Below are 121,896 nucleotides of genomic sequence, written 5' to 3' on the forward strand. Positions count from 1 at the left end.
ATCTCATGTTAAGTCTGTTGCATGAAGTCCAGGTTTTCCATGAGATAGTGCAATGCAAAGGTGAATAGTGTTTTGATGGACTTGATTCATAAGAACAGCAGAGAGGTAACAGAAAAGCTATGATTGGGGGGTGGTGTGAGTCCCTTTTTGGATTCCCCAATAATGCGTCTGTTGAGTGCTCATGTCTTTAGTGTGCATAGAACCTGAGTGGAGGGAGTGGCAAGAGCCCAATACAGCCTATATGGAGCTATCATAGCCCCTGTCAAATCTTACTTTAGGTTGGTAGGAAACAGCCATCATTAAACCTCAACCCACAGCAAATTCTTTCTCTACAAACCATACATATGTCCAGTTTGTGTGCCTCCCTCCCTGTGTCTCCAATCTTATATCGAAGGATACAAATTGAGGTTTATGATCACTAAATGTCTTCACCGCCTGCTCTTCCACTCATTCACCTTAGGTTATTTCGCCACCCAATTCTAACGCTGACTCCCATCTTCAAAACTCAAATCATTATAGTGTGGAATCTTAGACCCAGAATTCCCAAACTGGATGGGACGCGTAGAATTTTGCTGATCCAGTTGAATAAATCCTTGGAAATCATAATCTCGGCTACTAATTTCCCATTAAATGCATATTGGGATTCTCAGTTATCTTCATTTTTGCACTAATTCCGTGTCCAACTTCTATTTGTGGCCAAAATTTGTGATGCCTGCCTTCTAGAAAAATGAGATTTCCCAGTGGAAGAGCGAGTGATACAAACCATAAAATACAATCCAGTCATTATTTCCCAAATGTCTTAATTAATATTGTGTGAACAATATTTACTAATCATTATCATCCTACACCATTTGTAGCCCTTGCCTTCTGTATGTATTCGACTCGAACTCTCCTCAGTTTCCAGGAAGAGAGTGACAAATGAGTTCTTGCTTGTACGTGAAATGTGTGTGGGCTTTCTATCTCTTTTCATCATGGGTCCCCACTCTTTTGTTTGCACAGGGTGCAGATCCTTATTTGCCAGTTAAAGCTGTGAATCTAGGAAATTGGCTTGTTACAGAGGGATGGATGAAACCTGAACTCTTTGCTGGGATACCCAATCAAGACCTTTTGGTACAGTTTCTTCATTTTCCTAAGACCAGCCATGCATCATTAAACACCTATGGCCACTAATTTTGTTTGATCTCCCCTTTTTGTGTTGATAAATGCGGCACTAACCAAGGAAAAGGGGCTTCTTACTGCTTAATTTTGCATTTCATCAATAACGTATGACTCTTTATTGTGATCCTTGGTAGGATGGAACTCAAGTGCAGTTCATGTCTACGAAGCTGCAGAAGTATCTCGCTGCTGAAAATGGGGGTGGGACAGATGTTGTTGCCAACCGCACCTCGCCCTCTGGCTGGGAGACTTTCAGGGTTGGGTTCTTTTAACCATATATGACCATCTTTCAATTCTTCCTCATTGTTAACAATCCTTGCTTTTCAACTATATGATGCAGTTGTGGAGGATCAATAAGTCAACTTTCTATCTCAGAGTGTTTAACAAACAGTTCTTTGGACTAGAAAATCAAGGCAAAGGAAACAAAGTGGTAGCGGTTTTAAATTCCCCTGGGAACTCAGAAACATTTCAGATAGTAAGGAAGAACGACGATCAAAATCGAGTTCGCATAAAAGCATCAAATGGCCTCTTCCTCCAGGTGTCCCATCCATCCTAAAACTGTATATTTCAGGGCACAAGGCATTTCCTCACTCTTTTGGGCTTTTAAACACCCCATAAAAAACGGTAGTATTGTGTAGAACACTAAAGAACAAGTCCATACATGTGAAAACCTGATAAGCTGAGGGTTAGACTAATAATATAAAGATCTATGATCTGGTCCCAGCATCTGCCTTTTTTACTGTATCCTCGGCTCCATTCAGGGATGAAAAAGGGACTAATCTAGCTGATTGTAGCAATACAAACATGGGAGCACAGTTTTTAACCAACCATTTCTGGGACCTACTTAATATAAATATCATCCTTAGTCCATTTAGGATAAGAAAAATGGAGGGTTATTGCATTTACCATCTTCCCCTTGCCTGAACAAGAATTTGGATTGTCTTCCTCAGCTACATGCCTCTGGCGCATGCATGTTCCATGTACAATCGTATAGTGACTGGTGATATCAATAATGGAGGTACATGTTCTTACAGGTGTCTCTGAGTGAAAAAAAATTTAATTCATGATCAATTCACACTAAAAGTCAAAGTTTAATCGAAATTAGTTGCTAGCCAATCAACCTTAGGCTTGGTTTCAATCTCCCAGTTCACATTAGGTCTCAGTTCTAAACTAGGATCCACCTCCTCTCCTATCTCCAGGGCTATAGTAATAGCTAGCTAATTTGCAGGTATTCAACAATAGCAAGTTAGTTTCAGTTGTCAATTGAATTATTTACCAGTTCTAGGAATAAATGCTTGTGGATCTCATGATTATTGGGCTTTTATTCAATAATCAGGCAAAACCGGGGCTGGTGACTGCAGACTATGGAGGCTCAGGTTGGGATGACAATAATCCATCCGTCTTCCAAATGAAGATAGTCCAGACCTTACAAGGAGAATACCAAATCACTAATGGCTATGGTCCAGACAGAGCCCCTCAAGTCATGCAGGTAAGGGTTCAAATATGATTTCTCCAACAAGCCTAGCAAGAACATTTAACTGATGAATACTTTTTATCACAATCATCAGTAAAGCATTTGATCATAATAAAAGCATAAACCTCTTAATATCAGGATCACTGGAATGCATACATCACTAATGAGGATTTCAGATTCTTGTCATCAAATGGTCTGAATGCGGTTAGGATTCCAGTTGGGTGGTGGATAGCGAGCGACCCAACACCACCAAAGCCTTTTGTGGGGGGCTCCTTAAAGGCCTTGGACAATGCTTTCACATGGGCACAGTAAGTGAAAGAAAAACAGCCATACAACTCCATCTCCAACCATCCTCTTAGCCACCATTCAATATGTTCATAATATTTCTGGGTAATCACTAATTTTGCAGGAACAACGGCATGAAGATTATAGTTGATCTGCATGCAGTTCAAGGTTCACAAAATGGCAACGATCATAGTGGGACCAGAGATGGGTTTCAGGAATGGGGAGACTCCAACATTCAAGATACTGTTGCAGTCATAGACTTCCTAGCAGCAAGGTTTCAGAAGCTAAAATAAAGTTTTATCTTAACATTTTTTTTTATTTTTTATTTTTTTGGCCATTGCCTTAAATGCTTCAGACTTGATTTTTGGGCAGATACGCCAACAACCCGAGTCTAGCAGCCATTGAGTTGATGAATGAGCCTCTGGCTCCAGGAGTTACACTCAATGATCTTAAGAAGTATTACAAAGCTGGTTACGATGCCGTGAGGAAGTACACATCAAATGCTTATGTGATCCTATCGAACCGACTGGGGCCTGCTGACTCCAAGGAGCTCCTGGACTTCGCCAGGGGCCTTAATAGTGTAGTGATCGATGTGCATTACTACAGCCTCTTCTCAGATATGTTTAACAACATGAACGTACAACAGAATATTGATTTCATCTATAACCAGAGAGCTTCAGACCTCAGTGCTGTTACCACTTCCAATGGCCCTCTCAGTTTTGTAGGTAAGTATGAATCACATATTTATTGCTTATAACACAATCATGGATTTAGAATTATTTGCCATACAGATCTATATGATGGTGGTGAATTTTGTAGGGGAATGGACCGCAGAATGGGCAAAAAGTGGATCATCAAAGGAAGACTACCAGAGATTTGCAAAAGCTCAAATAGATGTGTACAGGCGTGCCACTTTTGGATGGGCGTATTGGGCTTACAGATGTGCTCAGAACCACTGGAGCCTCAAGTGGATGATTGAGAACGGCCATATAAACCTCGGAAGTTCCTAATATGAATATTAGCTAGCTACTATCCTTGCATCTCCTTCCACTCTAAGTAATGGTTTCTCAGGGGAAATGTATTTCTTCAGCTGGTTATAATAAGTGAAGAAGATGCAAATCTTTAAAGATATAAGTTCATTTTATACTTACGTTCTTTTACCATTTTAGAATTTGGGGTGGACTATGTTGAAGCTTGTAATGGTTTGATTGCCAACCGATGCTCAACCCTTTAAACTGGCGGTTGAACCACCAAGCCGGATGAACCATCCAATTCCTAAAAAACCTGTCAAGCCTTGCACCTAAGTGACTTGAACCACAGGCTACATGTTACACGAGGTAGGGGATGGCTCACTAAGCCACTCGATCACTTTGATATTTCTTGTAGTACAATTAATTAAATAATAACATAAACTTTGATATTTTTTTTTTCCATTTCCACCATATAAAACCATTAAATAAATATAATAATATAAATTGTTCATGTTATATTTATTATATAATGATAAGTATAAAAATAACATAAATTATTTAATATAATAATTTTTAAAATTTTAAAATAAAGAGATATATGATAAAATTAAATATTATAATTTTTCTATCATTTAAAATATATCTTGATACTTAATTTGTATATATGTTTTATCTAATAAAATTTTAAACATTAATAAATTTATATTTATCTTCATCCTTTAATTTGAGATATCAAAATTTTTTAAATAAGCAATATTATTAAAAAAAAAATTGTACAAGACTTCTAATAAGTTTTGTACGATTTCTAAACAACTTGAAGTTGACATTAAGATGATTATTGATATTTTATTTATTTATTTATTTATTACCAAACTATGTGTGGACCCCGCATTTCGGCTCATGCGTTTCCCACTCGATGGCGAGTTCGATTTTTTATTTTGAAAAATTATGATTTTTATTGATTAAGAAAAATTGACTTGGAGTCGCCACTTATTTTTGTTTTATTTTTAAAGGGTAAACAAAATAAGAAAGAAAAACCCTAAGTGTGACTCCTTATTTTGGAAAAGGCGGTCTGCGAGAAACCGGATTGGGTTCGAGGGTCAGGTTACTTATCGGGAAGGTACGGTACAGACCGTAGCACCCCTTTAAGTCCCTAAAGTCGGGTCTCTACTAATAAAATGAAGCAAACATGGCAATTGATGAGGGAATCAATGAATACTCAAAGTGATCATGCACATGTGAGAATCGGGACACTCAATAAGGAATCGACCGAAGTGAGAACGGGGCATACCTTGGCATCAATCGATCAATGCGCTATCAAGAAAGAGGGTTAATACACAATTAAAAGAATAATCTCATGCATGTCATAGAGCAGAATCAATTAATCATGTGTGATAATCAAATCAATCAATCAATCAATCATAAAATCACTTATGTAGGGTCCCCACCAAAGCCCATATCGATCTTGCATGAATTAATCTCACAAATTCCATTATTTTGGAATTATGAAAATTGTCTCCGTGCTTATTAAAAATTAAGAGAAACATAAAGTTATTTGAAAACCAGAGTGGAATTAAAAACGTTCGAAAGAAAAACTAGATTTTTGAAATTTATTTGAAAATTGGAGTCTCGAGAATTATTTGAAAATTGGAATTTAGGAATTAACTTTAGGAATTGGAATTTAGAAATTAAATTTAAAAGAAATTGGAATGTTGAAAATTATTTGAGAGTTTGGAACTTTGAAAATTAAACTTAAGAATTAAAATCTTTTTTTAAAAAAAACTTAAATTTGGGAATTGAAACCTTAGAAAATTATTTGGGAATGGAAGTTATAAAGATTAAATTTAGGAAATAAAACTTTAGAAAATTAACAATATGAAAGTTAATTGATATCAAAACATGAAGAATAACAATGATAATAAAATAAATAAATAAATAAAAACGTGGTGGTTGAATGGTTTTACCAAGACAATGTACCCTTTGACCAAAAAATGATGGATTAATAGCATGGCTTTTTAGGTTGCATGGGAATAAAGGTGGGCACGTGTCTTAAGCCAACTTTTGTGTCTTTTCAGCATTCATCCATTTAAAAGGGCCACAACAGTACATGACTTCTGCTCCAGTTCAGGTTATATAGGCTTTGCAGCTAGCGTACAAGCACTTTGGTGACTTGTGTTCCGAGCTCCCTAGTAGACACCACAATCAGTGCTTGCAGATTATTTTATTTTTATTATTATTTTTTTTTTTAGTGTTCACTGAAAATATCAATAGTAGGTACATAAAAGCCTTTTCAAAGCCTGTCTGAGCATGAAGTATGCAATCACGAATAGAAAGAAGAACTGAGCAGTGGGAAGATAAGCCATTAGACTCACAGAAATGAAGAAGGAACCGAGCCATTTACAAGAGTAAAAATCAAGGACAGTAGAGAGAACAAAAACAGAACATGTATATAAGAGAGAGAAAAAAATAAAAATAAAAGAAACATCATCTCCAAAAATCAAAGCAGTTATGGATCTTTGCCCAAAATATTCCATAATAGAGAAATGTATAAATAAACTTCAAAAGTCAAGAGGAAACCCATGAACAGAGGGAAACAAGGGAGAACCGCTCATAACGGAAAGCGTAAAGCGGATTCAAAAAAAATACCTGGACTCAGAAAATGGTGGTAAATGGACCCTTCACCACCTACCTCGGCCTGCTCTCTATTTCTCTTCTTCCTCCAGATTTTTTTTCTCTAAAAAAAAAACCCTACTTCTCCCTCCCGCTCACTTCAGCTCTCTTTTCCTTCCTTTGGTCCCCCCCTCTACTCGTAATCTGCTGCCTCTAAAATCTGCTCTCCCCGAAAAAGCCGCACCTGCCATGCTGTTCCTCCTCTCAGCAGGTATGGCGTCCCTGACCACCAGCATCAGCAGCATGGCGTCTCTTGCAGCTGGTCCCACGCATGGCAGGTGCAAAGCTAAATACTCCTTGGCTCTTCAAAGGGGGTCTACACTATGACATTAAAACTTTCCCAACAAAAATTAACATAAATAAAATTAAAATCAATTAGAATGGTTCATTATAAGTAAACTAAATGAAATATATATATATACTATTTTGCCTTTATAAACATAATTTTATTGTTATAAATAGAGAGTAAAAAATCATATTTAAATGGAATTAAAGATAAACAATAATTATTTTTGTAACATTTTTTTTAAATCATTAATTTAAATTATGAAATTAATTTTAAAATTAAAAATATTTGTTGTAATTATAGTTTTGAAGATTTCATGATTTTTATCTTATTACTTTTAAAAATTGATTTAATAAGAAAATATTTATTTTAATAATTTTAAATATTTATTTTAATAATTTTAAATATTTAAATCTTTATTTAAAAATATTTAGGATTAATGTGGGGAGCAATTAAGTAATTTTGGGTTAGAGAAATTTTGAATATCTTGAAAACTTTAATTTTGTCAATTACCCCATTTACACTTTCAAAATTATTGGAAGGTTGGTAAATTAGTCTATTTTCTTGATTAATATTATATATATATAGCATGTGAGTATTTACATTATTTTCGAAATAATACAATAAATAATAAACACTCTGTATCTAATTTGCAAGTTAGAAAAAAATAATATTTTATAAGGTATTTAAAAATTATGTAATATATATAAGAAATAATGTAAAACATATTTATTATTTTGTAGGTAAGAAACAAAAAAAAAATAGTTGTTGAGGTATTTAAAAAGTATTTATTATATATTCTATAGATTTGAAAAAAAAAAAAATATTTGATGATGTCTAATTTGTAACTTGTAAGTTAGAACAAACAAAAAATACTAATATTTTATGAGATGTTTAAAATTTGTTTAATATGTACGAAAAATAATATAAGTTTGAAATAAATAATAATATTTATTATATATTATGTAAGTTTCAAAGGTATTTAAAAAATATTTATTATATATTATGTAAGTTTGAAAAAAAAATTAATATTTGATGAGATATTTAAAAGTTATGTATTTCAAAAATACATTTAGTAATAATAATTTTTAACCATTTATCTTTTATATTCAATTTGATGGAGTGGAGAAAAATGATTAAGAAATTATTTAAGTTAGTACCACTAATAAATAGGCAAAGAAGGATGAAAAAAAAAAGGAGGGGTAATTATATCTTTAAAGATATAATTAGTTCATTTTATACTTGTGTTCTTTTGCCATTTTAGAATTTGGGGTGGACTATGTTGAAGCTTGTAATGGTTTGACCGCCAACCATGCTCAACCCTTTAAATTGGCGGTTGAACCGCCAAGCGGGATGAACCATCTGATTCCTAAAAAACCTGTCAAGGCTTACACTTAAGTGACTTGAACCACAGGCTACATGTTACACAAGGGAGGGAATGGCTCACCAACTAAACATTCCTATTTATTGGTTACGGAATTGACCATACATCAATTACCCTTTTATTGGATAGTATAGAATACACCCATAATTATGAGCTTCATGTTACTCTTCTTAAGAGACATGTCAGAGTCGAGGCATCCCAATTGGATTGAATGGGATGACAGTTTCTCATTCTGAATCTATAAATCAGAATTTCAATCAAATCATACATTTGCGATATAACTAGGATTTATAACATTGATTTGATCAAATCACACATCGCAATATACTAGACCTTCTAATTCTTTAAGAGGTTTATGTAAAAGATTTGCAATATAACTAGGATTTATAATATTGATAAGCTTTCGAATTAGAAGAATTGTGTTTTCAACCCAATTGGGTTTGATAATTAAGATAAAATCATTCAATCACCCATAATTGATTACGAGGATATGAGATAGTAATAGACAAAAATACCCTTTTGACTCATTTTTGTCTTTATTTTATCACTCTTCACATGCCATTACCATCAAATTCTCTCTTATTTAACCATTTTTGGATTTTTTTTTTTTAACTCTTTTATAAATAATTGAAAAATCAACATTATTTTCTATTTTTAAATTATAAATAAGCAAAAAATTATATTAATGATTTAAAGACTATTTTGGAAAATACTTTCTCTAAAGTTGTTAATTTAAATAAATAAAGATTATCTTTTACATTTTATAAGTAAATAATTTAATGATTAAAATACTATTTAAAATAAATATATTCACTATTTTCTTTTCTTTTATACTAAAAAGTATTTTAAAGTTTTTTTTATTATTATAAAATAAAAATTTTAATTTTTTCTTTTAATTTTCTTACTTCCTTATTTTAATTATTTTTTGAACATGACTTTTAGTAATAAATTATATGAAATATTGCAAATTTGTTTACTAAGAATTTTTTTTTAATCATTTGAATTGATTGAAAATTTATTAAAATAAGGAAAAAAAAAAGGATGGATTGAGAGTTTTTATTTTAAATACCCAATAAAAATGTATTTGTATGACGTAATTTTAAAAGTAGATTATATCAATACATGATAGAGATTGAATTTTTCTTATATAAAATAGTTGAAAAGTATATTTACTCATTTTAGATGAAAATAAGTAGTTAAAAATTATATAGATTATGTTTGAGTTTGGTTTGAAAATATTTTTCTATTTTTACTTTTTTACTTTTTATTTTTATTTTTAAAAATAATTTTTATTTTCTATATTGTCTCTTTTTTAAAGTATGTTTAATTAAAAAATGAAAATTATTTTTAAAAATAAAAATTGAAAACCTTGTATAATACAATTTTTTTATATGAAAATAATAAAAAGAATTAAATTTCATTTATTCATTTATTGTGTCAGTGTATAATGGTATTAAACTGATTGTAGAAGGGAAATGTACTAAGTGTATAAGAGTGTACAAAACTACATTTTGTGAAAGATTTCGATTTATTTTGAACCATTCCTTTATTTTTCTTATCACCCACGAATTGTACACCCATGTCATGCATTTTATTTAATTTTCACATGAAAATTCAAATATTTTCCCCATAATAATATTTGAGGAAAATAATTTGACCATATATCATCCATCATTTTCTCAACTAAACCATTGTAAATATAGTTAAATACACCTATGTAGATACATAACTTATGAGGGATATGAAATTTGTGTCACTGTACAAGGGTATTACACTAAGTGTACAAAGGAAATGTATTAAATGTACAAGGGTGTACAAAACTACATTTTGTGAAAGATTTCAATTTATTATGAATCATTCATTTATTTTTCTTATCACCCAAGAATTGTACACCTATGTCATGCATTTTATTTAATTTTCACATGAAAATTCTAATACTTTCCTTAATAATGATATTTGAGGAAAAAAATTTGACTCTAAATCATCCACCATTTTATCAACAAAATTATTAAAAACATAGTTAATACACTTACTGATTACTACTCAAAAACCACATATTTTAGATACTAACTTTCATGTGTTTTACACCTTTTTGAGTAGTAATTATGCCTAATTTGCCCAAGTAATACATTACTACCCCTACAAGTGATACTAATGGTTTTTGTTGAGTTTTGGAGATATTTTAAGGTGATTTTTGAAGCATGGAGTGACAAATGGAAAATGAATGGAGGAGGGTACATAATGTGGTCATGAGGAAGAGGAAATGCACTTGAACCAAGCTTTGAAGCTTAATTGAAGGTGGTGGAGATGGATTAAACATGAAGAAATGAGAGAAGTTGTAAAGAGGAGCCGGAATAGCATAATTGTCGGTTTCGCATGACCATGCGAAATTTTCGCACAGTCATGCGAAATGAGACAGAAGGGAGGTGGCTGCAGCATAAGAGGAAATTTTGAGGAAGTAATTTCGCATGACCATGCGAAATTTTCGCACAGTCATGCGAAACGCTCCAGAAGAACGAAAAGGAAGCTGTTGCATTCTCCACTTCGCACCATCATGCGAGATTGCTAGGGCTCGTGCGAAAATTCATTTTCTCCAGCTTCCTTGATGAAGAAGCATCCGGAAGACCTCTAGAATGTTGCCAAGTGTCATTTTTACCTTGGCCTATAAATAGAAACGGGATTAACTCATTTAAGAACTTTTTGATACATTTTCTAATTGTATAACTTTTCATACTTCTTCTCTCTATATAATTCTCCATTTTCCTTCAGTTTCTCTTATTTTCTCGGTAGCCAAACATGTCTTGTGAGATCAAATCTCCAAGCATGAGTGGCTAAATCACGTTTTTCTCGGAGGAAGGAGGATCTAAAGGCGAGATCTATGGTGAATTAGAGAATTGAGCCCGAATTGTAAAGGTAATTAGATCCAATTGATTGATTAATTGAAATTTGAGGATTTTTCTCTTCAAATTGTCTTGAATGATTACTACAATGCAAGCTAGGTAGATTCATCAAATTCTTAATGCTAGATTTGATGAAATTGAATAGTTGCATTGTGTGAATCATTGGAAGATAGTTTAAGATGAATTGAATTTATGATTCAAATTGATCTCTTGGATTAGATTACCTAATTTTAAGAGAAATTAGATCTAGATCTAAAGCTAAATCAAAAATCGGTTTAGATGAAAATTTAGGTTTTCAATCTAACTTGATGAAAATTAGATCTCAACACCTATTCACCATGGAAATTGCTCTCTAGAAAATCCTAACTCCGAGAATCTCACATCTTATAAATTTTCTTCTCTTTTACACTTCATTTTCAATTCAATTTGAATTACATTGCTATCTTGAGAATTTATCATGCAATTTCAAGTAAATTTCACTTGATCACCATCATTTCTTATCATCTCGTTCAAGCCTTAATTACCGAGAATAATCCATCCTTGTGGACGATACCTAAATACCACTATACTACGGTAGTTTGTACTAAAACCACTTTTTGATCGGGTACAAATTGCTATAGAATAGTGAATTAGGTTATAAATTTTGTTTTGATCCAATAAACGACAAAATATGAGCGATCACTTACATGAACACAAAACTTGAGAGGGATATGAAATTTGCGCTATTATACAAGGGTATTACACTAATTGTACAAGGAAAATGTGTCAAGTGTATAAAGGTATACAAAGCTCCTAATAGTTTTTGTACAATTTTTAAACAACTTGAACTTGATATTAAGATGATTATTGATATATTTTTTTTTTTTTACCAAACTATGTCATTAATATTTTTCCTACAAAAATTAACATATATATATATATATATTTACTATTTTGCCTTTTGAATGACATATATATTGATTCAGATGATGGCATGGAAGATCCGGACAGATCACTTGTCCCTGAGAATCTGGGGATTGGTTCTCTTGAATGTCCCTCATGGGTACAACAAGACTCTCATCAATCAAGTCCACCTCAGACAAGTGGTAATTCTTATTCAGCATCTGCCCAGTCACCTTCTAGTTCCAGTGGAGAGGCTCAGAGCCGCACCGATCGGATTGTTTTCAAACTATTTGGGAAAGAACCAAATGATTTTCCTCTTGTTTTGTGAGCACAAATCCTTGACTGGTTATCTCATAGTAAATGTTTTAAAATAAGTATGAATTTATTCCCGTAATTTCGAATAATGGAAATTCATGGGATTAATTCATACAAAAATAAAACGGGTTTTGGATGTTTCCTTTGAAAATCAATTTGATTGAATTGTGACATATGATGACTTTGTACGAGCAAGAGAAGTTGAGATATTGGAGCTCATCATGCTCCTTCACACTATCAATATCATCCATTAACCCATAAGTTGCTTCCTTAACAAGATATTTTCCTTCTAGTGCACAAAGTAACCTTGTGGTTGGCCGAGACAAGTTAAAGCCTGACCGTTGTAGATAATTGTTATTTGATGTTGCACTCTAATATACACTCATCGTTTAAGTCGGGGTCACACCTATATCGATCGACTATTTTCCTATCATTTCCTTATCTGTTTGAGTTTTTTGGGGTCGCACCTATATCGATCAACCATCTTCCTATCATTTTGTGTTTAATTTGAGTCGGGACCGCACCTATATTGATCGGTCATCATCTTGTCAGTTTGAGTTTGCGTTTCAAGGTCGCACCCATATCGATTGGTCATTGTCGTTTCAATGTCTCACTCTCATTCGCTCCTCAATTCCACTATCTGATTCCGCAACAACCATCCAACAAACGACATGTGGCCCCTCCAAGATTGCTCCACCTGGCAAAAAAAAAAAAACGAGCGGTAGAAAACAAGCCCCAAATGGGGGTCTACACCTTTATAAACATAATTTTATTGTTATAAATAGAGATTAAAAAATTATATTTAAATGGAATTAAAATAAACAAAAATTATTTTTGTATCATTTTTATTTTTTAAAATCATTAATTTAAATTATGAAATTAGTTTTAAAATTAAAAATATTTGTTATAATTATAGTTTTGAAGATTTCGTGATTTTTATCTTATTACTTTAAAAAAATTGCTTTGATAAGAAAATATTTATTTTAATAGTTTTAAATATTCAAATCTTTATTTAAAAATATTTAGGATTAGTGTGGGGAGCAATAAGGTAATTTTGGATAGGAGAAAATTTGAATATATTGACTACTTTAATTTTTTCAATTACTCTATTTACACTTTCAAAATTATTGGAAGCTTGGTAATTTAGTCTTAGAAATAGTGTTTTCTTGATTAATATTATATATATAGCACGTGAGTGTTTACATTATTTTTGAAATAATATAAGAAATAATAAACCCTTGTGTTTAATTTGCAAGTTAGAAAAAAAATATAATAATATTTTATAAGGTATTTAAAAATTATTTAATATATATAAGAAATAATGTAAAACATATTTATTATTTTGTAAGTAAGAAACAAAAAAAAAATATTTGTTGAGGTATTTAAAAAGTATTTATTATATATTCTATAAATTTAAAAAAAAAAATTTGAGGATGTCTAATTTGTAAGTTAGAACAAACAAAAAAATACTAATATTTTATGAGATGTTTAAAATTTGTTTAATATGTAGGAGAAATAATTTAAGTTTGAAATAAAGAATAATATTTATTATATATTATGTAAGTTTCAAAGGTATTTAAAAAATATTTATTATATATTATGTAAGTTTGAAAAAAATAGTAATATTTGATGAGGCATTTAAAAGTTATTTACTTAAAAAATATATTTAGTAATAATAATTTTTAATCATTTATTTTTTATATTCAAGGAGAAAAATCATTAGGAAATTATTCAACTTGGTACACTAATAAACAGGGGCAAGAAAAGGGTGAAAGAGCAAAAAGGAGAATGAGAAAGGTGGGGTGACCGATTAACCTTTTTCATTTAATAATATCTAAGGGTATTTTAGGAATTTTCTTAAGATAATATCCTTCCTTTTAGATTGGATTTTGAGTTTAATTAAGAGGAATAGGAGGGCCGGGTTAAAAACACAATTTTCCCTTTTCAAATTTCAGAAGGGCTGGTAGCTGTAGATCTTGTTTGGGGAATGTAGTGGAAACTGGAAAGGATGAAATGAAAAATGGGCAGTCTTTGAAATCTCCGCTGTGTTCAACACACAAACTATCCCTTTCGCGTCGTTCACTCCGACCGTCCTCTCTACTCTCTCCCTCTTTCCCTCTCGGAAAATGGCTACCATCTCCAACACTCTCTTCTCTCCTCTCACTTCTCCTTCCCCTCTATCTCCTCGTCGACCCTCTACATTCACCGTTTCTCTCTCTGCCCCTCGCTTTCTTTCTCTTCAATCCAATCCTCGATCCACCTTCATCGCTTGCGCTTCTCTCGACGCTGGTAAAGGAGACGTTCCCGTCGAAAAGAGTATGCTCTTCTTCCGGCATGTCTGCATTGATTCTTTTGTTTTTCTATCATGTTTTTCTATTCTGTTAGGTTTTGTGTTCAAATTTTTTCTGTTTTTTGTTATGGTTGTTCTGTAGCATATTCAGCATTCCCTACGGTGATGGATATTAATCAAATACGGGAAATTTTACCGCACAGGTGAGTTTCTGTATTCGTGGTTTCATGCATTTGAGTTTCCCTTTGGTTATTTTTTGCTGTTCTCTGTTTGGTTGATGTGAAAAGGGAGGAAAGCAGAAGGAAAGAAAAATAAAATCTTGAATTTTTGTTTGTTATATTGGTTTATGAAAATGCTAAACCCAGCTTAACTAAGCCGAATAGTTGATTCTAGGCTAAGATGGAAAATTTCAGTCTAATGTCCTATTTTATTTTTTCTTACATTTTCTCGACAATCAAATTCAGCTTAAACCTTACATTTTCTCGACAATCAAACTCAGCTTGAAGTTGCAGTCTTCCTTTTTTCTTTTCTTTTCTTTTCTTTTCTTTTTGTCTCATTACTTTGCATTGTATCTCAGGTTTCCGTTTCTTTTAGTGGATAGAGTGATTGAATACAACCCAGGGATCTCAGCAGTAGCAATTAAGAATGTGACTATAAACGATAACTTCTTTCCTGGGCACTTCCCTGAGAGGCCAATTATGCCTGGTGTGCTCATGGTTGAGGTAATTTGCTTATTGCCAAACTTCATGTTCTTCATTTGAATTCAATTTACTAGAAAATAACAGAAAATGTTTGAAAAATAAAGAACTCGACATATTTGTGCACATTGAATAAGCAATGGTTGGGCTCTAAGGACTTGGGTCCCCTTAATTATATATGTTAGTCACAGGATTCTTCCCATTGGGATTTGTCTCAATCTTTCTTTTCTCTTCTTTTTTTTCCCTTTTAAGTCTAATGTTCCCAATTGTTGAAGCTTTTACGTGAAAGCTTCTTCTTAGGTTGCCACATGAGAATAACAATCATTATTCTTGTCCAGTTCAACTTTGGCTTTGAATTCATTATATCCCAAGGTCTTTTAATAATTTCCTTGATTTTAGACTCTTGGCCACTTTGGAGTAACTGGTTGGTGTTTTGACTATAAGTTTCATTTTGCAGGTTTAGGAGAATTTCATATTTTTGTAAATTTTCATTATTAGTGAAGTTTGTTGACTGTCATTAAGCAGACATAGCCTTTTGTTGGGTGAATTTTACAATCAGTCAATTAGCTCATTGTCTGTTCTTTTTATTTTATAATTGGGTATATTTTATGGGAACATCAGAATGATGATTAACAATAGCTGCATGAGTTATATTTGTATGACATGTTCTAAGTGTTATGAAGATCTTTGGAGGGATTGGCTTCAGCACTAAAAGTGGGGTACACAGTTTTTGGAAAACATATGATGCAGTCACTTACCAACTTATCTCAAACTAGTGTTATGGTTATTGGTTTATGATTCATGATGGAGCTTTAATGTAGAATTTCTTATACCAGAGAACATGAATAGTATTTAGCATTCTTGAATTGACAAGAAACCCAGACAGTCAGGAATCAACCCATTAACTGAGTTACTATTCTCCATTAGGACGGGCTCCTTGTTGGATGATCCAGATGAAACTAGGAATTAGGTATACATTGTTCTTTGCTTCCTTCTGGAAAATCAAAGTCTTTCCTTCATCAGCTGAGATCCGTGGGAGTTATCTGACCATTAGATTGACATGAATAAGAGGTCGTGCACGGTTTGTATGCAGTTTTATTATTGTGTGTGCTAACTGTGGGCCATGAGGAGTAGTCTTCAAATTTGTTGAGATCTTAACATCTCCCATAGAAGTGTTGAGTCTGACTCAGAGGGGGCTATCTCCATCCACTGTCCTCCCACTTGGAGCTTCGAGCTCCCATGGCTGATTGCAAGCACAATTACCCAAAATAGCATTACTCATCCTCGGAGAACGAAAAGAATGTGCAGATTATCCAGCTAATCTTGAACTGAGCAGACTACTAGTCCATTATCTTAATTGAGCCTACAAGTGAATCAAGCACCTTTTGGCTACAGATGCTCTGGAAGTTTCATTCCCTCTTCATAATCAAGCTGAACCCTTTTCCCATATCTTGGAAAAAACAAATCCTGTTGTTCCAAAGTAACTGAGCCCAAATAATTGGAATTTAAGGTTATATTGTTGATTTTAGATACACTAGGTGGGCTTTTTTATAACAGTTGCAAAGAAATTGGCAAAGAATTTATCTCTTCCTTTTGAATGTGGATGATGATGTTATGATCTTTAACTGAGTCCCAAAGATCCCATTTGGCTGCAGATTCTCAGCGTGTTGCACACCTGAATCCTAATCAAGCTTGTCCTTTTCCCCTTTCTTCAAGGACAAAAAAAAACAAGAAATATTTGTACATTCACTATAATCTTTTTCATTTGCTTAACTTGTTAAGGCAAGACATTGATCTAGATAGAGCTAAAAGGTTGACAAAGATGGACATAGCCTAATAGCTGGGATTCAAAGCTTTTCTGTTCTTAAAATGTTAAGATAAACAAATGGGTGCAAAGGAAGGTTCAAAGAATTTATCTTCTCCTTCATTGACTTGTAAAATTTTGGCATTGAAGTTCATTGGTTGTTAATTGATACTTAATTGGGGGAGGAGTGGTGGGAGGGAGGACATCAGAGGTGGTATTTTTAAGCTTTTACTTGATTCTTGGCACGTCAACCATATATTAGATATAAACAAACTTTTTTATTTGTTATGAATAAGGAAGTAAGACATTCGATTTAGCATTAGTTATACAATGCTATTAAACATTGCACTTCTTTTCTTTTGCTTCTTATTACTTTTTGTTAGGCAACGGGAATGAAGCGCAACTAACAATAGCATTCTACATGTGGTGCTAAATGAAATGTCTTACTTCCTTGTCTATGACTCCATGCCAAATATAACAGTTCATTTATGTCCAATGCATGGTTGACATCACACTTATACTCTGATTGGCATATCATAATTCCTGGTACCCTTTTGTGGCACTACTTATTCAGCTTTTAATACATGGGACTTAGAGATGATTTCCTTCTTTTGTTTTAGGGATTTTATTTTCATGTTATTGCCATATGACTTGCATCTCATCAGGAGCTTCAGGCTTTTTTATTGCTGACTTCAAATCTTCATACTTCTTTCATCCTTGTCCTCTTACACTCAGATTATCATAGGTTTTCAGTGCTCTGTACCAGATTATTAGAGTCCAGCACTCTATATGTTATTCCCTATCAGATCACTCTTTTTTTTTGCCATATTCACCTAGTTATAATGCTGTGTTCACTTATTTTGTCACTCAACTTTCTGATATAGCCATGTCAATTTGCAATTTTTTTCCCTGTTCTCAACATTCTGCTTCATACAATATAATTCTCCAAATTATTTTGAAGCTGGGTGTTCCAAAGCAACTGCAAGTGATTCCAATTTGGTATCCATTGCTAATTTTGCCATTAAATGGGTATTTGCAATCAACACTCAATAACATAGCATACTTCATAATATATATAGCCACATATTTCATTCATAATCAGTGCAACAAGATAATTTCTTCCCCCAAGTTCATAATCACTCCAATATATTGCTTTGCAACTCCTTTATTTTGGGACATCCATATCATTATCTCACAATTGGTTTTACCACAAATTTCTGTGAGTTGATGAAGATAACCTGCCTCTTCTTTTTGTTGACCTATAGTTGTTGCTCTTCCCCTTTGCATCGGAATAAATATGTTTTTGGGCATTCTCTTCAAAGTGAAAAGTGTACATTCTGGCATGAATCCCAGCAATCACTTATTCTGATTCTACTTATTGATCATCTGTAATAGAAGTTAATGTTTTGGTAGAATTGTCACACATCATCCTTATCATGTCCCACAGGATTGTGGGCCAAATTGATTGACATCCCTTTAAAGACCAAACGAACAAATGCCTACATCGGGGTTGTAAATTGGCTCTAATACGATTTGTAACAACTTGTTCTTTCTTATGTAGATATTATCCGCTTTAGGCCCAATGGGATCTCACAGCTTTAAAACATATTTATATGATTAAGAAAAATTCATACATATGTGATGCTAAGAATTGCTTCCTCTATCCATGTGGGATATCACATGGATATTCTGTCAGTATGAAAAGTTCTTAATGTTAGTTGACTATCCGATCCTCTAGAAGATTGACCAAGAATAATACCTATAGATTCTCCCAATTCGGCCAAGTTGCTATAAGTATGATTCTCACCATAAAATAATCAACACATCTAAGATATGCTCCTGTTTTAGCTTTGACTAGTTCAATAGATGAGAATGAATAATAGTTTTAGCTTGTTCGATACAATACAAGTATGAATGCTTGGATGTGTAGTAGAGAGGTGCATGGTCCTAGTTTCAAATCCTACTGCCGGTTAAATACCTTGATTTACCCAGTGCTGGGTGTTGCGGGCGCGATCTGCAACCCTAGGTTTGGGTCTCCCTGGATCAACCTAAGGGCTTGATCATGGAAAGTTCCTCAATCATTAAAAAAAATAACTATGAATAGAGCTCTTTGGGCTGCTATTTTCAGTAGGGAATAGAGGAGAGACCCATTATCTATGACTGTGGAGCTTGCGCAGGCCTTACCTGACCTGGGGATGAAGGGTGCATCATCCAGGTGAATCAAGGCCTGCAGAGGCTCCACAGTTTACTGCTTTATTGTACTAGTTTGGGCTTCTGTGCACGGGAGTTGACTGTCAGACTTTGGTAAAGAGACTGAATTGCAACCTCCTGCACAGAAGTCTGAGGACACATTAATGGGAAAGAAAAGTGTAATCAATAGCAAAGTGCTAATTTTATAAAATCCCTAATAAAATGAGGATTTTCATTTTAGTGGGCAGAACCAGCTATCAAACTTTGGTCTCAACTTCTCCCTTATATTTCATAACTATTTGGTCGTGGGACCTTTTTGTTTTTATTTTGTTTGTTGGTATACAATGCCTCAGATCTCCCTAGGGATAACCAAATCACTGATTTTTATACCCCTTGCAGTGTTTGTTCTCCAAAATACATCACCGTTTAATATCTGCCTACTTCACAAATAGAAATCTAGAGGCAGTTTTTATAATGTAACATTGTTCCTACATGTCTTCAATTTGAATTAAAATTCTCCTGCCAATACGTGCAGTCATTTGTCCTCGTTCCAAATGGAAAAACCATCTTTAGACTAGTTTCTTTCATCGTGTCCCAATTAATACTTCTAGCTTCAAAGGAGTGCCTTTATTTCTGAATTTTTTCCCATTGCAGCATTGCTAAAATTGTTATTTGTTAAATTCTTTTTACAACCCTGTTTCTATCAAGTTCGCACTTGGATACATTACATGTGCCTCTAGTAATTGCTGATGAAAGTGGTTGGTGGGTCCAGGCAATGGCTCAGGTTGGGGGCTTGGTTATGCTTCAACCTGAAGTTGGAGGCTCTCGTGAGAATTTCTTCTTTGCAGGAATCGACAAAGTGAGGTTCCGGAAACCAGTCATTGCAGGAGACACTTTGGTTATGCGAATGACTCTGGTTAAGCATCAAAAACGTTTTGGAATTGCAAAAATGGAAGGGAAGGCATATGTAGGAGGTGAGGTGGTATGTGAGGGCGAGTTCTTGATGGCTACAGGGAGCGAATGAAGCCCCTGCTCAGTCGGGTACTTTTCTAACCATGTTCCCCTTTTTCCCCGGCTAAAATCATAAGAACCTCCATGTTGTTTCTTCCTTCATTTTGCTTTTCCTACTTTGATAATGCACTTCTGTAGCCTTCTAAATTTTGGGGTTACTAGGATATGGTTGTCATGTGTGGATTTCTTGCGGAGTAAATGATATGACTAAACTTTCACCACTTGAAGAGCTGCTTTGAAACTCAATCCTGGAGTTTGATTAGATGAGTCACATAGCACCATCTCATGTTAAGTCTGTTCCATGAAGTCCAGGTTTTCCATGAGATAGTGCAATGCAAAGGTGAATAGTGTTTTGATGGACTTGATTCAGAAGAACAGCAGAGAGGTAACAGAAAAGCTATGATTGGGGGGTGGTGTGAGTCCCTTTTTGGATTCCCCAATAATGCGTCTGTTGAGTGCTCATGTCTTTAGTGTGCATAGAACCTGAGTGGAGGGAGTGGCAAGAGCCCAATACAGCCTTTATGGAGCTATCATAGCCCCTGTCAAATCTTACTTTAGGTTGGTAGGAAACAGCCATCATTAAACCTCAACCCACAGCAAATTCTTTCTCTACAACCATACATATGTCCATTTTGTGTGCCTCCCTCCCTGTGTCTCCAATCTTATATCAAAGGATACAAATTGAGGTTTATGATCACTAAATGTCTTCACCGCCTGTTCTTCCACTCATTCACCTTTGGTTATTTCGCCACCCAATTCTAACGCTGACTCCCATCTTCAAAACTCAAATCATTTTAGTGTGGAATCTTAGACCCAGAATTCCCAAACTGGGTGGGACGCGTAGAATTTTGCTGATCCAGTTGAATAAATCCTTGGAAATCATAATCTCGGCTACTAATTTCCCATTAAATGCATATTGGGATTCTCAGTTATCTTCATTTTTGCACTAATTCCGTGTCCAACTTCTATTTGTGACCAAAATTTGTGATGCAAGCCTTCTAGAAAAATGAGATTTCCCAGTGGATGAGCGAGTGATACAAACCCTAAAGTACAATCCAGTCATTATTTCCAAATTGGGCATTCTCGTCATAACATGGGTGTTGACTTGAAATGGTACGAAATAATCAAATATGCTATGATTTTTTTTCTTAACACTCTGCTTTTGCTTCATAGTATTGATGATAATTTTGAAATGGAAGGCTGTAAATCTTGTAGATTTTCTCAGCTTTTGGCTACAGTTATCCTGGCACATAAAATAGTAGTTTCTCTGGGTCTTGCTATGACAAATTTAGCTTTTCTGCGACCTGCCTTTTTTTCTTTTTTCTCTTTTTCTGAAACAAGGAAAATGGTTTCTCTTCCAGAGCTGCTCTCATCTGCTCGATCCAAACGTGAGCTTTAACCCAACTCCCTACAAAGTATAAAAACCATTTGTTGAGTGAACATACCTTGGAATTATTCTAATACATACGATCACATAGTATATAATTTTGTATAAAATTAAACGAAAGGGTATTATGTGTTACAGAAACAAACAGAGCGTTGGATGTGAACTCTGTAACGCCATGTATTGGAGGGTGGTGGGCTCCCCCCCTGACGTTCCAACATACTTTGAGTGGTTGTTTATACATTGTCGTTTTTGGTATTTTTATGTTTTATTTTACTTTCTTTTATTTTTTTTAGGAGAAAAAAAAAAACATATGGGCCTGGACCCACAAGGACCCAATAATTGACACCCCTATATGTCTGCTTACATAATTGCTTTGATCGAGTCATCTGGCCACCGGCCTATCCTGTCTCCCGCACCCTCTAATCTCTCTCGTCCTATCTTTTTTTTTTTCCTCTTTTTTAAACATATCCCCGGAGAAATTATAATCATAATAGATGTTCACAAATTATTATTTTGTTTGTAGTTTCATGATCTGACAAATCCCAAATTCCCATTAAGACTAAGAACAGTAAAACTAAGCCCTACATCCAGCTGGTAATGACTATATGTCATACCTAATCTAACTCTACTGCTCCATATGCAAAATAGTTGGGTTCTGGTAATACACCAAACATTGAAAAATAATGTTTCGTAAGGTTTGAATGCTAAAGCTCAAATGATTGAGGAGTGATGTAAAATATCAGAACATCCTTTGAAAACCATTCACAAGTGAACTGAATGTGAAATAGAAGCAACAGGGACATGGGAGCAACACGTGGCCCTGACCCATTACGAAAACGCCAAGGAATCTCCCCCCATAAATATCTTGTCTGAGTGACCCTAAAGCCTAAAGGCTTCTAAAGGTATCCTCCCTTCATAAGCAAAAAAATTACTCAAATTGGGGGACCCCTCCTTCAATGGCTTCAAATTATTGCTTTCATTATTCCTACATATATTTATATACTAGGATTATTTAAAAAAAAAAAAAAAATTATTGTATCATTCTCTTTGCAAAAGTGAACCAAAGTCATCATATATATATATATATAATCTTTATGACAGCTGACAGGCACAACCGGTAACTTTCCCACAGTTGAACTTTTCTATGATTTTTCTTTTTTTTTTTCTTTTTTTTTAATAAATCTTTTCACTCACCCTGGAGTTTGGAGAAAAAACAAAGGACAAAATGTGGGGTGCTTACTGTCTCCCACTAGAGAGTGCATGCTAATGTCATCAATACAACGTTAGTAAGGTAACGGAAAAACTAACAGAAAGCTTTTTTATTTCATTTTATAAAAGGAAGGGTTTGAGCTTTTTCTTTTTCTTCTTTTTGTTCCCATATTTTTTATATTTAGGCTTAATTTGAGATAGCTCTTTTAAGTCATAAAGTGATTATTTAATAATCACTTGAGAAATTCTCTAAGACTTTCAAACTTGAAGTTTTCAAAGTTTATTTTATGTAAAGAAGCATTTATTGCTCCCTTGAAATCACTCTTAGAAAGGTTCAAACACTCATTTGAATTTAAGTTTCTTCGTGATATCTTTTATTTAATCTTAAATAGCTTAAAAATTAAAAGAAAATAAAAGAATGTTAATAAAAATTACTTTTGCAACCCATTAATTTATGAATATCAAGTATTTTTATTTTTCATAAAAATGAATATTATAATGGAAAAATTAAGTTTTGTTTGATAACTATTTTTGAAAATAGTTTTCAAAATTTATTTTATGATATTTTATAGAATTGAAAATCTAAAATATTTTTAATGGGTTTTAATAGTTATAAAAATATTTTTTATATCTAGTATTTTATTTTTAATTATTTTATATATTTATATAATTATTTTTTAAAATAACTTCTAAAAAGATAAATGAAAATAACTAAAAGATGTTTTTTTGAAAATATCCAATTCTTTTTAATAAAAAATAAAAAATAAAAAACAGTCTTTAGATGTGAAATATGTGTTTTTGATTTTTTATTTTAGATAATAGAAAATTATTTTTAAAAAGAGTTGTCAAGCATACCCTTAGTAACTTTTTATATTAAAAAATAAAAAATAAAACACTTAAATACAGAATGCATGCTAGATCATAACTCATAAGTTGAAAGTCTCTTTTCCTAGACTTTTCAACATGTCATTGAATGCTTGAAGTACTTTTTAGTTTTTACCTCAATATTTTCCGAAAGCATACAATTTCAACTGACTTTAAAGATGTTAATAATGAAGGGTCTGCTCCATCTTAATCATAGACACGCGAAATAATGCAAAAATAAAAAATAAAATAAAATCACAGAAAGTTGTGACCAAAATTAGGGAGGAACTAAAAATTGATTATTGAAAACTATTCATTTGCCAATGTTGTCATATAGCAAATGCCATCTGGAAATTGAGGGAAAAAAAGAGCAGAGAAACAGGGAAGGCTGAAACTAGACTCCTTATACCCAAATGGACGGCCCAGATTCGTTCTCCCTTCCCCACTCTTTCTGTTTATCTTCTCTTCCACCTTCCATTTATTCGCCAACACTTCCTGCTCTCTCTCTTTCATTCTCTAAGAGAACTGTAGAGTAGAGACAAAGAAGATGATGTTGGGAAAGAGAGCCCGGCCTCAGATTAAAAGAACCACCAGCATGACCGGGATCACCGTTGATCTCGGCCACGTTGAAGCTCCGGCGCCCGCCGATCCCCAGAACCCCATCAAAGATGTTGACGCCGCGACGAGAGTAGAGAACATGGCTGCGGGTTCCAATGGATACGATCCCCGGTTTTTAGCGGCCACGGTCTCCCCGAGAATCCATAGGAGAAGTTCCGGCGAGTTCATGGAGACTGCTCATTTCTTGAGGACCTGTGGCCTCTGTCAGCGCCGTTTGCAACCTGGTCGCGATATCTATATGTACAGGTATTACATGATTACCGCAATTCTCACTTGCTCAGTCTCCGTTGTGTAGTTTTGGAGAGGTTTAATTAATTTAATGGCGGCGGTGGTTGATTCGGGGTTTATGCAGGGGAGATACCGCTTTTTGTAGTCTAGAGTGCAGGGAACAGCAGATGAAGCAAGACGAACGAAAAGAAAAATACTCAGGTATGGCTTCAAAGAAAGAAGACCACCGGCACCATGCATCAGCACAGACCGCCGCTGCCTCGGAAGGCGAGACTTTGGCCGCTGCTTGAAGAGTATTACGAGAGGGAGAGAAAATCACATGGATGGTCTCCTTGGCCTCCTCCGTATCTAATACAACAACGCTACTGATCCATATGATATGATATGATATGATATGATGATGATGATGATGATGATATTTGTGTAAAAAACCATGACGATGTGGTGCACCTGCTGCACCCTCTATCTCTTTGCAATTTGCAAATGAAAATTAGGCAATGCTTTCTCACTCAGATCTCCATCTGCTTCCAATCTAGGCCCCCTTGTTTTCATTCCCTCTTTCTTGCTTCACTCCTTTCTCCTTCATCACCAATGGAATTGGGATATGTTTTTTTGCTTCCTTTTTTTTTTTTTTTTTTTGGTTTTCCCCAATCAACAATTTGACCTCCATGACAATCAAATCATCAATCATGTCTGATCAGGGTGTTTGTTTGTGATAATTACCATGAAGGCTGACTTCAGTACCTAAAAACAGGAATGGAAATTCAATGGAAAGGAAAAAAAAAATGGGATGAAAATATGGGAACATCCCAGTAGAGAAACTAATAAAATATCAAAATAGTAAACAAAATATTTTTTTGCCATTTTTCTTTCTCTTTCTATATTTGATTTCCATCACTTTCCTGTGATTATTGGGGTGTGCCATTTTATTCAACACATTTATGTGAATGTTCTAAAAGCCCGTAGATACGTGAATTTACGGGAACTTGCTCTTCAAGATGAGTATGACCGTATGATTAGGGACCATTTCTATGACTTTACATGCCTCTCAAGTACTGGCTACAGGAAAGAAATATCCATCCGAAGCGTCGTGTCGTGTATATGCCTCCGCAGCCAATCCTTTGACCTCTACGATTTTGTAAACTATTCAACAACCCACATGGAGTTTTGATCAGTATAAGTTCTCCTCTCTTACTTAGCAACTTGTTTGATTCCTCAGAAACCGTTGGAAAATCCCAATTATTCGAGGAAATTTGGAGCTTGTTTCTTGTTATCAAATCTGTTTTCAAGCTAATACTATTTCTGCTAACAGAATATGAATCTTCCTGGCAATGATTCTTCTCTTCCAAATTTTCAGCTTTGTGATTTTTAGGCTTTTAACTTTAACTTATTTATTTCCTTTTTAATCAAAACCATAGCAAAAATTAGGTCTCCTAAAGTTTATGACTTTAAATGTTTTTCTCTTTGGAGGGGAAATATAAAAGAAATGGAATGTCACATGAAGTGTTCGCCCTTACCTCGTTCACCCTTACCTCGATTAAGGGTGTTAAAGCTACACGATTCATCGTGAGCTTAAGTTAAGTATAAATGAATTTAGGTGAAATACATGTCGACCTACATAACTCGTTTAATAAATAAGTAATTTTTTTTGTCTATAATACGAGTTTTACCCACATTGACTAATTTAATAATTTTTACACCATTTAACTCGTATTTGATTCATTTTAAATTTGTTTTTACATAAATAGGTCGATTGATCCATAAACACGCTTAGTTGAAACATTAATTATATAAACATATACAAGACCTAACTCAACTTAATTATTAAATAAAAAAACTTAATTAATTAAGTAGTATTTGAGTTTATATTTTTCATATGATTATTATTCATATCGGGTTTAGATTGAGCTATGTAGTAAAATATCTAAACTTTGACATGAACACAATCTAGAACATGATAATTTCACTGTTGATACGTAAAAAAATATCTAAACTTCGATATTAACACAATCCAGAACATGATAACTTCACTGTTGATACGTCAAAAAAAAAAATTTGACGTTACATTTCCATAAAAATAACATATTAAAGTTGATCAGTCAAAATCTATGACTATTGTTTAATAAATAATTAAATCCAATTCATTATATCACCATCCTTTGTTTCCTCATCTTGAGGAGACATCCATTTAAAACCCTAAAATTGGAGTTAGATATTATCATTATTTATTATTTATTTCCAAAACGCAAGAAGAAATGGAGACGAGAGTGACGTCGAGCAAATTGGTGTATTTGGGTGGAAAGGAAACGGGCGTGGAGTCCGTGGATCCTCTGCTTTAGTAATAACTAATGACTAATAACTAATAAAAATAAAAATAAAGGAGGAATTTGCATTTCTTGGAAAATGACGTGGACTGATATTATTGGGGTGGGACCCTTTACACCTTGGAAAGTCCCCGTCCTTTTGTCATCAGGGCCCACCCACTTGCCTTTATATAAAGTCCTTCGCTTGCGAATTATGAATTCCCACGCTTTGCCTCTGTCTACCCTTTCCCCAAGCTTTAATCTCCTAATGCCTTGTCATTTATTGCATCCTCTACTTCTTTAACTTATTAATTTAATGAAGCACATCACCACCCATCATTTCACTCCTCCCTCTTTTAAAATATTGGGTCCAATTATAGTTCTAAATTTTGTTACAAAATAAAAATAAAATAATAATAATAACATATTATCAAAAGCCACTTTTTATTTCCCTTTAAGATTTTTGGGAAAATTATTTGTTTCGAGTATTGAAAAATATATTTTTTTAATAAAATCAATAAAAGCTTTTATATCCATTAATTTTATTTAACAAATTTATAATTTAAAAAATGGATTAATATGTTTAGGTTCAACTTCAGCTCTAATCAAAGCTAAAAATAGAAAATTATTCGAAACAAAATCTTAATTATATGCTAAAGTGTTTTATAGCATATTTTGATGAATTAAAATAAATAATATTTATTTAATGATGGGCCAAAATGTTTTTATAGCATATTTAAAATTGTCAAGCAATCAAATGATGGAATATGAGTAAAGAAATCAATATCTTGCACCATGAAGGAATCATCAAGCTTAAAGATAAATTATTAGGATCTTAAAATTGTAAGACTGAAACACATTAAGTTAGAATTGCATAAAAAAATGTTTTAAAGCACCAAATCTAGTAAATGTAAACCCTTAATTTTTAAAATATAAATGAAATATATATATTAAGTCTAAAACACATTAAAATTAATATATTTCATGATTTAAAGGTTTTTAAATTGCATAAGGAGTTTCTTGCAAATTATAAAACTTTTTAAAGGGATTTTCATATTATATTATATGAAAAATCATATTCAAATATGAAGTATCATTAAGAATGACAAATGAGTGGGGTCGGGTTTGAGATAGGTCACCCCTATCCCGATCATATCCTATCTATAGAAAGTAATTCTCGTTTTGATTTTTATAATCAATTTTATTAAAAGTAATTGTTATTATTTTATATTTATTGAAAATAAAAAATTAAATTAAATTATTTTTTAAAATTAATTATATACATAATCAGAAGACATGATAAGACAATAACTTAACATGTTCATGTTTTTTTTTTTAAATCATAAATCTATATCTAACCTATTTATTTTAATTTCAAATCTATCTAGAGAAGAAAGAATAAGACATATATCAAAAAATGTTCGTTCTATTATTATTTCTAAACATTACATATCTGAGCCTCAAAAGTACTTGAAAACTTTAATTGAAAAATGTTTTAGAATGGTAAAAAGAATCTCAAGCTTGGGTAAAAATAAGATGGGATGAATCATGAATGTAGCCAATTTCTAAACCAAATAAAATCATTATTTTGATCTTGTTTTCTTTATTTCTATTTACTTTGCTTGTCTTGCTTTGTGTTCTTTATTTTCTAGTCACATTGCACCAAAAATGGCTAAAATTGATAACAAAAGACCAATACTTAATTCAGCTCTCCACTTTGGAGCTTGCCTATAATTGGTTAGCTTCACTTCATCTTTGATAAAAATTAAATTAAATAATTGGGAGAAAAATAGATAATATAGTTTAATATAATATTATTCTATACAATAAAATTTAATAAAATATTTTATAAATATGAAATAATTTTATAAATTTAATATTATTTTATTAAAAATATTAATTAAAAAAAAGTGATTCAAATGGGCTTTCAATATTTTTATGAGGTGTAATTTTAAGAGTATATTTAAAAGGTATTAATGAAATATAATTTAAACTCTTTTGTTATTGATAGGAATTTTTTTTTTCTCCTTTTTCTTTACACAAATTTTTTGATGAATTATCAAGAATGGTTCAAATCCTTTATAATTTGGACAATAAATAAATAAAAAATAAATTAAATTAACAGTTTTGAAACAAATTCTTTTACAAAAAAAGTGAGTTAAATTTGGGCCCACCTGATTCAACTTGGGCCCACTTGATTCAACGTATTTGATTGTGTGTCTCAAAAAAAAGATAGGCCCACTTAACTGGATTCAATGATCCTCCTTTTTTTTGTTGTTTTTCTCTAGATACACGTGTCTCTATGGGATCATTCCCACTTTTTGTATGCAAACAAAAATCAAATCATATAAATTTTCAAAATTGGCCATTCTGTAAATAGCTGGCTACCCTTTTATTTATTTATTTATTTATTCCTAAAAAAAAAAAAGATATCGCCTATAAATAATTGTACCATGTCACATCATAGGACAAAGAAGTAGAGACAAATGTAGACTGAAATTCCGTCTATTATATACTTAAATATTAAGTCAATTTGGTGACATAAACATTTTGTTCAACTCAACTTCCAAATTATTTAAATGGTTAATTAAAACTTTTTTTAAAAATTGCAACCAGAGAGAAAAAAAGGGGAAGGCAGATTAGATGGTTAAGATCGATGAGGGGGTCAAGTCATGAGATCATCAAAAGTTTAAAGTACTGAGGGAAGGCTAATATAATAGGGAAAAATTGTGGTCTCATTTCAAAGCGTATAATAAGGGTGGTGGACTCCTTCCAATTTACATTTGTAAAAAGAAAGTGATAGAGATGAATCTGAAATCTGAAATCTGAAATCTCATATGGGATTGGGGAGATTATAAAATATAAGATGATTACTCTATCAGGTATTATAAAAATGCAACAGAATCTACAACATTTAGGGTACGGGGATTTGTTGAGAATATTGTAATGGAGTGAATGGGCCTCAAATAGGCCCACTTGGTGCCTAATAATGCACGTAATGGAGCAGCTATAGCTTGTGCATATGGGTGCCGTGCTTTGGCAAATGGGGGAAATGTTTGGTCTTCAGTTGCTTTCATCTCCATTGTTGGCGTCTGGGGTGGCACCCCATTTCCCGTGTTTCCTGCCTGAAGCCATGGGCATTGCTAATAAATTCCTTTTTTTTTTCTTTTTTTTTATTGCGAATAAATCAAGCATATCCCAATGCAATGATTCCATAGGCTCCAGAGAGTCATAGCAATTGTTTTAGATGATGGGAGAATAAACTACAACCAATTTTGTTTGGGTATCGTTTATAGTCCAATTGACTATGGTCCATGGACTTTGTGGACACACAACTAGAAGAAGCCCAAAGAGTTTCGTCTCTGCCCAGGAACCAATTGATTCAGCCCATGTTAAAGAGGACTTGTTGATAACTTGATTGTTGTTCATGAATTGAAAGTTTCTCAAAAATAATACCTAAAAGCCTTTATACCACCACGTCGATCTTTGACATTGCTAGGCACATTGGTGATTGACTAGCACGTATTTTGACGGTGTTTGTTTTTCCCATAATAAAATATGGCTAAGTGATCCTACTCACATTGACCCAAAGGTAGTGTGAGCTAAAACCCAAAAATATTGGATGGAGAACTTAAAAAAGTAATTTAAATTATCATTAAGTTATTAGAAATTGAGACCGAAGAAAATTTCCGATTGGAGTCATTTTGTTGAAAAAAATAAAACAAAATAAAATAAACAACACTACGTTCTCTTTCTAGAGAAGTACGTCAAAGGGCGGCCCTCTAAAATGTGGAATTTGTTTTATAAATGGAAAATGCATAGTCAGCGTAACGAGGAGTTATGGTCCGTTGAATAAAAGAGAAACAGGGGTGGAATGTGGAACCATTTCATCCCCAGGTGTAGCCTAGTTATTCCTTGCTTATCAGGGAGCCAAGCTTACTTCATAACTGCTCTGAACATGAGAAAATGACCTCTTTTTCCATGGACAAACACTTGTAATTTGTTGATTGGATTTGTAAGGAAAATTTGGTGAAGCGGACAGTCAAAATTAAAGGAGCATCTTTGAGAAATAGAAGGAAAAATTAAAATAGAAAGAGAAAGAAAAAGGAAGGAGAGTGGGACTCTACGCCACCAAATGGTTGGTATGGTCAGTCAACATCCAGGAAAAAGGACGGAGGTGGCTATGTGTGGCCTGATTGCATCACGCACAACTTCTTTCCTTTTTTTATAGCTAAAATCCAAATCCGCCATCAAAACCCACCTTTGATTTCTTTTACTTCATTCACCAATGTATAAGCACAACCCCATGTTCTCCTTTGCATTATAAAGACAAGAGGTGGCAGAGTGGAGAAATACAGGTGGAAAGACTCCGACATTGCGATAGCGTCGGCGACCTCTGGTTTGGTAATTGGCGGAATCCGTAAAAGGCAGCGATGTCAAATGTGAAAAAACTCATTCCTACTAATCCTACCTTTTTCTCAACGCTAGTCACCAGGGGCATTGCATTGTAATAAAGTTGTGTGTAGGGGTTTTTTATCCATGCTTCTTTTTTTGAATACAAATGAATTTGGTCACTTTAATTCAATGATCAGTGATAATGAAAATATGAATAGACAAAAAAAATTGATAATAATATTCATACATATGGTTTAAAATAATTTTTATTTTTATTTTAAAAAATATCACTTAAGAATTTTATTTGTAACTAAATAATAAGTTAAAAAATATATATATATTTATTTAAAAAAATAAAATTAATTAATCCTAAAAAAATCATTAAAACCTAATGAAAATGTAATAGTAAAATAACAATTTTAATATGTTACATATTACTTCATGTACCAAATAAATCATAATATTTTTTCTTGGAAATCAATCGAAGTCTCACTATGAGTAGGATTTTAAAATCAAAATTACAATTTATTGGGTATGCAAATATAAAATATATTTTAGACTTTCATAAAGTTTCATCACAAATAAAACACGTGTTTAGTTGTGATGATATTGTTATTTCATGAAGATATGTTAAGCAAGCAATTGTTATTAAGTCTTCAAAAAATTAAAAAACGCTTACAATTCATAAAGTAAGTTGTAAATGTATGATTCAATATATATGAGAATTATGCAAACTATTATCGATCAAAGATAATCCAATGATATTATATAAAAATAATGTTGAATGCATAATGCATTGCATAGATAAATTAAAGTTATATTAAATGAAACAAACATAGATACATTTGACCAAAGTTTTTTGCACACACAAACTTCAAAAGAGTGGTGATATCGATGTTCAACTATTGTATTCAAGTGGGAAAAACCAAAGTCTAGTAGAGGTAACGTGAATAAGTGTATTTAAAAATTATAACATAAATAATGAAATTTATTAATCCAATTTTAAACTTACAAGCTATCTAGGGTAATCAACATAACTAAAATACTCAATTGATCAAACAAGTATGCAAATGACACAAATTTTTTATATGGAAAACCTCCACATTAACTATGGAGATAAAAAAAATCAAAGAGTTTAAGATCTCAAATTTAAATCCATTATAAGATCAAGTCATATGAATTTATTTGATTGTGTCACCTTGAAGACTTCATGTAGTTTAAAACCTTAAATCTAAATAAACTATATGAGATAAAGTCAAATAGATTTACCTGATTACCTTAAAGATTTCGTAGGTTTAAAACCTCAAATTTAAATCCATTACATGAGATAAAGACATATAGATTTACTTGATTGTTTTATCTTCAAAACTCACCCTTCAACATGTACAACTTAATCCATATTCGCGATATAGTAATTTTTAATTGCTTTAATGAACACTTCTCAACTTTGTTGAAGAAATGTATGATTTTAAATAACACTAGATTCAATACTATAAATCTTTCTTTAAGAGATTGAAAATGATAAGACGAGTTAGGTGGATTTTTTCTCAATGTCTTCAAAAATAAACAATTAAAAACATTTAGATAGAGTATATATAAGAAAAAACTTAGTGGAATTGAAATCAATTTATAAATTATATTTTACTAAAAATAATTTAGAAAATTAAGAGTTTTAAAAAGATTTCATATTTTTAAAAAATTTGACAAAATTTTCTTTTAAAATTAATTTCCAAATTATTTTTATTATTTGGAAATATTTCAATTTAAAATTAAATTTCAAATTATTTTTATTATTTTTCTTTTTAAATTCTCAAATTTTTTTTCAAATCATTTTAATTTAATTAAAATTTCCAATTCAATCCTATCTTATCTCATAAGAAAATTAACTAAAAATAAATTACTATCTAAAAAGTTTTATAATCCAAGAAAAATTAACTAAAAATAAATTGCTATCTAAAAAGTTTCATAAGACACAAAATAATTGAAACAAAATTACTAACGTACTTACAAAAACTCCATACACACATATGGAAAATATACTTATTAAAGCACACATGCAGAAAATATTAGTACATGCTTTTCTTTTTCTTTGTCTAGATTCTGTCCCATCGGATTTTTTTGTGAGCGCTTTTAATGAGGTAGTGTTAGCAATCAATCCAAGACTGTAACATTTATAAGATTGCCATTTTTTTCTTGGCCGAGTTTTTCCTGTATAAATTTTTAATAAGAAGGTTTTAATAAGCTAAATTCTTTTAGCAAAGTAGATTATAAATACAAGGATAGATTCCAACCTGTAAATACAATTATCACATTAAAAATGATTTTAAAAAGTGTTTTTACTATTTTTAATATTTTTTTATATTTTAAATATAAAAAAAATTAAAAACATTTATCAGAATCACTAAAAAGTACATTATAAAAGTGCGTTTATTAATAATTTTAAGAATTGTTTATAATATTTATAATATTTAAAAAATAAAAATTTAAAATGTTAAAAAAATTAAAAATATTTTTTAAAATCACTTTAAAAACGTACTCTATAATCTTTTCTTATGGGAAACAAAATTATTAACTTTTAAGATAAAAAAATATCTTTATTTTTTTTTTTCTCATTTCTTCTTTATATAAGTGATTATTTTATTTTCTTATTTTTACTAGTTTTATAAAAATAGATCTTACTTTGAATTATAATTTTATTTATTTAAAATAAAAATTTAATTTATTAACTTATTTTTATCCTGATTTTTTTAAGAGAGGAAATATAGCATCAGATAAATGTCTATATATATATTTGAAAATATAAAATATTTCCATCTGTCAGAGGATAAATATGGAAAATATTTATAAAATAAATGAATTGCAATTTTGGCAGCAGCAAGAGGATTCTGTCCTTTTTGACGAGCAAGCGGCGCATCTTTCTACTCCTACTCCCAGTATGCCCCTTTGTGGGTGACTAACGGTGACACGCTTGACTGCAGATCAACCTTGGGCGTCAGCAACACGGAAAGGGTAAAATGGACTTCTCAAGTAGTCCGAGACTGTCCTCGCCGAAATGCGGAACTTTATTTTAATTTAAAATATCAGACACCAAGTCTTCCAACTTCCCTTCAACGCTGGGGTAATTCCCATTTTTACCCATTGATTTCTTTGGAATTAGCTTTGGGAGAACGACGCCGTTTTTTGTGAAGCACAGTGTTGGGCTTTCAAGTGATACAAGCTTTGGGCAAGTCCGAGAGAGGTCATTTGATTTTTTTCCTTTTTTCCTCCCTCGTTCTCTTTCGTTCTCCGAGGCCATTCATTGGCTTTTATCAGGAGTGCCTTGCTGAAAGCATCTGGCCACCATCTCTGAAAACCCTAAATCGAAAACCTCAGATGTTCTCCTCTGCTGCTTCGCAGAGATGGAGTTGGAGACCATAGCTCTCAGAGCTCAGCAGCAGCTCGCCATTTTCTATAGGTAACTCTTCACTCTCAATGCTTTCCTTCATTTTTCTGAGCCTTTCCTTCATGTCCGATGCTCTCCTTCACTCTGATGATCGATTATTTTTCTTTTTTTTACCTTTTCCTCTGTTTGGCTTTCGTGAAAATAGCGGAAGGAAAGGAAAAATAGAAGGCTGGAATCTTTTTGGCTGGTTGTGGTGGGGATTACTGTCAAGAAATTCCAATCCTTTTCGTTTCTTTTCTTGCTTACCGTTTCTGAGCTATCAAGAGGATCGTATTTGATTTCTAGATTATACTCGATTTTTTTTTTCTGCGACAATATATATATATATTTTAAATTTTCTTCCCGTTTGGGATGTTTGTTTGCTCCTGATTTCTTGTTCTTTTGGTCTTGTGTGCGTGTTTTTCTGCGTTTTATCTAGAAAAATAGCTTCTTTTTAATGAGGAACTCCAAGAAATTTCTCTGTGGTTGGTAACGAGAAACGTGTGGTTTGCCTGATTTCTCGGCGGCTTCAAAACGTCTGTGTTAGAAAATATATTTTCTGCTTGTGTCATTTCTCAAAGTAGAAAATTTTGTTTTGTTACTTAGTTGATTCGTTATAGCGTCGTTGCTTATATCCATCTGTTTCTATTAATAGTGTTGAGAAGAAGCATTCCCTTGTTTTTAGGAGAACAACATGGTGTCTACTGATTCACTGTTTTCTATATTTTTCTTGAGTGTAAAACTCAATTCTTTTAAGTTGGTGTAATAAATAAGGGTAACCTATATCAACTTCTTTTTTATGTATTCCTTATTTTTTTAAGCAATGTTTTATAGTTGGTTTCCGTTATTTTGGTCTTGTTGGTTGTAAACCCCAAAGCAATGAAAGAAGGGGGGAATTATGTCCTTATCTCCTGTTGTTTGGGCTCTTAGGGCCTTATTTGGATCACGAATGAGATTTGTGGAATGACTCATTGTTTGCATGGAAGAGGAAAGAAAAGAAATAAATTTGGAGAAGGAGGAAGAAAATTTTATTCATAGATTATTTATTTATTTATTTATTTTTTCATCCCCTCTGTTTTTCACTATTTTCTTTCCTGTTACTTTCCTCCAAACTTTAAAATCCAAACAAAGCCTAACAAAGTTGAAACATTTTTTTTCTTGGGATCTTTAATTTTGTTAATGTAAAACTTTTTTTTTTTTTTTAAATTTTAATTTTAATGAGAGAGTGTTTGGTAAATCAACTTAATGAATTAATATGACTTAATAACTTAATTTAAATCATTAAGGTCTTGTTTGAGATAACTTCCTGTGTGAAGTTGAAGTTAAAGCCAAAGTCGTAGTTTTTAAAGGATAATATTAATGTTATAAAAGTTTTATTAAACATCAAAGAATTTCTTGCATAAGCCAAAATAAAGCTTGTGCAAGAACCAACATTTCTATGGCTTTCATATTAATATTTTTTTTTGAAGCCATAAGCTTTTTGAATAAAATTAGTCAAATATGCATAGAAACTCTTATTGAACTTAAAAAAGAGCTTTTGACTTCTTAGAAGTTGATTTAAATAGGACCTAAGTGAATTAAACATGTTTGTAAAATAATAACTTAATGTTATAACTTAAAATTAAAAATAATCTTAAGTATTAAGTGAAAATAATTAGCTTATTTGTGAATCTCAAATCTCTTTTACCTCATTTGTCCACATCTAGTGAAAGTTTCTTTTATGACAATGACTCATTTTTTATGGTAAACATTTTATGGTAATTTTATGTATCTACTATACTTTTAACATGGATGTTTAACAAACAAATTTATTACTTAAGATTAATAAAGCTAAAGTAATTATTATTAAAATCTATGTTGCATGGGTTTGGGTATGAGTGTTAGATGTGGGTATGTGTCTAGGTGTTTGATCAACTCAAATTTTAGGATACAATGACTTGAGTAAAAGGTATCCAAAAAATGGGCATTGGGATAACATTATTAAAGTAAAATCAATTAAAAATAAATTGGAATTGTAGGTATCCTTTTTAAAAGCTCCCATCTTTTCCTTGTAATCCCTTTTTTTCCTCTTATCATAAAATATTTTTACAAAAATTCACTTTTCATCTAACTCTTTATTTTTTTTTTCCTCTAATGTAAATACTACTAAGAAAGTTGAAAGAATAAAAGGATATTGATGAAAAAAATTAAAGAGCACACCCAAAGTAAAATAAGAGTGTTTGACAAGGATCCCATACCCTGTCCTATATCATGTTGTGTAAATACGGGTATGTTGGGTGAAATTGAAGGATCTAGGTATCATAGATTAAAATTATTGAGGTAAATATGCCAATTTGATAATTTAAAAAAAAAATTAACAAAATTTTACGAAATAGTCTTAATGCTTAAAGTAAAAATCAAATAATAAGTTTTAAGTTAACAACTTAAAAATTAATTTAACTAAAATTCAACTTAAGTCATGAAGTGATTAGTATTAAGTTTCGTCAAACACTTTCTTAGTCTTCTGGGCAGAAAAGCATAGGTTTTTTGTTTTCTGGTTCTTGTTTTATAATGGTTTATCAGGGTATTTTATACTGGAAGTATTTTTTCTTTCCATGCCAGCCTCATTGCTAAGTGAACAATTAATCTTGCATTTAATGTCATTTGTATGGTTGTTTATTCAGGGGATTGTTTTGCCCAGCCCAAACTCTCCATGTTATTGTGGTTGTGCTGTGTACCCTTTTTTGCATCGCTCTATGTGGACCATGTCCCATGAATGGGATGCAGAAACAAGTGGAATATGATGCATGTGGGTCCTACACAGATAATTATGATCCAGATTCTCAAGATATATTTGTTGGTGATATTAGTTCAGACACTGTTCTGGGAAATCCGCTGATGCATCTAAGTCTTGAGAATGTTTGTGCTAATTCTCATTTGTTCTGCTTTCCTTCAACATTGCCTGGATTTTTAACTGAAGAGCATAGGCTTACAGAAGCTGTTTTAGAAGTTTCAAGAAGTCCTGATGCCAAACTACCTGTAGGATCAGCTGTGCCCAGCAAACAAGCTAGTAACTTGAGCTGGTCATCAGACTATGGTATGTTTAAGTTATTGAATGGAAGGACTGTTTCTTGTTCTTTGAACTATAGAGAGGGAGTCCATGTGATGCCATCCCTTCAAACCAGAAGTGCTAATCAAAATGATCTTTCTTCCTGTAGAGGACCTTTACGCAATCAGAAGAGCACAAGTTCTATGCTGAACAAGAACTCTGAGATGAAAAGTTCAAGTTCTTTTGATGGTTCTTCACTGCCCCAAGTAGAAATAAGTCCACCTCTACTGGATTGGGGGCAAAAATATTTATATCTTCCTTCTGTAGCTTTTATAACTGTGGAAAATACCTGCAATGACAGTATTTTACATGTATATGAACCATTCAGTACTGATATACAGTTCTATCCTTGCAATTTTAGTGAGGTATTTCTAGGGCCTGGGGAAGTTGCTTCAATTTGTTTTGTTTTCTTACCTAGATGGTTGGGTGTGTCTTCAGCTCACCTGATCCTGCAAACAAGCTCTGGTGGTTTCTTGGTCCAGGCTAAAGGCTTTGCTGTTGAGTCCCCATATGGAATAAGGCCCCTAATTGGACTGGATGTGTTTTCCAATGGACGGTGGAGTCAGAATTTGTCTTTGTACAATCCTTTTGATGAAAACCTCTATGTGCAGGAAGTAACTGCATGGATCTCAGTTTCTGTAGGGAATGCTTCACACTCAACTGAAGCAATTTGTTCTTTAGAAAATTTACATGGTTCTGATGAGCATACCATTCTGAGTGTTGAGGATGGGTTGGATGTGACTAGTGGTCACGTTGGCACGCCACTGATGGCAATGAAGCCCCATAGGAACTGGGAGATTAGTCCTCACAGCACTGACACCATTATAGAGATGGATTTCTCATATGATTCTAGAGGAAAAATATTTGGTGCTTTATGTATGCAGTTGCTAAGGCCTTCACAGGATAAAGCTGATATACTTATGTTTCCTCTGGAAGCTGATCTGGATGGGAAAGCTACATATGATGATGTTACAGGGCCTATTTCAGTATCTCTTGAATCTTTAGGGCCATGTGATGCCAGCAGAAATCTTGCTGTTGCTATTTCTTTGAGAAATAGTGCTTCACATCTGCTAAGTGTTGTCAAAATTAGTGAAGTTGCTGATGAAAAGATTTTCCAGATCAAATATATGGAAGGCTTAATACTTTTTCCTGGCACTGTCACACAAGTTGCTGTCGTTATTTACAGTTACCTGCCTGTTGAGTCGCATGATTCTTCAACTGAGTGGCCCAGTATAAACATGAACTGTAGATTACTCATATTGATAAATGACTCAAGTAGTCCTCAGGTTGAAATTCCCTGCCAGGACATTATTCATATTTGTTCAAGACATCAATTGGATGCATTTAATGGATACAGGCATCAGTCTGAGAAGGCCAAATCTGGCACCCTGAGGGCAGGGTCTTTAGGCAACGGCATGCAGACGGCATCACAGATCAAGGTATGCTGATTACACTCTCTCAATTTTTTATCATGTATATATTTTTTCAGGTATTGCAAATCCCTGATGGTTGATATATAATGATTAGCAGGGTTCTCTTCCTAATAATGAGCTGTTTTTTCTTTCTTCAATTTTTAGCCTTTTTATCGAAAGTCCATTCTAGTGAAAAAGCCAATGACCTTGCATGGACCCTCTGACTCATGTATGCATAAATTTTTTTGATGGTTTTTTAAGAACCATGTTGATATAATTTGAAAACTTTGTTATTCTCATCTCTGCTAGGGCTTTGGTTCGCTTCACTTGTTTTTTGATTTTCCTTATGTTTACGTTATGTAAGTATTTATTTGTGCGATTGAGATCTTATAGTGCAGTTAAATTTATTTGTGTGATTGAGATCTGTTGAATATAATGTATTTATAGTATATAATCTTTCCTTGTTAATATAGGTCACATGTATGGTAGTTAAGACTCCTAGCCTTGTATATATATATATCTCTCAATTGTAAGTAGACATTACATGAATGAGAATTAAGGTTTTTCTTCTTTCTTTCTCTCTCTCAACATGGTATCAGAGCCAAGGAAGAAAACCTAATTTTTTCCTATTTCCCGTGTCATCAACTCCGGGAAACCTTCCGGTGACCGAGTTTCATTCCGGTCACCTTCCCCATCTCCCAATACTTTCCGGTCAGTCGGATCGTCGACAGAAACCACTCACCGCCGGCGAACTTTCCGGTGACGTATTTTTCCGACACCGACCATACCAGAAGGAGCGCCTGGAGGAGATCTCCAACTTTTGTGAAGGCACCGGCACCAAAAGAGCATCCACGTGCCGGCCACGCACAATTTTCCGGCCGGCGGCTGCATCTCATGCGCCGACGTGTGAGGGCGCGTGAGGCCTTTTCCGGTGACGCGCCTCCTCCTCCAGCTTCGCCTGACGCCGACCAGCCTCCCTACCTCTCTGGTTCTCCCATCCGAGCCCTGCACGTATCTCTTTTGGGGATTTTTGTCTCCGTCAGCCCTCCAAACAGTCTTTCCGGCGAAGCTCCAACTACTTTTTCTCCACTCCAATCCCTGCACGTGCCTTGGGAAGTGTTCTTCTACCTTTCTGGTGGTACCACGCCGCGATCTGAGGCTGTCTCCCTTTTTCGGTGGTGCCACGCCGCAATCTGAAGCCATATTAGGGCTCTCTTCGATCCAAACATACTTCATTTTCCAGATAAGTGGATATGACTACTAAAACTTCCATTTTTTCTTCTGTCATATCTGGATCTCCTATGATTACTTCGGAGAAATTGGTTGGCAGCGAAAATTATCTTTCCTGGTCTGCCTCTGTTGAACTTTGGTTTATGGGTCAAGGATATGAGGATCACTTGATTACACAGGAGGCAGATATCCCTGAGGTTGACCGCGTACAGTGGAGGAAGATAGATGCACAGTTATGTAGTGTATTATGGCAATCGGTTGATCCCAAGATTCTTCTTCATCTTCGGGCTTACAAAACTTGTTTTAAATTTTGGACTCAGGCCAAAGGATTATACACGAATGATAACTAGGCCGCATTACATATTGCATCCAATCCATTCTTTTATGAAAGGACAAAACATATTGAAGTTGACTGTCATTTCATTAGAGAGAAGATCGCATCAGGATGTGTTGCTACAAGTTTTGTTAATTCAAATGATCAACTAGCAGATATCTTCACTAAATCTCTCAGAGGTCCTAGGATTAAATATATTTGTAACAAGCTTGGTGCATATGACGTATATGCTCCAGCTTGAGGGGGAGCGTTGAATATAATGTATTTATAGTATATAATCTTTCCTTGTTAATATAGGTCACATGTATGGTAGTTAGGACTCCTAGCCTTGTATATATATATATATCTCTCAATTGTAAGTAGACATTACATGAATGAGAATTAAGGTTTTTCTTCTTTCTTTCTCTCTCTCAACAATATCTTATATTGCAGTTAAGCATCAAGTCCCGGATCACCTTAAGGCATATTCCTAGCAAAGCTTAGTGCATATTTGTTCTCAAATAAATACCTATTACCATTAGGAAAGCCGATAGGGAATTTTCTTTCCCTGAGAATAATTTCGGTTCAAAAGTATAAAATTTTAAAAAGGATAGAATAATTAATATTCTCGAGTCACCTTGGAAATTCTATTCGTTTGTAGGTGATTAATGTGTAGACAAAAATTATGTTCATGATCCATGAGTGGATAGATTAAGCCGTTGAAAGATGAGATGGATAGAGAGTGGTTTGGTTGGAATTTTAGTCTAAAAGACAATGGATTGGTTGAGATGTTGAAAATGAGATTGATAGTCAGAAGGAGAGAATAATGAGCTGAGATGTAGTTGATGGAAGATGAAAAAGAGAGGATGAGAATATCTAGGAAGAGGACTTTTAGAGCAGTATAGTTGGTATGGAGAGAATGATGATGTGAGATGCGATTCAGCTAAGGTGAAAAAAAGATTAAAAGAGAGGATAAGAATATCTAGGAAGAGGTTTTTGGAGTGGTATAACTGGCATTTAAATGCATTTTTAATTAAGAGAAAAATGAGAATTTTATGTAGGTTAAAAGAGTCATTTCAATTCTACTGTCTAGGGTGTTAGATTATGTATGGTGGCGTAACAAACCACTCTCTTTTCTTTTCTCTTTTTTAGAAATTGATTACTTATTTTTAAAAATAAAAAATCCTCTTTTATATGTAATATAAAATGCAAAAAAAGGAAAATACTCATATCACCATATTTACCAGTATTTTTAAGTACTTTACTGTTTTATTTTTGATATTTGATTTTTGATTTTTATATATATATCTAAAGTGATCCAAAGTGATGTATGTAGCATCATTGTCCAAATTGTCTAATCTCAAAATTTATTGAATTTTTCTTTTTCATATTTGTTATATAATTTTTGAAAAAATAAAATTAGAACTACAAAATATTTAATATTTAAATTAAAAACTGTCACTCAACTAATTTACATTTGATTATTTGAAAAATCCTACCATTTAGCAATGAAATTATTATTTTTTTTGAAAATATTTAGGATTTTTTTGTTACAAAAATTTACTAAAATTATTGAAAATTTTCTAGTGAATTTTTTATCAATTTTTTTTTTATTCTTTTAAAAGTTCCTTTAGATTATTATTATTATTTTTATAAATTTGATATATATATATATATATATATATATATATATTTTTTTTTTTTCTTTCTTTCATAAATATATTTGAAATGACTTAATATGTTGAGTGATAATAAAATGTATATTACAATCCATAATTTTGCTACTTCCCCCAAACAAAAAATTTTCTGACTTCACAATGTTGTAGTTTGGAAACTACTAAAATGAGAGTGGGGTCAATTGTCTAACGCTTCATGTCAAAAAATGCTTCTTAGCCATCAACAAAAAAAATTTCTGATGTCGCCATTGGTAGCTTGGAAACTTTTAAAATAAGAGTGTTTCTAATAATTCATGTAAAAAAACAGCTCTTGATTGTCAAATAGTTTATGAAAATTTGACAAATTAGCAATTTAATGATACAAAATATCGCAATAAGTCACACCATCTACTTATCAAAAATATTATAAGATATCATAATTGAAACAAACACTCTTTTAATTTCCAATAAAAGTAAAAATAAAAGATAGATCAATTTTTTTTTTATTGAACTTGTAAAAAATTCTATTCATATCACGGCTTAACTGTTTTCATTTTTTTCCTTATTTTCTTCTTATTCTTTCAATATTTTTGCATATCTTTTAATAATTTTATTCATATTTTTATGGGTAGTTTCTATGGGTGGTTAGTTGTCTTTCTTTTTTATTCTTTTAAAAAATTTTTATATTGTGAAATAGTTGACAAGGGTTTGTCAAATTTTTAGTTTTATTTAAATAGTGACTAGTTTAATCAAACTATATGATAATACTAAATTATATGATTTTTTTCTTGTTTGAGGTATTATGGTTATTGTAACTAGTGCTGTAATTAGTACTCCACTACTTCACATAATAATCACATGGATAATATTTCAAGAAAATTGATGTTTTTTAATTTTTAACAGTTTTAAATTATTAAATGGGATTATTTTAATATAATATTAAGTCGTACAAAGTCTGCTATGTTACTATTTAATTTTTTTCAAAATCACATGCGATTATTAATAAAAAGTTTTCCTTTTGGTTTTAATAGCATTTTAATTTTGAATTTACGATAATAAAGTAAACTCTTTGTCATATAGATATTTAGAATGAAAATCAATTGGCAAATATAATTTATTCATTTATAATTTATATGGCATATTAATAATATATTATTATGATTATTAATTTGACATAATATATTAATAGTAGAGAAGTTTAGCACAAAGTGGAGACCAAACAATAAAAATTAAAATTCAATTAAAAATTTAAAATATATTAATAAGCTAGCAAGATTTTTATTAGTTTTTTTTATGAAGAAAAGGAATAAAAATCATTTATCTGATAATTTTATTATAAACACATAGGTTAGGATACGATAAGATAAGATATATATGTTAGAATATTATATCCCATTGGATAAGAAATACACATAGGCTAGCAGGAAAGGATAAGATAAGATATATATATATATATATAGATTAGGATATTATATCCCATTGAATAAGAAATACGCATCTTAGGATATGATTTCTAATGAGATATGATATATTTGAATATGCATATGAACATGATATTTTAAGGTAGCATATCTAATGAGATATGTTATGTTATATTATGTTTATATTTAATTTGTGAAATGAATAAAAAATAATATGAAATATATATTATTTTCAATATTTAAAATAAAAATTATATAACATTTCAATATTTTCTATTTTAAAAAATGATTTTTAAAATATATATCATTTCAATATTTTCTATTTGAAATTAAAATTATATAACATTTCAATATTCATGATTAAAATATTTAAACTTCACAAATAATTTTTTTTATATGATGTTATTTAATATATAAAAATAATTTGTCATATATTAATATTGTTTTATAAATATTTTTTTTTTAGTTTTTCTTTTTTAACCATAAATTTAATTTATAATAAAAAAGAATTATTTTGCAAAATAAGTATATATATAAAAAAACAATTGATAAAAAATAAATTTATGATACATATTATAGAAGGGATAAAAAAAGAGGATGAATAATATATCTCACTACTTATCTTATCTATGTTTGGTTGAACATAGAATATGATAGCTTATTTTATCCCATCACCAACCAAACATGGGATAAGATATAATATCCTCTCTTTTATCCTATCTCATGTTATATCCACACCAACTAAATAATGACCCATATAAAAATAATTATAAAATAGGAATCCTTTAAAAATAATTTAAGTTTCATGTAGTCAGCGGTTAAAGGTAGTACCTAAATGGTCAAAGTTTGTACCTTTGACCAAAAAGTGCATGAAATCCTAATTATTTTTAAATAAATGTTTGGAATTTGTATTTTATAAATTTTGAGTTTCTATTTTGTGATTTTTTTTATACGAGTACATGAAAACACACTTTTCCCAAAAACTTTTAAGGAATTAACTCTTTTATCAAAATCCCCTAACTATCATCATAATATCTATCTATCAATACCGTCCTTTAAATATATCTTTTAAATATTTTGAACAATTCATTTCCTTCTTATCAATCTCTCAAGATTTGAACTTTAGTGTTTGTTACAATTATTTACTCTATCCAATGCAGAATTCATGGTGTACAGACTGCATGAAGGATTCAGCACAATAAGAGCGGAGCTTATGTTTGTAGTAGTAATTTAATTAAAAGAAATTCTGACTTAAGAAAGAGTTTAAGATGGAAATAAAAAAGATGTTGCTTTTCGTGAAGGCTCTTTCTTAGCTTACGCATGAAGTGGTTTTACGGTGAAACTGTTTTATTTTTAAGTTGTTTTATGTTTAAGGGAACTTTCATTATACCAAGATTACGCCCTTGAATTATGCCAGTCCTCACTACATGTAGAGGAAATCATTAGGGAATAAATAATAATTCTTGAAAGGGCTCAGACATAATTTTGACCTAAGTGAGAATATGGTGTAGTAAAACTCAGGTAGGAGGAAACACCAAAACCATCATGGCCAACAAGCTTGTCTATGGCATATTAAGGTAAATAGAATGAGAGTATCAGGAGCGTCTCCTTTACTCTCTCAAAATGATCCTGTCAAAAGTGACTACATAAAATCATTCTAATCCTAAAATCTTTTACCAAACATTTCATTTTATACACATGGATTGTGTCTCTCAGAATTCTGCTTACACTAAAATTTTAGTAGCTTTAGTTGACATTTACATTAATCAAGAATTATAAGGAGACTGGTGAGTTCCTTTTGATTGGTGTCTTAGATCTTTCAAACATCTTAACTAAGTGGGGGGCAACGGAGTTAGACTCCTCAGCATATATGGTTCAAAAGACACATCTTTAGTAATTGTATCACATTGGAATTGCAGCCAGTTTGAATTACCAAGTTCTATGATAGTTAAATTATTATTCAAATAGAATTCTTAGGCAAGTTAATTCCAGATATCTCACTTTTTTCAGCCAAATGTACTCTTAATTTTGTTAATTTCAACATAGAATCCTTTCCCGCAAGTAGAGGATGCAGTGAGTCATTATCCAATAGAAGAGAAGTTAAACCAATGGATGATAGTGGTTCATGCAGGGGATCTCTTCTCAATAAGTTATTTTTAGATTTAAAGTCAATAAGTTATTTTTGTATGTTACTTCAAATTCATTTTACTTATTTTAAATTTTATATATAAAGATTAAATAATTTAAAAATATATAAGCTTCTAACTAATTTTAGTTGTATTTGATTTTGTTTGGTATTTTTTATAGGACAACAAAACATGAGAAAATTATTTTGCTTAGCATTTTTTTTCCTTAGTGCATTTTGAGAATCAAACATAACATTGGTCGACTACTTTTAGTCTGAATTGTGATTTTAGCTCCTTATTTGTTTTAATTGATTTTTAAGGAGAGACTAAGTATCGGTTTGAGGTTTTGTTGCCTTTGATGCTCTTGTATACTTCCTTTATAAATACATTGTACCCTTTTTTGTTAGGGTTTTTTTTTCATTTTTTGTTTAATAGAATTTTAGTTTGCCTACCAAGAGCAGGTTGATTAGTAATTTTAAAAAGGTATGGCAGTTCTAGCAACTGAAGCCTATATATGATTGATACAGGTTGTCCATAAGCAGGTCAGCCGAACCTTATAACACAAGGAGCAATATGAAAAATACCAAAAAAGAAAGGTTCCATGACATGGAATGGAAACATATTTGGATTGTAACAAGTAGCCAAGAGCCTGAAGGGAGGACTTAACACTGGAAACACAAGTTTAGGAATATGTGCCAAAAAAACTGCTGATTGGGGCTCCAAAATATGAAGGGTTTTCAGGGAAAGATGAATTAAAGGACTTGAGAGTAGTGGTACCTGGATGCAATATCAAAACATATGGTTGTTATTTAAAATAACACCAAAATTATTCAAAACGTATGGAGTCAAAATTAAAAGATGCTAGAACAGAGTAGCTAAGAAAACCTGAAAATAGAAAACTAAATTAAACCACATGCGCAAGCTGTAACAAGGGCTGCTGAACAGGGGATCTATTTATAATAAATAAAATCGATGGAGAGATTTGAAAAATTCTGAAAAAGAGTTGCAAAACAAAGTAGATACACTGGCAAACTCACATGCACATGTGCACACAGGCACAAAACGGTAGCTGAACACATCTTCAATACGTTATTGAAAGTGAACAGAATTGTGCCTCGAAAACATAAATATTATACAAGCTCAAATGAAAAGCTGAATGGTACTTAAAACATTGGGGGACAAATGCTTAAAATCCTGTAACTCCCAGGCTTCAGCAATAGGGTATCCATTCAGTTTCCTAGTTTATCTTCTTGAAATGATCTATGAAATTAAGAGATTGCTGATGATGCCAAATAAGTTTCCTCATATTTAGATTAAATTGCATGCTCATTCGGAATCCTTTTGCCAGTGATAATTGAGAAAAAAACCTGTTGCCTGCAAGAGGACTTCTTAACATTACTTTTGAGGGTGATCAATCAGTCTATGTAGCACTCACTTGCTCTATCCATCAAGATTTTATTACCAAACCTGTTATCATGTTATGGATTGTTTAGTACTTATATTTCTTTCCAAGTTTGATATACATATGGACCACATGATAATTTACTGTTTCTTAGATCATGATTTATCTCTGATCTCTATCTCCCTCCCTCTTTATTTGTGTATGCCTCTGGGTTTATGTTATTGATTGATTAATAATCATTGTCTTGCAAAGTTGTTTGATATACAGATGAATCTCATATAATTTACTACTGATCGACTGGTGAATTTTCTCAAGTCATGTGCTATCTCTGGTCTCTACCTCCTCCATCCCTCTCTATGTGTGTGTCTGGCTGTTGTGTGTGTGCGCTTGGGGAGGGTGGGGGGAGATTGGGAGTGTGGTGTTGGTTGTTGTTGGTTTGGGGGTTTGGTTTTGGAGGGAGGGGAGTTGGGATGGAGGTGTTACAATCTCAGTGAAATCATTGATCTTCATGTATGTTGTTTTTCTTATTCACATATATGCTGTCTATGTTCTCATTAAGATGATACCTTTGATTTTATTTGAAGGCATTGGAGACAGCAGAAGTAGATGAATTGGTGTTGGGAAATTGGAAATCTCAAGGTACCACAAGTGGCATGTCAGTGCTTGATGATTATGAAGTACTTTTCCCAATGGTTCAGGTTGGAACTCATCTCTCTAAGTGGATCACCGTAAAAAACCCAAGCCAACAACCAGTTGTAATGCAGCTCATTCTGAACTCAGGAGTAATAATTGATGAGTGCAGGGGCCCAGATGGATTATTACAACCCCCTTCACCCACTGAATCTATTACACCGACAAGGTATGGATTCTCCATAGCTGAGAGTGCACTAACAGAGGCCTTTGTCCACCCTTATGGAAAAGCGTCTTTTGGGCCAATTTTCTTTCACCCTTCAAATCGATGTGGATGGAGAAGTTCAGCCCTGATAAGGAACAATCTTTCAGGTGTGGAGTGGTTATCGTTGCGTGGATTTGGAGGGTCACTTTCCCTAGTGCTGCTTGAGGGGTCTGAGCCTGTTCAGAGCTTAGAATTCAACCTCAACTTGCCAAATGCTTTCAATAGCTCTCCTCTGGACATATCTTTTGATGTGGAAGACACGACTTATTCCTGCTCTCAGCCACTGTCCAAAGAACTGTATGCAAAGAACACGGGGGATCTGCCAGTGGAGGTGAGAAGGATTGAAATTTCAGGGACGGAGTGTGGATTGGATGGGTTTAGGGTACATAATTGTAAAGGTTTTGCTCTTGAGCCAGGGGAGTCCACAAAGCTTCTGATATCATACCAGACAGATTTTTCTGCAGCAATGTTACACAGGGATCTGGAACTGGCCTTGACTACTGGTATTCTTGTAATACCGATGAAGGCAACTCTCCCTACATACATGTTGAATCTTTGTAAAAAATCAGTGTTCTGGATGCGAGTGAAGTTCTCTGTGTTTCTTCTTGCTGCTGTCTTAATATTCCTGGTGTTCCTTTGCATCTTTCCGCAAGTAATGGGTTTGGGATCCCATGATTACTTGTTTAAGGCTGAGAGTTCTATTGCCACTTTAAGGAGAGCAGGAAAATCTTCTGTGCACCGTAACCAGAAAAACATGAAGGTTTCAGTATCCCATGAAGTGGATGGTTTGTTGAGATCAGTGGGGGAAACTGACACCTTGATGTTGGGTTCCAGTGGTGCAGATCCTGATGTTCAGGATGTGCAGCCAGAACAGGGGGTGACTTCTCAATATGACAAAACAAATATGGGACATAAAAAACAAACTAATGGTTTGTTGGAGATTCAAAAGGAAAGATTATTGCCTTCCTCTTTGCTATCGAAGTCTGTGGCAGTTAAGAGCTCTGATTTTCTAGAAGCATCACAACCTGGGAAACTCACAGTTAGGATTGGAAAAGAGAAGGGTCGAAGGCAAAGGAAGAAGAAGGGTGCTGGTGCAGGAGTGACAGGACTGCTTGAAGTTTCAAGTAGTCAAAGTGGAAACTCTACTCCTTCATCACCTTTGTCCCCGGTTGGTTCTTTCACACCCAAACGAGTGTGGTCACTCTCCCCTGATGTAGACCAATCCATTGAAGCTAGGAATCCATTTACTCTAGAAGCACACCAACGCTGTGAGAAGGATCAAGTTGTTGAACCTGTTACTAAGGCAAACATATTCAGCCCTAAGGTTTCTGCAAGGTACTGCAATAACAATTGTATTTTTCCTAATCAGGAGCAGCATACTGGGGTTAGAAAAGCAGCTAGTAAACCTGTTCTGCAGCCTTCTGCAACTTTTCCTTGTGCTGTTAGGCCGTCCACCAGTTTACAGTGCCCTTCTCATGTTTTGGCTTCATCATCTGCAATTGCTCTGCATGCTCGAGCTCCTGGATCCAACCTCTACAGCCAGAAAAAAATTCAAGCAAAGGAAAAGTCAGGCTGTGAGGATAAATTCAGATATGATATCTGGGCTGACCATTTTTCTGCTATCCATTTAAATGGATCAACAGAGGTATCTGCCATGACTACCAGTGCTACAAAAAGTGATTCTGATAGCTTCTTTGTAAGGGGTCCACAAACCCTCATGACAAAGTCTCAACCAAAATCCGTAAGTTGCTCTCTACAAGAGGGTTAATGATAAATAACCAAATTATTATTATATTTTGGTGTCTCTCTCTTTCATGCATGGTCTATCTCTTACATATAAGGGGTCTCTCACATATAAGAACATCACATGCTCCATCTCACCCAATTATATCCATTAACTCAATTGGACCGTACTTGATGAATAAGCCTCTGCCATAAAATGAAAAACAAAAGACTTAAGTCTCTTAATTACTAAATGTTATCTTGGAAAGGAAGTTTCCTCCCATACCTGACAAACCAATGTGAGAATATCGACTGATCAACTGTTTTTCGAATTTTCAAAATTTCTACCCCTTTTTAACACCTATAGGGTCTGCACAAAGGGAAAAAGTTCCCAAGGAAATGGTACTGTAAACCACTAAGAAAATGTTGACAGACGGATAAAGATGCAGCTTCTCCAACAGGGTAAGTATACTCCTACTTGAAATCACAGTAGCGTAATATTCAATATTTTTATTTTGATTGCTTTCAGAAACCCTTATCAGTTATTGCATATCATTTGTGGTTAGAGTGCATTGTCTTCTCTTTTAAAGTGAAAAAAAAAAAGAGCCAAACAACTTGTATTATACAAATGGAATTTAGTTCCCTATTGTTCAGAGATTTAAAGTTAAAAATCTCTGATGGTTATGGTATGTGTTTTCTAATATAGTATTTTCTTTTATAAATAGTTGCATAACTTATCAAGCAATTGCCTTGTTTTGCTACGTGTCTTGTGTCTTTTAAGATTTGTGGGTCAAAAGGTAACCATGCATTTAATTTAACCAGTATCTCTGTGTGGTTAAATTTGTTGCATGTCAAGTTTCCTTCCGTTTGTTTATGTAATTGTGATATTAAGTTGAGGTTCATCTTTGTTTGGAGCCATGCCTGGAGCTGAATTTGTATTACCTATTGTACATTCTTGGGTTAGGCACTATGGATTCAGTCTGCTGCTTGCTTATGAAAAGAGTGCTATCAAATTCTGGATATTTGAATAGCTTTGCATATGTAGAACTGCCAAATTTTAATTAGGGGTGGTGTTTCTACCCAGAACCTAAATTCTCATAAGTAGGATTGTCCAAGGAAGAAAATTTTCCGGGCTGTGGTTGGATTAGCATAGAACTTTGCTTGCACCAAATTATTCTCTCTAGTATGCAGCTAAGTACACATCCCAATAGTGTAAGTCTCTCATCTTATTGGTTTTAAAACCTTCTGCTTTCAGATTTTGGATTTGTCATCTCTTTATTCATTGATTTAGGGCTTTGCTGATGCCAAAGATATTGCAACATGTTTTTTGCTGTGCATATCACCCTTTTGGTTGAGGGTTGATTTGGTCTTGGTTTGCTTTGCTCATCACCACCTCCAGCTCTTGTTGGTTGAGGGTTTGAGATGTGTTGGCGGTGCTTGAGAGGAAAGAGATATGTCAGGATGGCTAGTACTAAAAAGGATGGAGGAAGAAAGCTAAAACAGCTGGGCTGACTCTAGGAGTTTGTGGTCAGGAACCGATCAATAACCTGGCTGCAGCTAGAGAATCCTGGCCTGCACCATACAGAACAATTTCTATCTTTAATTCAAATTTCTGGTTATTTGCAGAGCTGTATTAGTAGTAAGTATAAATAGGTGTATAGATTAGGGGTGATAATTCGTGTTAGTGGGTTGTGTTTGTGCTGTGTCAGAACTTAGACATTCTAATAACTAATTCAGCCCAAACCCGACACAAATAATAATTGTGTAGAAAACATAAACTCAAATACTACATTATTATTAAACAGGTAACATATCGTGTAACTCATTTAATAATCAAGTTGAGCTAGGTTTTATATGTTTCTATAGGATTAATGTTTTAATCAAATATGTTTATGACTCAATTGATCTATTTATTTAAAAACAAATTTAAAATGAGTCAAAAATGGGTTAAAAATATAATTATGTTAATAGTGTGATTATTAAATGGGTTAATCGAGGTTAACTTTGTGCATAGTTGACCCCAAAATTACCTATTTATTAAACCGGTATATAGATCGACACAAATTTGATTCAAACCCGCAAAAAATTTGTTAGGTTTTTGTTGTGTTAATGAATTGTATCAAGTTTTACCACTCCTAGATGAATATTCAAAGACTAGTTATTTTCATTTTGAATCCTCACATTGGTTTTTTTTTTTTTTTCATATATATATAAATATATACATATATTTATGCTAGAAAAATAATTTCATTACAAGAATCGAGCTTTCAATTAGAAATATTCTTATCTTACTCTTTTGATTATAAAAAGGGTATTTTGAGGAATTTGTTATGCGGGGTCTTGCCTTCTCGTCAACTAAGCTTCAGATTGATCCATTGCCCATCTTCGATTTTAGTTAAGGAAAACATGACTATCTGGAGTTGATCCATTGCCCTTCTCGTCACCTTGACATTTGGAGTTCATTTTGATTCATGCAATCCATAAATATTCTTGCTGCTTGTAAATTGAAGCACTAAAAAGTGGAGAACAAATGCCATCTATTGTTCGAGACGAGCATTTAGTTCATATAATACGTCACACCTCTTGGTCAGATTTCGAGAAGCCTTTAAAATGCTCAAATTTGGTTCAGTTTTGCAAATTTATTTACGCCCAAGACTGCTTCTTTCTCTACTACTACATTTTGACTTGTAGAATTTACGTCCATCTGGTGGTTCATAGTTTATGAAGTTGGGGGTTTAATGCATGAGGGACAATCCTCCATGGGCATCTTTAGAATTTGGGTTTCAGAATCTTAGTTTAGTTGTTTAGTTCCAATTGAATAGGGGTGGCTCTGCACAAAAAGGGAAGAAGCAATACTCTTAATTAAAAATCAAATGATGTGGTTTTGTATTGACAGGATGACGAAGTAATGACAATTGACACAGTCGAGTGCAAGCCAACGTTACAAGTAGGGGCCATGCCATTTGACTGATAGCTCGTCACGCAGGCTAGGGGGTTTCATGGGCCATGATGGCCACTCTGCCAAAGCCTAGAATAGAAGCCCATCTTCCTGCAGCTTTACAAACAAACTAGGGTTTAAGCATGCATGCCCTGCAACCCACGATAAGATACACATGAATTCCAACACTTGAAAGTGGTTATTGGTATAGAATGACAGGACAACCTGAATTGAATGCCGCATGCCTAATATCTAGAATACCCCTGTTAGGCAAAGATGCCAGCAGACGGGGAATCTCTCCCTCCACAATCTCAACTTTGATCATGAGATTAAGCATCAAGTTGATGGAATGCGTTTCTCCAGTAAGCAGGAAATATAATGACTCCCACGTGAACTCAACCCTTTGAAGGCAACAAGACTTCACAGTTTGTGATTTCTCCATCGATGGTTTTGAGCCCATCCTAGCTTCCTGACGAGTCAGTAGCCCATGCATGATGGCAGATAAAAACGCACATACTGAGATTGAGCCCTCGCCCTCTACCCAGGACATTTTGTTATGAAGGTCGTTAGAATGCTGTAACTTTCAAGCAATGGTGGCCTGTTTATGAGTCGGCCTGCTGTGTTGATATAGGCTATTGATAGTGAGAGGGACAGATAAAGATAAAGACAGACTTCAACTCGTGAAGAGTGATATGGACGGAAGAGAAGAAACGGGTACAGGTGTTGGAGAAAAGCCGGCAATTGAGAAAGATAAAGAATACATATTGTAGGTAATGATTCATGGATTGTGATTTTCTGGGACCATGTTCTTCTTACCAGAGCTGGCAGACCAAGTTGGTTGCACGCCATAGAGTTGAAGGGTGACCACTTCAATCCAACATCCTGATCCATCTCCCAACGACTTTGTTTAGATGACAATTCTTTCTCTCCTTGCTTTTCTAGTGTTAAATTCTCAGGTGCTTAGATGGCAATGGTGTTTGTGTTTTATGCTAAATGGTGAGGGAAGCTTAATGTTTTGATCCAGTTAATCAATTTGTTGGCTGTGAGAAGAGAAACCATAACAATGTGGTCCATTTTTTCCTTTTGTTTTCTGGACCACGTCTACAGCAAATGAGGATTGTGACGACTCCTTGCTCTTGGGTCTTTCTTCAAGGGGGACCTCTTCCTTCAGTCTCTAACTCGTATGTTTATCTGTAGCTTTGGGCAAGATTGACAGGATTGCAATCCTGAACAAGTACCATAAGAAAATGCCATAATAATATTCTTGCTGAAATTAGTTCATTTTCCTCAGGTTGACTTCTTAGCCAATAGGAATGAAGCCAGTACCAAGAGTGGTTGGACATCTAGAAATCAACATTAGTACAGGCCTTGCAGATTGGTTTTGCAGGCAGCTGCCTTGAAACTTTCAGGCTAACTGATTATACCCATCACCAACTGCCAATTCATCCGTCATCTTCTACCCCTTCAATCTCATGCTTCTGTTTGGATCCAAGGAAAAATATTACCTCTCAAATAAATTTTAGTTTTTGTATTTTCCTTTTCAAGAGACAAATGGAGCATCGCCCACATGGGAGAGTGTCCTTTGATGGTCGATTCCTTGGATCATGTGTCGTGATGAACGAGCTAAGGACTAGCAGACCCAGGACTCACAAAGGCATTGAACCCCACGGCACCTCAGTTCTAGCTCCCAAGTCCCATCCAACCCTTTCTTGATGTGAGGAGGTGTGGCTATAGACTTGTCGGGATCTTCAGGTTCCCAAAGTGATCCGGATGTATGGCATTAATCATGACTATCAAATTGTAATGATTTGATAATTTGATTATTTGATTTTAATTTGACTTGACACTGTTTGAAAAGGATTAAGCATGTACATCTATATCACTGTTTGTTTTTGCATTTTGACAATAAGATATTTTGTACTTTGTAGTCATGCTAGACATGGCATACCCAACATATAATATAAGAAATAATACAAACCTAAAAAGAATGTGAGGCCAGTATATATAGCCTCAGAGCCATCAAGTCCCAAGGCAAGATCGCTATTGAATCTGGCTCCTCAGTGGAAGGGAATGGGGTAGGACACCTTTCTTTGCATGTGCCTCTCTGGTTGTGCCCCTTCGGCCATTACATCCAATTACAGGGTCTCCACTTTTTGCTTTGCGGGACCACTTCTAAAGAAAATGGAAGGTTTGTAGCATCTGCGGTCCTTTCTTCTTTTCCACTGTGATTGTCTCTCTCCACCAACCATGCTTCATATAAAATGATTCTTGGATGAGTTTTGTTCATCTTATATGAAATAAATCGGCTTGTGTTTAGTGAAGATATGTTAAGCCTTAACATAATTTTCTGCCTTCACTCGCATTTGGGTGCGGTGCTCATCCTAGTAAGTGCATCTAAACAATGAAGACATTGCTACATTTATGAGAATTATGATAATATTAACCAAGCGTTTTTTTCTCTTTAAAATCATATTAATACTGTGCCATGATGTGACCCTCCTTCAATAGGTAGGGAGAGCCCCATCTTTTATCAATCTGCTGGACTTTTAGTCCACAAGGCTACCCCTTAATAAAAAAGTTGTTTGTTTTAATGGACATGATACAAAAACGTCATTATATACATGGAAATACAGTAGAAATATGATGGGGAAACTAAAAAAGGAAGTGAAGGAGATCATGATTTGGGTGGCATGACGCATGACTCCCATCCCATTATCACAGCTGCGCTCGCCCCTCCTCCAGAAGGGCCAGGTAGGTGCATGACCACCCGTCCACCACCTCCCCCCACACAACCCATTTATTAGGCATTCTCTGGTGTAGGACACCTTTAAGCATGGTGGTGGATCTGTGCTCATATGCTAGGCACTCACTTCCTACCCCCATTTCTTTGTAATCAATGACTCCACCACTTCCTTTCTCTCCTTACCATCATTTACAAATTAATACAATTTGCATCTCAAACATTAATACTTTGATTAAGTAAATGATTTTTTGTTGTTGGGGTCATTTTAATTGCTTTTCGCCCGACAAAAAGGATACAGAATGATGTTGATTTAGTCGGTAGAACATGAGAGCGAGAGTGAAGACTGTTAGACTAACCATTTGTAGATCTGGGGATGCATGAATGGATAGATGAATGTGTCTAAATCACGTGCTTGCTAATAAAAAATATGCAATTATCTTCAAATTCATTCACCTAACCTTCAAATATAATCATATAAAGCATTGGGAATGTCACAATGTCTCACCTTTTCATTAAATAATCTCTACCAATCTTTATGACACTTAATTTCTCATATTCAGCAAGTCTTATTACTTGCTCCTCCCTTTTTCCCCCTGCTTCCAATTCACATACCTTAACTCTCAGTCCTGAAATCTTAAAAGTTAGAAAAGAAACAGAAACAAAAATAAAACAGTGGCTGATAATATCCACACCCACATATCCTCTAAAATCACTGCATGAAAAATATGGGGCTATTTATTTATTACCTAATACTATTTAAAAAAGTGAAATAAAACTTATTTTGTTGGCTCTGGTTGATGGTTGTCTCGATGCAGTCCAATGCCCCTTAAAAATGGCTAGTGTTCAAACTTCAAACTCTTGTCAGCTTTGGATCCTTTTTTGGGTATCTCAAAGAAGTCAGAGTCTGTTTTCCCTTGTCCAAGCCTTTCATACTGACAAATTTTTATCATCTATTTGTGTGAAGTGGATTAAAAAAATTCAAGTTCAAAGACTAGTGTTCAGTCCATCTAACACCTTGTTCCATTGACAGAGCTAATATAAAATCAATTTATAAAATATGTATTTTAACTCATATGATAAGACTCAATGGTCCTATTTGCAATGGCTTTGAAAAAGTTGGAAAAATGGAAAACAAAGGGTGCAGGAAAAGAAGTGAGAGGTTAGTGACTGGTTACCAACTTACCATCATTGATTAGCATGTTGGTTTGCTTACTTGTCAAGACTCAAGACTACTGAGGTTAAAGTCCTCTGGACAATAAACTTTCCAAAGTAAATTTGGTATAATTAAAAGGCTGATCTGCTTATCAATATGTTTCAGATTCTTGCAGATAAAGGAATTATCATTTATTGTGGGTAATGCAGACTGCAGAGTTGCTAAGGATCACGTGGAGGCCTCTTCCATAAACACTCCCATTTTTTTTGTATTTTTGTTGAAGTTTTTGCTTTTTCAATGTATTATGAAGTATCTAATGTGGACAAATTTTGCTACGATATTTAGTACTGGTATGTGGGTATCTATGAAAATGATAAGCTATGATTGAGAGATAACCCAGCAGTGTGTGGTGGAGACTTGAGAACCACTTTCCAAATTTCAGTATTTGATGGAGAGGAAAAGAAAAGAAAGGAAAAGAAAAGAAAAGAAAGGAAAATAGCAATGTGGGTAGCGTAGCTGCGTATAGCGTGTGAATAAAGGCAAATGAAGTAGGAAGAAGCGCACGTTAGATAATGATGAGAGCATGTAGTCGGGCAGAAGGCTAAAGTGCACCTCCCACTTCCAGCCAATCACATACGTCTCACTGGACACTGTCCTCAGTGCCAGATCACACTCGCATCCCCACTTCTTCCTCTCCCGGGAAAAGCTCTTTTGTGTACAACCATTGTGAATCTCTCTCACTCCAATCTTGAAAAAGAAAAAGAAAAAAACAAACTCTGTTTGAAGCAATCTCTCTCTTGTGCTCCCCCAAGCATGATGTTTGCAATATAGTATTAGAGAAAAAACAGTTGTTCTTCACCATCTGTTACGCTTTCCTTGAATGACGTTATAGCTCGAAACTTCGTCGTTTTGTGATTCTTTTCATCTTCTGGTGTGTGGGGTTGTTGTGTAGCTTCACCAACATCGAAAAGAAAAGATGCAGGCATTCGTGTCTCTGTGTAATATTGCATTCAAGTTTCCCGCTCTGTAAAGTTATGAAATGAACTCTCTTTCTCTCCCTCGCTCTCGCTCTCTAAAGGGTCTGTTCCTTTTTTACCTTTTCTTTTGCTGTTACTTCCTGGTTTTACGATCATTTTATATTTCGTTTTATTTAATCGATTTTTTGGGTATTAATTTTGTTGCTCTTTCTTTGGTTTTGCAGGAAACTAAGAGATGAATACCAGAGTCCGGACTGCTCTTCAGACCATGAAAACGCCTCTGGTTCATGAGAAAGTATGCTCTCTCATAATCTCATTTCGTACCAATTTCAAGATGGGTCTGTTTGTTTCTCCGGAAAATAAGGCCCTGGTGTTTCAGTTCCTAGAAATTCTGAAAAAGTTTGTGTTTGAAGCACCTCTTGTTGGGGTTTTCAAATTCACTAGAAAATCTAGTCTTTTTTATTTCATTTCTCCCTTCTGTTACATTGTTGTTTTATAGTATTGTGACTATTGTCTTTTGATAAAGAAAATATGCGACTTTATTTCCTTTTAATTATTCTTACTGATTGTGAAATCTCCTTCCGGACTGAAAAAGTATGTACTTTTGATCCAAATCTCTGGATTTCTTTATTTCTCTTAAGAAACGAATAGTTTCTTTTCTTCAGAGTCTAATTTTGTTGTAACCTTTTTCTTTTCATTATAATTTTTTTCTTCCATCCAAATTTTCAAAGGAGAAGAAGATGGAGAATGAGGGAAGCAGATTAGTGGGTGCTAACAAAACTTCCATGAATCGCAGAAGGTCGAGCAGAGAAAGGAAAATGGCCTTACTACAAGATGTACTCAATTTTATCTTCATTTTGTGCTTTTCACTATTATTTTCTTTTGTTTTCGGTTGATCTGATACTATTTCGCATTCAAATTTTCAGGTAGACAAGCTAAAGAAGAAGCTTAGGCATGAAGAGAATGTTCACAGAGCATTGGAGAGGGCATTTACTAGACCTTTAGGAGCTCTTCCTCGTCTTCCTCCTTATCTGCCTCCATATGTTAGTATAATTCATGATTTACTTTTAACTTTTTAGCATAATAGAGAAGGGTCAATGCCATAGATGGGCTTTGATAGAGGAAAATAAGAGAAACCCAACACGAAAACATATCAATGTGATATTTAGTTTGGAAAATTTGTACATTATCTTGAACTTTGATTTTGAGAATAATGGTGGAATGTGATTTGCTTTGTTATAGACATTAGAGCTTCTTGCTGAAGTTGCCGTATTGGAAGAGGAGGTTGTTCGGCTGGAAGAACAGGTTGTGAATTTCCGACAAGGTCTTTATCAGGAAGCTGTATACATATCCTGCAAGAGGCATGTAGAAAACTCGACCGATGTGATTGATCAATCCAGTGTTGGAAGTTCCAAACAGGAGCAATCAAAGTCTTTATCCCAAAATGAAATCAATTTAGAAACATCTGCCACCAGACCTCTGCCTTCTCTCACCAGAAGTACTTCAAGTAGAAAGCTATTATCAGCTGACTTTGTCTCTGATAGAGCAGGACATTGTTCCACCAGGACTGTGAATGGAACACAGGCTTTAAAGAAACGCAATTCATCTTCACCTCTTTTGGAGGAGGATCGGCAAGGAAAGGAGAACCGAACATGTATGAACTCGTCAAAGAATAAGCAATCTCCAGATAAGAAATCTCCCAGAGTTATAACCCCAGTTAAGAAATCTCCGATTAAGCACGAACCAGTAGAAAAGTTTCGGGATCCTCTGAAGCTGCAGGTATCTATTAGTAATAAGCAGTTATCAGTAAAAATAAGATTTGAGCATTTTTATAGTAAAATTAATTACCGCCATCAATTGTCCAGCTAGAGTGCAGATTAGTTGACCAGGAAAGAGCACAAGAAAGCTCTTGTGCTTCTTTAGATGAAAGGGTATCAGAAGCTGACAGCGGACCGAACAAAATCTCTGAGGACATTGTGAAGTGCTTGTCCAGCATTTTCTTAAGAATGAGCACATTGAGGGAAAAAGTGGTGGAATCAGATGCCACCCCCCCTCCATTAGTATTTGCTTCTAATGAAAGTAATGGAGAAGCAGAGTCTCTGGATCCTTATGGTATCTGTTTAGAATTTGGAGCAAGAAATGTTGGGCCCTACAAGCATCTCTGTGACATTCAAGCTGGTTCAGTTGATCTGAACAGAAAAACAAATGCACTGTTTCTGATCCACAGACTAAAGTAAGTTTTATGTTTTTTCGTCTGATTTAATACTTCCAATATTTGTATTTACCTTCCCATTCTAAATAATCAGGCTCCTACTGGGGAAGCTTGCCTGTGTCAACTTAGAGGGTCTTACCCATCAGCAGAAGCTCGCATTTTGGATAAACATATACAATTCCTGCATGATGAATGTAAGAGATCTCACTGTCATCCTCATGTTTAAAAATTTACAATGCAGAAAAGAAAAGACAATTGGCTCATAGTTTCAAGCATAAATAAATTTATCAAAATGAACTACTCACATGGATGTTGTATGGCTTACTGCAAGTTATTTACATTTAGACAATTTACCGTAGAAAAGCAAGGCAAGAGTACTGATTCTACCAGTGTTTCAGGCATTTCTGGAGCATGGAGTGCCTGAGAATCCTGAAATGGTCGTAGCTCTGATGCAGAAGGTAAGTCTGTCCTATTATTCTTGTTTGTTGTTATCCAGTATAACCTTGCAAACGCCTTTCTATTTTATTTTATTCTTCTCTTGTAGTGCATGTATTAATGTATATTAGGAATATGGACATATTAACAATATTCCAAGACATTATATTTGCTTAAACTTGAATCTCATGTTTCTTGTATGGTCTAGTCTACAAAAGGCTCAGAAGTTAGAAGTTAGAACTGGTTTAAATACATGCTCTTGGAACTATCATTATTAGTAGCACAAATATCTAGATGTGACTCCACCATAACCATGCTCTTCTTCATAAAATTCTAGCTTCTGAGTAATTACTTTGAAGATTCAGTTGACTTTCCAACAATACTTTACGGACATGATCTCCTGAATGGCAGTGCTAATGGTGTTGAAAAACAGTAACCGCTTTTCAATTCTGGTTCCTCAGGCAACAATAAATGTTGGAGGATGCTTGCTGAATGCAATTACGATTGAGCATTTCATCTTGAGACTGCCTTATCACTTGAAATATGTAAGTTAAAACCATCTCAAGTTTTATTAACTGGACTGCATTGGCAAAATGTGTATCTTAAATTGCATGGTGGATTTCCTTTTTCCGTCTTGTTACTAGACCTGCTCAAAAGCTGCAAAAACTGATGAGATGAAGGCTCGCAGCACATTTGGATTGGAGTGGTCCGAACCTTTGGTTACCTTTGCACTTTCCTGCGGTAGCTGGTCTTCTCCTGCTGTAAGTTTTACCTAATATTAGATTTGGCTATCCAGTTATAGAGGACAATTCTTTTCGATTTGGTTGGGTGCCTGGCCCTGAAATCATCAAACCTGGTAACTGTAAGGAAATTAAAGTGCAATTACAGCATGAAACAAGAATTATGTGATTTAACAATGTGCCTATGTCCTCATAGGAGAGGGTCATTAAATTGACTATCACATATAATGAATTAGGGTTGCAAAAGTCCCAACTCTCATCTCTCATTACAGAAATCTCAAGGCTGCAATACAACTCTAATTGCACTGTGAGGGGGTACTTACATCCAACCCAATGATGAAAATACCTTGGTATGCCCAAGAAATTTCTCCTCGGGCCCACTGTCACTGACCACCATATGGGTTTTGGAAAAGATATCAGCCCCGAGCTACAAGGATGCCTCTTGGGCTCAGATACAAGACATTTATCATAATAGGTTGCTTTCCATTTCAAAATTTTGAATTGTGCAAATGCAATTGTTGGGGTTATGGTTGGATGGTGCAATGCATTGCACCCACCCTCGAGAGTTGTTTAGCATTCACAACTTTCAGCAGACTTTAGCAGCTGACCTCATGGCATCTTGTATGCACCATGGTCTAACAATCTTGAAAATTTGGTGTGGTGCATTATAAATCCCCACTTTGCTGATTGGGAATGAATGAATTTGACCAGGAAGTACATTCTTGAGGAAAATGCCCTCCTATCTGATGAAAAATGGAGATGAATTATGAAATCTGTTATTGGGACAAGACATCTCTTTATCCACCAGAGATTCATTTTCAAATAGCTCTTTCTGATGATTTATTTTTGTAACCGACAATCACTGTTGCATAATAATATTTCCAAAGCCACCTTAGCATTGTCTTTGAATTTAAATATAGTTCATGCATAAACTTCTGCTAACATGGAATTGTCATATGAAGGTGAGGGTGTACACAGCATCTGAAGTGGAAATTGAGTTGGAAGTGGCAAAGAGAGACTATCTACATGCAGCAGTTGGTATCTCAATAACAAACAAGTTAATTATCCCCAAACTGTTGGATTGGTATCTACTTGACTTTGCAAAGGACTTTGAATCATTTCTGGATTGGATCAGTCTGCAACTCCCGGATGACCTCCGGAATGAAGCAGTTAAGTGCCTCGAGAGAAGGGGAAGAGGGCCTCTTTCACAGTTGGTACAAGTGATGCCATATGATTTCAGTTTCAGGTACCTTTTACACCGGTGAAAGACTGTTTCTTATCTCATCCTTCAGTCAGTATAATTCTTTGAGTTTAGATATCAGGGTTTTGTATATGGATATAAAAGACATTATAAAAATATCTATATATATATATATATGATCTAGCCCATGTAAGGAACTGCTGGAGAGATACAATTTTCTCCCACAAATGGGTTTTAGTTGCTATTGGTTCATTCTATTTGGTTTTGGGGGGAGAGCACATGAAAGATGATGATGTCTTCTAGTTAATTCATTTTATGTTTCTTGTTTCATTTTAGAATTTATTTCATAATTTTATTTGATTTAAACAAATATTGTTGGCAATGAAATTGTTGAGCATAATATGAATCTGAAATGATGCCTTCATCCAACTTTGTGGACTTCGAGATATAAAAGAGGAAATCTGCATTGAAATTCCGTAACCCATTTTAGTTTTAATTTTGGGTTTATTATTATTATTTTGCAAAGATTTTCTGTCATTAAAGAGAGAGAGAGAGAGAGAGAGAGGTATTAGTAACTTAAAATCCACCCATACAATCAGTTCTGGCTTGTAGGTTTTGATCCATTCCAGGTTGCACTGTGCAACTGATAAACAATATGCTGTATATATGAAGGGGCATAGACTAAACTCCTCTTAAAGGCTAGGATTCCTGGTTCAGACTTCAGACGTTCGCGTGACCAAACCTGCCCTTGGATCATAAGCTTCAGTGAGCATATGAAACCAAACTACCTTTGCCTAGACCATGTCCCTTGTACAAAATCCTAGAAAAGGTATCTCCTTATAGAAGAGCATGCGGTCGCGATCCCGCGAGGGTGAGCTAACTCCAAAAACCCGTCCTCAGTTCGGATTGCAGGCTGCAACTCGCCTGCATGAAGCCGGAATCGCTAGTAATCGCCGGTCAGCCATACGGCGGTGAATTCGTTCCCGGGCCTTGTACACACCGCCCGTCACACTATGGGAGCTGGCCATGCCCGAAGTCGTTACCTTAACCGCAAGGAGGGGGATGCCGAAGGCAGGGCTAGTGACTGGAGTGAAGTCGTAACAAGGTAGCCGTACTGGAAGGTGCGGCTGGATCACCTCCTTTTCAGGGAGAGCTAATGCTTGTTGGGTATTTTGGTTTGATACTGCTTCACACCCAAAAAGAATCGAGCTACGTTTGACATCGTCTTTTACCTTGAACTCCGGAATGGATATGGCTAAAAGAAGAAAATGTAGATAATGATGCTGAAAACGAGGAAGAATGCGAGCGGAGATAGATAGCTGCTTTATCTTTGGCATGATTCAGCTTCCACCTGCAGAGAACTAGTGGTGGCACTGTGCCTACCATTTTTGTCTTATTCCAGCTCATTTTCTTTTCACCAACCAATCGATCTTGAAAGCCAAACCCCCCACTCCCTCTTACACAAGCCGACGTGCATATATGCCCACGCCCATTCACACATGGAAGGCATTCTTCTTGATCCACTAACACTGAAGATTTTGGTAAAAGGAGTAGGTGAATAAAGACAAAATCGTAGAGATGCAAGCTGGTAGACACAATGAAGCAACCTTACGTGTGTGCCACATGAAACACTGGATCTATCTTTGTCCCATGCTATCAAAGTTTAGACACAAGTGAATGGTCCAGCTCTTCTCTAAGGTGTGGGAACTGGAAAGACGTGAAAACTTGATGGTGCAGTCTACAGTAGTTTCCGGTGGTACTCTATTATTAACCTGACTGTTCAACAACAATGGCTTGTGATTAGGTCCAGTACTTGAGCTCCTTGTTTCGCACCGGGGCGGTCTTGCCATGTCAGATTGGGACCACCGATGACAGACCACCATCTGGGTGCATGGGGGTAACTAGGGCGTTTACTACTAAAGCTATCCACCAGCCTGGTTACGGCATGTCCTAAGATCCATCCCTGTATCCCAAAAGATACTGTCTCTTGAATAGCTTGTGATATTTCATTTCTTCAGAAATGATATCAAGATCATGGGCATGCATTGTCTCTCTCTCAAATGGCATACCAAAGGCTAAGACACAGGAACAAAGTTCCAAATGTTCTCAAAGATGATTATTTACCTCTCATGTTGCTCCTGCCCTAAGTGTTACCTGATCATTTGTGGATATCATATCATGTTAGAGAAATGGGAATTTAATTGGGCATCTTTTGGATTTCAGACGTGAGATGATAATTCATTTGAGCTTCTTTGGGGGTAAGCGAAAACTAGCGAACAGAAACTGGAACCACCCAAGAAATAAACATAAAGAAACTCTCATTTTACATCAGTTGTGTTATGGGAGCTTGTCTTGGTTCCTAGGTCGAATCTGACCTTTAAACTAGCGAGTGGATACTTGAATCCATTCTAAACATATTTGACACAACCATAAATATTTTCCTACAATGTGAGTTGGCTTGGTAGTATAAAAACTATGAGAAAGTGGCCATGTCTTAGTATTAAGAAAGCTAACCAGAGCCGTAAGAGGTCTTCAGGTTTGATTTGCACCTCTGAGAGATTCCGGCTGTGACATCATTCAAGGTCGGTTTAGCTGGGTTTTGTGTAGTCCTTAAAAATGGTGTTCAATATTAAGAAAGAGCTTTCCGTCCATGAAAGGCTGCTCACCAACATCCTCCCCCTTAATTATATGTTGAACAAGAAAAACCACTTTGGAGAACTATTCTGACATATGCAACCTTCCAAAATAAGATTACAATTGAAGATGGACATACTTGTTTGGAAACAGAGCTCTTTTATTTTATAATTAGAACTGCCATTCAGATCGCAGGTTCACTGGGTGCGTATTCTTCTCAGCAGGAGTTTGTTAATCTTGTTGCTTGTCATCAAAAGAGGCAAACCAAGTTCTTACCTGGTGTTTGCAATTCAAGTCATTTTCCAATCCTACGGTTAGCACTGGCATCCCTACCATTAATATTGCTTCAGTTACAATATAGACGGAGGAAGACGGTGATAACCAAACACAGATACTGAAATCAGGTGAAAAATAGTAACGACAAGAACTGCCAAGCCAAAACAATGAAGTATATTGCAAGAAAAAAAATGAGGTTCACAAAGAAATTTACAACACAAAAAAAAAAGAGCCAAAAGCCTCGAATACAAAGTAACACGTATATACCTGTTTTCCCGCAAAACATAATCATTATAATATACACCTGGTAGCTGCTATTTTAACCCCTTGGAGAGATTTTCATTTTGGGGTAGGACCCGTGGAGAAGAGGGCCCCCTACGACAGGAGGGGCAAAATTCCCTGGTGGATTAGCCAAGAGGAAAGTTGTCCCAATTTTGATGTTAGCCAAAAGGTGAAGGGACAGGTCCTGCAAGCGCATCTGATCTTTTAATGCTTCCCATACCACAGATAATACATCCTGGAGTTGTGAGAGCTGAGAATTTGGCTCCACATAGATCACAAACATCATATCCAATGGTGGACAAACGGCTTAGTGTGGCAGCACAGAACTGGGAAGGATCTTCCAAAGGATCAATGGATTTATTGGATAAACCTCTCTGATCACACATTTCAACCAGGCTTCTCAATTCATCTTGCTTATTTGGAGGTGCTTTGGAGAGGAGGAGAACAAGCATCTGCTTTGAGTATGCATAATTCTGCACCTCCATGTTTCTTTTAATGGCAGTTCGAATGCAGTTTATGCGATGTTTTGCCAGAAGAGGCAATGAACCCAGATGACGTGACAGTCTTGCCATCTCATCTTTTGCACTGATTGCACTAGGGCCTTGGACTTTCTGCAACCGTCCAATTTCCTGCAATGGAAACAATTATGAGAAGTTGAACAATGATACATTCAATGTATACACAATCAGGAGATGGTCAAGGCCAGGAAGATAGAACAGAACTTGGAAATAAAGTTGATTTCATTTAAAATCTTTGGTGAAAAGATTGAAATAAGCACACATCAATTATTATGGGGTGATTGCTGGTCTAGCTGCAATTTGAGCAGAGTTGGGTTGAAGCCCAACCCTACAAATAATGCAGTCCAACCTAGTGTTTGAGGTGCATAATCAAGCTTGGGTTAGGTTAGACTCGGTTGTTGACTAAATACACCTCAGGGTCAACTTTCAAGTTAAAAGAAAAGGACACAGGTTCAAATTACACAAGGAAAACAAATATAACAATGAACAATGATGAAACATTCAACATATAATCAGGGTTCATGCTTCTCGTTTTTAGTTTTTTTGTAAAATTTATTGGCATAAAAAGCAACTTAAAGATCCATCTGTAGATGAAGATGCAAACAGATCTCAAAGATCCAAACATACTCCTCTCTACTTCAATCTTCTTCATTTTTATAACTTTTCTTCTTCTCTTTTCCACTACCCTTTTCTCTGACATCACTGCCTTTGAATTGCTTAGTCTCATTATCCTCTCAGAGTCATCTTGGAGTCATCACAAAATTGTCCCGAGACAACTAATTCACCTGCAATTCAACTGAGTTGTTTTCTGAGCCAACAAAATATTCAAACTCCATAACCATTTTGGTAATGGGCATGGCTAATCCTACAACTTGGTTGAGTTGTACCAGTCTTGGTGGTTTTAAAAGTCAATTTTATAGTCTTATTTCCCAAGAAAGTAAAGGAAATGACATTAGGGATTTTGGGCCTATTGATTTAGTGGGAAGCCTATATAAGCTGTTGGTGAAAATTTTAGTTGATAGGTTGAAGGTGGTTATTGTGAAGGTGGTCCCCAAGTTGCATCATCGCTTTTCTGAGAATCGGCAGGTTTTGGATGCAGTTCTTGTTGTCAATGACGTCATTGAATTGAGAACCAAAATTGCAAGTACAAGAGTAGTGACCCAAATTGAAAAATAAGATAGCTGGCAAGCTTGTGAATTGAAAGCTTTTGCTTACAGTGAGGAACAGGACAAGTTTTAGGAGGAAATTGCTTGGTTGGCTAAGGTTCTGTATTTAAAGATGTGTTTGGTTTTGCATTTCCGTGATGTGTTTTTTCATGGTATTGGTAAAAAGAAATAGTGTTCTTTTTATTTTATTTTAAGAACTGGACGGTTTGAGATAGAGGATCCCTCTTCCAGATACTTGTTCCTTTTCATCATGGAGGTATAGAGCAGCATCATCGCTAGGATTCCAGAAAGGGGTTTTTTCAATGGTTTCAAGGTGGAGGGGTGTGAGGGTGAAGGAATAGGGATCTTGCATGTTTTGTTTATTAATGATTTTCTGTTGTTTTATGAAACCCCTCTACTACCTAGCCACCAAAGACTTGAACAGAGAGCTGTAATAGGAGACCTATATTAGTGGTTTGCAACTTAACTACCCCACGACTCAACAAGTAAGTGAAGTCCACTACACTTCAAACCTCTCCTATGGGAATTAATTTGTTTTTTCTCCCAATAAACTTTTAGACTTGAAGAAACTTCGAAACAGAAAAGTGTCCTATTCAAATAAGTATTGCTCCACACAAGGTTCGTGAAAAAGAAGGGTGCCATTAAAAAAAGGAAGGTGAGAAACCTCCAGCCCTTCCCCCACCATGAAACCTGAATTTTAACCATGTTCCAGAGCCCATCTTAACATATAACTAAAGTCCTCCATCATCAATACAAATAGATAGGGAAAACAGTGTTCCCTTGCCTTAAACCCCTTAAGCTTGATTCTTAACATACAAGGAACTTCATTCTTAAGATACAAAATCGAATCCAGTCAATCCATTTGTTACCAAAGCCTATGCTTCCAGGCATTAATAAAAGGAAAATTCAACTAACATGGTCAATAGGCTTTCTCATCTAACTTGCAAACAACATAGAGTCTAGAACTTTTCAACCTTGAACAAGTGCCTTATTAGTAATAAGCACTATGTTCAAAATTTGCCTCTGAGGGTCCAAACAACACTTTCCCTCCTTACCACTCTTTTCAGCTTGTTTGCCAATGCCTTTACTAGAAGCTTACACAAAACCCTCACTAGGTAATAAGTCTAAGGGACATTACCTCCTTTCTTTAGGACCAACACCAAGAAAGTAGCATTTAAGATCCTCTCAAAAGACTTATTGCAATGGAATTCCATGAAGAAATCCAACATCTCACTTTTCATAAAATTTATGAATAAATTGTTATTGTTGAATATAATGTATTTATAGTGTATAATATTTCTTTCCTTTCTTAATATAGGTCACATATATGGTAGTTAGTTCAACCTAGCCTTGTATATATAGTTCTCTATTGTAAAAAGTTAATATATGAATGAGAATTAAGGTTTTCTCTCTCTCTCTTTCAACATGGTATCAGAGCCAAGGGAGAAAACTTTATTCTTTCTGGTTTACCCGTGTAATTAATTCCGGGAATCCGTCCAGTGACTGTGTTTCATTCCGGTCACCTTTTCCATCTCCCAAGCTTTCGGGTCAACCATATCGTGGTCAGAAAACCTTTATTACTGTCAACATTTTTCTGACACCGACCACATCATTAGGAGTGCAAAGAGGAGATCTGCAACTTTTCTCAAAGCACCGGAGCCAAAAACCGATCCATGCGCCGTTTTTCTCTGGCGACTTGAATTCCATGCGCCAGCGCGTGAGGGCGCGTGACCCACTTTCTGGTGCCGAGTTTCTACCAGCAGGCTCGTCTGACGTCGTCTTGCACTTCTAAGCCTCCTTCAGTCCTCTCCGAACCCCGCTTCTCCATTTTTTTGGCATTTCAGCCTCCGCGAGTCTTCTTTCAGCCTCCTCCGGCCTCCGACGGCAGCTCCCTTCCTTGGCCGAGACCTGTGTGTGCCTTGGGAAGACCTCTTCTTCATCTCCAGTCACTTTTCTCCTTTGTTTGGGTCCCGACATACCGGGTTCTTCTTCCACAGCTGTGATCCGACCTCCCTTTAGGGCTCTCTTTGATCCAAACGTGATTCAATCTCAGGTGAAGTGGATATGACGACTAAAAAACCTATTTTTACATCCGTCATCTTTGGATCTCCTGCTATCACATCGGAAAAATTGATTGGTAGTGATTATGACGCCTATCTCCGATATCAGGCAGCCACATTAGCTTCTGTTGCCTAGACCGGTAATGTCTCTATCTGCTTTACTCAGTTTCCTTCTCTTGGCCCATGGATTCTAGATTCTGGAGCATCTGATCATATCTCTGGTAATAAACACCTTTTCTCCTCTATTACTACTACCTCTACCTTACCTACTGTTACTTTAGCTAATGGTTCCCAAACTAGGGCTAAAGGTATTGGTTTGGTTCATCCTCTCCCTTCCCTACCTCTCCATTCTGTTCTTTATGCCCCCGAGTGTCCTTTTAATATTATTTCCATCAGCAAAATAACTCGTACTCTTAACTGTTCTATAACTTTTTTTGATAAATCTGTGATCTTATAGGACCGGAGTACGGGGAAGACGATTGGCATAGGGCGTGAGTCTCAAGGCCTCTATCACCTCACATCACCTTCATCTCCTGTAGCCTGCATTTCCACCGATGCTCCTCTTCTCATTCACAGTCGTCTGGGTCATCCTAGTCTCTCCAAGTTCCAAAAGATGGTCCCTCGTTTTTCCACTTTATCGTCGCTTGTGTGTGAGTCGTGTCAGCTTGGGAAACATACTCGTGTCTCGTTCCCAAAGCGTTTGAATAATCGGGCAAAGTCTCCTTTTGAACTTGTCCACACTGATGTTTGGGGTCCATGTCGGACCACGACTACTTTAGGATTTCAGTATTTTGTCACTTTCATTGATGACTATTCAAGATGTACTTGGTTATTTTTAATGAAAAATCGAGCTGAATTATTCTCTATTTTCCAGAAATTTTATGCTGAAATCCAAACACAATTCAATGTTTATATTCGAGTGTTACGCAGTGACAATGCTCGAGAATATTTTTCTACACCCTTTACTTCTTTTATGTCCCAACATGGGATCCTCCATCAGTCATCTTGTGCTCATACTCCTCAACAAAATGGGGTTGCTGAACGTAAAAATCGACATCTTGTTGAGACAGCTCGTACTCTCCTTCTCCATAGTCATGTTCCTTTTCGTTTTTGGGGGGATGCTATTCTTACAGCCTGTTATTTGATTAATCGTATGCCCTTATCTATATTATATGACCAAATCCTTCATTCCCTCATTTTTCCTACCCAACCTCTTTATTTCCTTCCTCCTCGTATCTTTGGCTGTACTTGTTTTGTTCATACTCTCACACCTGAACAGGACAAGCTCTCCGCTGAGGCTACAAAATGCATCTTCTTGGGATACTCTCGACTTCAGAAGGGCTATCGTTGTTATTCCCCTGACACTCATCGTTATTTTCTCTCCGCTGATGTCACCTTCTTTGAGGACTCTTCATTCTTCTCATCCTCTGAATCTCTTCCCATTTCTGAAGTATTGCCACTTCCCTATATATCCCCCCCTTCAGATGCGCTCTCTCATCCTCTTCATGTTTATCATCGTCGACATTGTGCTGTTGCTCCTCCCCTCTCTTCAGCTGAGGTACCTGATGACTCACCTCCTGTCCCACCGATTTCTCCTACCCCGACCCTGTCATCTACTGACCATTTGCCTATTGCTCTTCGGAAAGATAATCGATCTACTCATAATCCTCATCCTATTTATAATTTTTTGAGCTACCATCGATTATCTTCATCCTATTCTGCCTTTGTCTCTACTTTATCCTCTGTTTCTCTTCCTAAGAGCACTAGTGAGACACTTTCTCATCCTGGGTGGCGACAGACAATGGTTGATGAAATGGCTGCTCTGCACTCCAATGGTACATGGGATCTTGTTTCTTTACCTCCTGGTAAATCTATGGTTGGATGTCGTTGGGTCTACACTATTAAAGTTGGTCCTGATGGTCAGGTTGATCGCCTTAAGGCCTGCTTGGTTGCTAAAGGTTATACTCAGATTTATGGTTGTGACTATGGCGACACCTTCTCTCCTGTTGCCAAGATTGCTTCTGTTCGCTTATTTCTCTCCATGGTAGCTATGTGTCATTGGCCTCTTTATCAGTTGGATATTAAGAATGCTTTCCTTCATGGTGAACTTTTCGAGGAATTGTATATGGAGCAACCACTTGGTTTTGTTGCTTAGGGGGAGTCCGGTTTAGTGTGCAAGTTACGCCGCTCTCTATATGGCTTGAAACAGTCTCCTCGGGCATGGTTTGGGCAGTTGTTCAAGAGTTTGGAATGCTTCGGAGTGAAGCAGATCATTCAGTTTTCTATCATCATAACTCTTCGAGCTAGTGCATCTATTTGGTAGTTTATGTGGATGACATTATCATTATAGGCAGTGATCAGGAGGGTATCCAAAGACTAAAGCAACACCTTTTCAACTACTTTCAAACCAAAGACTTGGGCAAACTCAAGTACTTTCTGGGACTTGAAATAGCTCAATCCAGTTCAGGTGTGGTTACCTTAGACATCTTGGAAGAAACAGGTATGTTAGAATGTAAACCTGTTGACACTCCTATGGATCCAAATGTCAAACTTGTACCAGGACAAGGGGAACCTCTAAGAGATCCTGGGAGATATCGACGACTTGTAGCCAAACTGAACTACCTCACCATCACTTGGCTAGACATCTCTTTTCCTGTGAGTGTGGTTAGTCAATTTCTACAGTCACCATGTGACAACCATTGGGATGCTGTGATCCGCATTCTTTGATATATTAAAGGAATACCAGGCCAAGGTATGTTGTATGAAGATAGGGGCCATACCCAAATTGTTGATTACACAGATGCAGACTGGGCTGATTCACCCTCAGATAGGCGTTCCACCTCAGGGTATCGTGTTTTTATTAGAGGTAACTTAATATCTTGGAAGAGTAAGAAACAAGATGTAGTGGTCAGATCAAGCGCCGAAGCTGAGTATCGAGCTATGGCTTTGGCAACATGTGAACTCATATGGTTGAGGTAACTCCTTCAGGAATTGAGATTTGGAAAAGATGAACAGATAAAGCTAGTCTGTGACAATCAGGCCGCATTACATATTGCATCCAATCCAGTCTTTCATGAAAGAACCAAGTATATTGAAGTTGACTGTCACTTCATTAGAGAGAAGATCGCATCAGGGTGTGTTGCTACAAGTTTTGTTAATTCAAATGATCAACTAGTAGACATCTTCACTAAATCTCTCAGAGGTCCTAGGATTACATACATTTGTAACAAGCTTGGTGCATATGAAATATATGCTCCAGCTTGAGAGGGAGTGTTGAATATAATGTATTTATAGTGTACAATCTTTCTTTCCTTTCTTAATATAGGTCACATATATGGTAGTTAGTTCAACCTAGCCTTGTATATATATTTCTCTATTGTAAGAAGTTAATATATGAATGAGAATTAAAGTTTTTTTTCTCTCTCTTTCAACAATTATGCTACCAAAAACTCTAATACCTAGTGGAAGCTGTGATAGCACCAAAGATGAAAATATTGGTAATCAGGATATAACGGTGATCACGGGTATATCGGTACTTGAATTTTATGGATATATTGACGGATATTTTAAAACAAAATATTGGTGGATAAAAAATTGATCAAAACTCATGAAAATGTAAAAAAAAAACTCTTAGAAATGAAATTAGAAGTATAGTAGACATTTTAAAGTTGTTTTATTGAAGAAATTGATATATGTATGATATGATTTGGGATATTAAATTTAATTATATCATGTTGATCGATAAGAAATGTGAATTTTGTAAGTGTACTCACTAAAAAACTAAATTATTATAAATATTCTAATTATGTGATTCAAATATATTATTATACTAAGTTAATTTACTTATATCTATTGAAAATAATTAATTGTAAAAATGCACTAATTTAAATTCAATGTTCTACTAATTTAAAAATGTATTGAGTTAATTTATTCTTAATATACTATTATTACACTTGAATATCAAAATAAAATAAAATTATTAATTTTTTTATTTTTGATAAATAAACATGAAGTATATTATCAAAAGACAAACAGTCACAAAGCATACAGGATGTATACAAGGAAGCCTAAACCTCAAAGAGCAAATAAATGTATTTATTAATTGAAAATAAAATTATTAATTTAAAACTAAATTATTGCAAATGTACCAATTATGTGATTTAAATGTATTTATTGATTTTTATTTAAAAATATTAGTACATTTTGACACACAATATTTTTATTTAAAAATATTTTTACATTTAATTAGTATACTAAATAGATTATAAGATAATTAAAATTAACTTATTTATAATAATTTAATTTTTCACCAATTTTTCACTGATATATCTCCAAAATTTCAACAATATTTTTCCATTTAGAGTCGATTTTTTACTTGTATTGCCGTTATATTCGTGATTACCGATATATCACTGTTATATCGCCGATATTCACTAATATTTACTGATATTTCTGTCAGTCGATATATCTTACCTATATATTGCTTCCACCTTCTCTGATACATGATATATCGACGATATATAGCCGATATATCCCGATATTTTCATCTATGGATACCACTTCTTATGTTGAAAAAAAAAAAGCTCTAATACCACCTATTGTACCAATGAAAGCTTCAATTCTAATATATTAATGCAATAACACAAAGATAAAATTAATACACATAAAAGTATATGAGTTTTTTTAACATGATTCAACCAATCATGTCTACATTCACAGATGAGAGAGAATCATTCTATAATACCATAGAAAATATTATAGAGAACACATAAAACAGATACAACTATTGAGCCCTAAAATATCCTACATTTCCCTACTCCTTGAATGTACTCTTTGAATTATGAGACCTCACTCTACCGAGTGTTTCCCACTCGTCCTCATATCTCTACTTACTCAGTATAGACTTTACATGTCCATCTCTATCTCATAGTTTTTTCGTCATGACTTAGAATATTGTTCTAACAACTTTCCTTATTTTATAAGGAAACTAATTTTACAAAACAATACTAAATTACTAATATATAAAATGCTCTATGATATATATATATATATATATATATATGTGCCAAAGGAATACATACCAATTAAGAATTTGAGACTCTTTTCAATTTTCAATAACCTCAATCTTGGATGACATTTCATCAAATCAATCTTCCACCTCTATGTGATATGTCTTCATGATGCACACAACTCCTTTGACATATCACAATCATGGTAGTTGTCTAATGTACTTCTCTTGAAAACTTATTTTAATCACATCTTTCATGCCATGTCTTTCTTGTGTGCCACTCCTAATACTTCAACCAAGCCTAATGCTTACCTTTAATTTGGAAATGTTCAAGGCAATCCAAAATCTGCATCTAACAAATCAAGTTGGGACCTTTTGCACCTAATCCCAACCCTGCATCTAAAAATGCTTGCCCAAACTCATCCACCAGTCATGTTGGAATTAAGTTTGGTTCAATTCAACCACCTTGTGACCAGTATAACAGCACACTCCACCAACATAGATACCATTCTCCTAAATTCCTAAGACTTGACTCCAATATGAAGCTACTTTGCTCAAGATTGATGTTTGCTGAGCATAGTAAACACGGATAAAAAGTGCAAGTGAAAAGAATAATCTACCAACATCAGACAGCAACTTAAAGCCACAGAATTTCAAACTCCAGGAAAAAAAAAAAAGGGAAATTAGATGGTTCAACTCATCCAGTCTAAACTCCCACAGGGTCAGTTACCCTAGTTTTTTTTTTCTTTTGATAGACAGTTACCCTAGGTTTTCATGCATAGGTGCCACATCCATAGAAGAAAAGCTGTCCTAACAGAAACAACAGGTGTGTTTGATATTTGTGCACACCCTTGGGCTCAAGAAATGAGCTTGCACTCATTAAGTTGTTTGGAGTTTGGATTTACCTGAAGAAGAGTTACCGCAATCTTATATTGAGCAGAGATGGTGGCCTGAGCTTTAATGTCTGCTCCACGAGATTGATCCTTGGCCAGTGCCAGAAAAGCTTCATCAAAACAGGATAATGCATCAGAAAGTTGGTTCTGCTCAAGGTGAGCAATTCCGATCTTAAAACAGACTGATGCAGCAGCTCCACGTGGAACCTGTTATAAGGAAACCAGTAAGGGAGGAGAATGAAGGAACCTAGATCAGAAAAAAAAAGCCCAACAAACATAGCACATGCAGAACAGCCAATAGGCACATGGAATTTCGGCAGACAAAAATCAGATTGCTGATTTCAGATGAGCTACGTCTTCATGAGGGCTCCTCAGTGGAGAACAATATCAAACTGGAACTCAGTGATGTTTAAGTTACAGTTACTTTCAACATAACAATAACAAAACAACTACAAGTTCTCATGAAACTAGGTGAAATTAATGTGCCCCATATTACCTGAAAAGAAAAATACGCATTATTGAAACATCGAAAATGAATGGAACATAACATTCAGTTTGTATCTCCCAAGTAGAAAACAAGAAAACTTATCTGCTTTACTTATAAATCTTTTCTAATGGCTCTTTCACTCTCTCACTAATTTTCAATTCATGTTATTGGAAAAAATGGAAAGGCAGAAAAAACAGAAAGTCAACCTAGGAAAAATATATCACTTTTCTTAAAACAGTTTATTGGTTGATACATGATCGTTTATTCTAGTTAATGAATACAAGAATGGATTTCAACACCCTTGGGTGTTGTTGATTTTACCATACTTCAATTTTTTTCCTTTTTAAAGCAAAGAAAGGGTCTAGTATATTACTAAGAAAACTAAGGAGGGCAAAACATGTATATGGGATGCATCAGTTGCGGAGCCAGAAAATAGGTCAAGGGGGTGCAAAATAACATCAAAGTACTTGCATATTCTAGTGGTAGGCAGTTAGGTTTCTCAGAATTTAAGGTCAAGAGATCAAATCCCATTAACCCCTAACATTTTTATCAAAATTTCAGGGGATCATTTGCCCCTCCTGGGCACTGCCTGGCTCCACCCCTGGGATGCATGCAAGAAACACCTGAGAAAACATAAGAAAGCAAAAAGAAAAGAGAAATGGACTGCATGAACTACAATATTCCTCTAACCATGAGAATCCAAACTGTTTAAAAATTCCAGACAAGCATTTCTTCCTCCAACAGCCTTGACCCACACATACAGAAACTGGAGAACAATATTTTTAAGCTTTGACTTCATAACTTCCACATCTTAAAAGAGGAGTAACTGTACCCTACCTAGAATTATGAAACAAATATGTACAACTTTTAACATCTTTTACTATGTAACAAAAAAATAAAAAAAATAAAAAAGGTTCAAAGACAGTAAAGAATGGTAATCTTTCACATAAACCCTTATTTTTTTCTTATGCTTATGAAGTTTCAGACTATGAGGATAAAATCAAGAATTTCTTAAAAGAAACAGAACCATGTATCTAGTGACTCCCATTTTAAACTTAGAAAAATAAAATAATTAAAATTTAAAATCTCACATGTTCATCCATGTGTCATCATCTATGACAAAAATTAGTGAATGTGTAATAATAATCTTCACCAAAAAAAAAATATATTATTATCATAACATAACAATAACAACAAGAACAATAACAATAACAACAAGAACGACAACAACAACAATAATAAATTGAAAGTGTATGGTTTATCTAAACCACTGATCTTGTGTAATAGAGCCATACGAAAATGATCATCACACAACACAGTTCTGGGTATCTTAATTTTTGAAATCTGGGTTGTTTCTAACTTCTAAATTTCACTAACTGAAATTTCACTAATAATAATAACAATAATACTAATAATAATAATATGATGATGATGTGACTGGCATCAGCCAATCTAGTTAACCAATTTCAGTAGAGGAATTGCAAGTGTGGTTCATCTAAACCATTGATCTTGTGTACTAGAGCCATATGAAATGATCATCACATAACATAGTTCTGGGTGTCTTAATTTTTGAAACCTGGGTTGTTTCTATCTTCTAAATTTCACTAACTGAAAAATTATGACAGGTCAAAAAGAGGAATATGAAAAAAAAAAAAAAAAAAAAAGGGAAAAGAAACAGCTTTTGAAAAAAAGAAGCTATTAGACCAAAAAAATAAAAAGGAAAGATACTCACTTGTCCGGAACGTACAGATGCTGGTGGAGAAGCAGGACGTGCAGGAGGATTGCCTGAATTTGTAGAACCTGGAACTCCAAGTGCACTGAGATCAAGAGGCTGTGTGGAGATTGGCATCTGAGCAGCCTGACTTGCAGACTGTGGTAGGACAGCAGCCTGACCCATGGATTGAGCCAGGACAGTAGCCTGACCCATGGGTTGTGCCAGGCCAGCAGCCTGACCCATGGCTTGTGGTGGGACACCACCATCTGGCAGTCCAAAGGATTCCAGAGGAATAACAGGTTGTTGAGTGGCTTGTGGTGGGACACCACCATCAGGAAGACCAACATCAGCTACAGGTGCATTAACCTGGTTAGGTGTAACCTTGTTGCCTTCAATCCCCTGATATTGTGCAAGATAACTCCCAGGAGGACGCAGTGAAGCTGCAACCTGAAGAGATGGAATTGTATTATGGAAGAAGTCCTCTGGGATGGGTCCAGACACAACTCCCATACCTGTAAGCATGGGACCTGGTTGTGACAATGGTGCAGGTTGCACTAGTGTTTCAGTGCCAAAAGGATCAACAGGGGCAGATGATGTTGGAGCTGTCACAGTTCCAGTGGTTGGAGGAGTAGGCTGGGACAAAATCATGCCGATATCCTGGGGTCCACCAGGTAATGACTTGGTTCTACTCATGGGTGGTCCGAAACCTTCACCAAGTTTAAACTGCTTTGTGGCTTCTTTGATTTTATTAACATCTAAAGCAGCAGAAGTAACTGGCTTATCACGTATTCTAATTTGTAACTTTTTAGGTTTTGATACTCCCTCCTCATCACTGCTGCTACCATCAGCAGAAGCACCATATAATGATTTCTTGAATTCTTCTGCGGCCTTTGCCTGTTCATCAGCAGAAGTAGAACCAGAAACTTGTTGGGTAAGGGTTTCCAGACCCATCAGGGAATCACCAGCTTGCACTTCCTTTGACTTATTAGACATAGATTTTGCTAGAGATGTGTGAAGTCCATTTTCCTTGATGTTACCACCTGCAGGTGTAAAAGGTTTGACCAAGCTATCTTCCCTTACTTCTACAATGTTGCCTCTTCCTTTAATTGACCCCAGGTAGACACCAATATGGTCTGCAATAATGGACGGGATGGAACCATCATCTGTTTTCATGTATGGCATCACCTCTGCAGCCAGCTCCCACTGAGGTATAGCTTTCATGTTGGTGGGAGTTTTGATTTCCCAGTTCCCACCCCCCCATTCAGGTCCTTTGGGAATCACACTTTCAGCAGCAAAGTTTGCAAAAATGCCTTGGGTCCATCCAGTGGATCGGACTCGTAGAATCCTTTCACAGTATCGCCTCAATTCTGAATCAGTGCCCTCTTCTTCCAGTTTCTGTGCAAGACGCCGCATGGCACTGGGGTTGAGATGGCATATAAATAGGTCAAGCATGCTTTCAATGTCTGCTATGACTTCGAAAGTTTCTTTTGCACTGTCAAACTGGCCATACCTGTTATTAATTCAAACAGACAGTGATAAGCATACAAGAGAATCATCAGCCATTGGTCATACGAACCGAACATCCTGGATTTTAGATGCACAGTATTAGTAGTAAACTTACATTCAGCAATGATCTAATGTTGAGCTATAAATAGAATAGGAGAATTTTTTTTCCTATTATGTTAGTTTCCTATTTCTGTAAATAGATAGGTTTATTAGTTTCCTATTTCTGTAAATAGATAGTTTTATGATTTAGAAATAAGTTAGTTTCCTATTATGTCTCTTGTTTCCTATTTCTTCTCTTGTAATCTCCTATATAAACCGTGTGTATAGTTAATCTAATAGAGAGAGAACTTATTATTTTTCATCCCATATTTCGTGTCATGGTATCAGAGCTGTAGGTTTTTAAGACCTGGGCATCATTCTGGCCTTCATCGCCATTTTTCTGGCCTTCATAGCTGGATTTTTTTTTATTCACGTGTTCTTTTACCAGCCTTCATTGCTGTTGATTTTTTTGTTTCGCGATCTGCCTTAATTCCAAGAGATCAGGTTTTTTCGTGGAAGATGTTGGAAAATTCAGGTACACCTTCATTCTCTTTTTGCATAAATGCCTCACACAACGTTTATGATGACTCTTGGATAATAGACTCCGGTGCCACATACCATATGACCTCCAAATCTCAACTTTTCAATACCCATACCCCAAGCCCAAGTAACAAGAAAATTGTAGTGGCCAATGGCTCTTTAGTTACCGTTGCAGGTTTTGGAGACATATACATCACACCTACCCTTATTCTTAAAAATGTCCTCCATGTACCAAAATTGTTGGCCAACCTTGTTTCCATTCAAAAGCTTACCCATGATCTTAAATGTTATGCTATTTTTTTCCCTTCTTATTGTGTTCTTCAAGAACAAGGCTCGGGGAGGAGGATTGGACTTGCTAAGGAAATGAGCGGTCTTTACCACCTTGAATCATCTCAGAAAACTAGTAATAATTTGTCGTTGTCTCTTCTCAGTTCCTCAAATAAAGATACCATTTGGTTGTATCACCTACGTCTAAGTCATTTATCTTTTAAGGTTTTAAAGGTCATGTTTCCTCATTTGTTCCAAGGATTAGATATTTATGAGTTTCATTGCGAAACTTGTGAATTGGCAAAACATACTCGTGTATCTTTTCCTATTAACAATAAAAGAAGTTCTCATCCTTTTCATTTGATTCATAATGAAATATGGGGTCCTTCGACTATACCTAATGTTTCTAGGGCTCGTTGGTTTGTATCCTTAATTGATGACTGCACTCGGGTTACATGGATCTTTCTTCTTAAACAAAAATCTGATGTTAGCATTGTTATACCTAATTTCCACTCAATGGTTCAAAACCAATTTGGGGTTAAAATAAAAAGCTTTAAGACAGACAATGCTAGAGATTACTTCAACCAGATTTTGTCACCCTATTTTCAATCACAGGGCATTCTCCATGACTCATCATGTGTTAACACACCCCAACAAAATGGGGTAGCCGAGAGGAAAAATGGGCATTTACTCAACACAACCCGAGCCTTACTCTTTCAAGGGAATGTTCCTAAGTCCTATTGGGGGGAAGCTGTTCTTACTGCCACATACATGATAAATAGAATCCCTCACGAGTATTAGACAACAAAAGCCCCGTCGAGATACTTAAGAGTTTCTATCCACACTTCAGAACCTCAAATGGGCTCACTCCTAGGGTATTTGGGTGCACTACATTTGTTCATGTCCACAACCAACATAGAGACAAGCTAGACCCCGAGCCATAAAATGTGTCTTCCTTGGTTATTCATCCACTCAAAAAGGATACAAGTGTTACAATCCCTCAGCTAGAAAATTTTACATCTCTGCAGATGTCACCTTCACAGAAAATAAACCTTTTTTCCACAAGTCCTCTCTTCAGGGGAAGATTTCAATGATGGAAGATAGTCCTTATGAGTCCTTTGAATCTCTTGATCTTCCTCATGTCTCAACCCATGGTGATGAAGAACCTGTGTCATCCACTGTTCCAGCCAGTGTCACTCAGGAAGATAGTCCTTATAAGTCCTTTGAACCTCTTGATCTTCCTCATGTCTCAACCCATGGTGATAAAGAACCTGTGTCATCCTCTGTTCCAGCCAGTGTCACTCACAATTTTCCACAGTTTCCTAAGATGTATTCAAGGGAAAAGGCCATTCCAGAATAAAAGCAGGTCCAAGAATCCAACTCAGACCTTGGGAATGAAATCACGGTAAGATCAGACCCACTTTTACATACACAACCTGGTGAAACTTCCACTAACTCAACAGACAACCTAGACCTAGACCTTCCCATTGCTGTCAGAAACCAGAGAATGCACTAATCGACCACTTTATCCACTATCACAATATGTGTCTCTTAAGCACCTATCACCAGCCCACAAGAATTTTATTGTGAGTCTAAACACCACTATCATTCCTAACACTGTTTCTGAGGCATTGACAAAAAGGGAATGGAAGGATGCTATGAGAGAGGAGATGAGTGCATTAGAAAAGAATAAAATATGGGAGATTGTTGAATGACCGAAAGAGAAAAATATTGTTGATTGCAAGTGGGTTTTCACACTGAAATATAAGGTTGATGGATCTCTAGAGAGACATAAAGCAAGATTGGTAGCCAAAGGGTACACTCAAACTTATGGGGTTGATTATTAGGAGACTTTTACTCTAGTTGCAAAAATGAATACTGTAAGAATCCTGTTGTCACTGGCTGCCCACTACAATTGGCAACTCCTACAGTATGATGTTAAGAATGCATTTCTTCATGGTGATTTAGATGAAGAGATTTACATGAACATCCCACCAGGATTTGAGGAAAACACAGGTAACAAGGTGTGCAAGCTGAAGAAGATCCTGTATGGGCTAAAACAATCTCCCAGGGCTTGGTTTGGGAGATTTGCAAAAGTCATGAAAGAGTTTGGGTACAAACAAAGCCAAGGTGACCACACTCTCTTCATTAAGCACTCGGCTACAGGGGGGAGTAACTGCTCTTCTAGTCTATGTTGACGACATCATAGTGACTGGAAATGATGAGAGAGAAAAGCATGAAGTGAAGTAGAGATTAGCAACAGAGTTTGAGATAAAGGAACTAGGGAAACTGAAGTACTTCCTTTGTATTGAGGTGGCATATTCCACACAAGGGATCTTCATCTCTCAACAAAAGTATGTGACTGATTTATTAGCAGAAACAGGGAAGATTGGGTGTAAACCAGTCTCTACCCCAATGGATCCAAACCACAAGTTGGGAGAAGCTAAAGAAGAACCAGTGGTGGATAAAAGAATGTACCAGAGGTTGGTTGGTAGGCTCATAAACCTTGCTCACACTCGGCCAAACATCGCCTACTTGGTGAGCGTGATCAGTCAATTCATGCATGATCCAAGAGAACCTCATCTTCAAGCTGCTTATAGGGTGCTACATTACTTGAAAGGCAGCCCCGGGAAAGGAATTTTGTTCAAGAAGAACAATAATCTTGCTCTAGAAGCATACACCGATGCTGACTATGCAGATTCCCTAGTGGATCGAAGATCAACTACAGGGTATAGTACTTTTCTTGGAGGAAATCTGGTAACATGGAGAAGTAAAAAGCAGAATGTGGTAGCAAGGTTGTTTGCAGAATCAAAGTTTAGGGCCATTGCTCAAGGGTTGTGTGAACTACTTTGGCTGAAGATTATTCTAGATGATTTGAGAATCAAGTGGGATGGTCCTATGAAGCTCTATTGTGACAACAAGTTAGCTATCAATATTGCTCATAACCCTATACAACACGATAGGACAAAACATATTGAGATTGATAGACATTTCATCAAAGAAAAATTGGAGGAAGGAGTAGTGTGTATGTCTTATGTTCCATCAGAACATCAATTAGCTGATATTCTAACAAAAGGGCTAAACAGTTCAATGTTTCACGATCTTGTATTCAAGCTGGGAATGGAAGACATCTATTCCTCAGCTTGAGGGGGAGTGTTGAGCTATAAATAGAGTAGGAGAATTTTTTTTTCCTATTATGTTAGTTTCCTATTTCTGTAAATAGATAGTTTTATGATTTAGAAATAAGTTAGTTTAGGAATAAGTTAGTTTCCTATTATGTCTCTTGTTTCCTATTTCTTCTCTTGTAATCCCCTATATAAACCGTGTGTATAGTTAATCTAATAGAGAGAGAACTTATTATTTTTCATCCCATATTTCGTGTCATCTAATACTATCTATTTAATCCAGAACATATCTTTGTCTGACTCCTGTAAAATTACCAGTAACAACCTTGATTCCCTTGCAACTTATTAAATAACTAGGATGGATTAGGTTCAGTGCATCTAAACTTTGTAATTGAAAATCATAATTCTGTTAAGCAAATTCCTAGAATGCAATTGATATGAGATTTCAATTTTAGTGATTGGTTAAAGTTGAAAATTTGAAATCCCCATCATTTCTTTTTCTATTATGGCATGTGGGTATCCTGGGAATTAATGTTTATATAGCAACCCAAATAACATTTATAAAACTTGGACCTAGTTATAAATAAAGAACGAAATAAAAATGTGTTGCTCATCTTTTTTTATTTATTTTTATTATTTTTATTATTATTCTTCTTCTTCTCTAGGAATGAGAATTGAAAGAAAACCAAGCATTCATAGTAATGAGATTTTCCTAAGGGGACCTCATGTCCAACTAAGTCATGTTCACTCAACATGGTAATAATATACTTGGATATAAGATATCTATTCCCTATTAAGCTACCGTGAACAAAAGACATCCTTAAGGTACAATTGTAAAAGTCTCCTAACAAACTAATCTTTCTTTTTCAAGGTTAGTGTGGTCACAACAGTTCATGCACAGAATAGATGCTCTTTTCTAGTAAACATTAATACTTCTTGAAATTCAAGATCCATCATTGCTCAGAAAACAAATATGTCATAGTAGGCTTGGACAAACATAACTACATAATAACTAACATCTAGAATTTGTTGGAACTTTGTGAAAATTGAGGTAATGGATTTTATTTTTTATTTTTTTTATTTTGTGCAAAGATCTATGAACTAGGCTCTTTCGAAAGAAGTTTAAATGTCACTTTTATGGTGTTAGTCCCAAAAAGGGGATGTAGAGGATTTCAAGATTTCAAATTGATCAATTTGCTTTGGGAAAGAGAGAGAGAGAGAGAGAGAGAGAGAGAGAGAGAGAGAGGGAGGGAGGGGGACTAAACAAAGTGGTGGGAAAAATTGTTTCAACCTTTTAGCATACGTTTGTAGAAGGTAGGCAAATTTTAGATCCAATCCCCATAATAAATGAAGCCATTGAATCAAGGCTTAAAAGCATCAAGAGTGGGGTGATATGTAAACTGGATATCAAGAAGGTGTATGATCATGTCAAATGGGCTTAAAACATGAGGTGTGGTTCTAAGTGGATAAGATTGATTAAGTGGTATATCTCTATAATTTGCTTCTCCATATTGATTAATGGGACCCAAAAAGAATGTTTCTAGAGTTCTAAAAGCTTGAGACAGGGTGACCTGATACCCTTATCTCTTCGTTATAGCCATGGAGGCATTCTCCTATATTCCAAATAGGGAAAAGGAAGGAGGCTTTATCGTGAGGTTTTCAATTAGAAGAAGAGGTGGAGAGTTTATAGAGGTGTTAGACCTATTATTTGTTGATGATATGCTTATTCTATGTGATACTGACAAAAAACATATGGAGTACTTGAATTGGACATTCATGTGGTTTGAGGTAATCTCAAGTTAAAAACAAATTTGGAGAAAACTTAGTTGAAACCACTTAGAGGGTTGCTAATGTAGAGGACCTAGCTAGAGTTCTAAGATGTAGAGTGGGGACCCTCCTCACCAATTATCTAGGCCTTCCATTGGGAGCTCTGTTTATATCTTCATGAGTTTGGGATGTGGTGGAGAGATTTTAGAAGCAACTCACTATGTGGAAGAGATAGTACCTATCAAAAGGAGGAAGACTGATTTTGATAAAAAAACACCCTATCTAGCTTAGCAATTTACTACATGACATTATTTTTCGTACCAAGAGAAGTAAGTTCAAGGCTAGAACAGATCTAAAAGGATTTCCTTTAAGGGGAAGGGCTCTTGAGAGAAAGCCACATGTAGAGAAATTAGTTAAAAATTTGAATGGATAAGAGGAGTGAGGGCTTTGAGTATTGGAAGTTTGTTCATTCTTCACAAGGCACTTCCTGGTAAATGGTGTTGGAGATTCACAATTAACAATGAATCCCTTTGGAAGGGGTTATTACAAGGAAGTATGGGTAGGAAGAGGGGGAATTGTGCTCTAGTAGAGTGAGGGAAGGGTAAGGGGTGAGTGCGTAGAAGGCAATTAGGAGCGGATGAGAGATTTTTAATAGTAGAGTTGGATTTAGGGTAGGTAACAGTTGAAGAGTGAAATTTTGGAAGTATATACGGTGTGGTGATGTACCTTGGAAGATGCCTTTGTTGCATTGTACTCAATAGCCACTACCAAAGATGCATAGGTAGCCAAGGTGTGGGATTAAGAAAGGAAAAGAAGTTATTGGAACCCTACATTAACAACACAGATTCATGGTTGGGAGCAAGACAAGGTGGAAGCCTTTTTTAGGAGATTGTAAGCGCAAACAATTAGTATAGATATAGAGAATAAAAGGGTTTTAACGAATTTGAAGTGTGACAAATTTACAGTTAAAACTCTATATTCCTCTTTATCAAATGGAAAAATGGAGGCACTCCTGTTTTGCATTGCTTGGATCCATGGGTTTTGGTGAGGTCTAATTGTTTTACTTGGAAAGCTATATGAGGAAGAATATTGACATTGGATTAGCTCAGAATGAAGGGTTGAAGAATGTCAAACAGATACTATCTAGGCAAAGGAGAAGAAGAAACTAATCACATTTGCCTTCATTTTCATGTTGTGGAGTACAATGGGTAATGTTCTTCAAAGTCAAAGATGTCCTTCTAAACTAGTATGGATTTGTTGTTGGGAAGAAAGCTTGTAGAGCAGTTCCTTTGTAGTTGTTTTGGACTATCTGGAAAGAGAGAAATATGAGAAAGTTTGAAAATACTGAAAAAAAATGGATCAAGTAATCAAACAATCATTTATGTATAATTTTTTGGAGTGGGTTGAATGGTACATAGGAAATTGCTCATTGTCCATGTTATACTTTATTATCAATGATAAGACTTCATTGATTACTTGAACTCCAAGTAAGGTGAGGGAGTTGTTTTTTGTGTACCCCTCTATTGTGTTTGGCCTTTTAGCACATTTGTATATATCATGTATGCTTTTGTGAGCCCTTTAGTTAGGTGCCTACTAATATAATTGATCTTTGCCTATCAAAGAGAGAGAGAGAGAGAGAGAGAGAGAGAGAGAGAGAGAGAGAGAGAGGAAAACTTGCATCCAGAATTTGATGATACAGGCTCAAGACAGCAATCATGAAAAGTAAATTTTCAAACCATCTAGACAAATCTGTATGTGCTTAACTTTTATAACCATACTCTTCGCAACTTTTCTCTTGAATTTATTGCAATATATGAAATGAAAAGAGAATGAAACACACACACACACACACACATAGGCCTCATTGAATGCTGTTAAACTAAGATTTCAAACAACAGCCCATGATGGATTGTCAAAAAATTCAAGCATGGAATAGTTACTTCTAGACATGGCCGGGGTAAATATTGAACTAAAAAAAATTTACATGATAGGGGGTCAAGTGGCAACAAAGAGAGCATACTGGAAACATCTGCAGCATCAGGATTACATCAACTTGTAAATTCAAAGAAAATTTTGCCTGATCCACATACCTGATACAGGCATAACCCAGCTGGCGAAACCGGTGGAACAAATGAGAGGTTGGAGGACATTGTGGATAATCCCTAGAACGTAGGAATTCATCCTTCAAAACAGACAAAGCAGTAGAAAAACGGAGAGCTTTGATTGCATAGCTACCCCGCAATACCTGATTTTATTCACAACAAATTCAGAAACTAAAAAAAAAAAAATCATAAAACATGGAAAAAAACTTAACACACAAACCATAGCCCACCTGAGTGAACTGTGGACTTGCTTGGGATAATGACACAGCTAGATCTCCACAAACAGGAGGGCCTCTAGCAAGAATATCAAGAGACCTCGGAGTAATACGCAAGCTATCAAACCTTCATTTGGATAAGCCTTACAAGTCAGTTGTCACTACTTTCATGCATGGAACCATTTTAATATGGCAAAAAGGAAAGAAAGAACAGCAAAATCCTATATCTTATAGAGCATCCAGAGGTGAAATGTTCATAAAATGAAGTTCTGCATGCCACAAAAAACCAAACCTATATAGGCAGAAAGAAGACCACCTTGATGTTATTTGGTACAATATTTCTGACAGGTCAAGCTTCTGCTCAAAATTTTGTTGCATTGTGGCAAAACCAATAAGAAGAGGTTCAAGAAGCCCGACAAGGCAGCTCTTTATCTCGAACCCCTTTTTTTGTCTGGGGTTTATTTCTGTTGGGTTTGCGAGCAACAATCGATCATTCAAAGCACCAACTAAAACTGCAAGAATGAAGTTCATCCTTCTCGTCAAAAGGATAATGGTAAAACATAAGTTGCAAAAAATGAATGCATGTTATACACCACAAATAGAGACACAAAGTAGGGCTGCAACTTGGATGGGTTGGTCAGATCGATGACTAACTTGATCCCAACCCGAATTAAGAAAAAATCAACCCAAACTCTAACCCCCAAGGTACTCAACCCAAGTCCAACCCAACCTCATCTTGTTGAGTTCGGGTTGTTTAAATTAAACTTAGATTGATTGGGTTATACTCGGGTTGGATAATTCAAAATTCATCTATAAAACTTTTTTAAAAACATTTTTAATGTATCTATATGAAATTTTAAATAGTAAATAGGACAAAATTTCAAGATAGCAACAAAAGAATAAACATAAATTTATATGTTTCTAAAAAGAATAAAAAACATATGGTATAATATAATTTGATATTTTTTCTTAAAAATAGAAAAAGAAAATGAATATTTATTGTATTGGATAATATGCATTATAAATATTATAAAAACATTAAATCAGGTTCGGATTAGGCTTGGGTTGCCCGAACCTTAGCCCAAGCCCAACCCAAATTAAACTCGGGTTGAAAAAACCTAACTCAAGCCTAACCTGAGTATTGAAAATGATTACCCAAGCTTGCCCAAACATTGGGTTGGATCAGGTCAACCCGCCCAAGTTGCACCCCTAGCACAAAGACAAGCTGCAGAGAACCTCAAAAGGGAAAGGAAAACCAACCAAAATTTACAGCAACATAAGCAACTTACCTGCACAGGGCATACTAACAGAGAGAAGGGTCCTCACTTTTCCATCCCAGCCAAGGACGCTGATTGCTGTAGCAGTGGAGAAAAGAAGTGTAGGCCCAACCCACAACAGTGATCTATAGTGCACATAAGTTAAGTTCCCAAACAAACCTATGAAACCTCAATTATATGATTAAAATATGTAAGTTAAAAGAAATATGTCCCATGGAAAATCTTTTGAGGATATTGAAGGCAGCCCTTTATCAAATTTCATAGAACTGCTAGCCAGTACATCTAGATCGGCAGAAACAATTAGCACCCTTTGGGTAGTTAATATTCCAGCAACATAGCCTCTAAGAGTTTCTTGCCAGTGAACCTGGAAAACCGAGTTAAACAAATCAGTTTTTTAATTAGCAGTTTCAAATAGCTTTTATAACTGATTCTAAGACCAAAATCTACTTCATTGGAACCAGATCCATATGGATGGTTTAACAAAGAAGCAGTTTCTGGTAAGCAACTGTTGAATGAGTTCAGAAGGCATATGCTAGATGCATCTGTATCAACAATGAATAATATAGAAAATTGAATCAGGATCAATAACAACAGAACAAAAGGCACTAAAGTCGGATTGTTGAGCTTTATGTTTTTGCACAGAGTTTATTGGTACTAGGTTATGTTTTAACAGACATGCTATGAAATCAATATACACTTTATTGGTAATATATCTGAGAAAACCTATCTAGGAACACAAGTTTGCCATATCCATTCCTAAATAATAGCTTTACAATAATTTAAAATGATCAATATCTCATTATACAAATTATAATGGGTGCACATTTTTGTCAACATACCTCCATTAGTAGAAAAAAACAAATCAATTATAATTTCATCTCTTTAGTACTTAAATCAGCCGCGGCTACATTTCTTCATAAAACAATTCCATTATAACCACATGTAATTCAAGTTCAATTTTAAAATGATCAGTATATCCTTATACAAATTATAGAAGGTCCATGTTGTCATCAACACATTTCCAGTAGCTGAAAAAACAAATTAATTGCAAATTCATCTCTTTAGAAGATAAATCAATCGCATCTTCATCTCTTTATAAAATAATTCCATTCTAATTACATGTATTTAGATTACATTCCCACAATTCTCATAAATAAAAGAATGTAAACAAATGAAGAATTGAAAAAAGAACCAACCATATAATGAAGCCAATGAGAGGACTTGACAAATTTCAAGTAGGATCCCAACCCTTTCTCCATTCTCATTGATATACAATAGCTCTGAATGAAAGTTAAACGAACTATGGGTATTTAATTTGTGTTCTTAATTTTGTATGATTTAGTCTCTATAATTTTTTCCCTATAATACAAGCACTCTTCGCCAACACTCTACTTTTATTCTTGTCTCCTACAAAAGTTCCAATTGAGCTTGAATTTTCTTTTCCCAAAATATTGACACATTTGAGTTATGATAACAATAGGTGGTTTTTTAAAACTAAAAGGGTGTTCATTGTAAATAAACTTTGTATGTATGTAGTGTGTGTACCTTTGTTGTAGTATACATTTTTTATTTCCCTATAGACTTTAAGAATCATTATCCTATCCCGTGTTTGATCATTGCCCTTACATATTAGATAACAATCCTTTGCTGATCATGTCCTTTTAGGTTTGAGAACATGGTATTTCATCCAAAGTTCAAGCAGTGTATTAGTATGTGGCGGAGAGAGTGTTGGTTAGTAGGTTGTGAAGGTCATACTGATGCAAGAGCATTCAAAAATGATATGAAGGCTAAACTGCCTTAAGCTAAAATTATACAGCTTTTTTTTAGGAGATTTTATACCATTGTGAATTGTAGTTAGATTTGAATTTTTGGGCTAGCATACATTCATTTGTCTTTTTAATCCTTCTTTGCATAGAGGACTACACACTTTTTGGAAGGATTGCTTATCCTTTAATTCATCATAATTCATCATTGTTTCTTATAAAAAAATATATATAGACAGATAGATTTCGTTTACAAATAAGAAATCAATTTATTTAGGTTTTTATTTTTATTTTTTGATAGTTAAAAAAACAATTATATTAATAGCATCTAAGGAGGCACAAAAAGAATGTACACAATGAAAAACATGCCAAAAAGGCCAAAAAAATGAGGCAAGGGGAACACAAAAAACAGCAACCATGCCTTACTTAGAACCTATCACTTTACTAGGTCCAAGATGGACAAGGAGAGGTCGCCTATAGACACCCTAACCTGATCCAACAAAAAGAACATGAAAGACTGTTTAATAGCTTGGTTGCCTCCCTCGATATTCTTGAAAGTTCTCCTAGTTCTCTCCCTCCATAGAATCCAGAACAAGTATAAAGGTGCAGCTTTCCAAGTCCTTCATATCTTCTTTCAGACGAAAGACCCATGCCAGCTTAAAAGACCAAACTAGTATGTGATTTGACAAAGTGAGAGAAGAGATTATTTTGAATCATTTACCGCAGTATACTGCAGTGAATCCAGCTGAATGGCAAAATGTGATTTATGCAGCCAAAGCCAAGTAGTTTGGATAAATGCTTTGCTGAATCAAGTTCACCTAAGAGAAAAATTATAGCAGAAAGGATAGGAAATATCTTGAATCTGAAGCATCCAAATTCCTCAACATGTCTAAGAGAAAAATTTTCCACAACGTATGGTGCATTGGATGAAGTCATCTAAAAATAAATGGGTACCGACATTTATAGCAGAAAATGCAAATAATTCTAACCATAGTTCACATCAAAGAAATAGAAAGCATTCTATGTTATTGATTAACAATCCATAGGATCAAGTCAAGCAACAAAACCTATATATGTGGTTTAAGCTCAATTTATACTTCGTTCTTTTAACAAAACGAAAGACTTATCAATCAGTTATGTAAAAGCCAGCATGACTAGTTTAATCAATTCTAATGTAACGTGCAGCAAAATTAATGCATGCTGGAAACAAAAGCATGGGTTCTGTTGCGACCATGCCAGACATGTTATACTCCTGTAAGGCGAGACACAATAACTGCAAAGCATGTGAGGGATACCAAGAAAAACCAATAGACATAAGAGGGCAGGGGGGAGGGATGGGTTAGTTATCATGAGTGGTTATGCATTACTAGAGTATACCTTGTTGAGGTTCTTTCTGTACTATTTTGGTTGAGCCTTAGTGGTGAAGGGAGGTTTGTTTTCTTGTATACCATGGGCCGTTTTTCTGGCAGCTCTTTCTCTTTAATTTAAGTCTTCATTTATCAAAAAGATGCATTACTAGAGCATATTTAAAAGGGGCCTGATACATGTTTTAGTTTGCTTCTTTTACGGATATCATGGTTCCTATGCTCTATGAGTTTGTTTCCCAGTTGAACAATGAGTCCAAGAATCCTGGAAAATGTTGAATCAGTTACCTGAAGTACAATTTCATTCACTTTTAACTTGATTGACTTTTTCCCTTCAGCTTTTGTAGATATGTAATGACCGTCAGCAGTTGAAAGACGGTATACTTGGACTAGCTTTGCCAGGCCAATCTGATCCCCATGAGAAGCAAACATCATAGTTGACTCTACAATTACAGAAGACTACGATCAGTATGATTTATTTTAGACTAAGATCTGCATGATGTATCTTTAATGATTAATATTAAACATGAGGGATCTTTTCCTTAAGCACCTAGTGGAGTAGAAAAGATACGATCAACTTCAGTTTCAAACATAAACTGCATTGGACCCCGAATTGAACCAACTTTAGTATCTGCTGATTGATTTTGTTCAACTGGTTCATTCTTTTCATCAATTTCTTGTGAAGCCATTCCCGGCAGAGTATACAAAGCAAGTCCAGTCTTATCATCATCAAGTATTGCAAACTGATTTTCATTAGGACCAATGAATGCTGCATCCCGACCTAACAAAGTCAAAAAAGAAAAAAGAAAATGGGTTGGAGTGATTATTTTGCTCTCACTACACAACGTTATGCACAATAGCAGAAACAAATCCTGAAGCAGACAGGATAACATTTTTGAGCAGTTGAATTGAATAGCAAAAAATAAACCTTTTTAAATAGCTAGACAGACCTTTAATTGTGCTTCCTTTACTGTTAGCTGTGTGCAAATCAGTATTCTCCCAATAAAGAACCACTTCATTTGTCACACCACTGAATTCATAAACAACAAGAAATAGGTGCTGCTTTTTACTATAAATTATGTACTTTGGATGGTATTCAACGTTTCCAGGAATCTGAAAGCAGAAAATGATAAAACCCAGTCAAATATGCTTGTAAATCTGAAGTTCACATAAACTTAATATAATGGGTGAAGTAAACCGCCTCAAAATTTTCATTAAGGAAAAATAACTATCAAATTCCAAAATTACCGAGGTGTAAAGCTTCTTGTATACAGTATCCACTCCAGAACAGAGATTATATGCCATAAGGTTAACACCATCCACATAAAAGGCCCTGACTGGATAATGAAGAACACGATTCTCTCTATTGAAGAAATTTAGCTCCAAATGAAATGGCTGCCAATGAAGTCAATCACATTAAAAACAAACTCAAGCAAAAGCACAAGCAACCCAAAGTATTAGTCATATTTAACAGAAATTAAATAGTTACCAGGCAAACAGGAATGTCCTTCAAATGATGTTTAGTATCTAAAACAGTAATGAGAGGCAACCGAGATATTGGAGCACTTTTGGCATGGCCCTCCATGAAATGCTGTAAGGATCAAGTAAGCATGGTCAATTAACACTACCTTTAAATTAGAAAAGTGAATATAGGGTTTCCCCACATAAATCAGCGTGATACTCAATGCAAGCTGAAAGTTTGTGATAAATAACCTAACACAAGCCTATAAAAAGTATTTGTATAGGCCTCTATAGCACAAACAATTCTAATCAAACTTCATCATTCAGATACCAAAAAGGTTAGTATGCACAGTTGCATCTTTAATATTTGTGCGGATAATATACAAATACTGATAAAAAGTGCAGACTTTAGTTAGGGTCTATTATTTTTAATAGAATACATTTTGGAAGATTTGCGAAATAATAGGGTCCAATTACACACACAATTCTTTCTATAATTTGTCTTGTATAGTTGAATTGTCTAGCTATATATGTGATAACTGTCTGTATAGCTGTTATTCTAGTTAAGTCCTAGAAATCAGGTCTGTACTTAGGCTAGAATTAATTTTTCCTTATTTGTCTGTTTTTTGTCAACTCTCTTGTATTTTACGTAGCCTTGTACAGATTCATAATCAATACATAGAAGAAACACTTTCTTCACTGTGTTCATATATATGAAATATATAAACAGTTTTAATATATATCAGTCAGGAATTAGGAAGATAAATGCCTTAACCATACTTCAAGTATCTCCCACAATGTCTGACCACAAAAAAAGGTCAGACAAGGTTAATTGGATTGGGGCAACCAAAGTAACAGCCCAGTAACTTTTTGCTATGCAAAATCCAAATTTGCTTTTATCCATATAATCATGTGGCATCTAAAATGGAAAGTTTCTAAATTACAAAAATTAGTACAGTTGAGTAAGAAAGCAACATACGCTGTATAGAAATGCTTTCCGTGCAATATCTGAGATTGTAAGCTGACTATGGCTGGCATAAAGAACAACTTGTCACCGATAGTATGTGATCGTAATAAATTTTCACCATTGATGAATAAAATGCATAAAATATGCCAAAAAGCAAAATTTCCAAATTATTGACAATGCATAAAGCAAAGGAATCATAAGAGAGAACTATAATTAAGGTTTATCTATAAATCCTTACATATCACAAATAGTTCATGAGCCATTGTAACAGCCTCCAAGCACCACTAATATTCTCAACACAAAACCTCACATTCCAATTATTTGTGATCAGCAACAGAAATCCATGTGACAAATTTCACATGAAATACCACTAAAAACAAGAGACTAATTTCTGAAAAAGAAATCAATGTAAAAAAATTAAAAATCTTTTTTGATATGTAAATTTTTGACCCCATTGGGACTTGAACTTGGACCCTCCCACAAATCCTCCCCATCCCTTTACCACTTGAGCCAGACCTCAAGGGCATAAAAATAAAGACTAAAAAAATTAAAGATCTTACAATGAAAGAGTAGTTTATTCTAGTAAAGAGCTTTGTTAACTTGCTCTCCTCCACCGTAACTTTTTGCTCCTTGCTGACATGGCAAGTGGTGTTTGGAGCCAGGAAAAATAATATATATATATATATATATATATATATATATACCACCCAGCAAGGTTGTAAAAATGATGGTGAAGGAGGTGGAAGGATTAGTACTGTCCTATAAATCATCACCAAAAAAGGGATGATTACGTAGTTGTATGCCCTAAAAATAACTGCAATCTGTATAGGTGAACAGTTTTTAACACCCTTATGAGGTTAAAAAAAATAAATTCCAGTCTGGCATCACAAATATAAGTACAGTTTGAGAAAAGAAAGAAAACCAACTCTAACTTGACAGTCCAAGGATTGCCAACCAACCATTTGTTAGCCCAAGGTTTGGTTAATCCCGAATTTTGAAGATATAAAACAAGGGTGAGGGTATGAATGGTTTTATTATCTGAAATTCATAGGAGTGAAAAAAAAATCATATCAACTCCATATGACACAGTTCAAATGACTCAAATCATCTTCGAAAAGCATGTCAAGCAAAATTCAAGACGAAGATTCCACCATGCAAGAGAAATGGAAATTCAGGTTAAGACCTTAATTGGTTTTATCCTTCATTAATCTTTTTGGATGTAAGCTAGTGTATGTGCATTACATGAGGATGAAAGACATTTAGAGGCTACTTTGAGCCTCAATTTTTGCATGAAAATCCTTTGAGGTTATTTAAAACTCTTGTCCTGTTTTAAACTTGAAAAATACTCGAAGAGTTAAAGTCAATTAAAGATGGATGAATATTATAAAGATGATTGAAGGCTGGTTAGGATACCCAAAGACTACCAAAAGAGCATTGCATGTGGAACAATTAAGCAGAGCAGGTCAACCATGTGGTCAACTATACGCCCTTTTTTCCCCTTACAAATAAAAAAAATGCCTTATTTTTGCCACTGCTTACCAAGTGGTCAATGTGTTACCCATGTGGTTGACTAATTGAGTGGTTTTGTGCTGTAACAGCTCTGTGCAGTACATTTAGTGTTCTAGCAGAACTCTGAGGAATTTTTTGCTAACGTATTAGTTTGACTCCCAAAAGTACATAGATACAGTCTTATTGACATCTACATCTCACCTAACACCTTAAAGTTTCATAGTTTATAATGACACAAATTAATTAGAATCTCATAAAATTTTCTTACACACCATCTCCTATAGATATTCTTAATAATAATTTCTTTTTTGATAGGTAATAAGAGAGAATATTATATAAAAAGCACCAAAGTACACAAGACATATACAATGGGCGCCAAAAAGCATAGCCAAAAAAGAGGGAACATGAAAAGCTACTCCCTCCCATCAGCTAGAACTCAAACAATCAATAAAATTAATTAATGGCATAAAACCTTAATCTATATTCAACTTAATCCACAAAAAAAGATTGCTAAGAATAGTGTTTTTCAGGCTTTGGTCAAACTTCTCATTTTCAAATGATCTTCAATTTTTTTCTTTTCATATTGTCCAAAAAATACATGGAGTGTCTCTTCACACCACCTTTCATCTTTTTTCCCACGAAGGAGTCATGCCAATCTAAGAGAATCTCTTTGACCATAGAAGAAAGCACCTAAGATATGCCAAGCAAAAAAGACAACTCCTATTATAAAACCCTTGCCTAGGCACAATGAAGAAGAATTGCTAATCAATGGATTGTTTCTCAAATTTACAAAGAAAGCATCTCTTTACCAAAGACCATCCTTTTATCTAAAGCTAATCCAAAGTTAACATCTTACCCTAATTGGCCTCTTGAGCAAACAAACTCGCCTTAGATGGAACTTGGGAATTCTAAATTATCCCCCACTAGAAAAGGAATTAAACTACTTGGTTGTAAGTTGAATATAGAGCTTTGACATGAAGAGTTCCATTCCTAGAATCCATCCATACCACCCTATCCTCCCATTCCCTATTTATTGACTTCCCTTGCAGTCTAGAAAAAAAAAAGGTTTTACGATGTCCAATTGGGAGATTCAAAGGCCTAAAGAAACAAGGACTCCAATGACCCACTTCATAAGTCTGGTCCTAGAAGTCTATCACCCATGTCTCTTTTGATATGGTTAAGGCATACAATGAGGGGAAGAAAACATACAAAGACTCCTCTCCGCACCACTTATCCTTCCAAAATTTTACCTTCTCCCATTAGCCATAAAAAAAAAGAAAAAAAAAAGGAATATTTACTATTAAAGAGGTCCCACTCTTTGATAGCTTTTCATATCCCAACCTCGTACACATCTCTCACTTCACAAAAATGTCACCCATCTTCTTCCTCCCCATATTTACTATCTATAACCTGTTTCTTGAGAGCTTCCTTTTTGGATGCATATTGTCAACTCCACTTGCAAAGAAGGGTCTTGTTAAGCAAAGACAAACCTTTAACACTCAAAACTCTCCTTTCTTTTATTTGTGCAAATAATTGACCACTTCACTAAATGTGATTTTTTTATCTAGAGTTCCCCTTCCCCATAGGAAATCCCTCTCTAACTTAAATTTGTCTTTCCTTGGGATGTTGAACAAAAACATAAAATAGATGAGCAAGTTGATTAATGTGCTCCATATTGGAGTAAACCTCACCCTTTCACCCTTTGGAGATAATATTGTCTTTTTCCACATTGCCAACATTTTCTAAAACTATTCCTCTACCTCATCACAAGCCGCCATTGATTTAAAAAGGAAACCCAAAGGTAGTGCTAAGTAGGTCATTGAAAGCCCTCCTACCCTATAACCAATCTCAAAGGCCACCTCCACATTACCCATTCTTCCAATTGGAATCAACTCGCTCTTCTTTAAATTTATTTTCAACTCAATGATGGCTTCAAACCACATAAGCAACTAACATAAATGAGTTATCTAATCTTGAAAAGCCTCAAAAAATATAATAGATCACTAACAAACGACAGATAGGACACCTCATTGCCTCTCCCCCTCACCTTAAACCTTGAAAGGTAGCCTCCTTCCTCTCTTAAGAAGGCAAATAAGGGCCTCCGTTGCTATCACAAACAAATAAACCTAGGTTTGGTTAATCTAACATGTCTAGCCTAAAAAAGGACCTTAAGTTGTTTGAAAATTATCATCCTACAAGGGCACATATATATTATCATGAAAAGAAGATGAGATCATGGATCTTAAATGGGAAAATTAAAATCTATGCAATTTTATAGTGATGCTCCCAAATAGGAAAATTAAAATTGTGCAATTTTATAGCAATGCATCTCCTAGGTGAAAAAACTTGAACCGTATAATAATTTTTTAAAAACAATCATCTCAAACTCACCCTTTCAAATGATGTTCTTGCAATTGCGCCTGAAGTTGATGGTCAGCTAAAATTCCAGATGAACCCAAGGATGAAAGTTTTTCCTTTAAAATAGATGCTGCAAAATGCCATTACCATAGCATATCATCTAATCAAATAATTTTTTTTTTAATCAAAACATATAATCGAAGAACATGGGAGCATAGCTAATGGAAAAAAGATGTACAATGAAGATATTCATAAGGGTACTGTAATGGCAGAAAAACATCATTAAAAGACAGAAAGTTTCTTCCTTTTAATCAAGATTTCTCATCAAAGAATAAGCATGGTAAGACTATAACAGCTTATAGGAAAAATCCACAACACTGTCTATAATAGAGGCATTTGAACATAAGAAAGAAAGCGAATTGAAATCTCAATTTGTGTGCATAGAAAGGATTTCAAATAATTTGGCTACACTCTTTTCAAGCTTTCAAATCCTCCCAGTGAGGGAGGAATTTGGAAGGGTTCAGGTTTACTAGCTCTTTGCAAATAGCTTCTTGTTTCCTCTCTTTTTTCATCATCATCCTCACAATTATTGTATCTCTTTGGTCTATCTTCCTTGCACTAGATTTTTAAAATTTTTTACCAATTTAAAATCTCTAGAAAATCCAAATGAGTTTGATTAACATTTTTTCCCAATTACAGTAAATTTTGGTTTGGTAAAAACGTCAAAGCCCATATGGATTTGTAAATATCTTTTTGTCTAAAACACTCTTATTCTGATTCAAAAAGGAAAAAAGAAAGTCCTTCCATGAAAATATATTATATTTTTAATTTTCTTATATGTCCTACACTTATTTTAAGTTATAGGTTGTTCTACTTCTCAAGATAAATCACTCATCTAGTATTTACAAAAATCTATTGTTTTTTTTTTATGAATAGTATTTACAAAAAGCTATTGTTCTCTTCATTTTACCAATGGATGATGAATAAATTAACACATTAAATTCAATGTTTATAATTCAAGTAGGATTATTGTGGTAAGAGAATAATTTTTTTTCCCCATTTCCCGCACAAACCCAAATAAAGGAAACGAAACACTTCATTTGAACTTTCCTTAATACCAAACATGATAAGGGAAATGAATCTCAATTTCTTGCATTTCATTTCCTTCAAGGGTGTGGTTTCAAACATAATGTAAGGAAAGAAATGGCTACAATAAAAAAAGAAAGTGTAAATAATGGTTTCAAGCAGGTTCAAAACTACTGCTTCTTAGGTCATGTTGAAGGTTAACCTGAACCCCACACCAATGTCACCTCAATTCAAGGTTTTCAACCCAAGCTCACTTAGGTTACATTCAGTTGGGTTGATCAGGTAAGGTAAATAACTAAATCATTTTTCCCCTTTTCCTGATGGGCAAATAAAAGAAATGTATTAACAAAAAGCCTAGCAAAGGAAAGGGAGCACAACCTAAGTGCAAAGGACATATATGCCTACAAAAGAATAAAAATAAGATAAAAAGTACAAAGGATGTATACGAATGGCATCATAGGTTGACAAAATAAACAAAACATGCAAAACATATCATATCTTTCTCCAAAACAATCAATAAAATCTAATAGGAGCAACAAGCAAAATCTAAGGAAACGTAAGACCAAAAATGGGTGGATCATCTTTTTGAGTTGCCTAGTAGCATTGGCATTATGAATGGGTTGTTAAGACTATTGAGGTCGATTGGGTTCCACCAAAGAATGTGGTCAGGATGTTGATCATTTCTTTTAAGGGTTCTGTAGGACTTCTTAGAGGTAAGTTAGTGTGGTATCTTACTATCCTCGCATTAATTTGTATTGATGGGAGAGGGAATGCCAAAATATACAAGGATAGATAAAGATCTTTGGAGGTAGAGTGGGATTTGTTTTATTTCTCCTGTTCTCTCCAGGCCTCAGCACATGTAGCATTACTAAGCACCCTTTTGAAAATTAGATTGCTAGATTGGAGGCTAATATGCAGATCTACTCAGTTGGATGAGAAGACACTCTCTATATAGATTCTATCTTTAGTGGATTATGTCAAATTAATGCTAACAGATGCATTTTTAGTAGCCCAAGAGAACCAAAGGTTGGAGGAACACTCACATATCAATGTGATACACTAGTGAGAGCATTCTACAGACATGGGGTGAAAATAAATCTCAGCCTTTTTGAGATAAGGTTGAGATTCTAGCCTTGTTGTAAGGCCTGAAGCTAGCTAAAACTACGGATCTATCAAATCTTCTAGTAAAGGACATTTCACGAAGTCCTATCTTGGGTGACTTAAAGGAAAGAGACTTGTTAAAGTTTGATGGCTGGTTGGGCCAAACTTTTGATATTGCGTCAGAGTTTAGTGTTTCTTTTGTTAAGTTCCTTGCTTGGATCACATGGTCGATACATTAGTAAAGTATGGAACCAAGCATTGGATTCTTTTGTAGGGGATTTTCTTCCTTCCTAGGTCGTATCCAATTAGTTTTCAGATTAACCTAGTAACTACTTTGAGTTGTGCAGTTGCTTTTGCTTTCTATATTAGTGCAATTTTTCTGCTTTTGATTAATTTGTGTAGTCAATGTTAGTAAGGAAGGAATTCTGATACAACACCATAAAAATTCCAATATTATAAAGTTCTCTATTTGCTGTACAATGTGATGAGAGATTTGAAAAATTAAGAGAAAGAAAAAAAGGAATAGATAAATAAATAATCCTAGGTGATCATACCAAGGTTCCCAAACAATCACACCTTTAAGAAGCTATATAACTATTAATTCTCAATAAATTACATTGATTAAAATTGAAAGACTACTCAAGTTTATATAGGATTGTGAAACTCCTTTTTTTTCTTGATAGGTAAATACGAATTGTATTAAAATGAAGAATGTATACACATTATATACAAAATAAAGAAAAGACCGAAAAAGAAGCGTGAAAACACAAAAACCCACTACCGCACCTTACAAAGAGTCTACCCAATCCACAAAATCTAATAGCAACAAAGAACCATCCCCAATATATAATCTAACCCAATCCCAAAGAAGATATAAGAAAGAATTTATAATTGTTTGGTCCATGCTTTCACAGTTTTCAAAAGCTCCTCTATTCCTCTCCTGCCATAATGTCCAAAACAAACACAATAGAGCAACCCTCCAAGCTTTTTTCCACTTTCTACCAACAAAGGACCTGTGCTAGCTCAAGAGAACCTCTCTAACTAAAGAGTGCATTACCCATTGGATATTGAAAAGTGCAAAAATCAATTGCCACAAAAGGCGAGCTTTCAAATAATGAATGAGAATATGGTCCCTTGTTTCTTCTTCTTCCTTACACAAGTAACATCTATTAGGAATCCTCCAACCCCTTCTTTTGAGATGATTTAGAGTCAAAATCCTGACCTAAGTTGCTTCGTAAGCAAAAAAGCTAATTCTCAAAAGCACATAAGAATTCCAAACTATGTCATAAGGGAACGACTCACTCTCTTACTTGCCAAAGAGAGTTGAAGAACTTAATAAAAAAAGCATCATCCTTTGTAGGCAACCATTCCATAACGTCGTCAATCTCCAGAGAGATGGGGTGTGCAAACTACTTCCCAAAGAAAGCTTATACTCCTCTAGTTCCCCATCATGTAACTGCCTAGTAAACTTAGGACTCCAGCCACCATCCTCCTAAAGGTCACTCACCCCAGCATCTTTTGAGGTAGCTATGGAATATAGCTCTGGAAACAACTTCCTCAAGGACGTATCCCCATACTACTTGTCCTTCTAGAACTTCACCATGTTCCCATACCCAACCTTAAACCCAGTTCTAATCTTGAAAATCTCTCAGCTACCTCTGATTGCCTTCTACACCCCACATCATACCCTTCTCTCACTTTTTAGTTCAACACCCCCTTTCAACTTGCCCATACTTTTCTTCATTTCTTTCCAACAAAGGAGTGACCCCACCCTAGCAGAGTCTCTTTTATAGAGGAAATCAACACCTAAGAAACATAAAAAAGGGACAACAAAAGCTGCCACAAAATCCTCACTTTGTTACAATGTAGCAAAATGCGGTCAATTGACTCTCTAACCTTCATTCCAACATCACTAAGGAACCTACCTTAGGCAAACTATCTTGATATATTCAGGGAAATTATTTACCACTCCCAACCGTTTATTGCTTTCACAACTTGTTATTTTACATTTTTTATATACATACATATATACATACATACATACATACATACATACATATATATATATGTGTGTGTGTGTGTGTGTGTTGTTGTTTTACATATATATATATAATTGAACATCTTTTAAGAGGGTGTTTACAAATTATATATATAACGATAGGGTTATGGTACAAATTATTTAGATTGGCCAAGATGGATTAGGTTCCCCTGAGGAATATTCCTATATAAACTTAAGTAGTCTTTCAATTTTAAACGTTTCAAGATGACATGATAACCATTTCATATAAGGTATTAGGAAGCTCTATGAGAGATCTAGTATTGTTGCAAACTTCTTGTATTGCTTTAATTTGGATTGTGTGGTGGGAAAGAAATGTTAGGATTTTTTAAAGCAAGGCAAGAACTTTAAAGGTTCTTTGGCATACCATTCATTCCCTTGCTTCTTTTTAGACCTCTTGCACCATAACTTTTAAGGGCATCCCCCTTAATGTGGTTCAACTTGATTGGTTAGCAGTGTGTAGTTCCAAGGGTATGGATTAGTAAGGAGAGATTGCTTTTTGTATTATGATTTTTTATATTCCTTATGTTTGGCTTTGGTTTGTGGGAGGATTCCTTATCCTTCTATTATACTTCTTAATTCCTAATTCAATATATCACATTGTTGTTTCTCATAAAAATAAATAAATAAAGTACTAAAAAAACGGTACTTGATAAAGAAATGAGTATTCAAGATGATAAGATCTATTCAAGAAAATGAAGAAAAGTAAAATTTTGTAGATTTTTTGTTTCTTTAGGTTCATAAGCAATAATGTTTGAGTCTTATTTTGAATTTATAAAGTCTCCAGGAGATTTGTTATTATAAAAAGTTTCTATACGCTAAATGTTTCCAATTTCTAAAACTTTAATTCTTGAAACGTTTGTATTTTAATAAAAAGTATTTATTTTCCTAAAATATTTCTACTGTTAAAAAGCTTCTATTTCCTAAAAAGTTTTAATTTTAAAAAATATTTTATAAAGATTTTTGTTCTTTAAAAGTTTCTAGTTTTCAAAAAACTTTCGTACTTTTCGAAATCAATGATATTTGTCCTTTAAAAGTTTCTATTTTTTCTAAAAACTTTTTATATTTTTCAAATATCTTCAATTTCTAAAGTTTTCTATTATTTTAAAACTTCTAGGCTTTAAAAAAGTTTTTATATCTTAAAATTTCTATTTTGTTTGAAGTAGAAGATTTAATAGTTCGAAGAAAAAAAATTAGGAGTACTAATAAGTTACCACATAGATTAGGTTTGTTTTTCTATATTTTGTTAAGTCTTTTGGGTTTTCTAAAACCTATAAATAAGGCTACTTGATGTAACCAAGAGATCAATGAATAAATGAATAAGATGATTTTTTTGGCATACTTTAGGTGAGGCTTTAATGAGATTCTAAGATTTTTCTATCTTTTCCTTCTTTATTTTCTCTTTCTTGTTCTCATTAGTATTTTCTTTTCCCCTTGCATTTTTTATTTTTTTTGATAGACAACAAGAACATGCATTAAAGAGCGCCAAAAAAGGAAGGGGTGTGCCCTACGCATACAGGTTGTATACACGAAAACAACCAACACACACCTCAAACAAAAAAGTCCTCACAAACAAACAAAGCAAAATTAACCACAAAAAAAAAAAAAAAAAAAAGGTTTCTAGGAAAATCAACATAGAGGGGAAATCCAACTCCAAATAACCCCTAGTCCACTCAAATAGAGTCTAAAAGAAGAAATCCTTTAAACCTTGGTCGGAGAGTTCTTCATCTTTGAAGATTCTTCAATTACACTCTTTCCAAACACACCAAAATAAGAAAATGGGAGCCAAGCACCAAACTGCTCTATTCTTCTTTTGAAACCCCTTAACTTTCCATTGAAAGAGGAGATTTCTCACTAAATCTGGAAAAACCCAAGCCACCCCAAAGAGGGCTAATAAAAAGATCCAAAGCTCTCTTGTCTTGGTGCAATGAATCAAAATGTGATCGGCCGATTCTTCACTCTCTTTACAAAAATTACATCTATTGACCATTTGTCATCTCCTCTTTATTAAGGTGTCTACAGTTAAGATCTTCCCCCAAACAGCTTCTCAAGAAAAAAAATGTTTGTAATTAAGCTTACACAATAGAAACATTCTGATTCAATTCAAATTAGGGTTCCCCATCATGTTTGTAATTGCTATAGGATGAGCCTTAACTTTTGCTCCATATTTTCCTATATCCGTTCATTCTTTGTATTTAAGCACCATAATGATCTCATAAAGAATGGATGTGGCAAAAGAATAGTGGGTGGTAGAACTACCATTACTAGTGTCAAATGTTACAGGTAAGAAAAACTACTTCGAAAAATTTTGTATGCTTTCCAACAAAACATATGCACATTTTTGCACATAAATATGGTCATGTCATCAAACATAGGTAAAATATTAACATATGCATGTCTCAGGTTGACGTACCTAAGGCCTCAACCAACCTTAGGTTGGATTAAATTTCTCAACCGTAGTGTAACTGTTTTGGGTTGGGTTCAATCCAAAGAAGTTGAGGCTTAGTTTCAACTGCACAAGAAATTTTGGAAACAAACATATTCAGATATGAATAAACAATCACCTGATGATCCCCTTGCACCTTGCAGAACAGCAAAAAGTTGTTTCCTTCCTTCCCTTGTGTATGCAGCTCTATTTTTCAAATTATCTCCGCCAGTCATATTCTGGTAGACAGAGAACATCACTTACTCTTCAGATTGTAACTAATAAACCAGATATGAATGACATAAATGGCTTCACTTAACTGCAAACAGTAACACTGCTAAATTCAATTTTGAATGAACTTCTATAGTTCTAATTCGTGGCAAGGGATAAACTGCCTCTCCACCTTGCTGAGATAAAATGCGAGGGATGTCTATTGATTCAATTGCTGCAGAATGAAACATGAGAAATATGTGAACCACAGTTGTTTTCACAAAGTGAAATTCAGCATATGTACCTAGAAATTTCACCACATAGGAATCATTCTTTTGATAGCAAAGGCAGAAAGAGTCAAGCAAATCAGCTAACCAGCAGGCTCAAAGAAATTTGCTTGCATAGGAGGTCTATTTGGATTAAGCATCACTCGTGTTTTCCACACTTGAAGAGTTCCATCCTTGGAAAGAGTGACAAGTAACCGCAGCACTGGGAGCCAAGCAACTGATGTTATTGGTTGAGAGCCAACTTGTGTACTGAAAGCAATTAGAAATGAACCATTAGAATGTCAATTCCTAAAAACAATGATGATTACACTGATAAACATGGAATTAAAATATTTTTGTAGAAAAATCACAACTTTCTAGAAAACCAATAATTTCATGCATGAAATTGTAAAGCAAGTGCAATGAATTTAGAAGCTGTGTTAGATATTATACAGCTCTATACCTAAAAACATCTTAAACCTGCAAGAAGATAAGACCTACCCATCCAAGAATACCCATTAAAAAAACCCAGCTCATCCATCACAATAATCAATCTGAGCTCCCACATTCAGTGGATAAATTTCAGAAACCAGCTGTCATATATCACTTAAAATCATGGCCTCATAGTACATTACTACAAGCATAAGAGAAAGAGCAGTGCAAATTTGCAAGATAGTCATCAAAAATAGTTAATGTCATTAGTCAATCATGCATGTCAGAAATCTAAGGAAATATTAAGTGCAAATCCTACAAAAGTCAAGCAAAATATATATGACATAAGTAGGCACTTGAGTCCTGGCTTAGGTGGGAAATGGTTGGAGTAGCGATAGGCAAGGTTGCAGGTTCAATTCCATATGCCCAAAAAAAGATAAAATATGCATGTAGCAATCTTTCTGTTGACGTCTAGAAATCAGCCTTGAATAGGTTGGCAAGAAAATTTTAGGTTATACGTACAGCATTCTTTTGCATAAAGACTGATAGCTCATACATATCAAGATCCTCTTCCTGGTAACCCTTGTGTGGAGGCTTTTACTCAAGAGGGTGCTTTTTATGTCCAGTGAATACCACATACTCCATTGTTTATCAATGATTAATGAATAAAGAATATAATGCTTCCAGAGGCCAGAAGTGGATTGGATTCAGTTGCAACCAGCAATGTGACTGTGGGATTAAATAAAATCTTAAAAGTGAATCTTCTAATTAAAGAAATGGTATACCAAATGAAGCAGCCTACGTAGGACAAACTATCTTATGATTCGTTTTGAATTAGGAAGAGTGTTTTAAGATCTTGTATGGGTATTCAGAGTAATGTGGTTTTTAGGTGTTATACAACTAAAGCCAATTGGAATTTAAATGTGAAAATTCTTCAAGTTTGGTGATTTAATTAGTTTCCAAGATAAGATTACTAGAAAAGATAGTCTCCTTTGGTGAGTGTCAAATGTACACACAGATCGTCTCCTCTGGTGAGCGTCAAATGTATACATAGATAGTCTCCTTTGGCGAGCGTCAAATGTATACACCATGTATACGTTGCTGCACCATGGACCCCAAAATAATAATAATACTAGGAAGATAGTCTCCTTTGGTGAGTATCAAATGTATACACCATGTATATGTTGCTGCACCATGGACCCCAAAATAACAATAAAAATAAAAATAATAACAATCATCATCATAATGAGCACCAAGGTAATAGTTCCAAGCACCAAGGTAATAGGACCGAGCACCAAGGTAATGGGGCCAATGCCAAATGGCACAATTGTAAGGTAACGGGACCAAGCCATTGGGCATTTGCCATAATTGAAATGGGGTAGTTACAAGATGACACAAGCTTATCCATTTATACAATCTTTTATTTTCACTTTCTTCTCCTATTTCACATTTTTACGCATTTCTCTAATAATACTTCTTTTTGGAAATGCAAAACCGGGAACCAATTGATAGACATCCTATCAGCCTCTTATTTTACCATTCTAATTAATACCAAACATTTGGATTTTAAGAATATTATAACAATTATTATAGAAATGACCAGAAAACTTTGAGATCACATGTTTTTACAACTAAAGAAAAGATAACCATAAAGAGCTTACATTCCTATCATAGTGGGTCTTTCAGTTGATACATCCCATGCAAGTAGCGTACCCCGTCTATCACCAACAAAAATCCACTCCAAAGTTGGATGAAAAGCAAAGGCACCAGCACCAATGAGCTTAATGGTATTATCAACTGGAACAAGGAGAAAAGAAGGAGAAATTTTATGTTAAAAGGGGATTAAAACTGTCAAATATTCAACAAAAAAGACAGTGTTACACCCATCTCACGTTGTAGTGTATAATGAACAGCATATGTTTGAATGTTGTAAGCTCGAATCCAACCATCTGCATAAGCTACATACTGAAAAATGAAAGGCAAAAAGTTGCTAAACGTATCCATCAGCGCAAGAATCAAAAGGTTTGCACACTTAAGATGCCATGCATATGCGGTGCTAAATAGAACAATCTCAACCAAATTAAACATGTTACCAGGACAGGAAGGCGGGGGTGGCAAGCAAGATTGACAACAGGTTTCTTCAGATCTGTCTTTATTTTTGTTGGTGCTCTCCCCCCTTCAACAGTTCCAACAACTTCAAGCAGTGAAACAATTCAAGAATTAGAAGCACTACTAGGCACAAAAACATAAAGAACACAGGTACTTGATACAACAGAAACTTCAAAATTTAACAACCATAACTGCAAAACTATTCAGTGAATGATAACTATAGAAAGTAACATCAAACCTGTTACACTCATCCTTCGGTGGAAACCAAAGAACACAACAGGTTGGAGAGGTGTCAAAGCAAGATGAACTTCTGTATCAGGAGAAATTTGTTCCATCCTCTTTTCAGGTGAATGCAGCACAAATGTTTGCTCAGTGTCAAAATCACAGGACCGAATTGTACAGTCCTGAAAATGGAAAACAAAATACATTAAAATAAACATAAAAAATTGACCTGCATAAGGAGGAAATGTTAAGCTGTAAATAGAATAGGAGAATTATTTTCCTATCATGTTAGTTTCCTATTTCTATAAATAGATAGTTTTATGATTTAGGAATAAGTTAGTTTCATATTATGTCTCTTGTTTCCTATTTCTTCTCTTGTAATCTCCTATATCAACTATGTGTATAGTCAATCTAATATACAGAACTTATTATTTTTCATCCCATATTTCATGTCATGGTATCAGAGCTGTAGGTTTTTAAGACCTGGGCATCATTCTGGCCTTCATCGCCATTTTTCTTTTACCAGCCTTCCTTGCTGTTGGTTTTTTTGTTTCGCGATCTGCCTTAATTCCCAAGAGATCAGGTTTTTTTCGTGGAAGATGTCGGAGGTTGTAGAGACGACTACTACAGCATAATCGGAGGAGATTGTTCGATCTCAACAACCCGGGGAATTGCAAAACATTCAGACTGCATATGGTTGGATGGAAAAAATTACCTTAAATGGTCTCAACTTGTTCGCACTGTGCTGAAAGGGAAAGGGAAGATCAGCCATCTTATGGGTACAGGGCCGAAACCAAGAGATCCCCGTTTTGAAGCATGGGATGAAGAAGATTCTATGATTATGGCGTGGCTGTGGAATTCTATGACTCCTGAGATTAGCGACACATGTATGTTCTTGGCTACGGCTAAGGATATTTGGAATGCAATCCAACAGACGTATTCAAAAGCTAGAGATGCGGCTCAAGTATATGAGGTTAAGGTGAAGACGATTGCTGCAAAACAGGGAAGTAAAATGGTTACTGAATATGCCAATCAATTGAAAGCTTTGTGGCAAGAACTTGATCATTATAGGGTGATAAAAACCAAATGTCCTGAGGATGTCGTTGTTCTAAAGGATTTCATTGAACAAGATAGAGTCTATGATTTTCTTCTTGGGTTTAACCCAGAATTTGATCAAGTGAGAATCCAGATTCTTGGCAAGCAGGAGGTTCCATGCTTTAATGAGGTGGTGGCATTGATTTGAGGCGAGGAAAGCCGAAGGAGTGTTATGCTTGAACCACAAACCTTCGATGGATTAGCCCTAGTTGCAAAAACAGAATATTCAGAGCAAGGAAAGAATGATCTGCCTAAACACTTAGGTAGAGACAATCGGTGGAAGGAGAACAAGGACAATCTCTGGTGCACCTATTGCAAGACACCAAGGCACACAAAAGAGAAGTGTTGGAAGTTGAATGGTAAACCACCAAGTCGTGAATGGGGAAACCGTGGAGAGCAGCAAAGGCCTCAAGCACACATGGCAAAGCAGCCCAAAATTGAGGAAAATTCAGCAACAGGCGGGTTCAATAGTGAAGAAATGGAGAAGCTGAGAAACTTGTTGGGATTCCTTGACAAACCTACTGGAACTTGTTCTTTGGCTCTTTCAGGTACACATTCATTCTCTTTTTACATAAATGCCTCACACAGGATTTATGATGACTCTTGGATTATAGACTCCGGTGCCACAGACCATATGACCTCCAAATCTCAACTTTTTCATACCTATACCCCAAGCCCAAGTAACAAGAAAATTGCAGTGGCCAATGGCTCTTTAGCTACCGTTGCAGGTTTCGGAGACATATACATCACACCTACCCTTATTCTTAAAAATGTCCTCCATGTACCAAAATTGTCGGCCAACCTTGTTTCCATTCAAAAGCTTACCCATGATTTTAAATGTTATGCTATTTTTTTCCCTTCTTATTGTGTCTTTCAGGAACAAGGCTTGGGGAGGAGGATTGGACTTGCAAAGGAAAGGAGTAGTCTTTACCACCTTGAATCATCTCAGAAAACTAGTAATAATTTTTTTTTTTTTTTTTGATAAGTAGAAGGATATGCATTAAAAGAGAGGCGAAACGCCACAAAGCATACAGGGAGTATACAAGGCGGCTAGGGCCTCAAAAAACAAAGACAAAAAGAATCACCTCCCCTTAAGTGGATGCTACCCACTCCAGGAAACCTATAAAGGAGAAAGCCTCCTCACCTAAATACAATTTGACCCAACTCCACAAATTACAGAGAAAAAAATTCTTTAACTTCTGAATATTCAACACACCCCCCTTAAAGGCTAATCTATTCCTCTCCATCCAAACCGTCCAAAAAATACACAACGAAATGGAGTCCCAAATCTTTTTCCTTTTCTTCCCCACAAACGAGCCCCTCCAGCTAATTAAGACCTCCTTTACAGATTCTGGAAAGACCCATTTGACATCTACTAGCCCAAGGACAATATCCCACAAAGCTCTAACCACTGTACAATGTATAAGGATATGATTTACATTTTCTTCTTCACACCCACACAAAAAACAACAATTCGGAAGTTGCACCCCTCTTCTTTGAAGTCTATCCAAAGTAAACACCTTCCCCCACGCCGCCTCCCATGCAAAGAAGATGACTTTAGTTAGCACCCTAGCCACCCAAATACTTCTTGAAGGAAATCCTGTATTATTAGAATTGGTCAACAAACTATAAGCTTCCTTGACCCTGAACTGACCATTTCTTCCTTGCCTCCAAAAGACTGAATCTTCCTCCAAAGAAGGCCTATGACCCCTCAGCATATGGAGTAAATCCCCAACCATATCTAGCTCCCAATCATTAAAGTCCCTAAAAAAATTTAGATTCCAACCTCCTTGACCAGAATTTTGGTCCCACATTTCCTCAATCATTGAGCTCCTTTGGACAGCCATGCTGAAGAGGTGGGGAAAACAATGGGACAGTGCTGTATCAATACACCAATTATCTGTCCAAAATCTGATCTTGTTGCCCTCCCCAACTCGGAATATCATGTTATCTCAGCACCAATCTGATTCTTTCCAAATCTCCTTCCAACCCCTACTCCAACCGCCCCATTAGCCTTCTTTGGCCTCCATCCAAGACCCTCTTACCCATACTTCACCTTAATCACTTGTTTCCAAAGATTATCTTTGTCACAAGCATACCTCCATATCCACTTGCCAAGTAAAGCTTTGTTCAACATGGCTAGCTTCCTAAGGCCTAGCCCACTCTTTTCCTTGTCTGTACAAACCACCTCCCATTTAACTAGATGAATTTTCCCCTCCATATTTCCCCCTCCCCACAGAAAGTCCCTTTGCACTTTCTCTAGCCTTCTAGCAACAATCTTGGGCATTCTGAAGATGGACATTTGATAGATTGGCATGCTACCAAAGTACTTTTTATTAAAGTGATTCTTCCCCCTTTAGAGATATATTGTCGTTTCCAAAGCGCAAGTCTCCTCCTTACTCTCTCTTCCACCCCATCCCATATATAAGGAGCTCTATTAGGAGCCCCTAGGAGAAGACCCAAGTACTGAGAGGGTAATGACCCCACCCTGCAGCCTAACTCAACAGCCAACTCTTCAATCTCCACCACCTCTCCAACTGGAATAATTTCACTCTTGGCTAAGTTAATCCTTAGTCCTGAAGCTGCTTCAAACCAGAGTAAAATCCAACTTAAGCGAGTTAGATGCTCCTTACTAGCCTCACAAAACACAATTGTGTCATCAGCAAAAAACAAATGGGAGATGTTCAAAGGGGATCTACTACCACCCTAATGTTACACCTTGATAAAAATCCCCCCTCCACGGCTCTTCTAATTAGAACATCTAGCACTTCCATTCCCATAACAAAGAGATAAGGAGATAGGGATCTCCTTGTCTAAGGCCCTTAGTGCTAGGGAAAAAGCCAGTTGGCACCCCATTAACCAACACTGAGAATTTGACTGAGGATAAGCAACTCCACATCCACCCTAACCACTTAGGCCCAAATCCCATCTTTTGCAGAACCTTCATCAAAAACTTCCAATTGATGCTGTCATAAGCTTTTTTTATGTCCAATTTGCAAATAAGGCCTTTTTCTTTTCGTTTCTGCCACGAGTCTATCACTTCATTTGCAACTAAGGAAGCGTCAAGAATTTGTCTTCCCCTCACAAAGGCATTCTGAGAAGTGGAAACCACCTTTCCAACCACTTTCTTCAGTCTGTTAGCTAACACTTTAGCCAATAGCTTGTAAAGCCCCCCTAGAAGACTAATAGGTCTAAAATCTCCAAGGTCCTCTGCCCCACTTTTCTTGGGAATCAAAACCAGAAAAGTATTGTTGAGGCTCTTGAGGAAGGAGCTATGGTCATGGAAATCCTTGAACATTTTTAGGATCTTCTCTTTAACAAAATCCCAACAACTTTGCCAAAAAGCCATAGTGAAGTCATCCGGACCAGGGGCTTTATCCCCATTCATCTCCATCAAAGCCGCATGAATTTCATCCTCTGTAAGAAACCTCTCCAGATTCTCAGCTTCTTGTTGGCTAATTTGATCAAACTGAAGCCTCCCAATGTCCGCCTTCCACCCCGTATCTTCTGATAGCAGCTGATAAAACGCATTAGCAATTCCTTCCCTAATCTTCTACTCCTCTGATAGCCATTCCCTATTGATCTTAATTTTGTCCAAGGAATTGTTTCTACAGTGGGCGCTTTCCATAAATCATTTGTCGTTGTCTTTTCTCAATTCCTCAAATAAAGATACCATTTGGTTGTATCACCTACGTCTAGGTCATCCATCTTTTAGGGTTTTAAAGGTCATGTTTCCTCATTTGTTCCAAGGATTAGATATTTCTGAATTTCATTGCGAAACTTGTGAATTGGCAAAACATACTTGTGTATCTTTTCCTATTAGCAATAAAAGAAGTTCTCATCCTTTTCATTTGATTCATGATGACATATGGGGTCCTTCGACTATACCTAATGCTTCTGGGGCTCGTTGGTTTGTATCCTTAATTGATGACTGCACTTGGGTTACATGGATCTCTCTTCTTAAACAAAAATCTGATGTTAGCATTGTTATACCTAATTTCCACTCAATGGTTCAAAACCAATTTAGGGTTAAAATAAAAAGCTTTAGGACAGACAATGCTAGAGATTACTTCAACCAAATTTTTTCACCCTATTTTCAATCACAGGGCATTCTCTATGACTCATCATGTGTTAACACACCCCAACAAAATGGGGTAACCAAGAGGAAAAATTGGCATTTTCTCAACACAACTTGAGCCTTACTCTTTCAAGGGAATGTTCCTAAGTCCTATTGGGGGGAAACTGTTATTACTGTCACATACATGATTAATAAAATTCCCTCACGAGTGTTAGACAACAAAAGCCCCGTAGAGATACTTAAGAGTTTCTATCCACACTTCAGAACCTCAAATGGGCTCACTCCCTAGGGTATTTGGGTGCACTGCATTTGTTCATGTCCACAGCCAACATAGAGACAAGCTAGACCCCCGAGCCATAAAATGTGTCTTCCTTGGTTACTCATCCACTCAAAAAGGATACAAGTGTTACAATCCCTCAACCAGAAAATTTTACATCTCTGCAAATGTCACCTTAACAGAAAATAAACCTTTTTTCCCTAAGTCCTCTATTCAGGGGGAGATTTCAACGATGGAAGATAGTCCTTGTGAGTCCTTTGAACCTCTTGACCTTCCTCATGTCTCAACCCATGGTGATGAAGAACCTGAGTCATCCGAGTCAATCACACCTAAGTCACCCAATTTTACCACTAAACATGTGTCATCCCCTGTTCCAGCCAGTGTCACTCGCAATTTTCCACAGTTTCCTAAGGTGTATTCAAGGGAAAAGGTCATTCCAGAACAAAAGCAAGTCCAAGAATCCAACTCAGACCCTGGGAATGAAATCACGGTAAAATCAAACCCACCTTTACATACACAACCTGGTGAAACTTTCACTGACTCAACAGATAACCTAGACCTATACCTTTCCATTGTTGTCAGAAAAGGCACCAGAGAATGCACTAACCGACCACTCTATCCACTATCACACTATGTGTCTCTTAAGCACCTATCACCAGCCTACAAGAATTTTATTGTGAGTCTAAACACCACTATCATCCCTAACACTGTTTCTGAGGCATTGACAAAAAAGGAATAGAAGGATGCTATGAGAGAGGAGATGAATGCATTAGAAAAGAATAAAACATGGGAGATTGTTGAAAGACCGAAAGGGAAAAACATTGTTGATTGCAAGTGGATTTTCACACTAAAATATAAGGTTGATGGATCTCTTGAGAGACATAAAGCAAGATTGGTAGCCAAAGGGTACACTCAAACTTATGGAGTTGATTATCAGGAAACTTTTGCTCCAGTTGCAAAAATGAATACTATAAAAATCCTGTTGTTACTGGCTGCCCACTACAATTGGCAACTCCTATAATATGATGTTAAGAATGCATTTCTTCATGGTGATTTAGATGAAGAGATTTACATGAGCATCCCACCAGGATTTGAGGGAAACACAGGTAACAAGGTGTGAAAGCTGAAAAAGGCCCTTTATGGGCTAAAACAATTTCCTAGGGCTTGGTTTGGGAGATTTGCAAAAGTCATGAAAGAGTCTGGGTACAAACAAAGCCAAGGTGACCACACTCTCTTCATTAAGCACTCGGCTACAGGGGGAGTAACTGCTCTTCTAATCTATGTTGACGATATCATAGTAATTGGAAATGATGAGAGAGAAAAGCATGAAGTGAAGCAGAGATTAGCAACAGAGTTTGAGATAAAGGAACTAGGGAAACTGAAGTACTTCCTCGGTATTGAGGTGGCATATTCCACACAAGGGATCTTCATCTCTCAACAAAAGTATGTGACTGATCTATTGGCAGAAACAGGGAAGATTGGGTGTAAACCAGTCTTTACCCCAATGGATCCAAACCACAAGTTGGGAGAAGCTAAAGAAGAACCAGTGGTGGATAAAAGAATGTACCAGAGGCTGGTTGGTAGGCTCATAAACCTTGCTCACACTCGGCCAAACATCGCCTACTCGGTGAGCATGATCAGTCAATTCATGCATGATCCAAGAAAACTTCATCTTCAAGCTGCTTACAGGGTGTTGCATTACTTGAAAGGCAACACCGAGAAAGGAATTTTGTTCAAGAAGAACAATACTCTTGCGCTAGAAGCATACATCAACGCTGACTATGCAGGTTCCCTAGTGAATCGAAGATCAACTACAGGGTATTGTACTTTTCTTGGAGGTAATCTGGTAACATGGAGAAGTAAAAAGCAGAATGTGGTAGCAAGGTCGTCTGCAGAATCAGAGTTTAGGGTCATGCTCAAGGGTTGTGTGAACTACTTTGACTGAAAATTATACTAGATGATTTGAGAATCAAGTGAGATGGTCCTATGAAACTCTATTGTGACAACAAGTCAGCTATCAATATTGCTCATAACCCTATACAACACGATAGGACAAAACATATTGAGATTGATAGGCATTTCATCAAAGAAAAATTGGAGGAAGGAGTAGTGTGTATGTCCTATGTTCCATCATAACATCAATTAGCTGATATCCTAACAAAAGGGCTGAACAGTTCAATGTTTCATGATCTTGTATTCTAGTTGGGAATGGAAGACATCTTTCCCTCAGCTTGAGGAGGAGTGTTAAGCTGTAAGTAGAATAGGAGAATTATTTTTCTATTATGTTAATTTCCTATTTCTGTAAATAGATAGTTTCATAATTTAGGAATAAGTTAGTTTAGGAATAAGTTAGTTTCCTATTATGTCTCTTGTTTCCTATTTCTTCTCTTGTAATCTCTTATATAAACTGTGTGTATAGTGAATCTAATATACAGAACTTATTATTTTTCATCTCATATTTCGTGTCAAGAAACAAAATTCAACAAAAATTATTACAACAAGAATTTTCAAAATAACCACATTCTGCAAAGAAACTTACTACCCATGACTTACAATCTTACATCTGGTGATAACTGAAGTGACAATGAAATATCAAGAAATGGACAACAAAAAGAAAAACGTGAAAGCATGTAAACATGGTCCATTCTGACATAGCAAAAACCAATACATAATAAAAAGCTATCTTTTTGGGTAAGGTGCTTAGTAGGAGGAGAGGTCACCTAACCATGTGGATGGTGGGATGTTGAGGTTTGAGAGAAAAGTAAAGCAAATTGAGAGGCGGCAGACCCAAGGAATCAAAGCCCCAAGAAGAGAACTCGGGAATACCCAAAGGTGTCCAGAATAAGGGCTTAAGAGCTCTGGAGTTGTTGTACCATCAATGAGCCCTCTTGGGCCTTTTATATAGGAGTCCAACCAAACAAGCTAGCAGATTGGTACACACCTAACAATTAAAGGCCTGCAAAGCCTTGGGAACAAGGAAGTATAGGCCTGCACATCATCCTAAGATAGCATGTTACACTTTGTCATTAACATGTGTCCTTCAGGTACTAACAGGTCCCTTTTTATCTCTATCTCATTGACATGGTCTTGATACATATCTATCCCCATCTAAGTGAGTCTTCTAATCTAGCCACCAAGTTCATGCTAGACACCCTCTATATCACAAGCAAGCATAATAGCATAAATGTTCTACAACCAAAAAGGGCAATTTAGAGGGAGTGTGAGGAGGTTATTAGGTTATTAAGAGATGGCCATGTAATGAGGCCAGACCAGGGGAGAAACCCCTACCTCAACAATTTGAGGAGAATCCTTTAGAGTATGGGCATTTCTTTTGGCCTAATAAACAATAAAGGGACCCCTACTACCTTAGCAAAACTAATACACCTTACCTCAGTAAAAATGGGGGAACCCACATCTTGGAGAAGAAAAGGAAAATCTTTCTTTGGTGGAGAATATGTCACCAAAAAATCATCCCACCTAGAGGTGGCAAAGAAGCACCTCTTCTGCACTGGATCCAAACTGCCTTAGCCACTTCCCCCTTGCCTCTACAACCCCATCCACACAAAAAACACATTTGAGAGGGGCCACTTCCACACACTTCTCAATTGATGACCATCCTATCGAAGGGCTTTCACAGGAATGGTTACTAGAACAACAACAATGCTCCTTGATTTGCTTGCCAGAGCCTTCCAACCCCCTGGAATACCCCTTCCTTATGGAAAGATTAAGGAGAATCTCTTCCCCTCTATGGACAATACAGACCACTACAAACAACCACCCACATTATTGTTTCAAAGTTCCAGCTTAAAAAACTCTCTTCTCTTCCTTCCACTCCATCCTAAAGAGCTTTTGGTACTACTGTCATAGGTGGCAAAGAAGCACCCCTCCCGTGCTGGATCCAAACTACCTCAACCAATTCCCTCTTGCCTTTGGAATCACAACTACATAAAAAACACCTTTGAGAGGGGTCTCTTCTGCACACCACTCAATTGATGAACATCCCCCCAGGGCATCTTCACAAGAATGGTTACTAGAGCAACACTGATGCTCCTCGATTTGCTTGTCAAAGTCTTCCAACCCCTTAGAATACCCCTTCCTCCTGGAAAGATTAAGGAGAATCTCTTCCCTGCTACCGACAATACAGACCGATGCAAACAACTACATGCATTATTGCTTTGAAGTTCCAACTTAAAAACTCTACCCCTTCCTTTCACTCCATTCAAAAAGGCTTATGGTATTATTGTCACAACAAAGTTCAACCCCCTTCAACAACATAGCAAGGCCTCTCTGACCTAAGAGGAAAGACGTCATCCCTTCTCCACAAGTAGACTAACTTCCTTGCCTTTAACCATCTCCTTCAAAATCTCAAAGGGCTTCGATTCCACCCCATACCAACACTTCCAGGAGAGCTCCATTATGCCATCATGTTGAAGGTTTCCATTGAAGGTTTCTTTATTATAATAAGGGTTGCCATAAGGAAAAAATCACTTCATGATTTAACTATATAGCCATACTGGGTATGGCCAAAGTGTGCCTACCTTCCAGGTATCTTTTTGTCTAGTCTGATCACATAGCTTACCAGCACTTAACCTGGGCATTGGGTAGGCATCCATGCTAAGGTGCTACCCTAACATAATTCAAGAAGCAATTTAGAGATAAATGTATGGCAAACACATGGAGACACGAGACATGTGGCCTCACAGGAATGGAGAATCATCAACTCCGCACGATGCTAAATCAATGGCAATGTACAGGTTTATAACAAAGGACAACGAAAGAGTACAAAGACATGTTGAATAGGTTGCTCCATGTTCTTTTGCTTCTTAGTGGGAGATGGTAAGGTGCGAAGAACGCTAAACTTTTCCTTCAATAACTATTCACTATTAATGAAACAAAAGTGTCACAATGGTTGATTATGGTAAGATTAAAGGAAAGGATTCGCTAACCTCTACCTTTTATTAGAAACATAAATGGTTGGGAATTTGGGGTAGTTACTGCTCTAATGATCATGATTACTCCTCAAAGTTAATCAAGAAAGGGTGGATACTATAAGATGGAAGCTTAACTCTAAAGGAGACATTTCAACCAAAATCCCGCTCCAAGGCTTTAGCTTGAGGGGTGGAAACCCGATTTATGCAGTCCAAGATCTAACAGTTCCTTCAAAGGTGCGCCCTTCTTTGTATCAGGGCCTATTTGGGACGTGCACTATTTGCAAACAGGAGGACACATCTAACCATCTCTTGATCATTGTTTCGCAACTAGAGAGCCAAGGTCACCCACACCAAAGATGTTGGTGTGACTTGGATCTTCCAAACCAGAAAAAGATTTGTTCTCTAGTTAGCATGGAAAGTTCAAAATGAAAAAAAGGAGGACATTGCGACAATAAGCTCCCCTATGTCTTACTAGATGCATTTGGAAGGAAAAACATGAGTATATTAGATAGGTGTTAAATTCAGAGAGTAGATTGAAAGAAAGGGATATGCAATCCTTATTTCTCGGTCTATGTCTTTTATTGTCCAAGGAGGCTTTCTTTTCTTAACTCCATTGAAGGTTTATCCTGTTTTAGGAGTTTTATGGTACTTTGGCTTCTATTGCTTCATTTTCCTTTTTCTTTTTGGCTCCTTATGCTTAACATGTCTCTTGCATACCTCCAAAGCACTTGGGTTCATCATATGGTCTAAGGAGGTGCCCTTTTTTATCTTATTTATGGCTTATCTTGTTTAGAGTTGTTATAGTCTTTTGTTTTCTATTTGCTTCTTTTTCCTTTTCTCTTTGGCTTTTCTTTTTTTAAACATGCCTCTTATGCTTCCATTGCACATGGATTCACCATTTGGTACTTTTGGTCACAATCTATCCTACTAATAGAAAGACAAATAGAATGAAACAATTAAGTAGTTATATATGCATAATCACAACCTCCATAAAAAGAAAATATTTGTTTACAAGGAAAAAAAAAAAAAAAGATGACTAGTGAAACAATGATGTCTACAAAGCAACACAAAATGCAAATTTTATCCAAAAAATAAAAATTCAAATCAAATTTTAATTGCATGTAATGTAATGACTAGAATTAGCCTAGAGCTATGTCTCATATTAGATGATTGCAACAACGACTTCATGGAAATCAAGAAAAAACAGCTAATGTGGCTACAGTTCCCTCTTGCAATGAAACTATTATGCTTTAAATATCTCAACTGTAGACACTCAGAAGCACAAATATTAGCAATCAAAACCATCAAACATATTCTACCTTTGGTGACTTCCAGATGCCTAATATAATCCAAACAGCCTAAAAGGAGAAGTATTTTGTACAGAACCAACCTCAAGAATAGCAACCACAGCATGACTACTTGTAGGACTATAAGACATACGGACAACAGGAGCACCAATGTCAATGGAAGACACCTTGCTTCCAGTAAGTGCATCAAATTCTGCATACCAAAGAAAAAAAAATGATCATCATATGACACATTTGTTTATAACAGCAAAAGCAAGGATGCACGCATAGATCTCTGTGTGCATTTGTTGAAAAATTTTCTGAATGTACAGTAATACTCAACAGATAATTGTTTACAGTAGACAGTGAGACACATATGTGACTTTTCCAGTCCTGAGAAAACAACTAGATGCCAAAAAACTTCTTCTTTTTTTTTTTTTTTGGTAGACAAAAAAAATTTAAATATCCCTAATTATAGTTCCATAGCAATTCAGGTTCTTTGGGTTTGCTATGTCAAACCCTAGCAATCCTGTCCACACGCTTGTTAATAGGTTTCAGGCATCAACAAGGAGCAATGGTAACAAGAGTTACCTTACATCATCAATCCCTAACAAATTACATCCATCCATACAGCTTTGTTGTATTATAAAATACATCAACATTAGAGTGTTAGATGAGCAATAGCTTATATAGGATTAGCCCAGTTAATAAACATATCCACTATCATTTAACTCAATGTATAATTATCCACCATATCATTCAGCCTAAGTGTAAAAGGTAAAATCTTAGAGATTAATACTCAAATGAAAATCACAGGTGCGACAGTTCAATCAACCAATAACATGAAATTTTCTTCTTCCTTCTTCTGTTAAGGGAAATTGGTCCAAAAATGCAAACTACTAGAGAGATATGATACTTCAACCACTTAAATAATAGGATCAACTCCCCCTATTTTCCTATTATCCTATGCATTCATGAACAATTCATCAACAATGCCTGGGTGTTAAGCTGGAATGAGCACAAAGAAAACAAGTATGGAATTTGGGGAAAGCCCAATGCATGTTGGAACCATAACAACACACGTTTTTTCTTTCTAACTGCTCTACTCGTGCAAAAAAGGACTATGATTCCTTGGAAATTTTGGAAATACTCCTAGCAAGACATTCTGCATAAAGAATAAAAACATAAGGGGCACTTGAATCTCCTTAGCGAATGCCAGGGGAAGGTTAAATAAAAGCTTTAGGACTAGCATTAACTTAGGTGCTTCCAAAGACTAAAAGTCTCTTAATAACAGAAAAAATAAGAAATCTAACTAAAATAATAACGCAAACACAATAAAAGATAATTGCTATTGACCACGAGAATTTAGGAAATGGTTTGAATAAATGCCTATAAAACAAAGAAATTATTCAGTAGCCCACATGAATTTGAGAATATAAGCATTAGGACCAAATCAGCCACGGCAGATCTCGCGGTGAAGGAGTGTTCTGTGTATGGGTTGTCGTGAAAGAAAATTAGAGTCATACCTATGATGTAGTTTCCTATGGCCGCGGCAATGAGTGCCTGACTTGGATGAAATGCGGCCGCGTGAGGCTGCAGCGGCTTTTGACCTCGGCCAACATGGCGCAGATCCAGATGCTGCACCGTCGCCCACTCCATGGATCCTATGCTTTTTCTCCTGTAAAGATCACCAAATGGTGTCGTAGAGGAGGGAGCGATTTGATTCAGATCTATGTGGAGAGATAACAATCTAATGGCGCTGATGTAATTGATGGAAGAGAATTGCGATACCTGATACTTAAATTAACTTCCAAAGGTGGGAGCTCATCTGAACAGCAAGGAAGAAAGGAGAGATCGAGGAAAAAAAGCCAGCTACGGGAAATCGAAGAGGGACGACCCGAAATTGGACTCTTTCTTCTGTGGAAGTGATGAACCTAGGCAGTCCGGCCCAATTACAGGCTTTGCTGATTAAGGCTGGGCCAGTTTAATATTCCAATACCGTGGCCTGCAGTCCAATTTCCTCTGCCCATTTTGAGTGTCGGAAAGGCCGAAAAGAAATGGGCCTCCCCTAGGTTTCCCTTTTCGGACAAAGCTTCTATTACTTGTCAAAAAAGAATTACTTTATGATATATTTGATTGCATATTCACAAGATAATTGAAAGTTAAAGACTTTTCTTTTATTTAATTTTTTTTTGAGAGAATGTTTTACTATTTAAATTTAAAACAAATCTTTTCAGAAAAATAACATAACCTCACAATCATTCATGTAAGGTATAAATTCAAGCCCAATCTTTCAACTTTGATGATGATTCTGCTTATGGACCAATAGTTAAGAGTTGATGTTTAATTTTTTATATGAAACTTATAAGCCCATTATTCAAAATGATAAATATAATTAAGAAGAGGTAGAATATGTGAGTAAATTTGTTGAAACATAATTTTCCAACAAAACCCTCTTTCCATGTCTTCAATCTACAGATATGTGGCAATCTCGTCCATTAACTAACTTCATTCTTCCTACAATCAAAAGGGATATCAAATATGGGTTTTTAAAAAGATTCATTTTTACTCTTAAGGTTAGCACTAAGATTTCAGTACAATATAAGAAAAGAGAAAGAAAG

At 35.3% G+C, this 121,896-nt stretch overlaps 6 protein-coding genes across 9 annotated transcripts; 5 read left to right on the top strand and 1 right to left on the bottom strand.

Annotated features, from left to right (window-relative positions):
• The first annotated feature begins 898 nt into the window (after window positions 1–898).
• Window positions 899–4,074, top strand: LOC117917560 (probable glucan 1,3-beta-glucosidase A). Its single transcript, XM_034833876.1, has 8 exons — window positions 899–1,110; window positions 1,293–1,412; window positions 1,496–1,693; window positions 2,492–2,644; window positions 2,768–2,937; window positions 3,039–3,188; window positions 3,287–3,639; window positions 3,734–4,074. Exons 1-8 carry the CDS (start codon window positions 919–921, stop codon window positions 3,922–3,924), a joined length of 1,527 nt encoding a protein of 508 aa, XP_034689767.1. The 5' UTR covers window positions 899–918; the 3' UTR covers window positions 3,925–4,074.
• A 10,203-nt stretch (window positions 4,075–14,277) lies between these two features.
• LOC117919427 (3-hydroxyacyl-[acyl-carrier-protein] dehydratase FabZ-like) lies at window positions 14,278–20,542 on the top strand. The gene is made up of 4 exons (XM_034836631.1): window positions 14,278–14,638; window positions 14,755–14,815; window positions 15,190–15,334; window positions 20,077–20,542. Exons 1-4 carry the CDS (start codon window positions 14,449–14,451, stop codon window positions 20,326–20,328), a joined length of 648 nt encoding a protein of 215 aa, XP_034692522.1. The 5' UTR covers window positions 14,278–14,448; the 3' UTR covers window positions 20,329–20,542.
• A 3,582-nt stretch (window positions 20,543–24,124) lies between these two features.
• On the top strand, window positions 24,125–25,238 carry LOC117917376 (FCS-Like Zinc finger 5-like). Its single transcript, XM_034833625.1, has 2 exons — window positions 24,125–24,639; window positions 24,746–25,238. Exons 1-2 carry the CDS (start codon window positions 24,323–24,325, stop codon window positions 24,909–24,911), a joined length of 483 nt encoding a protein of 160 aa, XP_034689516.1. The 5' UTR covers window positions 24,125–24,322; the 3' UTR covers window positions 24,912–25,238.
• A 9,327-nt stretch (window positions 25,239–34,565) lies between these two features.
• Window positions 34,566–51,627, top strand: LOC117918366. 3 transcript variants are annotated; one of them, XM_034834957.1, is made up of 4 exons: window positions 34,566–34,773; window positions 34,907–34,954; window positions 37,404–39,267; window positions 47,972–51,627. In XM_034834957.1, the coding sequence occupies exons 1-4, from the start codon at window positions 34,718–34,720 to the stop codon at window positions 50,048–50,050; spliced, it is 4,047 nt and encodes a 1,348-aa protein (XP_034690848.1). In that variant the 5' UTR covers window positions 34,566–34,717; the 3' UTR covers window positions 50,051–51,627. The 3 variants fall into 3 exon arrangements, with proteins under 3 accessions (XP_034690848.1, XP_034690849.1, XP_034690850.1); XM_034834958.1 differs by lacking the exon at window positions 34,907–34,954; XM_034834959.1 differs by lacking the exons at window positions 34,566–34,773; window positions 34,907–34,954 and having other exon boundaries at window positions 37,728–37,816; window positions 37,938–39,267.
• Window positions 51,628–57,416: 5,789 nt separating this feature from the next.
• LOC117919401 lies at window positions 57,417–62,803 on the top strand. The gene is made up of 11 exons (XM_034836590.1): window positions 57,417–57,917; window positions 58,040–58,110; window positions 58,547–58,651; window positions 58,742–58,858; window positions 59,058–59,594; window positions 59,681–60,048; window positions 60,122–60,221; window positions 60,426–60,485; window positions 60,924–61,007; window positions 61,107–61,223; window positions 62,165–62,803. The coding sequence occupies exons 2-11, from the start codon at window positions 58,051–58,053 to the stop codon at window positions 62,465–62,467; spliced, it is 1,851 nt and encodes a 616-aa protein (XP_034692481.1). The 5' UTR covers window positions 57,417–57,917; window positions 58,040–58,050; the 3' UTR covers window positions 62,468–62,803.
• Window positions 62,804–65,428: 2,625 nt separating this feature from the next.
• LOC117918602 lies at window positions 65,429–121,182 on the bottom strand. Of its 2 annotated transcripts, XM_034835362.1 has the most exons (25): window positions 121,067–121,179; window positions 120,802–120,953; window positions 119,380–119,489; window positions 107,625–107,790; window positions 107,371–107,471; window positions 107,170–107,242; window positions 106,939–107,074; window positions 104,955–105,115; window positions 104,690–104,814; window positions 104,509–104,608; window positions 97,735–97,831; window positions 93,847–93,898; window positions 92,896–92,997; window positions 92,655–92,801; window positions 92,357–92,519; window positions 91,957–92,187; window positions 91,695–91,849; window positions 88,515–88,643; window positions 88,292–88,409; window positions 87,319–87,514; window positions 87,018–87,129; window positions 86,776–86,930; window positions 77,460–78,951; window positions 75,253–75,447; window positions 65,429–66,224 (listed from the first exon to the last, which is right to left on the bottom strand). In XM_034835362.1, the coding sequence occupies exons 2-25, from the start codon at window positions 120,932–120,934 to the stop codon at window positions 65,754–65,756; spliced, it is 4,920 nt and encodes a 1,639-aa protein (XP_034691253.1). In that variant the 5' UTR covers window positions 120,935–120,953; window positions 121,067–121,179; the 3' UTR covers window positions 65,429–65,753. The 2 variants fall into 2 exon arrangements, with proteins under 2 accessions (XP_034691253.1, XP_034691254.1); XM_034835363.1 differs by lacking the exons at window positions 65,429–66,224; window positions 75,253–75,447 and adding an exon at window positions 75,462–75,736 and having other exon boundaries at window positions 121,067–121,182.
• Window positions 121,183–121,896: the final 714 nt, after the last annotated feature.

Source organism: Vitis riparia, chromosome 7, assembly GCF_004353265.1.
Source record: "Vitis riparia cultivar Riparia Gloire de Montpellier isolate 1030 chromosome 7, EGFV_Vit.rip_1.0, whole genome shotgun sequence".
Taxonomy (NCBI): domain Eukaryota; kingdom Viridiplantae; phylum Streptophyta; class Magnoliopsida; order Vitales; family Vitaceae; genus Vitis; species Vitis riparia.

What these genes read in the sequence shown, in the direction of transcription:
- LOC117917560 (XM_034833876.1), top strand. Translation starts at nt 919, where the DNA reads ATGAGTTCTTGCTTGTACGTGAAATGTGTGTGGGCTTTCTATCTCTTT. An exon ending in GAGCCCCTCAAGTCATGCAG is followed by an intron (nt 2,645 to 2,767) that starts GTAAGGGTTCAA and finishes TCTTAATATCAG; the next exon opens with GATCACTGGAATGCATACAT. An exon ending in TGGCCCTCTCAGTTTTGTAG is followed by an intron (nt 3,640 to 3,733) that starts GTAAGTATGAAT and finishes TGAATTTTGTAG; the next exon opens with GGGAATGGACCGCAGAATGG.
- LOC117919427 (XM_034836631.1), top strand. Translation starts at nt 14,449, where the DNA reads ATGGCTACCATCTCCAACACTCTCTTCTCTCCTCTCACTTCTCCTTCC. An exon ending in AGACGTTCCCGTCGAAAAGA is followed by an intron (nt 14,639 to 14,754) that starts GTATGCTCTTCT and finishes GTTGTTCTGTAG; the next exon opens with CATATTCAGCATTCCCTACG. An exon ending in CTGGTGTGCTCATGGTTGAG is followed by an intron (nt 15,335 to 20,076) that starts GTAATTTGCTTA and finishes TGGTGGGTCCAG; the next exon opens with GCAATGGCTCAGGTTGGGGG.
- LOC117917376 (XM_034833625.1), top strand. Translation starts at nt 24,323, where the DNA reads ATGATGTTGGGAAAGAGAGCCCGGCCTCAGATTAAAAGAACCACCAGC. An exon ending in CGCGATATCTATATGTACAG is followed by an intron (nt 24,640 to 24,745) that starts GTATTACATGAT and finishes GGGTTTATGCAG; the next exon opens with GGGAGATACCGCTTTTTGTA.
- LOC117918366 (XM_034834957.1), top strand. Translation starts at nt 34,718, where the DNA reads ATGGAGTTGGAGACCATAGCTCTCAGAGCTCAGCAGCAGCTCGCCATT. An exon ending in AATCTTTTTGGCTGGTTGTG is followed by an intron (nt 34,955 to 37,403) that starts GTGGGGATTACT and finishes TTGTTTATTCAG; the next exon opens with GGGATTGTTTTGCCCAGCCC. An exon ending in AGACGGCATCACAGATCAAG is followed by an intron (nt 39,268 to 47,971) that starts GTATGCTGATTA and finishes TTTTATTTGAAG; the next exon opens with GCATTGGAGACAGCAGAAGT.
- LOC117919401 (XM_034836590.1), top strand. Translation starts at nt 58,051, where the DNA reads ATGAATACCAGAGTCCGGACTGCTCTTCAGACCATGAAAACGCCTCTG. An exon ending in ACAATTCCTGCATGATGAAT is followed by an intron (nt 60,222 to 60,425) that starts GTAAGAGATCTC and finishes CCAGTGTTTCAG; the next exon opens with GCATTTCTGGAGCATGGAGT. An exon ending in TGCCTTATCACTTGAAATAT is followed by an intron (nt 61,008 to 61,106) that starts GTAAGTTAAAAC and finishes TCTTGTTACTAG; the next exon opens with ACCTGCTCAAAAGCTGCAAA.
- LOC117918602 (XM_034835362.1), bottom strand. Translation starts at nt 120,934, where the DNA reads ATGGAGTGGGCGACGGTGCAGCATCTGGATCTGCGCCATGTTGGCCGA. An exon ending in AAATTTCTTTGAGCCTGCTG is followed by an intron (nt 104,815 to 104,954) that starts GTTAGCTGATTT and finishes TTCATTCTGCAG; the next exon opens with CAATTGAATCAATAGACATC. An exon ending in TGAATGAAATTGTACTTCAG is followed by an intron (nt 88,644 to 91,694) that starts GTAACTGATTCA and finishes TCGGTTTTCCAG; the next exon opens with GTTCACTGGCAAGAAACTCT.